Below are 140,795 nucleotides of genomic sequence, written 5' to 3'. Positions count from 1 at the left end.
TCCTGCCTGTGGGATTTCCCTGCCTGCTCAGCTCTGCTGCCCCACAAAACTCCTTCCCCCTCACCCACCTCTTCCTGCACTCCCTCCATTCTGCCACTCTCAACAATCAATTTCCTTCTCATCCATGCACACACATGAACCCAGGGGCTTCCCCTTCTCTTTACCCCCATCCTTCCTTTCTCCACCTTCCCACCAGCATCCCTGTTCCCCCAAAGGTCCGTCCTCACCCTGCATCCCTCCTGGGACATCACAGGCAGACCCATGGCTTTCCCACCAGCTCCTCCAAAGATGCTCTTGGGCAGCAGCCCTCAGCCTCCCACCAGGATGGGCTCCAGACCCTTCCTGTACCCAGAAAGTCCAGAAAAAAAAAATGAGAATGAAGCAGCACTGAGTTCATCCAGGCTGAGTGAGACCAGGCTGCAGGCAGGAGCTAGGGCAGGGTGACCTAAAAGGAGTGGGAATGCCACAGCTCTCAAAGGAGAAGGAAAAGGGTGATCCTGGATGCTGCTGGGATCCTGGTGCTCCTGTGGGGCTCGCCAGCTGGGGATGCTCAGCAGGCAGAGGTGGTTGGGATGGGCTGGGAGATGAAGTGAGCATCAGAGAGGGGTGAGTGGGGGCATGGGCTGAGTTGCTCATCTCAGCATCCCTGCAGCAAGTCTCCAGCTTTGGGTTGCTGTCCCAAGGGATGGGGAGGGCTCTTTCCCACCCTCCTCCCCATAAATCAGCCAGGACAGTCCCTGTGTCCTCCTTGCCCCTTTCTCTGCTTCCCCAGGATTTTCTGGAGCTCTGTGCTGAGAAACTCTTTTGGAAGGAAACTGCCCTGAACAACCCTTGAACCAGGCAGTAGATGAAGGAGTTATTTACATTTCAAATAAATAAAGCAGTTTTGGCTTTGGATCAAAACATGGTTTTGTGCAATGTTACCAGTTTCAGAATGAGTAATTTTGGTCGGGTTTTGTTTTTTTTTTTTTATATCCAGGCAGTTTCTCTCATAAAATGTATATGAGGACTTGGTGTAAGCAGGGCAGGAAGCAGACTCTATTTTTTTTTCCTTTAATGTTGCACAGAGTTGTCCCCACAATACTTTTCTCTTGCCCTGGAGCCAGTGTTTGTTCATGTCTATTTACAATCAAATTACATGAAACACCCCGAGTGATGCAGGGATAATCCTTTCATGTTGCCACCACCTTTCCAGCTGGATGTTGCAAATAACTCCTACATCTACTACAAGGTCAAAAAAAACCTTGGTAAACTGGGATTGGGACTTCTGGAAGAACCTTCTTTCAGGTGGGGTAGAGAATTGTCCCTTAACTGCAAAGAGCTGAGCTCAGAAGTAACAGAATTAACCCTGTCCACTTTGCAGAGCTCATGGTGGTAACCAGGGGCAGCATGAAGTGCTAATCCCCCAAAAACCCCAATATCCACCCAAATGGAGCCCCTGGGCATGGCAGAAGTCAAATCTTGTTCCAGGGGTTGTGTTTAGGTGACCCCAGGGGATGGGGGGATCCCAGCTCCAGAGAGGATGGAGCTGCTGGTAGATGCTGCTGGTCACCTCCTGCCTTGGAGCTTTCTGTTGCCCAGATGGGATGGATTTGATGTTTTGTGATGAGCTTCAGCAATGGGAAGAGTTTGGGCTGTGGGATTTAGTGCTTCTGGGCAGTGGAAATGGGGGGGATGTGATGCAGTAAGGGGAATTCTTGCAGCACCATTTGATCTTCAGCCAGAGCTGCATCCCTTCCACAGGACACCTCTGGTGAAGATCCTCTCCTGCTTCCTCTGAAGCAAGATTTAAAATAGGAAACCTTCTCTTCAAAGTGGTGGGTTTTTTCATCAGTAAAATTGATTAATTTCTAGAAGGGACAAAGGAAAAAAAGTCTTCTGTTGATCCTGCCAGGCTAAGACCTCCTGGGACAGAAAGAGGCTGCAGATAACAGAGGGGGTTTTGCCTTGGGTGCCTCTTCACACCCTCTGTGCTTGGCCAAAAGCCAAACAGACCTTGAGGGGCTGTGGTGCTGCTCCTGCCCAGTTTCGAGGAGAGGAGAGGAGCATCCAGGTGGGTGCAGACCCTGCTGTGCAGCACAGAGCATCCATTGCATGGCTGGGGGCAAGTGAGGACAAGAGCTCCAGGCTGAGCCAGCTCCTGAGCACTGCCTGCTTCCATCCCTTCTCCCTGGGCATGCCAGGGAGGGAGGGGAATAAGATAGGACAGGATTTATGTCATCTGGAGGGGGCTGTCAGGAGTGTGATTTGTTTCCAGTGGCATCAGCTGAAGGTCTGGGCTGTGCTGGGTGAGGGAGAGGGAAGCAACAGCTGTGGGGATGTGTTAATCCCCTTCCTCTGCACCAGGTTTTGGGATGGGATGTGTGGAAAGGCTGCCTTTCCCCCAGAGCTCCTGGGAGAGCTGATTTCCTGACAGCTGAGCTCAGCCGAGGTGAATCCCCTGGGGATGCAGGGGATGCTCTCAGCAGTATTTATTGCTGGAGTTTATTATAATAACAGGGTGAGATTTTTCTCCTCTTTCCTCCCGCCTGCCTGCACAGACTCTGAGGGTGATTAACCTCAAAAAGCTCCTTGCAATGCTCAGCAAGTGCTGGTTAACTTTTGGAACCCCTCAGCTGGAGGGGTTGGGTGGCTCTGGTGGTGCTGGAGGGCAGGGAGTGTGGGAACTTCTCCCTTGCAGGGCAGGGGGGGCAATAAGTTTCCTACTGCTCAGGCAGCTCTGTGTAAACTCCTAGATGGAAAAAATCAATCGTGGCACATGAGATCATGAAGTAGTGCCAAAAGAATGGAAAAAACCCACCCTGGGGGAGCTCAGCTTCAGCAGGACTCATAAAATCCCACTTGAGCCCTTAGCAGAGTGTGAGTTATTTCCCTGCCTATTAGAGCCATGTGTGTGAGTGCTCCAGCACCCATTAGCAGGGTTACTGAATTACTCTCCCAAATGGTTCCTTTTTTCCCTGTTTTTCACTGAAACACAGTCACTTGGAGACAGGATCCAAGTCTTCTACCCCAGGTGGGGTCAAAAACCTTTGCTCATCAGATGGTCTCTGGGCAAGAGCTGAGGCCAGGCTGTGCTTTGGTTGCTGTTTAATTAGTTCCTAAGTTCTAATGCAAGTGTGGATCTGCATAAATTAACAATAATAATCTCCACAAGCACCTTTTAGGGACTGGAGCTCTGTAAGGTCCCTGCCTCATGGCAGAGATTCCCAACCATCCCTTTGGGGCTGCACATCTCCCTGCTTTTAGCTCCTACTCCTTGCTCTCTGTGTCTGGCTTGGGCTCTCCAGCCAAATATCCCTTGGCAAGGGGATTGGGATAAAAGGATTGGGTTCCTCAGACCTTTCATGGACCCCTCCTGGGTGGCTCTGCCACCTCCCAGCTCTGCTGAGCCTCAAAGATTCTGCTTTTCTTTTTTGACTGCAGCCTCCTAACAGCTGAGCCTGACTCCTTCCAGGCTCCAGCTAATAATGTGCCTGCAAACCAGAATCAGTGGTAAACACAGGGATAAAAATCACACCAGGGGAGAGAAGGAGGTGCCTTTTAGCAGCTCTAGAAAAGCCTGCAAAGAATCTGCCTTCTTCAGACAGTCCTGGGGGAAACGTAGCACATTCAATATTCAGGGGGACATGGAAAGCAACACTGGAAGAGCCATAAATATCTCCAGGAAAAAATATCACTGATGGATTTATGAAGCTGGAGAGTTCCAGAGGCCTGGAGAGGCTCCTCCATCAGCTACAGCTCCTGGAGACCTTCACTGCCTCCTCCTGCTCATGGTGTGAGAATCCCATGGTGTGTGTTTGTTTCCACACAAGGTGTTTGGGGCACCAGGGAGGTGAAATCTGGGTGGGGGGAGCAGGAGAGACCAGAGGGGAACAGGCACTGAGGAGCCCAGCACAGCCCTGAGCTCACTGGGGTATTGACAGCACTGCCAGAATTATTCCAGGATTTTCCATCACCCTAATTGAAAACTTGCTGTGAGATAAATGAAAGTTTTCCCTTTGGCTCCTTCCATAAAACCCTCTGGGTTCTGGCTGGTCCCTCTCTCTCTCCATCCTTGGGTCCTTTTGCTGCTGTCTCCTCCCTTGTTCTGTCTTTCAGTGGTCATAAAACATCTTCATTCCTGGAATCAGCCTGGCTTAATCCTCTCCAGAGGGATTACAGACAGCATTTTCCATGCTTGTTGTTGCCTTTGTGCTGTGATGGTCCCGGGATGCTGCTGGGCTGCAGCCACCCTCCAGGCTTAGGGATATTTCTATATGTTATATAGGTGCATATGGACTGGGATGGGTTGCTCAAAACTTGGTGTTTTCTAGGTAAAAACTGCCAACAAAACATGGTCACTGGTGTTATTTCACCTCCTGAATTTCTCTCCAGGCATCTCAGCCTCTTCACCTCTGCTCTGACACAGCCAGGTCCTTCCCAGCTTTTCGGGAGGAGGGGGAAAACTCACCCAGTGCCAAAAAAAAAACCCCAAACCCTCCAGCCCAGGGCTCTGAAGCTTCCTGAGGTGCAGGAGCAGAGCTTTGCCATGGGCAGGGTTGGGCTCTTCTAATTGCAAACAGTGTTCTGACTTTGCTTGTAAAACAGCAGCATCCAGCTGCCCAGCCTGAACCCAGCTGCTGGGGGCTGCTCCCTGCCTTTGGAGAAGCAATTTTGGGATATTCTGCCCCAAGAACCAAAGAAGGGGATGGAGCATGGAAAGGCTGAACCATCCTTTCATCCTTTGGGAGTGTTGTGTGGCAAGCCCTGTGCTGGCAAAGGCTGCCAGGGTCCTTCTGGTTGGGAAAAACCTTTAAGGTACCATCCAGCACCCCATGTCCCTCATCCCCACATCCCCAGGGCTCTGAAACCCCTCCAGGGATGATGGGGACTCCAGCCCTGCCCTGGGCAGCCTGGGCCAGGCCCTGACAACCCTTTCCAGGCAGAAATTCTTCCCCAGCTCCAACCTAAACCTCCCCTGGCACAACTTGAGTTGTGCCCAAAGTTCCTCTTGTCCCATCCCTTGTTCCTTGGGAGCAGAGCCCGACCCCCCCTGGCTCCAACCTCCTCTCAGGGGGTTGCAGAGAGCCACAAGGTCTCCCCTCAGCCTCCTCTGCTCCAGGATTAATCCCACCAGCTCCTCCTTGGGCTCCAGACCCTTCCCCAGCTCCATCCCCCTTCTCAGGGGCTCTTTGGGGGGGTTTCCCCATCCCCATTATCCTGTGGGGCAGCTGATGCAGAAGGAAGGGCAGGATTGGGAGTGTGAGTGTGTGTGTGGGGGGTTCCAACCATCCTGGGAATGGTTGCCATATGGAGCTGAGGGTGCTTGAGAATCCTCCTGATGGATTTCAGCTGAAAAGGATTATTTCTGGGCATTATTTCCCCTGGAGCCTGCCAGCCCGGGATGCCAGCAGGGTGGTGGGGTTGGGGGTGTTGATGCTGTGACATGAAACCCTCCTGGCTCCTCTTTCTTGCCCTGCAGGGAACAGTGGGACATCTGCTTGGGCTGTGTTTAGGTGGCACATTGGGACCCAACCTGGGCCCTGCAGGAGGCTGGGGTGGGGATCCTGCTAAATTCCAGATTTCCTCTGTTTCACCAGATCTAGGGGTGTGAGATCAATGGGTGTCTGGGGGCTCTCAGCTGCCAGGAGCTCTGAGCATCTTCTGGCTTCTCCTTGCAACTCCTCTCCCATGCTGCAGCAGGGAACATGCTCAGAACTGACCTGACCCTGCATCCCAGGAGGATTTAAGCCACCTCCCCAACAGGGACAAAGGGAACCTGGAGAAGGGGACAGGTTTTTTGGTTTGGTTTTTTTCCCCATCTGAGAGGTCACACACCTGGAGGGACCCCTGCATCCCACAGACACATTGGGTGATTTGACTGAGCCAGGTGATGCTACAGCCCTGTGACACCTGGGGGTTTTATTTGATTTCTTATTTTTATTTAACCCCCAGGCAGATCCTGCTGTTCATTTCTGAGTGACCTGAGTCAGGGCTGAGCTTTGGGGTGGAGATTCCTAAGCTGGAGAGACAGCAGCTCCTGATGGATGGGGGTATTGAGGGGGCTGGGAGAGGGGGAGCAGAGGGAACTTGTGATAAAAAAAGAGGAAAGAGCAGAATTCATCCATCACATCAGTGTTTGGGGGGTTTTTCTTTTGGTGACAATGCATTTGCTGCAAAAACACTGACTTCAGTCTTGTTAACAGTCTTTAGCTGGGAGATGGTCTGGGGTTGTGGGCTTGCTGAGTTGTTTGTTGTTTGTTTGCTATTCCAGTGGCCTAAAGTTGTATTTCTGGGTCCTTTATCACCCACATATCCCTGGCAGGGCCCTCCTAACACAGCCTGGTCCCACGTGTGCTTGAGGATGCTGCAGAGAGCTCCCACCTCCCCTTCACACCTTGTTTCCAAATCCCTAAAAACCTCCCTTTTAAACCTCTCAGATTCAGGTCCCAAAGTGTCCTGCTTTGTCCCCAGAGCCCTCTTGCTCTGGCTGGTTAAGCTCCAGCTGTCAGTTCCATTATCTGAGTTGGGTGAAGTGGCTGCCAGGGGGTGTTATTCCTTCTGGGTGTTTAATTCTTCCAAAATTCATCTTCTTCCCAGCCATGCGTGGAGCTGGCAGGAGAGAAATTCAGCAGCATCCCAGACTGTGGTTCCCAATGACCTTTTCCAGGGAGCAGTGATCCCAGCTGAGGGTGCTGGAACCCCTGCATGGTGCTTTTTTTTTTTTTTTTCCTGGTAAATATGGGAAAGCAGAATTACAGCTTCACTCTTTGGGGGTTTTGTTGTGTCCCACCAGCTGTGGCTCCTCCTGGTTTTATCTAAACCCCAGTGTATTACCAGTCTGTACCTGTTGCTAGCAGATGTGTCAGCTGAGGTTAGAGAAAACATGGGGGGGATGGGGAAATGCAATCAAAAATTTGTCATTCTGCCAATAATAATTACACAATAATTACACAAGTGCAGTTCCCTTGGGCATGGGTAGGATCTTGGGGGAGGGGGACCAGGGAGGTGGCATCAGCTGTGCAGGGTCCTGCCCTGGGGATCCTGTGCTGGGGCAAAGAACTGAGATGTGCAGAGGATGAGCAGCAAGCTGGGCAGAGGGAATGGGAATTGGGATTTTTTTTTATACCCCAGGGTATCAGCAAAACAGAGCTGGGACCTGCCCTGGGTACCCCAGCTACAACAGTGCTTGGAATGGGGATCCCTGAGCCCCATTCTATTGCCCCAGATCCCCCCTGGCTCTGTCCCAGTTCACCCACTGTCCCTTCCAGTCCCCAGCATCCATCCCCTCTCCCTCCCAGCTCCACCAGGACCTTCCCCAGCACCAGCCTGGAGCAAAGGGAGATGCCTCCAGCTTTCCCACAGGACAGGAGAAGGCACCAAAGACACTAAACCCCTGAATTGTCCGTGTCCCCCTTGTCTCCTCTCCCCCCTTGCCGTTTACATCATGGAAAAATAATGTCCCTGGGCCTCCAGCCCAGCCCCTGGCTCAGCTCCATGGAGCTGCTCAGCTCCCTCCCTCCTGACACTGAACTCAAGGTCCTCCCCTGCCCTAGGAGGGGGCATTTTTTTCCCCTCCCACCCCTGCATCTCTTCCCCTCTCCAGGAATAATTTCAGCAGTTTGGAAAAGGCTGAGGAAAACCAAGCAAAAAGAAACCACTGCCTTTTCCTCCTTCCTTCCTTCCTTCTGTATCCAATCAAACCCAGGGAATCTCAGCTCTTCCCTGCTTCTCTTTTAATTTCAGACCCCTCGATAAGAGCAGACATGATAAAATGCAAGATTAAGTGCCTAATACCAAGGATTTGGGATTACCCAGCCCGGGCTGGACGATGGTTGGAGGTAGAAGGATGTGTCTGGTACTGGGAGGCTCAAACTGGTGATGCCTCCTCCCATCTTCTGCAGCATGGGAAGGGCAGGGAGGGTGTGAAACCCCCACACAGGCCCAGCCTGAGGCTTTCAGAAACGAAAAGCTTCACTTTTTGTTGTTCAGGGCTTTTCTTAGGATGGGCTTTCTGCACAGTGCTGGGGGGTGAGGTCCAAAATCCCACCCCGGGGCATTAGGGTGAGGGTCTGCAGGTCCAAGTCCCTCATCTCCACATCCCCTCCACTTCTCCCTCCCTGCAGGAGGGTTTCAGGCTCTGATGGCTGAAAAGATGCTGCTGATTTATTCATGGCCACTTCCCACCCATTAGCTCTAATTGCTCTCCTTGCTCTCCTTGCCCCATCCCTGCCTGGGCTCTGCTGGGAAGGTCAAGCACAGCAAGATGCTGGAGCCCAGCAGGGCAGGACTGAGGTGAGAGCCAGGGAGCAGAGGATGCTGCTTCCCCCATGAAGTTCTTCCCCACCAGCTCCAGTCCTCCCCTTCAGAGCTCATCGAGGGGTTCAGCAATATCCCAGGGTTTCTCCTGCAGGATGGCACCAAGATCCCTCACCTCTCCCGCAGGTTTTCCCTGCCCAGCCTGCCCTGAGCCCTGCTCTGCCCCTGCCAGCAAAGCAAGAGAGAGTTGAAAATCCCAATTAACCTCCCCCATGTGGAGCTGGAAATGTTATGGCTCATTTTGAAATGAAAAGGCAATCTCAGAATATTGAATTTCTGTGAAATATCCCATCCCAGCTCCAGCTGAAGCACTTCACTCTGGCTTTTATTTTTGTTACTGCAACATTAGCAAGCACTAATGCTTAGTAATTTAGAATATAACTGAAATGATAAACCAAAACATTTTAAGGTGGGGACCTCTCTGAAATCCAGGAAAGAGCTAGAAGGACAAGACTTTTGGTGCATTTTGGGATAATCCTTCCTAGATGGACCCCCTCTTCCTATCAAGGGCTGGATCTTGGTTCCTTGGGTGACCAAGAAAATGAAAGGATGGTCAGATGCAGATGCAGATACTCCAGAGCAAAAAAAAAAAAGTTCCTCCAAGCTCTTCTGGTGGCTTCAAGTCAGGGCACTGCCATCCACAGTGCTGGGGGGGACGTGGATGATGGAGCAAGCACCTTGCTCCCTCTTTGTCCATAACAAAGTTTGTGTCTGGGGGAGGCAGAGCCAGAGCCAGCTGGGATGCAGATTTCCTCCCCCAGTTTGTGCTGATTCTGAGTGGTGGGAGCTGGAAATCAAATGGCCAAGCAGCTCCTGGCTCCTGCTGGTCCTGCAGCATCTCTCTCCTCCTCCTCCTCCTCTCCCTGAGCAGCTGCTGGAGCATCAGGAATGGGAATGCAGGAGGCAATGCTGCCTTCCCAAATAGTTTCTGTCAGGGGTTGGGTCTCTTGCTGTGGACTTTCAGTTGCATAAAACTCCACAGAGCTGCGTTTTGGCCTGAAGTCATCAGCTTAATGTTCCCTTCAGCTGGAAAACGTTTCTTTTTGGGTTTTTTGGATGGAAGGAGGAATTCTTTACGTAGAACTCTGTGACCCAGGAGCCTGCTCAGGCAAGGAGGAATTGCTTTACATGGCAGTGGAGGAGAGAGCCCATAAATCAGATCCCACCTTGTCTCCTGCACGGGTATGACTGGGTAGGGAATAATATCCAGCATCCACCAGTACAGTCTGAGATGTGCCCTGCAGGAAAAGTTCAGAAAAAGGGGATTATAAATCACCGGAAAGAGAAGAGGGATTTCACTCAGAGCTTTGGAACCACGTTAAAACTCACTTGTGTTGTAAATGGGGTTAACTTGTGTTAATCTGTGAAAACCTGCAGGTTCTCTTCTGCATGGAGCAGGATGACATTTCCAGGTCTTGAGTCTTCAGGCTTTTCCAAGTTCTTATTGAAAAGCTGGAGACAATGACTTTTCCAGGGACATCAAGCTAATGACTCCACATTTACAGAACATGAATAATAAGGAGTCTGTTTGTATTTACAGTTGCTTCACTTACCACTGAGACAGAGCCACCTCCCAGGCTGCCCCTGGAGCTTTTTATCCCATGGCACTGGGAAGCTGGTGCTGGGGTTGTTTCCAATGGTACCAAAAAAAAAGGAAAAATCTCTCTGAAAGGGACTTTGGGAAGATGCTGGCTTATTCCCCTGCTCCTTGTGCCTTGCCTGTATCTTCATCCTTGCCTGCCCTGGCTTCAGTGGATTGGGGGAATGGTTTTTTTCCCCCCTTCTGCCTGCAGCAGCCTTGTGAATATATGTTCTGAACACATGTGAATACCTGAATTAATGTTCTGCCTCTTCTGAGCACGGGGAGTACGTGTCCACAGGCCAAGGGTGCAGCAGGGAGCAGGAGGGTTGGGTGGTTTTTTTAACCTCCACAGCTGACTTGGTGGTGGGAATACATCCCATCCCAGCTCTGTGCCTCAGTTTCCCCGTTACTGGAGGAGGGATGGCTGCTTGGTACCTCATGCATCCCCAGGACTGAGCAGAGCTGAGCCCCCTGGCCCTGATGCTTTGATTCTCCCTTCCCCAGGGCAGCAGCACCCAACCCACCCCAGCCCAAAGCAGAAAATACCCCTGCAGAGCCCTCAGCCAGAAGGAACCCTGCTCACTGCTCAGTCCTCTCTGGGCTGTGACCCTGCTCTGGCAAGCAGCCTTTCCCTCCCCATCACCTCCCAGCTGGGAGGGATGCTGGAGGTTCCCTCTCCCCTCTCTGCTAAGAGGGTGGCTCTGCAGCCTGGGGATGGAGTGCCAGAATCCCTCTCCCACAGCTGTATGTTCATGAGTCATCCCCTCAGCAGCCTCTCCATAACAACATTCCTTCTCTCTGATCTCAGATCCTGGCTGTGATCACTCCCTGTCTGCTTCTCCTTCCTCCAGCCACATGGTTCCTCCTGACCACGCTCCAAGGCAGCAGAGCAGAGGCTTTGCTGGGGTGGCCAGAGCTTGAAACCAGGTGGCTTCAGATCCTCTCCCTCCTCCCAAACCACAAGGAGGTGCCAGGTTACCATCAAATCCAGTTTGTCCCTCTCTGAGGACAGGCAGTGACATCCATTAAGGAGGGCAACCAGGCTGGTGAAGGGATCCAGCAGAATTGCTGTGAGGAAGGGCTGAGGGAGCTGGGGGTGTTGAGGCTGGAGAAGAGGAGGCTCAGGGGAGACCTCATCACTCTCTCCAACTCCCTGAAAGGAGGTTGGAGCCAGGGGGGGGTTGGGCTCTTTTCCCAGGCAACTCTCAGCAAGACAAGAGGGCAGGGTCTCAAGTTGTGCCAGGGGAGGTTTAGGTTGGAGATGAGAAAGAATTTCTTTCTGGAGAGGGTGATCAGGCATTGGAATGGGCTGCCCAGGGAAGTAGTGGATTCTCCGTGTCTGGAGATCTTTCCAAAGAGCCTGGATGTGGCACTGAGTGCCATGGGCTGGGAACCACGGGGGGAGTGGATCAAGGGTTGGACTTGATGATCTCTGAGGTCCCTTCCACCCCAGCCAGTTCTATGATTCTATGATCCATTCTTTCTCATATTGTATTTTGTTGTTTCTCCTCATCCAAGATGTGTCTGTGAGAGCAACCACTGCCCACCCTGTCCCAGAGGGTCAGAAAAGTTCTCCAAGACTTTGCTCCTGCCCATCTCCCCTCCTGCCATGAGCTCTGCTCCACAACCTCCTCCCTGAGCCCCTTTCCTTCTCTCCTTGCTGTCACTTTAGTCCCCAGTGGGTTCTTTTCTCCTCTTTACCTCTCGGATTCTTGGAAGAGCTGCCCAGAGAGGTGGTGGAATGTCTGGAGAGATCAAACCCATCTGGACACCGTCCTGTGCGACCATCTCTGGGTGAACCTGCCCTGGCAGGGGGGTTGGACAGGTCCCAGATCTCCAGATCTTTCCCCTGACATTCTGAGATTCTGGGTGATTCTCCAGAGATGACCCCACTGACTCTAAGGACACAGGAATGGCAACATCCACGTCCCCCTCCATGAGCTGGGGGTTTCAGGAAGGGTGGAAGGGCCAGGCTGAACCCTTCCTCCTCTGCAGAACCTTCTCTGCTGCATGGTCCAGCTTTTAACCCCAGGAGAACTGCAGGCAGCTGCCTCCAACATCTTTTATCATCCCACGGGATGATCAACCCACCTGGGGCATCACTGGCCAACCTGCAATTGGAAAACTGATTCTGAAGAGGCCTCTGCATCCAGATGGGCAGTGCTGGGCTGTGACATCCCTCTGCCAGCTGCCACCTCCCCTCCCCAGCTCTGTGCTGCCAGATCCCCCCTGCCCATGCTGCAGAAAGTCCTGAGCTCCCTGCTTCCCCCTCTGCCTGCTTGGCCAACTCTACCTGGCACAGGCACAGCCTCTGAAGAGAAATGGAATTTTGCTCAAAAGCATTAATTCCTGGGGGTGGTGGAGTGCCCAGAGGGTCCTCAGTGGAAGCAAAAGACCTGGAAAGTGTCACTGGAACAGCAGGAAAAGCCAAAAGCAACCTGGGTTCCTGTCACCCCAGCTGGATGGATGTGGGATGTGGGCAGCATCTCTCTGCTGCAGTGCCTGCTGCACCATGAACCCTCCCCAGCTGTAATCCCTCACCCTTCCCCAGCACCCAAGAATCCCCAAAGTTTCCCGAAAACTTTAGTTGAGCCTGGCAGGGGGAGAGGCTCCCCCTCTCCACAGCAAAACCCAGAAAGGGGGATTGTGCTTCTCTGCTCATCCCATCCCTGGGTGATGTTCCCCTGAGTGAGGTAGGAGAGGAACCTGGCATCCTGCATCCTGTTTCTGAGCTTTACCCCAAAACATTCCTCCTGGGCACTGCTCTCTGCCCCAGAGCTGGCAACGGGATTCTGTGGTTGGTTGTGGACCATGGGGTGCTGGTGGGAATGTCACACAGGGAGTGGCAGAGTTGTGTTTTGTGGCTCCCTGGGAGAGCAGGGGTCTGGTTTGATGCTCTGAGATTCACCACGGCTCTGGGGAGGGGAGGGAATGAAAACTGAGAACGTTTTTAATTAAAGGCTGATAAAACAGCCTCTGCCTAAAAGCCATCAGTGGCTCGGGGGGGTAACCAGGCTGAATTTCTCCAGAACTTTTAGCAGTGTTTTGTGTTGGGGTGTTGGTGTGGAAATGGGCTGGGGGGAAACTGGTACCAGTTGGTTCAGTCTCTCGGGATGTGCCACCAGTGGGACACTGCTCAGTGTCCTGTGGGATTGGGGTGTGGGGCTCAACATCCAGGGATGGGGATGGAGGAGTGGAGATGAAGGGATGGGGATGCAGGGATGGGGATCTTTGGGTCTGTCCGTGTCTTTTCGGCCAGTTGAGAAGAAGCAAAGCAAAGTGCTGTGCTCCAGAGCGGCTCCTCGCAGGGGTTCTCTCCCGCCTGGAGGAGAAAATGCCTCTGGAATCTGCTTAAAGCAGGAGGTTGGAGGGATGGCCGGGGATGGGGGTGGCATCAAACTCCTCCGCTGCCGGAGTGACCTGGGGGTGATGGCGTTCTCCCAACTCCTCGACTCCCCCGTGCTGGAGCACTGGGAGGGGAGGGGGGGGACCCGGGAGAACCGGGAGCTGTGGGTGCATCCTGGGGAGCTGCGCCGGGGGGGTGGGAAAAGGGACTCAAAACTCTGAGCACAGTGTGGGTTGGTGGGTGTGGGGGATCCCATCCTGCACCCGGGGGTGTGTGTGGTGTGGGTGGGTGGGATGGGGGCTGGGAAAGGCAGAAAGGGATCTCAGAAGAGATGCAGGGGGAAGCAGTTTCCCCCCCCCCCCTTCCCCACGCCGCCGCTCGGAGGCAGGAAAATCCCCTTCGCCCCCCGCCAAGCGATCACAACTTTCCCACGGCCGGGAAGCGGCTGCCGGCCCCGCACCCCAAGGGGGGGCACAGGGGGAGTCCCCCCCCCCTTCCCCTCCGTCTGCGTGTGTGCCCATCTCCCCCTCCCCGCCATCCATCCCCCGCGCTCCGCCCCCCGCGGGGCCGGGGCGGGGACCCGGGGCCGGGCGGAACCCGCAGCCCCCCCGCCCCGCACCCAGACGTCCCGGCGAGGGCGAGCGGGCGGGAAGGACCCGATCGTTCCGCTGCTTCCCCCCCGCTCCATGGCCCCGGCCCGGGCGGCGGAGATCTGCGCCCGGGGGACCGGCCCCGGCCCCGGCGGGAGGCGAACGGCTCGGAGGCGGCCGGTGAGTGAGGGGGGGATGGCGGGAGGGGAGACCCCCGGGAGGGCACCGGAGAAGCGGGGGGACGGGGACACGGCACCGGCCGCACACTCACATCAACCCGGGCACCGTGCGGGATGCACTGCAGGAACCCACGGGCACGGGGCTCCCGGGGGCATCAGGCACCCACCGACACGGGGTACCCAGCGACACCTGGCACCCATGGACACACACCCCCCGGTAACCAGACACCCACGAATGAGGGGCTCCCACAGACACGAGGCTCGCACGGCCACGGGGCACCCATCAACACACACTGATGGAAATGAAACACCCGCTGCCACGGAACACCCCTGGACACGGGGCTCCCACGGATATGGGAGTCCCGTGCACGCGGGACACCCCACAGGCACTGGGCACCCACGAACATGGGGCTCCCACAGGTGTGCACCCACGGACACAGGGCTCTCACAGCCCCCGGGCACCCATGGCCAATGCACCCACGGTGATGGAGCACCCAGGCACACGCGTGCTGACACGCAGGCAGGCAGCGATGTCCACGCACACGCGTGTGCAAGCCCACAGAAAGGGGGATCTGGGAAGCACCCAGCTCGAGTATCCAAATCCCGGCACTCCCGGCAGTTCCCGGAGTCTCCTCGCTGGGGCTTGGGGTGAGGGGAGATCACACAGCAAATCCCCACGCAGGATTTGATGTAGAGGCTCAAGAGAGGAGAACTGGGTGGAAATTCCCCTGGTAGATCCAGGACTTTGGGAGCGGGGGGGAGGGGGATTTGGCTTTTGGCACAAGGGGCTCAAAGCTTTGCGGCTCCAAGAGGGAGGGGAGGGGGTTGAAACCAGACCCAGACCCAGACCCACGGCTCTTGTCTCGCTGCCAGGTGGGGTTTTTGATTCCTGGGCACACAACGGGGGTGCCGAGGGTTTGGCAAGGTACAGAGAGAGGGAGATGCGTTGAAAAGCGGTGGAGGGGAAAAGGAATCCCAGCTGGGAATGCGGCCGGGAACTTTCCTGCGTGCAGGCAAAGCGGGATGGGGGTCCCTGGGCTGCGAGGAGATGGGTTTGTAAGGGTTTGTACCCACTCGGGTCATGCCTGGGAGCAGGGGGGACTTGGCAGTCCCTCCAGAGTCCTCTCCCTCCACGCTGGCAGGGATTTTTCAGAGGAGCAGCGGGGAAGGTGCCAAATTCAGCAAGAGTTTGGTCCTAATTCCCTGGAAATCCCAACCTACGGATTTTTCCTTTTTCCCCCCTCCCCCTTCTTCTTTTTCTCTCGGCCCCGAGGATTTGCAAGGTGCTTGGCTGCAACCCCCATCCCTGAGTTCCCTACCACCCCAATCCGCTTCCCGGAGGCAGGAATTCTCCAAGGAAATCCCCCCTGAGCTCCTTCCTCCTCCTCCAAGCAAGCAGAAAGCTGCCATCCACTCTCGGTTTAAATTTAGATTGCCTGCATTAGCTTGAATTCGGATTTATTAATTATTTGCATCTGGTTCATATTATTGAAAAAAAAAAAAAAAAAGTTGAGCAATGCAGATGTCCTGATTTCGGCTTGGAGGAGCAACACAAAATTCGGCAGCGTTTCTATTGTCTCGTTTAACAATGGCCCCACCAGCAGCCGCCGGGAATCTCTGTCCCCTCCACCGGGGTCTGACACGGGTGTAGCATCCATCCAAGTTTGTGATCCCCTGGCTCCGGGTGGCTGCGGCTCATTTCCCAGCCCTGGGGATTAGTCTAATTAGCAGAGCAAATCTGGGGAAGGCAAGCTCGGGTAATTAGTAATCAGTTGGATGTTTCCACGCACTTTTCTTTTTGCCTGAGGGGGTGGAGAGGAGTTTAGTGGATGGCCCCGTTTTGGGAGCAGGGAGGACTTTGGAGCAGTGAAGGTGAAGAGGACTGGTGACACTGGTGGCTTTCCCCACTCCTGGACGTTGCTGTGTCCTGTTTGCCCATCACGACTTTCTCACTCCATCCCCGATGGGTTGGAAGCCCAAGGGACAGACCTGCCTGTGTCCCCAGAACACCCTCTTTGCCTGTAGCTGTCTGTCCAGGTGACACTGGTGGCTCCTGGCTGGGGTGTGTGACCTGAAGATGGGAAGCTGAGAAGCTGCTCCTCCAGGTGTGGAGGTGATGTCCCCATCAGCGAGTGATGTGTGTTAACATCTCATCCATCCCATCCTCTGGGGGAAACTGAGGCCTCTGCTGCTGCCTGGGGATGTTTCAGACTGCTGAGCCATCACCTTTGGGCCACAGAGGGTAAATTGTCACCCCTGGGGTCTCCTGTGCTGCAGCAAAAGTGAAAATTTAAAAGGAGTGAGACCTTCCAGTCCAGGGCCAGAAGGTGTTTCCTGCTTGGAAGGGGAAAAATCCCCCCTTGCCCCACCATATTTAGTAGCATCACTGTGCAAGCTCTGAGGGGACTTAATTAATTATGATTGATTAATGGGTGTGCCCAGCTCAAGCTGGAGAGTCAGACTTTGTCCCCGTGTTGGGAACACCCTTGTGCTGGGGTCAGAGCAGGGAGATTCACCCCTGGGTACCAAAGCCTGGAGGAGGCTGTGCAGTGGGGTGATGCCAGGCTGTCCTGCTGGGAGGGACCCGGGAAGGTGCCTGCTGGGTTTTTATCTTGTTTCTTTTCTCTGGACACCTTTAACGTGTAACCAGTGAGGGGTGGGGGTGTGGAAATTTAGAGCAAACTGAGAAAAATAGGAAAGGAGAAGGCACCACGCAGGCGAAGTTGTGGGGTCTCCAACCTCCCCCAGCATCCAGGATGCACCCGGATGGCTGCTGCTGCTGCTTCCCTGCTCTTCAGCTGGGATGGGATGGGAGGGGAGATTGGAGGTGGGAGCTCCTGGGTGCTGCTGGCACCCTTCCCTCTGCCCTACCCCTTGCCGGGGGCGGCAGTGGAGGTTCAGCTGGAACACGGAGTTATTTTTAAGCCCTGCATCTCTGCGTGGTGCCAGTCTCTGTCCCTTCCCCTTCCCCGGGGGCTGCTCCTGCAGCTCCTGCTGTACCCTGCCCGGTGGAGGGGGAACTTGGGGGGATTCAGCCCCATGGGCACCCCTGGGGGTTTGGGTGAGGTGGAGAGGGCTTTGCTGGGGCTCAGAGCTTTGGGGGTCTCACCCATCACCTTTAAACACCCCGTGGTTAAAGCAGCAAAGCTGCTTGCCTGGTTTGGTGATGAGTTTCAAAAAGGGTTCCTACTCCAAATCAGGAGAGTTGTAATATTTTTAGGGGAAAAAAGTGAAAAAGGACTTTTCTGTTTGTCAGGGATGTCTTGAGTGTTCCACCCAGCCTGTAGCAGCTCCCTGGGGGGATGCTCTGCAGGTGAGAGGTGGTGCAGACCCACAGGAGGGGATCCCCATGTGGGATGGGATCTGGATGCAGGGTGAGATCCAGGGTGTGGGATGGGATCCAGGATGTGGGATGGGATCCCAGATGCAGGCTGGGATCTGGGCTGAAGGATGTAATCCGGGCTAAAGGATGGGATCTTGGGTGCAGGATGGGATCTTGGATGCCAGACATGGGGGTGACACTGCCAAACACCAGCACAACCCCTCAGTTTTTGGCCAGAGGGAGATTTTGTGGCCGAATTTTCTTGTTGACATCCCCTGGCATGCTGCAGACCCGAGTCCTGGCTAGGGCAGAGCACCCTGGGGCACCCAAGGGACCCTTCCCCAACCCCTCTTCACCCCCAGCCCAGCTCCTCTGCTGTTGCCTGGGTTGGGATTTAGTGTCAAATTTTAGGAGCATCTGCAAAGGCAGCAGGAGAGGATTGGGGGGGTGGGGGGTGAGGTAATTCTCTTAGTGAGGGAGGGGATTAGAGCAGCATTTCTGTTGGGTTTAGTGCTGGGCTGGGGGGGGGATCAGGAGCTTAACTCCCATCCTGCTCCTGCAGGAACCACGGTGACATTCCCACCCCTCGGGAATTCCAAAGCTTTCCCGGCTGGAGACCTCGGGTCCTGGTGAGCAAGAGCCACCTCCTGTCCCCACCATGGGACCAGGCTGTCCCCCTGCCCTGGCAGCACCCACAGGACCCCTGCCCTGCCCTCCAACCCTGTCTGATGCTGAATTAATCCCTTATGTGCAGCCTGGGGTGGGGGGGAGATGATGGTGATGCTGGGGTAGGGGGGTGGTGTTTTTTTTAATTTTTAATTATTTTTAATTTTTACATTATTTTTTTTTAAGAGCTTATATAACCTCTGGGATTCTATTAATAAAAACCCTGGGTTTGAACTCTGGGAACAACCAGCCCCAACGATGAGGAATGAAGTGTTCCCAACTCCAGGGAGCTGGGGGAGAGGGGCTTGGGGGGGGTTCCCCAGCCTCTGCCTGTCCCTCCTGCCCTGAATCCCCATCCCTGTCCTGAGGGGACAAGGGTGAGGAGGGGGGAATGGGCTTGTTGCAGACCCCAGAGATGGGGGGGTGGCACCCACTGGTCCTGCTGCTCCCATTTTTAGGCACCTGGGGCTTTATCCAAAGTGAAAAGATGGGAGTAGCATCCCAGCACATCCCAGAACATCACCAGCACCTGGCACAGCCCCTGGGGGGGTGCAGCCCATCCTTGGCAGTGATGCAGCTTGGGGGGGGTCTCCTGGGGGGGTTAAAGGGGTTAAGGGCAGAATTGGGTTTACAGAGGCTCGGATGAAGCTCGGGGCCAAAATGAGGAGGTGGGTGGGTGGGTGCAGGCTGATTCTGGGGGCTGGGAGCTCTGGGGGTGTTGATACTTTCAGCTCCCCCCGATGATACCAAAGGTAGTTAGTTTGCTCTCAGGTTAAGGAGTTTTGGCTTTTTTTAATCCCCAAGTAGCCAGCAAGGCACGGAGAGGGTTTGGTATAATTTAAGGGAAATTGAATCAAAGAGGGTGATGAGAGAAAGCAGGGGCATAACCTGAACCAAGGCACTTGAAGGTGAAAAAAACCCCCACAGTCTTTGGGATGTGTTTGAGTGCTCGGTTGTTCCTCTCTATTTAAAATACATTATTTAAACATAGGGCAATATTTATTATAGTGAAATAGTTCTCAATCTTTAAAACCTCATTTTTCCATTCAGGGTGACCAGTGTGGTTGGGTTGGTTTTGTCCCCTCCCTTTTAGGTGCAGGATTCCCTCCCTCGTTTCCCAAAACCTCTGCCACCCCCTTCAGCCACAGGCTTTGGCTTTGCCTCTGTTTGGTTGGGACTTTACTATTTGATTTTTTTTTTTCCTTTAAATCTCCCTTATTCAAATTTGTCACAGCTTCACAGCCTGCTGCCAGGAACACGCTGTCATCCTGAAACTCCTGTCTTTAATTCCTTCCCTCTGATGCTAATAACACCTTAAGATGATTAAGAGTGGGGGGGGGAAAGAAACAAAACAATTCAGTGTTTTATTTTTCTGCTCTCAGGGATGCTGGTTGGTGCTTCCTTCATCCTGGGGAGGAAAATTAGGGTGGTCACCATGTTTCTCCTTGGATTTCTTTTTTTTGTTTCTGTCTTTTAAGTGCTGCTGGATGTTGATGCCACTGGGTTGCTGTGCCACCCAAATGTGATTATTTTTATTTTTATTTTTATTGTTATTTGGCAATTGATGCAGTGGTCCCTTCCTGAGCATCCCTGGGCTGGGGTCACCCTGCAGCAGAGCCTGGCTTGTACTGGTGGCACGTCCCCAACCCTGGTTTGGGGACATCCTGGGCAACATTCCCAGCCCTGGCAGTGCCAGGGGAAGCTTGGACACACCGTGCTGCAGCCCGTGGGACCCAGCACACCATCCAGGCTCCAAGGACACAAATCCCTGTCAGCCTGAGGTTATTTATTGATTTTTAAAGATGTTTTGGGTCCAGGGCAAGCTCAGAACCTGCTTTAGTTTCCCGGTACCGTGGTGCCAGCTCTGCCAGGGTGGTCACCAGAGGGTTTTGGCAGCAGCTTTGACACCTTCTTGCTCATCTAGGAAACAAGGTGCTGGATGAATTAAATACTCTGTAAATTAAATTAAAGTGAATTAAATACGCTCTGTAGTTCTCTAGGTGAGAAGCTTTATCTCAGTGGGTTCAGGGCAGGAGCTCTGATGATGCAGGTTGGCTTCCAACCCCCCAGAGAAGGAGACAGCAGCAGATTGGGGAAAAAGCCAAGAAAGTTGTGGCTTTTAATGGCTCTGATGGGTGTCTTGAGGATGATGGGATGTTGGGTTTGGGCTTTTAGGTGACGTTTTGGCAAGCAGAGCAACTTGGGGAGCTCCATCCAACCACGTCCAGGGAGGTGACACCCACTGGGACCATCTCCTCACTCCCAGTGTCACAGAATTACAGAATCATAGAAAGCAGAGGGGTTGGAAAGGACCCGGGAAGATCAGAAACCCAAATTCCCCCTCCCCCCATGTTCCTGTCCCTTCACCTGATGCCTCCTCCCCTTCTTTCTCCTCCCCCCCCCACAGGAGGAGCGGCCAAGCCCCAGACGATGACTGCTGAAGCCAAGGGACCCCCGGAGAAGGGGGCGGACCCCAAGGTGCCCCCCGCCCCATCCCGGCGCCGGGGCCGTCGGCTGAAGCTGCGGTCGCCTCCGGAGCCTCAGCTGAGGGGGAAGCTCCGCATGCGCTCTCCCTCGGGAGCCTTCGTCCTGGTGGGCATCTCGGTGGTCCTGGTGGGCATGACCATCGCCGTGGTGGGCTACTGGCCCCACCCCCGGGGGTCGGGAGGTGGGAACGGGGCGGGGAACAGCAGCGCCGGGGGGGAGGTGAGGAGGGAGGTGTCGGTCAGACGGCACCTGCCCCACGGGGAGAAGCTGAAGCTGATCGGCCCCGTGATCATGGGCATCGGGCTCTTCATCTTCATCTGTGCCAACACCATGCTCTACGAGAACAGGGACATGGAGACCCGCAGGCTGATGGAGAAGGGGCTCAGCTCCGTGGCCGAGGGGACCCTGCCCGAGGGGACCCTCCCCGAGGATGGGGACGGCCACCCCCCTGTCCCCAAGGCCACTGCTGAGTGCCTGGAGGGTTGTTACCAGGTGGATCTCTCCTGCCAGCCCCTCGCCAGCCCCGGCAGCAAATGGTCGGACATCTACGGCCCCAACAAGCTCCAGACCAGGGCTGAGCTCCTCCAGCAGCCACCAGCAGCATCTCCCACCACCTCCCTCCTCAGCCTCCCCTCCGCAGCTTCCCCAGAGCTCAACCTCAGCCTCTCCTCGGCCGTGGGTGCCCTGACCCTTCCCGTCATCAAACTCAACAACTGCTTGCTGGACGCGGCGGGGCGAGGGGTGGGCAAGAGGCAGGAAGGGGACCCCTCCCGGCCCCCCATCAAAGCCCCGTGGCTCCCCGCTGGCAGCAGCAGCATCTTGCCCCGTGGCCAGGCCCGTGGTGGTGGTGGTGGCCACGGTGGCCACGTCATCATCAACATGGATGGTAGCTGCCTGGGCACAGAGCCGGGGGTGGAGCTGAGCATGGATGGGCTGCTCCACACCCCAGGACACTCCAAATCCCTGGATCTGGGCCGTCCCGGGGTGCTGCTGGTGGCCCCCATCAAGGACCGTAAGAACCGGAGTTGGCCCCGACTGGACCACATCAGCCTGGTGGGTTACACCAAACTGGAGAGCACTGGGGAGTCCTCGGACCTCCTGCTGGAACCCAGTGACCCCCCGAGCCGGGGAGAGCCCCGACCCTGCTCCTGGGCAGTGGGGATGGAGCAGGGCACACAGGTCTGATGTCCCCAACACCCTTGGGGACCATGACGTCGCAATCCTTCAGCCTGGCACCTGGAACCCAGTGGTGACCCCAAAACCCCACGTCCAGGAGGGGTCTGGGGGACCCAGATGCTCCAGGAGAGGTGCCAACCTCCTGCTCCCTGGGGAGCACTGCCTGGGCTGGGCTCCTGGCTGCCTCCTGACAGCTTCCCCATGGATGCTCCTGGCCTTACAAACCCTTCTCCTGGTGGCTTTGCTGGAGGAGCCCTCGCTTGGGGGCCCAACAGAAACTGCAGGATGGGGGATGCAGGGTGGGGGATGCCCCACCAGCCCCTGCAGCACTTTATTTCAGCAGGGTTGGGGTGGGGAGATGTCGGGGGTTTTTTTTTGGGGTGGGGGTGATGTCCCCTTGGCCAACCTCAACCCACCAGGAAATTCATTGGACCAGAGCACGTGAGCCCATCAGGGCCATTAAATGTTATCTCAATGCCTCCTGCTCCCACCTCTCCTTCTCCTCTTGTCTGCAGGATGCTTGGGATGGGGGCTCTGAGGCCATGGATCCCCCCCGAGACTCAGCTGGAGAGAGCAGGGATGCTCTGTAGCACCTGAACATTTGCAGGAGAAGTTGAGAAGCTCCAGGTCCAGGATTGGTTTTTGCAGAGCAGGGATGTGAAGGTGCCCAGGGTGGAATTCAAATGGAGACTCTGGAGTGTGGTGGCTCCCAAAGCCTGGCTGAGGGTTGGGGTTTGGAGTGTGGTGCTGGTTTGGGGTTCTGTTGAGTGCTGTTGGATTTTTTTTTTTTTTTTTTTCTGGTTTGGATGCAGAGCAGGGGGGAGGCTGCAGAGCTGCCCTTGGTTCTGGGGTGGTGCAACCCCTGGGGAGAAACAAAACCCTCCAAAACAACCAACCCACCCACCCACCGTGGCAGGAAAATGCAGTAGGAAAAATGTGGATAAAATGAGAAATTGAGTTGAAGAAGAGGGTTTGCCATGTTGGGTGAGGCTGCTCTGCCTCTCAGGAGATGGCTCCAGGCCCAGCAGCCCACAGAAGGGGAGCATCCACCTCTTGTTTGCTTGCAAAGCAGAATTCTTCCTCCAGCTTTTCTTTCCTGAGCCTTTCCCAGGGCTTTTGCTGTGTTTGCCCCTGTGGTGCTCAGCCCCCATTCCTGCTGATTGCCCCCAGCACGTGGCTGTGGCATCCCCCGGATGTCCCCAAGGGTCAAGGCCACCCAGGAGGGGCTCACAGGGATGAGCACCCACCCATGGCACAGCCATGAGGAATATCCTTAGGTTTTTTGTTTGTTCTTTTGTTTGTTTGTTTGTTTTAGGGGCTGGAGGGGCCTCTCTGAGACCCAGGAGCCAGGAGGTTGCTGAGCTGAGGGCACTGAGGTGGGATCACCCCTGGCTGGGTGCCAGGTGCTCACATCATTCCAAAGCATCTTTTTGCCTCTTTCTTTTCCCCCATATCCAAATGCCAACAGGAGGAGAAGGATGAGGAGGATTTGTTTAAGGTTTTTTGTGGAGCAGAAGCATCCAGCACCAGCATCTTGCCCAGGACCCCCCTGATCTTTTCCCCCTCACCAGGATGGTGCCTGTTGTGCCCTGATCCTCCTCTCCTGCCAGGAACACCCCATCCAGCAGCATCCTGATGGTGCTGGGGCCTCATCCCAGTCCATCCCACTCTTCCCAGCAGTTTTCCTCTCGGGTGCCAAAGGTGACAGAGGATGGACCAGAGCACAGGGACAGGAGCAGCAGCTCTGCTCTCCAGCAGCTTGGGAGGCTTCAAAATGTGGCATTGCTGCTTAGGTTGGATCTCTGCCTTCCACCTTCCCAAGTCCAGAGCCCACTGTAGTGCACAGAAATGGCTGAAGTAAGTTCTCTCTGCATGAAATCTTTAATTTTATTTTATTTTTAAATTCCTCCCTCTGCTTCTCCATCTCTCCAGTCTGAAATGAGCATGGAGCCCTTGGACCTTGCAGACCTCAGGGTCACCATCCTCCTCCAGACCAAACTATCCCTGCAGGCCAGTTTGGAAGCTGCCTTTTCCACCAAAACCCCAATCCCAGCACAAATATTCCCAGCAGCTCCAAGCTCAGCATCCCTCTGTCCTGGGGGTTGGGCAGAGAGGACCCATCCCCCTCTGGGGACTCTTGTCACCCCTTTTTGTCACCGCAGGGGATGTGGGCAGAGCTGGAGAGCCAGGGAGGGTGGTGCTGAGGATGCTTTTGTCTCTCACTCAGCTTCCATCCCCTCCCACAGCGCTTGGCACCCGAGCTGGAAACAGCAGCTTAAAGCCTGCAAGAAACAAAACCTCTCCCTCTGCCTTCTAGAGGAGCCAGGCCTTGCCACAACTTTTTTATTATTATTATTTTTTCTTTTTTTTCTTTCCCCCCCTCCCTTTGGAAGCTCAGCATGATTTAGTTCCATTTTTATTATTATTGCTCCATTTTCTGTCTTATTTTCCCTTTCAGGGTTGAGAGCTGTTCTGTGCCCTATTGCAGTGCCCAACCTATTCTCCCTCCCCCCGCCCCCAGATGCAAGGATGCCAAACCCCTTTATTTTTATTTTTCCCCCAAAAAGCAACCCCTGAGTTCCCCCCTACACCCCTGCACTGTTGTTTGGGTTTGGGTTTGGGTTTTTTTATCATTTTCCTACTTTACAAAATTCATCTCTCTTTCAAATCCAAACTCTCTCCCAAAAGTTCGGGTTGCCAGCACCCCTCTTTGCAGGGGGGCAGGGATGGGAGCTGGGGGCATCCCCCAGAGTTTGGCAGGGAGCAGGATCAGCCCTGGGCTCAGCTGCTTAAATCCCCCCGTTTTTCAGGCACCGATTCAAGGCATTTCAACAGCAAAAAAGGCGAAGTCACCGGAGGGCTCTGCCCCGGAGCAGCATCCCGGGGGCCGTGCCAGGACTTTGGTTTTTAGCTGCAAATAACTTTGCTTTGGGGTTTTAAGCAGGGCAGAGTGAGGGCTGAGCCCTGGGGCACCCTTTGGAAAGCAGCAGGAAGGATTTGGAGCCTCAAACTCCGCCAGGACCTGCCCGTGGGGCTTGGATTTCTCTTTTCCCTTTGTTTCTGAGCACGGGGAGTGGGGGAGTGGCTGCAGCGAATGATGCAGGAACCTCCCTGGGTGCCTCCTGCCCCATCCTCATCCTCCTGTCCCATCCTCCTCCTCCTGCCCCATCCTCATCCTCCTGCCCCATCCTCCTCCTCCTGTCCCATCCTTCTCCTCCTGCCCCATCCTCATCCTCCTGTCCCATCATCTTCCTCTTGCCCAGCTCAGCATCCTCTTCCAGGGAGGCATTTCTGAGCCAGGCAGAGATCATTTCAAACTGCAAAGCAGATTTATTAATTAATCCCTGGGAGTGAGAAGCTTCTTCCCCTGTGCTCTCTCCAAGGAGAGCATCGTCCCACCCCCACCTGCAGCTCTGCCTGTGTTTTAGGAGCCTTTGTGGGATTTTGACAGGGCCAGATGGGTTAAAAAAAAACAAAACCAAGCAAAACCAAACTTAAAGAAATAAAGCAAAGATCCCTGAAAATTAAACCACCTTGGAAGTGCTGGAGATGCCAGCCACATGGATGTAGGGTGATAGGATGATGCCATATGGAGATGTAGGGCCATATGGATGCTATCTCCTTATCCTGCCCAGGAACTGACTCCATAAACTCTGGATCAAGTATCAGCCCCCCCTGGGGCAGCTGCTGCAGGAGGGGACCCCCACCAGGAGAGAGGGGATTTCACCCCAAACGACAGTGAGGTTGTCCCCAGCGTCCCCAGGATGCACCATGGGGAGTCCCTTGGGCCACCACAGCAGAGGATGAAGATGGGAGACACAAGGGGTCTGCTGCTGTCCCCCCCCCACACAAGGGACACCCAGGCTGATGGGACAAGCTGTAGTTTGGGCCAAAAATGGAGAAAATGTGGAAAAAGGAGTTGGGGAGATGACTTGCAGAGGGTGTGTGTGGGAGAGGTGCAGCCACCACTGGGGGTGCAATGGGGTCCCCTGTGCCCAGGGCCACCCCAGGCAGTGGATTTTCCTCTCTGCAGGGCAGTGGGGATGTTCTGTTCCCCTTGGGGTGAGAGTGAGGAGCTGCTGGGGGTGATGATGCCCAGGAACCTCCAGGTCTCCTGGAATGCTGGTTTATTCCAGAGGGACAGGGATGAACCAGCAGCTGCAGGACAGGAGGTTGCTCCCTGCCTCCAGCTTTGCCTTTGCCCCCGTGCCTCAGTTTCCCCAATTAGGCAGCTCAGGGCTGAGCCTGGTGTGTCCCTCCTGGCCTGTTCCTGGAATTTCTTCCCTTCCAACCCTATTTATCCCCCACCCTAAACCACCCTGGGCTCAGGAAGGGATGAAATCCACCCCACAGCTCTCCAGCTCCCACAACTCCCTGGGAAGCCCTGAGAGCAGCCCTGACCCCCAGCACCCCACTGATCCCCTGGGACCAGAACTGCCTGCCTGAGCCCCCAAAATGAGAGGAATGACCCCAAAATAGCCCAGGCTGGAGTGAACTGGTGTTTGAATGGGAATGTTCTCCCCTGGGAGTGATGGAGACCCAGGGAGGAGCAGGGATGGGTGAACAAGGGTTGTGTAGCTCCTTCCCAAAGGATGGGACCTCTTCCCAAAGGATGGGACCTCCAAGGCAGAGCCTTTGCCTTTGTGTGGGATCTGGGACCACCCAAGAGCCCAGGGGCTGTTGCTGCTGCTGTTGTTGGGACGAGGGGCTTGGGGTTTGTTTTTATTATTTATTTGCATCTCTCTGGGTTGCCATGGTGTTTGTTGACTTAATATTTTCCCTTGCTTGCAGCCAGGCAAAATGCCAGAGGGCTCCAGCTTGGCAAGCTCTGCTCTTTGGGACTGGTGGGGAAACTGAGGCACAGGGGCTAAAGGGAAGTGATGGGGCTGTAAAGGCAGCTTGGGACCCCTGGCCTGAGGGGCTGAGGCTCTGAGGAAAAGTTTTTCCCATTGTGGTGATCTCCTGGTCCTGTGTGATGGCCACAGGCCTGCCCAGTGAAGTGCCCTGGCTTGGGCAGATGTCCCTGGTGTCACCCACGTCCCCGAAGCACAGCAGGGCTGGACCCACCTGGGTGCAGTGCTGCTCCCTGGGTGCCAGTGAAGAACCCAGAGAGGGGACAAGAGGTGCCATGGCCAGGGAGCTGCAGGGTGCAGCTGAGCAATCAGCAAAGAATCCCAGACTGGTTTGGGTTGGAAAGGACCCCAAATCCCACCCAGTGCCACCCCTGCCATGGGCAGGGACACCTCCCCCAGCCCAGGGTGCTCCAAGCCCCATCCAACCTTGGACACTGCCAGGGATGGGGCAGCCACAGCTTCTGGGGGAACCTGGGGCTCAGCACCCTCACCCCAAAGAGTTTCTTCCCCATGTCCAAATTCTTCTCCTCTCTGCCACTCCCAATCCATCACCCCTCAGCCCATTCCCACCATTAACACTTTTTTGGCAGTCTGTCCCCAGCACGATGCCTTTGGGTCCATGGTTCCTCTGAAGGAGCCCCCCAGGAGGGGTTATTTAAAGTGAGGGGTTTGGGGGGGGTATTTAAAGTGTGGGATTTTGGGGTTAAAGTGTGGGGTTTGGGGTTATTTAAAGTGTGGGCTTTGGTGTGACCCACCTGGGGTCGGACACAGGGAGGAGCCCACGCCATGGTCAGCTCTGTCTCCTGGTTGGAAATCAATCAAGTTGCTGGGATGTGTTCTGGAAAAGCAGCTCCAGCCCTGGCTGCCTCCCAGCTCTGCAGTTTCTGTGGCTCCTCTGTAACTTGTGCTTTACAGGACACTGAGATTTCAGCCCTGGAGCAGGGGGGGGTGTCAGGAGCTGCTCTTCCTCTGGAACAACCTGAATTAAGCTTTTGGGTTTGGTTTTTTTGGTTTTTTTTCTTAATGTGAATCTAGATGTGTGTAAGGGTGGCAATGGGGTCATGGAACTTCCCTTTCTGCTGGGGAAACTGAGGCACAAGGGGGGTTGTTAGTCCCACAGCCACCCAGGGCTGCTCTTCCCATCCACTTCCCAGTCTCTGGTTGCCCTCTTGGGGTTTGGGTTGTGTTCCCTGTCAGGCTGGGGGCCAAGATGCCCCCTCAGCTTTCTGCTTGGTTTTTCTGTCCCTCCTCAAGATGCTGTGGCCAGAAAAAAGGAGATGGGACAAATAAAAAATAAATTATTTTTCCTGCTCCAGGTCAATCCCAGGCAGGGATCAGGCAGCAGAAACCCCCAACTGAGCTCACCCCAAAGGCAGGATTTGTATCAAATGCTGGTGCTTTAGGGAAAAAAAAAAAAATTCAAAAAGGCTTCATGGGCAGGGAGAGTTTTGTTTGAAAATTTATTGAAAAAAATGCAATACAAGAAGCAGTACTGAACACTTAGGTGTCTAAATGCTACAGCAACTTTCCCTTTGATTTACTATGATTTACTATGAAAGTCCAAAAGAACAGCTCCCATCACTAAGCAATCTAGAAAGATTTGCCAGTTTTCAAAAGTCCTATTTTTAGAAAGCAGAGTGGAAAGGGCAACTCCAGACAATCCACAATTGCCTTAAAAATTTTTACAAAGCTCCTTCATATTCTCAACTATTTAATTTAATTTTTTTTTTTTTCTTTTTTTTTTACAAGTTTCATCTCTAAGGCAGGGACACTACCACCTCTTAAGGTAATTGTACAATTAGGAAAAAAAAAAAAAAAAATAAAATCAGCAAACCACAGTTTATTTAACCAGAAATCAGTCAGTCCTTTGCTAACACATCTGTGCTGGTCAGAGATTGCTGTTTGGCAACCAGTGCTGCCATTCCAGTTTAATGGAGGAGAAGATGAGCTCCTGGCCTTCCTTTCTATAAAAACATTCATTCATATATAAATAGCTTCCATATAATGTATATTATACAATCAAGACAAGTCTCTGGGTGAATTTGTGGAGTGGGAAGAGCTGGGAACATTCATATAAATAGACTTTACTCAGCTGGTTTGTCCCTAGAAATAACACAGCATGCCAGGAGCCAAGGAGTTCAAAACCTTGCTGGAGGTGGAAGGGGTGAGGGCAGCCCCAGGATCAGGCTGGAAAAATTTTCTTCTGCTCTTTCACTTTTTGTCTTCTGAGGCTGCTGCTGCTCCTGGGCTCAGGACTTGGGTGGCCGTGGCAGGGTGGGACATCCCTGGCAGAGGGTGATGGCAAAGGGCAGAGGAAATGATGAATGGAAACACTCAAGGAGGATGAAGAACTTAGGAAGTGTGAGAATGAACAACCTGGCACCAGCCACCCAAAAATCCAAGGGGGGAAAAAAAACCATCAGGTTCTTCTCTGCTGGGCATTAAAAAGGGACAGATGCAGCCACCCTGAGCACAGCTTTGGGAAAGAAATCCCCTGCTTGGCGTGGTTTTATCCCACTCAGCATGCTCAGGGCACAGGACACCCCAAATGACCCCCACCCCCCCTTGCCCCACATTGCCCTGAACCCTCCTGTCAGCCAAACCCCTCACTGACCAGGCTGGCTTTGGCTCATGAAGCTCAGAAATCCTCTTCAGGACCACTCAGCCTGCCCACTGACTCCTCAGAGAGCTGCTCCAGGGTGAGAAGGAAGGAATGAGAGGCAAAAAAGCTAAATTTCCACACCCCCCACCCCCCAAAAAAAAACCCCAAAGAGCCATGGCCAGAGGGATGCTCAGCGTGATGGGCGTTAAGGCAAGAGTTACACACTGAGGACACAGACCTGTTGCAGGCTCTGTGTTGCAGAATAAAGAAGGAAAGGGCTGTTCAGACATAAATAGGAAGACTTCATCTCTACACTAACAGCTGTGGAGCTCAGGATTCCCTGAATCCCTGGAGCAGGATGCCTGGGACCCAGCAGAAGGCAGAGCAGCATCCCCAGAGGGGACCACGCACCCAGAGCAGCAGCAACCAGCATGGGGAGGTTGGAGGCTGCCAAGGACCCAGGGCCAAAAACAAGATTCCAAGAAAGGTAAAACCCAGCAGCTCCAGCTTCCCCAGCATCATCTCCAATCAATACTGACAGCTGGACTCAAAATTGCACCTGAATGGGAGATGCTAAACTCATCCCAGTGTAGCTGGAAGGCTGTCTGCAGCTGAGCAGCCTGAGCTAAATCCAGTGACTTCTGAAACTCATGATTCAAATTTAAAATAGCAGTGAGGTTTTTTTTTTTAAAAAATTATCATTATTATTATTATTATTGCCATTTTCTGCCCATCCTCAAGTGAGGAGCAGCAGCAGAGCACTCCATGCCCACAGCTACCAATGTGCCACACACACACTATATATATATATATATCTCTATCTAAAGATATATATATACTTAAAAAAAAATGAAAAATCACAACCTCAAAGTGTACTAAAGTGTTCACAAGTGTCTGGGCTGACTTTAGACAAAGCTTTTTTTTTTTTTTTTTTTTTTTTTTTTTTTTTTTTTTTTTTTTTTCTTTTTAAATTTAAGATTCACTGGCAGGTGAAACCAGGGCATGATCAGAACATTTCCAGGAAGCTCAGAAAGCAGCAGCAAGAGCTCAGCCCTTGGGTGCCATAGAGGGAAGTGCATCCAGCTCCCAAAAAAAGATGTTTTCTGGGCAAATCCAGGAGGCTGGAGCTGGCCCCAGTGGTCTGTAAGCTCAGCATAAAGGTGCAGACTCTGCCCCTGGTGTTTCATTCCAGTGACAAAGCCAAACAAAGAGGGGGGGCAGCCCTTTCCACAATCAGCAACACCTTGTTCAGCCTCTCCAAAGCCAGCTTAGAGGCCTAGGAAGGATTGTCTAACAGGAGTTTTAAATTAAATGAGAGGAAAATATATGCCCTGGTATATGCTTTAAATAGCACTGGGGGGGCAAAACCCAACCCATGACTTAACAAAACAAAACAAAAAAAACCCAAACCACCCGAATTTAAAAATCATCAACACAAACAAGTGAAAAAAACTATGACACTGGGGGGAAAAAAAATAATATCAGTTACTGTGAATGCTGCATAAGCTACCTTACTAGCATTCTGAGTCCAAACACCTTAAACACACATTTCTAAGGGCTTTTTAATTTAATGGCATCTAGAAAACACCCAACAGGCAGGTAGCACACATGGGAGGAAGGCAAGGGGCTATCACAGTCCTCTTTAAGCTCTAAAATTCACAGTATAAGATACTCGAAGCAACTTCCCAGTATTCCTTAAACCTAGTCAAGCTATGAAGATGTGTGCATAGGCTACACCACAAATAAAAAATAAAAATAAAAAAAACCAAACCACCCAACCCTACTGTGTTCACACACTGGGGGCTTGAAACCCAGAGCCAAGGCAGCAGCTCTGCTCCATCACAGCCAGAGTCCCCAGCTCCCCAGAGCTACAAAAAAAAAAAAATAATTTAAAATCATCATAAAAACCAAGAGGCAAAATCAGAAATGCTACACAAAACTCAAGTCTGACTTCTTGTTTTGTTTTTTTTTTTTGAAGCTGACTCTCCCAGCAGAAGGATCTGTGGCTTTTCTGTGTGGTTTTGAAGGCGTTTTAAGGATCCTGTGCTGGGCATCTGCCTGGCTGTGGCTTTAGCTCCTTTATACCTGACCAGGAGGAGGGAATAGGATTTAAAAACAAACAAACAGAAAACATAACATAACAAAAAAAAAAAAAAAAAAAGTGACCCTTGGAGCCCTGCAGGTGTGTCAGGGTCTGTAGCTGAAGAGGCTCTGTGTGAGAGGGAATGCAAAATTGGAAACCTGTAAAAAATATTCAGTCCAGTTAGAAATATGGCAATACTTTGTGTCACTATATATATATATATATATAAAATAAAAAAAAATCTATATCCAATAGGATCCAGTGGAGTCTGGAAAAAAAATCCCAAGTAAAATGTCAAAGCACAACTCCTAAGAAGTGATGTGAATGTCTCTGAGTGTCAAGTCTTATCATCTGAGGTCTCTGTGCTCCAGGTAGTTTCTGGGAAGTTTTGCTGGGTTTCTTTTTCCTGGCATGCTGGCTGGCAGGAACACTTCCTAGGGAGAGAGGAGCACAGTAAGTTCTGGATACCAACACAACTGAGACCAAAAGGTGAGTTACCACCAAATGGCAGGTGAGAAATCAGGCTCAGAGCCACCTCCAGCCCCAACCACCACCCTCAAGGACAATAACTTAAGAGCTGCAAGACCAGGAAGCCTGAGGAAACCTGTCCCATTTTTATTGAGCTTTGGAGAGTTAGAAAAGCTCAACCCCACCACTTGTTGAGCTGTGCTGTCTCTTCTCTGACCTCTCATGTTCTTCTCCCACCTTTGCAGGGATGCTGCAGGGCACGTGGCACCAACCTGGGCAACCTCAATGTCACTAGCACAGGGCAGGCAGAGCTCCTGCATCCCTCCTTCCAGCAGCTCCTTCCCAAACCCACCCAGACCACAGACCAGGGATCTTTTTTTCAGGCAAGTCAGGAGCTTGGGGTCCAGCTCAGGGGTTCCCTGGCACAGGTTTAGCAGAACCCCATAGCTCAGGGAGCTGCTGGTGCACCAGAGGTAAAGCACAAGAGCCAGGAGGTCCTGGAGGTGCTCTCAGGTTGGCTCAGGGGAGGTTTAAATTGGGTATTAGAAGAAACTTCTTCACTGAAATTAACCTTTAGAGAGTGGCCCAGGGTGGTGTTTGGATCTCCATCCCTGGGGGTGTCTCAAAGCTGTGTGGATGTGGTGCTGAGGGCCATGGGCTAGTGCTGGGCTAATGGTTGGACTCAATGATCTTTAAAGGTCTCTTCCAACCAGAATGATTCTGTGATTCTTTTAGACAACTGGAGGATGAGTTTGTGTTTGTGACTGCTTCACCAGCTTTAAATGATGTAATAGGAACAGCCTGAGGGGGACTCACCAGATGGCAAAAAGAATTTTACTTAAAATGTGACCATATTTAGCCAAACCTTGCACTAAGATGGAGCTTCCCTGGGGGGGAAGCAGCTCCCTGGGATGTGGTCTCTCTACTTACATGGCCTCACTACTCCTCTGCAATTTCAGTCTCCTGGTGCACAACCACTTTGGTCACTGACATGTCTGGGTGCTGCTCCTTTGCTGCTTTTATTGCCTGTGCTAGAACCTGAAAGAAAAAACAATTTTCAGAGCACACCAGGGGGTGGGGGGAGAGGAAGAGAAGAGAGTGTGTCTAACTCTGGAGAGAGAAAAAAGCAAAGAGAATCCACTTCAGCCATCCAGTTTGGTGACTTTTGGTGGTATTAGATTATTTCTGAACATCATGTCTGGAGCTGCTGGAGTGAGTGCAGAGGAGGACCAGGAAGAATGGTCCAGAAGGAGATCCAGAAGACTCCAGCAAGGGCTGGAGCAGCAGGGGTGGCACTGGGTGATAAGGTCCCTCCCAACCCAAACCTGATTCTATGATTCTGTGGTAGAAAATGGATGAGAAAAACTAAGGAAACCCTGTTTATTCTTCCAGCAAGTGTGATGAGCACATTTCAGACATCTTCTCCAACACTTTGTTAGAATTAATAAACTAGTTCTTGTCATATGAATATTCTCCAGTCCCATGACACTTGCAACTAAAATTAAATTCCAAGGATAATTCCCTGATGACAAAATCATCACTTCCAACACCCGCTTGAGGCCAATCAGGCTGAGTCATCAGGAAGGTTTTTTGGGACTGGAGTTTAGGAATCAAAACTTTGCTTCCAACACCAGCTTCAGAGCAGAGTTAAGCTCTGCTGGCCCAACTATACAGCTCCATGCTGCCACAAAAAAACCAGAAATCTATTACTGAAATCACTTTTGAAGTTTTATCTCTCCCCCAGTAAAATTTCCCTGGGTTGCTTCCTGGTGAAGCTGTATTAGGACATGGAGCCTGTCTAGCTCATGCCAACTCCAAGAAGCTCTCTGGGACTACATCCAAGCTCCTACCTGGTCATGGTCTACATCTGCATCTCCTGTGATGACAATCCTCTTCTCAATCCGTGTCTCTGAAATGCCACCCTTTACAGTCTGGTACCAAAGGGGAAAGAAGAAAAAACCACCAAAAAAAATACTGTTAGTCTATAACTGAAAAGGCATTTGAGTGCCTGACTAAAGAGAGGCTCAGAAGATGTTACCAAACCCCACTCCATGCATCCCCTGCAGCCTTCATTCAGCACAGGCAAACCTGGGAGGCTCATGTTGTGTTTCAGGTATTAATCACTTTGTTTTATTCTTTGACAGGAACTGGCCTTTAAGCTTTTTACCCCCTGTTATTCAGCTCTGCCCATCTCCCTGTTGTGGTGGTGGTGCTGTTACCTTTGTGATCTGGGTGGTGGTGGTGCTGCTGGTGGTTTCTGAAGTGATGGTCTGAGCAGTCAGCAGGATGCCAGGGTCTAAATCTCCATTGCCCCCATCTGTCTGTGGGACAGGAGGACAGGCTGTCAGGGTCTGAGGACACACACAGGGTGCCCACAGCACCAGAGCAGGATGCAAGCACAGGACAGATGCTCCTCTCCATCCTGCACTGTGGGACAGAGGGAGCTGATCTGCAGCTGGTGGACACAGCACAATCCCTGGGGACTTTAAGGCTGGAGATGCAAAGAATCCCCCAGGGATGATCTCTGACACCCCCTGGACCAAGTGGGCTGGGATTTACCCAAACCTTTTACACTGCAAGGCTGGTCAGGCCCCTCCATGCCAAGGGAGACCAAAGCCCATCCTGAATGACACCTGGATCCAAAAAGTTCTCAACTCTAAGAGCACAATGGGATGGGGAAGGTCCTTGTTACCTTTCCTCCTCCTGACACCACTTCCCACATCACTCCCTTCAAACCCTGGAGAAGCAATGGAGCCATCTGCTGAATTAGGAGCAGCTTCTCTTACAGCTGCTGACTTGGTTCCCATCCTCTTTGACTCCACTTTCCAAGGTCTGAAAAACCTAAACCAAGTCAGGCTGCCAACCCACCCTGGCCATGTCCCCCTTGGGTGTCCCACCAAGGCAGCATCCCCAGCATGGGCTGGGACAATGTCTGGAGTTACCACAAGGTGGGACCATGTTCCACAAACTAGAGGACTCTCACAGCATGTCACAAGCCCAGGAGGCTTCTGCCAGTCCCCGAGACAGGAGTTTCCTTCTTGGAAACACAATTTGCCTTCTCATTTCCCAGTTAAAACCATAACAGCAGTAATCAGAGCAAAACTATTCATCTACTCACTTGCTGACCACCACTGCCTGGCACAGGAATGTCTGAACCCTTCCTCTGCTCCTGCCATCAGGAAGGATGCTGAGCAGCCACGGGATTCCTCAGGAATCCCAAATTCTCAGTGTGTGGTCCATGGGCCACACATAACCAAAGCTGCACCCCAGTTACTGCACTCCAGCACTGAGCACAGGCTGCTCCTATCAACCACAGCCATGACAAAAGCTAACAAAGGCTCCAAATGCTCAAATACATAAAGAAAACCAATCTTAGGTTGAGAATTAATTTTTACCTCAGCACTGAAACCATACCCATGGATGATGGTATCACTCCACTAACATTTCTAGCTTTGAGTCACCACATACCCACTCTGGTTGCATTTTATACAGTATTTTGGGCTTTCAACACCTGTTTCAGGGTTGAAACCTCTAGGAAAATCTACAAACACTTTCCAAATCATTGATAAACCAAGTTCTGAAGAGGCATGAACAGTAAGGAGAGCTGGGGGAAGCAGAACAAGGCATCTCCTGCAGGGAAACTCAGGCCAGCTCGGGTTAACTCCACACAGTCCAAGCCACCAAGTGGCTGAAGATAAATTCTATTTGCAAGCTTGAAAAAAGCAATTATTATTCAGGGATAATAAACCCACTGCTCCTCTATAAAACACCATCTGCACCTGGAAACAGGACCTGCAAAGCGATCAATGTCTGCGCTGCGGTTTTGATGCTTGGAGAAAGGCAGGTGCTGGGGTCATCTGGGGGCTTGGGAAACAAAATGCTAATTTGAGTTGAATTACAACTCAACTGGACAACGGGTCAGAACACACCTTACCTGTGCAGCTTCATAGGTGATGGTCTTGGTCTCTGTGTGGACGATGGGAACTTCTTTGGTGGGGATTTCAGCTTTGACGGCGCTGGAGACGTCGGAGATGGTGACAGTCTGTGTCTTCACTAGAGGTGGCTGTGAGACAGGTCAAAAACATCTCCATCAAGACCCAGTTAGCATTTCCCACGTGGTGACCGTGCTGCTGGCAAAGGTTCTGACACTGATCTGATAAAAGCACTGCGGGAACCAAGGTCAGCCTGGGAATCTTTGGTTTGGAGCCTCTGGTCTGACCCAGGGCTCAGGGGACGGAGATGATGCACGAGGATTAAACAGAGAGAAAAAATCCTCCAGCCCTTCCCCAGCACAGTGCCCTCAGGTCAGCCCAAGCGAGGCATTAAGGGTTTAATCAGTGTGTCAGAATATCACAAAGAGACTCTTCACTGATTATTAACTTTCTAATTACTAGAAGCTCATTGCCAGCTGCCAGTAAATGATGACCCTCATCTGCTGATGACAATGTCAAGATTAACACAAACCCTGGGCAAATAAAGACTTGGTGACAGCTGAGGAACTTTATCCTGGCTTCAAGAGAAACACTGTATTGCTTAAAACATCCTCATCAGACTCTAGGTCTTTAACTTTTATTAAATCAATGTCAGACAAGACAGAAACACGAGATCTTGAAAAAGAAATGGGAAGAGAAATCAGTTGTTCCACCACCTGATCATTATCCAGGAGAAGACAAAGAGTTAGTTCAGACCCACAGTGTTTTCCCAGAGAACTCGATTGCTGCTCACCATCCCCAAACCTGACAGATGCCACCGTGGTTGTCAGCAGGGGAAGGGGGAACCTCTTTAACCATAAGCAATAGATACCAACACTGAAGCAGGCAAAAATACCTCCCATGGTGGGGAGCAGAAGCTCACCTGCACCATGGCAAAAGCACAGTTCCAAATTGCTCTGCTGTGCTGAGGCTCAGCCTCTGGGACAGCAGGAGATGGCAAAAACCTTAAGGAACAGAAATTACGTGGCCTTTGGAGCCTAAAATGTGTCCCTTGTGGAGGATGCTCTGATCAAAGGGCGATGAGAACGCGAATTGAGAGGGGCTGGCATTTAGTGCCAAGATAAATGGAGAGGGGCTTGGGTGCACTGACTGAGGGAGATGAACCAGCTCATCAGCTCCAAGCACGAGTCCAAGCCAAATAAATTCCTCACTGGCTCCGTGGCATCTGCTTGCTGCAGTGTTTGGGTTCCCACTCCCAAGCCGGGTGGGGTGGGGGGAGCAGGAGCTGGGACTCACTACCTGGAAGCAGCGAATGACTGTGGGCAGCCCCTTAGGGACATCTGAGGCAGGACACTGGCCATTTAACACTCTACAAGTCAATTTGTCTTCACCATCCTCTGCCAGCTCCTCCTCCTCTCCTCCCCAGGGCTGCTGGGGAGGTGCAGCAGGGCTGCTGGGGGGCTCCCAGAGCTCCGAGTCCTCATCGGCACAAAGCCCCTTTTCACAGCTCAGGTCCTCGCTGGTGGGGAGGCTGGGAGCTGCCTCCTCCTCCTCCTCCTCCTCCTGCTCCTCCTCCTCGCTGCTTAGGGAGGAAGCAGCAAAGTGGTGGCTGGGAGGTGGCTGGGGGGTGGGTGGCACTGGGGTCCCACTAAAAGCTACCGCCTGCTTTGAGCCCCCCCACGCCACGCCAGTGTTAACACTGCTCCTCTCTGGCACTGCAGCCACAGCCTCTCTGCAGGGAAAGTCACTCATTTTCTATAAAAGAAACAAATACACACACAAAAAAATAGAAATAAAATAATAATAGTAATAATAAAATAATAAATAAAACAAAAGGCCAGAGAGAGAAAGAGAGAGAGAAAGAGAGTGTTAGGGAGAGCAGGAGGTCATGAAGCATAAAGCCAAACATCAGTTTCTTGTAATACATCACATCCCCATCAGGCATGCAGCACCAGTGGGTTTGGGCACTGGGAAGCTTGAAAATGTTTATGTTATGTGATGTGTCCAGTGCATTTACTGCCACAGCCTTCTGTGTACATGGATGATCTGCTCAGCTGAAGTTTAAGCAATTACTATTAAAACAATTCTCTGCAGCTAAAGGAAAAGCCACCACTAAGCACTTTTTGCCCAGGTTGGAAGCAGGAATAACTTCAGTGTAGCAAGTGGGGACATCCCAAAATCCCATGTGCAACAAAACCCACCATCTGCACCAAAACCCAAAACCATCCCCATTCTGCTTTTAACTCCTTGAAATGTTTCACAGTTTGCACCTGGAGAGAATAAGCCCAGAATTCCTCTGCACAATAATCCACAGAGCCCATCCTTGCTCTTCTGCTTGCACCTCTGAGCACCCTTCTTGGTGTTTCCAGGAAAACCATCATGGCCTTGATAAAATTACTGTGAGAAAATGTCCAAGTTAGTCTTGAAATCAACCACTCCAGTTACCAAGAGGGTCCAGAACTGATGATGCAGCCTGGTCACCTGAAAGAATCTGAATTATTTCTTCTAGACAAATGGATTCAATCAGCTTAGTACACAGCTTTTCAGCTGAGGAAGAAAGAAATGTGGCTTTGAACTGGGAGTAGTCAGGCTGCTCAACAAGCTGCACTCAACCATTCAGTCAAGACTACCAAAATATCTGTAAAACACTTTAGAAAGCAGACAGTGCACAGAAACCTCCAAAATACAACTTCATTGGCATTTTTGGTGGTGCCTGGGAAAGAAGACATGTAGAGAAGCACCTCAGGCCTCCAAGAAGCTTAAGTAAGGATGTCTGGAGCACCTGAGATGTTGGAGGAGATGCTGGATGCCAAGGCAGAAGGTTTAACTAAGCTGGTGCTACCCTGCTCTTGTTCAGCTCCTTAGCAAGATCTCAACTGGGTCTTCTCCCATCTCAGGGAGCCCTGGAGCCAGGAGGGAAGGCAGCAACTGTGACAGGAGAGTTAAAACATGAGCCAGCCAGAAAGCTTTAACAAAAATCAGGTCTTTGCCCAAATGTTCTTCTCACAGGCACAGAGAAAAGCACTTTGGTGCCCAGAGGTGAAGGGTGGCTGCAGCCCTGTGCCAGGAATTGTGCTTCTCCTTACTGATGCTCTTCAAGAAAGAGCAGAAGCAGCTGCAGGCACCTCCAATCTTACAGACAAAGCTGTCCCATCCCAGGGAACAAGGAGGGAAAAACCCAGGGGTTCTGCTTCATCCATGCCATTACTATTTCTCCTCAATAACTAACCTCACCCCTGACCTCTAGGAACTTTGTGTAACAACAGCCACCTATCCCTACACCCAAAAGTAGCAATTATATTTTGACAAACATAAGCAAGTGCATGGCTGTCAACTCATTTTGGTGCTGTATGAAGAGGAACAGAAACCACTGCCTCGTTTTCTATTCAGAAGATTCTTGGGGCAATCAAAAAATGGAAATTTTTGCTTCAAATGTGAGGTCTGAAGCCTGTGGGTTCTCCAGTACAATGCATTTTCTGTAGAGCAGAGGCTTGCACCCTGACTGACCTCATCTAATGGCACAGTTCAATAGAATGTTAAGGGTAGGAGCTGCTTTCTGTAGGAACAAATAGATGCTTATTTTAGTATCATTTCAAGAAATGACTCTTCCACCATTGCTCCCGGGTGTTTTTCAGTTCCCTGCTTCTTTATGTTGCAGATAAGATTACCTGTAGATTTCTATCCATTAAGATTCCCAGCCTCTTAGGGCTTAAGTTCTTGGGCTATTGCTGAGGAAAATACATTTAATGGTAGTGATGGGATCAGACTACATACAGAAGGGGAGTTCTTCCTGATGGAAAACCACTTCCAGATGTGCCCCCTCAAAGGGAGACCCAAATCCCCCCTTTTTTTTGCCTAGCACAAGGTTATGACACTGCAAGAGTTCATAAACCAGAACAGGACCAGAGGTTTCCAGCTGTGAACACTCCCATCTTCATCTTGCTTTCCAACCTGGATTTAGACACTGCCAATATACTGATCTCTCCTTCATTATATATGCTAAATCTTGTAAATTAATCACAGGGCTCCAAAAAAGATGGCAGAACATCTTCTGGAGTTGGATGGAAAATGCCTTAGGAGTGAGATTTCCCTAAATCCCAGCTGGGACATGATTTTGACCGAGAGGAAGAATGAAACCCAGAGATAAACCAAAGCACATTAAGCAGCTACCCAAAAGTAGATCTGCTCAGGAGACAAACGTTTGTACCCAGTCCAAACAGCTCCCCTTCCTACACAGAAAAAATAATTTGCATTTTGGAATTATCTTACACAGGAAAAGCACAAAGGAAGGGGGAGGCTGATCCAGAGCCTACGGTTGGCAATAAACACACAGGCTGGAAAGACAAGACTGAAATCCTGATAAGATCAACTGAGCAAAAAGCACTTTTTTCTTGCCTTTCTATTCCAAAGGTAAGAAAACAAACTACTGGAAAGGTTATTTGTTTAGTATGGAACATTGTCTTATTTACACACGTTTTTTTTTAAAATACAATCATGTTTGTTCCTGTATTTAAACTGCACTCTGTGTGTAGGCTAGAAAAGATTCTCCTTTTATATAAAAACCTCCAAAACACTCCCTAGGGATTATAAGATGTTACAAATTCTGATCTTATCAAGATTTATTTTCACTTGCAAAACACAAAAGCATCCCTAGTTTTAGGGCTCAGCTTTGCAGAGTTTCAAGCTTTTCCTTGGCACCCAAGAAACCTGGGAGCATCTGGGCTGCCAGCTCCTCATTTCCAGAGCCAGACCCAGAGCAGGGATGCCCCCACCAGACATGAAGCAGACTGTTTGCACAAGCCAGATGTGGAGTAAAGAAAATGCAGGGCAGGATGCAGTGCCCCAGAAGAAGCAAATCCAACCAGACATGAAAGCAACTAAAACATCACCCTGCTAAATGCAAATCTTTGTGCACCTGATGTTGACAAAATAATTGGTGATAAAGCTCAACTGAAGCATTACAGTGGAAAAAGTGACACACAAATCCATCAGGCTGGGGATAAATTAATAACAGGCTTAATTGCATGGCTGGTACCAGAAATCATAAGGGTTTATTTCACTTTTAAAAGTGTTTCTATATAAATTTCTTTGTGTTTTTTTCAAGAAGTTTTGGATAAGGATGAATCTGGAGGGACCAGCTGCCCATTTTCTGCAGCTGCCTCTCTCCCCCAAAATCAGCATCCTCATCCCAAACCAGACCCCTATCCTCCAGGAAACTTAAGGAGTGCTAAAATGAAGTCAGCCTGCCAATTACCAAAGGCATTTGCTAAAAATTGATGAAAACATGAAATGCCAGTGCCCACTAACTCCCTGCAACCACCACATGAAATGTTCTAGCCTCTGGCTGGTTAGCAGGTCCCAGCCCTGTTTGAGTTCCCATGTTATTAGGTTATCCCCACACAAGTATCCACAGAAGCTGACAGGCTCACTCTGACTGTCTACAGATGCAGGAGATGATGTTGCTTTGGCAGCAAAACCACACTCACCAGTGAGAGCTCCCAGCTCACAGGATGCTCAATCTCACAGCTGTCAAAGTGCTCGGGTAAAGAAGGATTATAAAGCAGAAAACATCAGATCCTTATTTCACAACATCTCCTGTGCCTCACAGAACTGCTTTGCCTTAGATACAGAAGTTCAAAACAAGTTGAGAAGCCCTTCAACAAACCCTGGCATTGGGAAATGATGGTCACTGCCTATGGATTTGCATTTGGGGGCTGAGGTTTTTGATTGCCATTGATCTGAGGGCAATATTCTGACAAGGATAATCAGGCAGAAGGAGAAAAAGAGAATTTGACCCAAGTTAAAAGCAAAGCTTGAAAATACACAGCATGCTACAAGATTAACTCCCAGACAGGAGCCCCAAGGCATTACAGGATACACAGCAGTCACCTGCAATCCATGGCATCAACCACTTGTAATATGAAACAACCTCAAGTAATTAGAATAAGGCTGCTGAACAACATGATTCCAGGAATATTTCTTCTCCCCATCCACCCCAATCCCCTTCCCATCCCTTTTCAGGAGCAGATACCCTTGGATGGGGCTGTCCCAAATTCCCTCTGAAGCAGCAGCTGCTGGTGCCACTGCCCTTGGTTTAGCAGCAAGGGAGAAGAACGGGGATGTCACCAGGGTTCAGGGCTGGTGCTGCTGCATTTCTCTTTATTTATTTCACAAACCAAGTTGCAGCTCTGCTTTGGGGCCAGACTCACCCAGGAGCAGCCTCAGATTTGCTTTCCTGGGATTGCTCATGACTGCACAGAATGAGCCCAACAGTTTCTCCAGGGCTGTTATCAGCTCCCAGAAGGAAAGCTGGGAGTTAAAACCAAGCCTGACCCTTGACAGAGCCTCCAGGCAAAACCTCAGGCAGCTTCAAGAAGCTAAAACTCAGCCAGGGGCTTGCATTGCACCACCAAGCAGAGACATGGTGGCTAATAAGGAATATGGTTTTCACTTCCAAAACCAGAAAAGAGCATTTTTGTCCTTAAATTAATACAACAATGCAAGGCAAAGGCTCTTCCAGTTGCACAGCACAGGACCTCTGATGCTTCTGCTCTCTTGACAACTTTCTGCAAATGATTTTTCCTACCCTTCAGTCTCAGAAGCAAAGGAGAATGTGTTAGTCTGTATTTGGTAGGGAGCTGAACCTTCTGATCCCTCTGCAAACAAAACCTTTCTTATCCCAAGGCAGATTTCATCCTCACTCAAATTACTCTGCACTGCTTAAAGCCACCATGCCCCAGGGCCACAAACCCCAACACCTGAACACAACCAGCAAGGAGCTGGGGGCTGAGGGTTCCCTGTCTGGGAAAGCAATGCTGAGAGTTAGTCCAAGGAAGTCATTGAGCCAGGTGATTAATGCCTTTTGTTGTTAATAAGCAGTGGAAAGAAGAATCTGATTTGCAATAACATTTATTAATGATAAATGTACATATTTACAAAGAAAAATCTGAGAAAAAATACAAAACCGAAAAAGTGTTCCAAAAGAGAGCATTTTAGGTAAAAAAGAAAGAGTTTTTAGTCCCCACCAACTGATCCAACACGACTGTGTACCACTGCCAGAAGATCCCAAACCAAGGCTACTCCTTCCCTCCAGCTTCACAGACCAAGAGAGATGCAAACAGGGACACAAGAGAAACCAACACTGCTGGAATCTCCCACGTCAACCTCTAGCAAAGGAAAGACCAAAGAGTTTCTGAATGAATCTGTAACCCTTCATGGGGCTACATTTTTCCAGAAAGCACCCTACAGGTCAGTCTGCAGGTCAGAACAGGTGCCATCAACTCATGACCAGGAGTAAAGAAAAGCCAGTGAACCAGTGGAATAACTCAGTGACAAATTACTGACCCTTAACATGAAGTCAGAGACACTTTGCTCAGAACCTCCAACCAAGGCCACACCAACCACGTTCCTGCAAACACCAACTACTCCTTGGTGCCATGGTGAGGATGTGCACCTCTCCTTCTTATTACAGGCTAGGAGGAAAATATCAAATACCCACTCTTTAGGGTCACCACCAGTGACTACACAAACTGCAAGGGAGGAGACCTGGGCTCAGCTGAACCCCATCCCCAAATGTCACCCACCCACAGCAAGTCCTCAGGTTGACCACAGAGCAAAGGAGCACATGGCAGGAGATGCAGACGATGCCTTCATTTATCTGCCCACCTTTAATAATGGAAAAGAGAAAAAGGATGTTGTTTTCCAGCAACCCACACCTCAAATATCCCCAGTGATGATCACACAGAGCCCAGTAACTAAAGCAGAGCTGAATCTGAGCTTGAAGCACTTGGCTCTGGCAAAGCTGCTGCTTCAAAACACTGATCATCAAACCACAGAAAATCCAGACTGGTTTGGGTTGGATGGGTCCTTAAAGCTCATCCAGTGCCACTCCTGCCATGGGACACCAGGGACACCTCCCACAGCCCAGGGTGCTCCAAGCCCCATCCAACCTGGGCTGAGACACTGCCAGGGATGGGGCAGCCACAACTCCTCAGACACCCATGCAAGCACAAGAAACTATTCTGTGTTTTATCTGGTTTCCAGAGGAGCTGGCATCAGGGTCAGAAGATTCAGAGAGTGAGTGTGGAGCCATCCACCAGCTTTGTGATAGAAAACCTGAAGGGACTGAGCCTTGACAGCTGCCAACTGGATCCCACTGTGAGCACCAAAGAGACAAGTGATGAGACAACAAAACACTGGGGAAGTCAAATGAACATCAAAAACTGCTGGCAGGCTTCTTGTAGTCCAATCACCAGCGTGGTGGAGTCACCAAAATGTCATTTTCTGCAGCAGGGAACACTGAAAACAATCTGTATTTCTCATGCCAGCCTGGATGAGGTTACATGCTGTGGGTATTTCCCTCTTCCCCTTGGAAGGGATAACTCAGCTCTCCATCACTCTCAGCCCAGCACCCCACCAGCCCCACAGAACAGGGGTTGTTGATCCCAGCACCACTGGGGCAGTGATGGAGCTGGGGCAGGCAGGGGCTTTGCAGCAGATTTGTTCCTGAGGAATAAAGGGAGTGAAGTCCAAGTGTTGGTTCCTTTATGAAAACCCTGAGACCTCTGTTCTTAAAACAAAGCCAGAGGGAATCAACTCTCCCTGGGTAAGGAGATGAGAGCAGGAATCCCAAAATCCCTTCTTTCAGTGCCATGTCCTGTGTGGACATCAAGGGAAAAGGAATCAACCCAGGAATCAACCAGCACAGCACCAGAGTGTAGGAGATGGGCAGGAACAGGATAAAAACATGCAGGAAGGAGACCTTGCAAGGATTGCCCCGGGGGCACATCTGGAACTACCTTGGCCTTGTGAGTAAGTGAAAAAAAAAACAAACAGAAGATGGCAAAGGGGTTGGAGCACATCACTGTGGGGTGGAACTGATGAGGCTTCTGTTCCTGATAAGCTTTCTCTGTCAGAAGAGATCATATCCACTTGGCTGACCATAGAGAACTGGTCTCTGAATTGCCAGAGAAATATAAAGCATTTGTCAGTTTTCTTTATGCTCTGCAGTGATAATCATTATATAAATCCCAAAAAAGTGCTCGTGAGCATTCTCAAAATGCCAAGTTCAAAAGGTTTTTTGGCTGAAGATAATCAGCCTTATCTTAAGAAAGAAGGAAAAAAATCAAGAAAAAGACCATTTTAATTAAGAGAATTGAGTTGAAGTGACCAACCCAGTGCATCTCTCATCACTCTGGGTTAAGACACTACGTTCAGCTGTTGCTCTGGGCAAAGATTTTTAAGACTTCAGGTCCTTGGGGAGTGGGAGAGCTACAGAAACCTTGGTATGGCTTCAGAGGACTGGTCATGGGTGCAGAAGGACAGCAGGCAGGGACTCATCTGTGCTGAAGGCAGCATCATGGCAGCAACCCCAAGCAGTGGCTTTTGAGAGGAAGCAGATGTGTGTTTAAGCTGCTCTTCTCCAGGAAGTCTGGGTGGAAAATGGGCAGGGATAGATCCAAACAATTCCTGAGCCTTCCCTCTCCACACCACTCTCAGAAGAACAAAACTGGTCCCTGGTTTTCATCGTGTCTCTTCCAGAAGGTTCAGGCAGGGCTCTCAGCCTGGTTTCTTCCATCCTCCATCATCTGCACAGCCGTGGCACCTCCAGCATCCTTTCCCACCTCTCCTCTTCAGGGCCCACCATCTCCAGACAGTCTTCCTGCACTTGAGCTCACCAGGGTTTAGGTGCACCTGAAGATGTAGGATGCAGCAGGCAGCCCACCACTGCCTGCACCCAAAGACAACCCAGGGACTCCCACACTTCCAACCACTTGGCAAAAGGAAGACTGTGTGTTAAAGGCAGTGTAGGACAGAGGGGGAGAAGACTTTCTGATGAAAAAAACCCAAGAAATCAGCATCCTCACAAAACAAAGTCCTAAAGGCACAAACTGGTGAACTCCTTGGAGCAGGTTACAAGAATAATCAAGATTTAAAATAAAGTTTTCACTAGCAACCTAGATTTCTGAGACAGTGTTTGGAGAGCTTTGATCTTTACACTGACAGCCAGAGAGAGGTGGCTCGAGTGGTCCCTGGTACACCACAGCCTTCACCATCTTTGCCTTAGGTCTTTTTCCTGCAAGCTTATCTGCCAGCTTCCTAGAGAACACTGTTCACATAGATACAGACCTATAAAGGTACAAACACATGTATTTATATATATTCACAGATTTTAGTCCCTGTACTAAAGAAAGGTTTGCTCCTTTTTCTTCTGTGTTGCTGGAGCAGCTGCCAATGCTGATGGCACTGGTGGCTGTTCCCAGGAGTAATTTTGTCTACACCAACCCTCCAGAGAAAGCAAGAGAAAGCAGATTACTACCAAAAGGAGTTGGCTCAGCTCAGTCCCATAATTACTATATACAGAAAAGAAGCCTCTTAGACACAAAGTCCCACCTTTCCTCCAGCTTGCAAACCAGTTCTGCTCAGCCCAGCTGGGCAACTGGGTCTGGAGCCTGCGTGGCTCAAGCAGGTTAACTCAGACACATGGGAGCATCACCCAGACATTTACATTTGTAGGCAATAAACAACGAGAGGCATGCAACGTTTTTTTGTTAGAGAAGTCAAAACAATTGATGGCTTTAACATTAGAAGCAGATCCTGATGTGGTCAAGTCAACATGCTAACAGGAGACATCCCCAGCAGCAGGGTTCCTCCATCCCCACAACCTCAGCAAACATGTGGCTGTTAGTTCAACACAAATTCAACACATCTGAAGTGCACCAAGACCACCAGATCCAGAAGAAAAAAAAAAAAAAAAAGATTAATCTTATGTTCACAACAAATATTTCCTTGCAGTTCCTACAACACGATGTATTTTCTTGGGAATGAGGGGTGAGAGGGAAGCTGTGATGCTCTGCAAAAGGCTTCTCCCACCAGGAAAAGGGAAAGCTGCCTGTCCCTGTCTCTACGTTAACACTAACAGCAGCATTGGTAACAAACACTTTTTATTGAAATGCCAACCTTAGTTGCCTAGAAAAGGAGTGGTTATGGATTAGACTCAGCAGGTTGCCACAAAGCCTCTTTTTGGACCAGTATCAAACGTTTTCCAGCTTGGGAATAATCTTACATTTCAAAGAGCAAGCTCCAAAGCAAATCTTCAGCAATTGCTACTCAAGTCTACAGGGGCTGAAGAAGCCAATGTCTCCTCCCATGGAGCTACATCCCTGTCTGCCCTCTGCCAGCAGTCAGGAACATGGTTCAGAGGATTGGCTTTTCCACAGCAGGAAACTTCAGAATGGACCTGGCAATCCATGACCACTCCCTGCCAGGTCCCAGGTCCCAGCTAGACAAGACACAGAGCAGGATCAGCAGGATGGTGGGGGGAATGTCCCTTCCCCAGGACAGCAAACTACGGAGATCAAAGACCAGGACAAGGAAGATGCAGCAGAGGCTACGGCCAAGAGATTCAGGAGCTTTGGTCTTGAGGTTTCACCATGACCCTGTTGCCACTCAGAGAAAGAGCAGCCACCAAACAGTCAGTGCTACCACCAGGAGAAAGGACATCACAAAGGGAATACGTGGAGAAGGAAAAATGCTAGAGTACAGCTGACACTTTTTGAGTGATTTCTGCTCTTCAGGAATTGCAATAGAAACGTTTGGAAGAGTTTCTTCACTTGCTTGCTGGGGAAAGGCTTTCTCAGCAGATATCTCCTGTTTTTTAAGTCTGTCTTCATCCTGTACTAACAGAGGACGTTCCTGTGTCTGCTTTCGTGGTAGAAGATCAAGAAAGACAGAGAGAGATGAACAAAAATGACAGATGGAAAGTGCCCAAAATGATACTTGGAGGTGTGCAAAGCGTTAGGACAGCTTTCCTCTCAATGTCAAAACAAACCAACCCTGGAGAGCAGAGCCACTGGTGGCTTGGTCACCCCAGCCTTAAAGCTGGGAGATCTAATCCCCTCTGACCAGCAGCTGGAGCAGGATCACGAGTGCTTTGTCACAAAGCCCTGGATCATGATCATGCTTGTTTGGCACCTGCCCTCCCAGAAAAACACACACTCAAAACTGGTTTGGAATTGGAATGGTTGAGAAAAAAGTTGGGAGGCCTTAGAAATAGAAATGGTGTAGTACAAAAGATGGTCTCTGACAGTTCCCCTGTTCTACAGTGCCCTTAAAAAATAGCATTTGTTAAGTATTGGTTGAAGAGCCAGGCTGCAGTGCAGATACAAAATGCTTTTCCAAAGTTCTCACGACAGTATCAAAATTTCAATCGTTTCAAAAATTCTACTGGCACAAGTGAAAAATTGGCACATCTTAGAAATCCCACGTGTGGAACAAGCAGGATGGCAGTAGGAGGATTGCAAACCCCTTAACATTTTGCTCCTTGTTTTAACCCTCTTGTTTCTGGCATCTAAAGAGTCTAAACCAGCCAGAACGAGCAAATCATCAGGTGGAGGCTCATGCAAGGGCTGTAGCTTTTGCTGAAGAAAGAAAAGATTGTGGGCAATGTTGGTGCTCTTAACTTCCCATCCTTTTAGTGTGCCAGACCTGGTCGTGTCTAGGAGAGGAAAAACTTGGCTCTGAGCTCTCTGAGCTGAGCTAACCTCCTTTGGTCAGTGTGGTGCTTTGGGAGTGGATCTTTGCACACCCCTAAGTGACGAGTATTGGGGAGAAAGTAGCTGGGAGACTGGGCAGCAAAAGAAAACATAAAATGCAAGAGTAACATGATCATTAAAACAAACAAACAAACAAACAAACAAAAAAAACAAAAACGGAAAGAAAGACAACATAGAAAGAACAGGGTAGAGTTAAACTTTCATAATTGTTTTTCTCTCCGAGTACATGGTTACATCTTTCATGCAGCTTTTTTTTTGGGGTTGTTTATTTTTTTTCGAACCAGCCATGCACCAAAATAAGCAAAATCCAAAGCTGCAAAAGCTGCAGCAGTGCAAGAGTCCTCTGGGTGTGAGTTATGAAAACTACTTCATGTAGCCAAAAGAAAACATGTTACCCAGCAGCTGCTGTCGAGTTTTTGCTTGGTGCCATTGCAATAGCAAAAGTCTGGTTCAGAAGCACATATCACAACAGCAGCTTTACCTCAAGCCCACCAACCTGTCTCTCAGAAGATAGGACAGTGACTTTCTTGACCTGGACACACAAAGCGTGTTAAGGTTCAGTTGTCTTGCAATAAAACACAGAGGAAGAGCAGAGAAGCAGCCCCTGGCAGAACACCCTCTGGCCCCACAGCAGGGTTAAGGTACCACCATCAACAGGAGAAACCCACTGGCTTTGCAAAGTGATTTTCCACCCTTCAGCATCTGTAGGAAAACACCTTCCCCTGCAGGCCCCTCTCAAAGATGCCTTTCTGGAAGTTCTCACCTTCACCTCAGAGCAAAACCAGTTCAGAGAGGATCAGACTCAAAGGGAATTTCCAGAAATGCAAGTCCAGGGCTGACACCAACCCTCAGGTTGCTGTGGCCCCACTCCAACCTTAGATGGGGACCCCAGGACCCACTTATTGTAAAGTTCAGTTCCCCGAGATCCCACAACGTGGTCACCATGCAAGAAATTCTTCATCATAACCAAGAATACAATTCCTGAACTGCAGCTGTGGAGCTCGAGGGCCCCTTCAGCTCATCCAAACATCCATAAACCCCATGGCACTCTGGGCAGAGCTCCACATGGCTCTGCTACCCAAATTCCTGCAGAACCTACACTGAGAATCAGAAACCTAAGAGGAAAGATCATCCAACAACAGGTTCAACAATGTAACTCCAAGGGTGTAAGGAACAACCTTGTTAGCTGATTTGAGGGGGGTTGGTTTTGGGTTTGTATCAGGGAGAACTATTTCCTGGCACCAGGAATAAGCCAGGCTCAGAACAGCCATGTGAAGTATATTCTAGGACCACAGATTAAAGTGACACTAGGAAAAGCAGAACTAAAGCCACGTGAAGAATTCCTACAGTTTTTCTACTAAAAAACCCCATAAAAATCTAATGTTCTGACACTGTGACTGAACCACCAACTTCCTCACTGACGTTAGAGATACCAAAAGTCACTACAAAGTATTAAGATTCAAGAGAAGCAAAAAACTAAAGGGGAGCTGAAGCTCAATTCAAGAGAAGCAAAAAACCAAAGGGACTTGAGGCTCAATCCTAAGGTGACAAAGCTACTCCTAGTTGTAGGGCAGTAGCAGCCCAGGGGTACTCACTCCATCCGCGCCCGAGGGAATCTGCCCGTTGACGTTGAGGGTTCGGAAAGGAGAGTGAGTGGACAAACGTTTGTCCCATTCACTGGGTCGAGGTTCTGGGACAGACTCCATGAAATTCTTCTTCAGTTCACTGATGTTGGCGTGATGCTTCTTGATTTCTTCTTGGGTCTTATCCAGATCCTAGCAGCAAAAGGGAAAGGGTAAATGAAGTGACACCGGCACCGGCACCGCTGCCTACGCTGCCCCATAGCAAAGCTGAGCTCAGCAGAGTTGTTGGAGACTTCCATCAATGGTGCTCACACTGCAAACACACGATGGGAAGGTCCTTTCCCTCCCCTGATTCCTCTTGGATCAACTGGGATAAACTGGGCACGGAGCAGGGGCTTCTCCAGGAGCAGGAGGTGCCAAGGTTCAGCTCAAGCTACACCAGCACAGGTGACAGCTGAGGTGGAAGAGTTTGTCCCATATGGTTTGGGTTTAAAATTTAATAATAGGTTTGTTAATTTAATGCCTTTAAACTGGGGGGGTTTGCTTTCCTTGCCCTCTGCTAGCTTCAATAATTAAGGTTAAAAACACAGTTAAATGTTTAGGAATAGATTTTCCCACTCTTATTTATTCTCTTCATACCTATTTCTCTTTCTTCCTACCAGGAATTATCTTTGGTCCCCAAATATCCCATTACCTTGTCCCCCCACACCCAAACTCTCATCTCATCCCTCCAAGAGCCACAGGAGGTTTTAATTTCTGGAAGAAAGATGAGATGCAGCCCTCTAAAACCAAACTGGGAAGTTACTTTCTGCTGGATCAATCAAGAAACTCCTGCTAAGATTCTTTATCTGGACCCAACAAAACTTCTGCTCTGTGAGGCCAGCTCACAGCAGAAATACAGACTTCAAGGCAAGCCAGCTCTTTTTAATTTGTTTCAAACCAGCTTTTCCTTGCAAGCAAAACAAGAGTTTGTTGAAAACAAAGCTTTTGCATTAGGAAAAAAAAAAAAAAAAAAGGCTTAAGCCAAACAACAGCTTTTCTGGACAGTGCCAAAAAGCAGCAAGCCTCACCCGTCAGAAAGGGGGAAATGAAGGTCAGTAAAAGCATCAGTGGGAAATGTCACTGTTTTTGTGTTTCTAGTTGGTACTTGGCCCGTTAATTTTAGAAGATGGGGGAACAAATACATCCCTGAAGGAAAGTGCACCCCAGAATCTGTGTCCCTGCACCACCCTCCCTCTGCAGCCCCCAATGCCTCAGGAACAACATTGGCTCTTTTTGGCACCGTTGTGGGGGGAGAAAAAAAAAGTTCTGGCAACCATCCTGGATGAAAACACAAGGCATGTGTCTGCTAGGTAGGAAATGGAAAAAAAAAGCATAAAAAAAATAAAAGCACAAAACAAGTCTGCTGTGGACTCCAGGGGAAAGCCCTGCCTGGGTCCAGGAGCCCTACAGCTGCTCCTGGTTTGGAGAGGAGAGAAAAACCACCTTGGCTGTCCATCACTGCACAAGAGCTGGTCCTGGGAGGGTTTGCAGAGAAGCTAAAGCCACGAGGAGCTATGTGGAGCCACAGTGGGTCTTGAAAGCATCTGGAGGAACAAGTTGAATAAGCAGTAATGCTTTTCTCCTCCTGTTTTGCCCTTTTTGTAAGAACACGGAGCTGTAAAAGGCTTCCAATAAAACCAAATGGCAGCTTCAGGAGTGTGAGTTCTGCTGGAAAAATATCTAATCTGCCAAATGTCTGGATTACAAATAATAAAGGACTAAAGGGGGTGAGCTGCTGGGGTCAACCCTTTTCTAGGAGGGGGCTGGAGCACCTGCAACAGAAGTAGTGGGGAGGGCAGCAAAGAGGGAAGGGGCAAGAGAAGGGCTTGGGTGCCAGAGCCAAGTGTTGCACTAGCAAGAAAAAGGGGTTTAGAAGCAATGAAAAAGCTCTGCTTGGGGCTGGAGAGATGGGAGGGCTCAAGTTGGGTGGAGGAAAGAGCCAGGCAGAGGCTTTGCAGGGCTCGGGTGGCAGCCAAACCTTGCCTGTCGTGCAGCAGCCCCATGGTTGAGAGCTTGAAGTTGTGGCAGTCAAAAATAAATAAATAAAATTAAATTAAAAAAAAAAAAAATCCCATCCAAAAGCTGCAAAAGTTTGACAATTGAGATTAGAAGGCAGTTAAGTTCACTTCAATCGCAAGAGAGATCCCCAGAGGGAAACCCTACCAGCTGCTGGTGCTGCAAGTTTGAGGAGAAACACCACAGGAACAGAGTGTCAGAAGCCACAAAAGGTTTTCTGTAACACAGTGTCTTAAAAAAATGAAAATATATGATTGGCATGGTCTGTTCTGAGACCCTGCTTGGGTGAAACCACGTGAACAGGGTTCTCAAAGCCCAAGGGAAGAGCTGGGTGTGGAGGGATGAAATGGCTTCAAACCTGCACAGAAGCCACCCCTGTCACCTCTGAGGGGACCTGGGGGATGCAGGATGGGTCAGGGGAGCACTAACAATGCTGAGAGGGGCAGAGGATTGCAGGGATGTAAGAATGGCTGCAACCCCAACAACAATGTCCAAAAGGAGGACTTGCTTCTGTCTGAAGCAATGTGGACATTTTGGGGGCCTCAACCATTCTGCCATTTATCCTGGCTTTGGCAGTTTCCCAGGGTGGTTTTTTCCCCCAGGGAAAATCATTTATATGAACCAAGGAGAAAGTGATAACAAAACCCCTCACTGTGATTGATGCTGCTGTGAGCACCCAGGGGGTCCAAGAGCAGACCTGAGCTCTGCCAATCATATATTTTTAGGTAAGAATGAGAGAATGAAAGTCAAAAGAGGCAGAAGGAAGAATGCCTGCACATTTTCATGTTTACTGTCACCATGCAAAAGCAGATTGAAAAGAAAAAAAAAATGAAACACAACCAAACCAAGAGGCCTTTCATGCAACAGCATGCAAAAACAAAGGCAGCAGCAGAAGAGGAAGAAAAAAGTTGAGAGCAGATGCAGAAGGTTTAGGCAAACGCAACTGAAAAAAGCTTCAAGTTCATACAAACCTCCAACATTAAATTGCTATGCCTGATATAAATGTTTTCACCATCTAGCCTCTTTGATCTCTTCTGTGAAAATGAAAGAAAAGGGGGAAACAAAAACAAAACAAAACAAAAAAAGAAAAGAAAAGCAGAACAAATTAAAATGTTGTTCTTGCGGGACTGAACAAATTGGCAAATTAAAAAAGTTAACTCAAGGCTGGGAGAGCAGAGCTGAGCCAGGGTGGGGACCCAGCCAGGGGGCCACCACCAGGACATGGGGGGGTTCTTGCTCATGGAGGATGGGGAAATGCAATGAGACCTTTAAAGAGACAGCTCCCAGGGGTCATTTGCTTTCTGTTCACACCACTGGCCACAGGCATTGGTTTTCTGGTGAAGCCCTGAGCCAGGTCACAGCTTCCTACTCCTGCCCACCCCAGTCTGCAAAGCTGTGCTGCCTGCTGTGCCTTCTACAAGGTCTCAGTGTGCACAGGAACTGTGTCTAAACCACCTTTCCCACCTTGAGTATGTCCCCTATTAATTAAATCAGCTTTTTAAAAAATGACTCTTTTTTATTTTGCATTTCCTGGAATGCATGCTCCACAGGTTTCTCTGGTTTCTAACTTTATTTGGTACAGAGAAGACAAATTTTATAAATCAAACCAAGTGTGTTTCTCTCAAACATTCCACATGCAGAATTTCTGCAATCAGGACTGCCTCTGGGACAAAACAACTATTGATCTGAAAATCAAATATTCCACAGTTTGCAGCTTCAATAAATAAAAACTGACCCAAAGCCCATCAAGAAACTGGAGCACTGTCTTTTTAAACAGGTTATGGATGCATGAGTGATATGGCAAATTTGTTTGGTGAAAGTGTCAAATGGCTAACCTTCCTCATTCTTATCAGCTCTTCCTCTTTTTCTGCAGGCTGCTGCTGTTGGGCAGTGATAAAAACAAACAAACAAAAAAAGTTGTTGGTTCATTTAACTATGTTGACCCTCTCCATATAAAATTATTTTTTTAAAAAAAGTGAGCAACCTAACTGTATTATTAGCACAAACCTGGGGCTGGTCACCATTCGTGGTGGGGACTGTGACCTCAGTGTGCGTTTTCCTCACCTACATTTAAGAAATAAATTGGTAAAAACATTTCTTGTTAGTAGACTTGTTTCAAGAGACCATTTAGTTATCGAAACACAGCTGCATCAAGTTGGTTTTGAAATGCTTGGGTGAACATGCAAAAACCAACATGCAGCCCTCTGGAAAGAGTTAATGACACAGCAGGTCTGGACAGTCTGTTAGTGAACAGCACAGTTACAATAATTCCTTCAGCTTCAGAATTATTTGCATTTGAAACCAGTGCTCTCCAGTGCTTCTGAAGAAGGGCTTCCCCCTTGCTTGAGCTTTGCCAGGCAATGTTTTCAAATTTCACTTGCAGCTGGATCTCTCAGTGAAATCCATACCAAAAGCAACATGCTCAAAACAAGGCAGAAATCTCAAAAAATAAGAAATTATCTGTTCTGAGCAGGTGTCATGTTCACAGAGTCGGTGAGAAGAGACAGAGCTATAAAAATTTAACTTCCTTACTGGCTGTAAGCAGAGAACCAAGACTGTCTGAACACTTTAAGGGAAATATTTTAGGGAAACTGGATTGCCAAAATACTCTGAAGGTGAAAGCATCAGTGGGTGTTAAAACAAGTGATACAGCTACATTGGAGAAACAGGGTAAATTTGGCACACAATTTCCTCCCACATCTACATTTAAAGAAAAAAAAAAATCCAGTGTTTAAGCATTTAGGAAAAACCCTACAATAAGGGAGATGGGATGAATAAAATGTTTAATTCTAGAGAGGGTGAGCAGCTGTGCAGGAACAGGGACTGTGTGCCACGATGCACGCTCCAAAGTGTCACCCTGAAGATCCCTTCAGCATTTTAATTTAAAAATGACTGGTATCACACAGGCCACAATTGTTTTTAAAGCAACTGACTGCCTTTTCTTCACCTCCATCTCCCAACATGAATTCATAGTGATCTCCCCTGGAGAATGTCACACAAGACCCACTGCATGGTATGGGACTGCACAAATGTGACCCCAGTAGTGCTGAGAGCAGCTCAATATTCAAATAATGTGAAAACTTTATCTTGAGGCAAACACCTCAGCTGGAAGGTTTCTGGCATTAAGATTTGCAGAATTTGAAGGATTCTGTAGTATGAACAAGAATGTTTCTGATTATTTCCACCTCCAGGAACAACACACACAGATCAACACCAGCAGACATCTCAGACATTTGTAAAAAGCTTAAATACTATTTAAGAAAATTTCATGTCAATAATAAGACCCCCAAGGTCTCACCAGTGCCCTTTATAACTAAGGTTTTCATCCAGTTTGCAGAAACATAACAACAGCTCTCCCAGAGAAAGCCTATCAATGTAAGAACATTTGCATCCAGACACTGGGCTGTGGAACAGATCCGTATCACTGATTTCACTGGAATTGCTCCTGCTGTCATTCCAGGAATCAGCAGAGACAGCTCAGCAATGGGTGAGATGGAAATTCAATTACCATGAAATGCTATGCAATTCTTGCCAGCTTTTTGAACTGTCACCAAGCTGCATTTCAGTTGACTGCAACCACCAAAACCCAGCTTGCCCTGCACCTCCTCTTTCCTTGCACCCAGAGAGTCAGGGCTGGGATTTCCTTGGGACCCAAACTGCAGTACCTCACTCCCACCTGATGCCTAGGTGAGGAATTCTCCTGGTTTGGACCTGGAGGGGTAGATGCCCAGAGTTGCTGCTCTAAGGAAGCTTCTAGAGCTGATGCTCCAGCCCAGCTCCAGCCTCCTCTGCTCTGACATACCTTTGATGCATCTGCTGCCTCTGGCTTGGCTTTCTCTGGTGGGATTTCTTCACGCCTCACATCAGGTTTTGCTGGTGGTTTTTCTACTTTAGAAGTGGTGACCATGTCCTTCGGGGCAGGCTTAGCAGGGACTGGTTCTGCAGCATGGGTCTGAGCAATGGCTGGGGCAGAGGTGGGACGGGGACTCTTCTCAGGGGTTATCACGGCCACTGCTGAGGATGGGGGAAGAGACAGACAGGGAGAAGGTTCAGAGCAGGTAACGTTTCTAAAGCACCAGGTAAAGCCTTTCCAAATTACAGTACTGTCATTTTAAAAGAAAAGGAGGAGGGAGGAAAAGAAAGGGAAAAGAAATAAAGATGTTGAGCAAAGCAGCTCGTGCGTTTAGTACGGGAAAGTTGAGATTATTTACCTTATGGTTGAAGTAAAATAAAACCCCACACCAGATGGTTTACAAAAAGCAAGCTTGCACTCTGCAGAGAAGCCACACCAGAAAGGTAAATCTAGTTTTCACACTGTGCCAATAATTTCTGGGCCCTTCACACACAACAGACACAGAAGTCCATCTGAACCCAGCTGCTCAAATAGTAACACTCAAGAGCTCTGGGGAGTTCTTGGGTCACTGGCATCTCCTCAACCAGAAACAAGTGGTTTCTAGAAAGGCTTTCCCCCACCTCCCCCATTTTTCTGGTGATTCAGACCAAAAAATAATAATTGACAAGGTCTGTAGAACTTTACAGCAACTTCCAGGTGGGTTTCAAAGCAGGCTGGGGCTGCGCATCCCAGGTGGGTATGTGCTGCTGAGATGATCCCCAGCATCTCCAGATCAGTGACAGTGCAGGAATGAACAGCATGCTGCCAAAAAATCATCTCTTGGGAGGATGACAGTCTTAAACACAAGCATGAGGTAAACATTTAATCCACTGCTCTTCCCTTCAATTCCTGACTTCCCAGAGAGTTCCAAATCCCTGAAAAACCTGACACCTCTGGAAGGACCAAACCAATCCTGTGTGACAAAGCAAGCCCAAATTAACTCAGTGTGCATCCACAGATGCAGTAAGCTAATTAGTTCTCCTGGTGTTGGTTTTTATGGCTGTTCCACTAAAAATAGACCTAGTCACCTGAAATGATTCCTTTGACACAGTCTCATGTTCCTCAAGTCACAGTTTATGCAGCAAGGGTCACACTGTGTAACTTACCCCAGCCAATGCTAGGTTACTACTGTCCATCCAGCTAGTCAAAGACATGAGAAAATTTGGTGTTAAAAAAAGAAATTGCAATTTTAAGCAACTCCTCAGTAGGAATTCCTTTTTCAGAGAAAAGGTAACAGCATCTCATCTGCACAAATAGAATGTGGACAGAATACAGTATCCATGTGGCCAAAAGCAAAAGGTGGAGGGGCTAAAAAAGAGCCTTATTTTCCAGAGACTGAAATTACACTTTCTAGACAAACTCCCAGACACCACAGCTTGCTGAAAATCCACACTGAGACCTCCAAAACCACCACCATCTCCATTATCTCCCCCTCTCTTTGGCCCGGCAGTTCATTTCTCTGAGCCAGATGTTGTGACATCCTTTCAGGAGGGAAACCAATGCCGTGTCCTGGTGTCATTTATGCCACAGAAGCAGTGACAGCCACTGGGGAGGTTGTACAGAGGGATGGTGAGGTGGCAGGGACAGTTGGGATAAGGAGGATGCCGGGTGTGCAAAGCCCTGGTGGTGGTACCTGGCTCCTGTGGGACCGGCTCTAGTTCTCTCCTCATCACCATTTTTTCGTCCTCCTCCTCCTCCTCCTCTTCAATTGGGCTTATCTCAACATTGCCAAGAGCAGGTTTGGCTAAAAAAGTTATGCAGGTGTTAAAATGCCACCTCGAAGATCAAGGTGCAAAGGAAATGTTGTAAATCATCAGGGTCACCTCTCTTCAGGGACTCCTGCTTCTCTCAGAGTATCAATACATGGGAAATACAACAACAGATGCCAGACTTTCCTTTGACAGGCAGCAACAAGTTCTGTGCTGTCTGGAGCTGCATTACTTTAGTTCTATTCCCTTGGTTTACTGCCTTCACTTGTTTTGACACGAGGCTTTAAACTCAGTAAAAAGGACTGCTCCAAAATATGAGATTGAGAACACCCTGGCCAAGAGAACACTCCCTACTGAAAGGAGAAGTGTCAATAGGTGGAAAAAATGCAGGAGGTGAATGAGAAGAAGGGGCAACTGCAGCAGGAGGCCCTGGATGTGCCAGGTCTGACAGTGGCCACAACCCATCCTGTGGGACATCCTCAAGTCCAAGTGCAGGAGCTGGCTTAGTGTTTGTCACAATATTCCAGAAAACAACTGAAGTTCCCAGTTACCTCCCTCCCCATCTTCCATCTCCTCTCCCTGCAGTGCCCAACCACCTCTGCCTGTCATTGTGATGAGGCTCTGGGAAGCTGCTCCAAAACCTCTCCCCAACCAGGGAAGAAGCTGGCTGATCAGCCAAGAGAAAAAGAAAAGCCAAGTGACCTCCAGCAGTCCTGGAGCATACAACCTGATTTCCAGGCATTCAGGGAACAATCCTTACAAGGAAGGGCAGGCACAGAGAAAGGTTAAAAGGCCACTGCACACTCACTCGACACGCAGCCAAAGCCACCCCAGGGCACCTCCCTGGTGAAACATCACTGGTGTATTACAGCACACTTTGCAGAGCCCATTGTGACCTAAATGGCAATAAAACACCAAAGCACACGAGGCCACCTCTGTCCTACAGCACTGCATCACTTCAAGCCAGCAGGTGACAGCACGGGTGGCTCTGGGACCTGGTGCTGAACGCTGCTGGGGCTGTACCTGACCGCGGCTGCAACGGCTCCAGGAACTTTGGCTCAGCAACAGGAACCTTAACCACCTCTACCTTCTCCTCCTCCTCTTCCTCCTCTGCAATGGGTTTCATTTCAAAAGTTTCAAGAACGTGTTTGGCTAGAAAGAGGTTTGCAGGTGTTAAGGGAGAGGCTGGAGAACCCCTGGACACGCGACAGTCACTGCAGCAGAGGAAAGAGCGAGAGGAGATCCCTCTGCCAGGCAGCAGCTGGGAACAGCAAGGAGGTTTTGAACCAGGCAGCTTAGTAGTATTTTTTCACCACCAAACTGCCTATCAGTCTGTATAAGAGTGAAAGATCCAAGAGTCTTTGGATGAGAGGGGAATCAACCAATATAAATAAGGTTTGCAAGCTCCTTTGCAAGCAAGGGATATGTGGGGATGTGAGAACAGCTCTCGAGTGCAGTACCAGGACAGGCTCTGCCTGCAAAGTCCAGGGAAATCGTGGTAAAATCCAGAAAAAACACATCTGGGCTCCTCTAGACAAAAACCTATATAAAAACCCAGCAGCTTTAATTGGATGTACTTGAGTGAACAACTTCAAATCTAAAAAATTAAGAGCATACAGCCACCTAAACTCTTGTCTTAGATGCTAATTCTCTATCTTGTGTTTTCAAAGCATCAGGTTTTCCCTGCCAGGTGATGCTGGCAAGCAAGAATTCAAGGCCAGACCATGGTGGAGAGACAGTCTGCCATATTGCTTTATGAAAGCTTGGTCTAGGTTTCATACTAGAGAAAGAGTGATGCACGCTGTAAAAAAAGAACAGGGTGGAAGAAGTACAGAATGCACCTGCATACCAATTATCTCCATCCCTAATGCACCACAGGCATTTGCTGTTTAAATGATGAAAAATGCAAATATTTGACAACACTGCTGCTGTGATACATTTATTAGTATTCAAATATGCTGTTGTACCTACACACTTCTTAAAGGCATTAATATTTATTAACAGTATCTATCTGAAGAGAAATATAAGCTCCAGGTAGCAAAGCAGGTGGCATTTCTCATAACCTAGAAAATTTCCTTTGAGGAAAAGACCCTGAATGAGCTTTAAGAAATGGCAAGCAGGTCCCAGGATGAAGAATTTCAGAAGCTTTACAAGAAGTTTCAAAATCAACCTTCTGAATTTTCTCATCCACACATACAAGATCACCTGAATTTATTAAGGAGACAGTTCTCAAGTGCCAGCACACCCTAAAGTTTTGCCTACCACCCCACAGGAATCACAAGTCTAATGAGGTGCAGAGTGGAAACCTTAAGTCTCCCAGAGCTGGGGTTCTGCCAGGCTGTCTGTCCTCTGATTGGGAAAGTCTTCTTGTAAAGAAACAAAACAAAGAAAGCTGCCAGATTTGGTGAAACTCGGGGAGTTGTCAGGAACACAGCACGTGAAGGATAGGAAAGGCACCACAGGAGAGTTGCAGCCACCACCACAGCTATACCTGGCTTCTCTCGGATCTGATCCACGGGTTTTGGTTCAGGAACCTCAACCACCACCACCTCCTCCTGCTTCTCTTCCTCTAGGGCTCTGAACTCAACTTTTTGAGTCGCACGTTTAGCTGAAGAAACGGGGCACATGTTAAGGACTGCCCAGACAGCCAAGGGAAAAGGGCTGCAGGCTTCAAGGGGCACAGAAGCATTACATTCATGGGCTGCTTTTTTCCAAGCTCTGACATTCAGCTGTGGGCTTGGAGAAATTTCTCTACTGACCTGGAGTCTGAACAGCATGGCCAAGGGGCAACCAAGAGCTCTGGTCCCCTTGCCCCCATGCATTGTGCCTGGGTAACTGGGCACACCTTGACACAGGCAAGCTGGTGTTGTGCTTTGCTGTGGTACAGAGCTCAAACCAAGCAGCCTTTGGGTTGTCACTGAGCCCTGAACAGGAGCAAACAGCCTGCCTGCTGCTGGCCATGGGGGCTGGGGCAGCCCTGCTCCCTCCTGGGTTGCAGCAATACCTGGGGGCTCAAAGGAATGCTGTTCCTGATCCATTGGGTGCCCTGGGTGCAAAAGGATTCTCCCTTTAACCTGGATCCTAGTTTTACAAGCACCCCATGGTCCAGATCAAGGGGAACAAACTGAGGCACTCCCCACTCTGTGCCTCATCCCCTTCCTGCTGCTTTTCAGCTCTTCCAAAAACGTCAGTGACAAACCCGCCTGACCCATCCACCACAAACATCAGCACTGCTTTAACAGATGCTGAAAAAGTTTCAAACACTTGTGGCAAAAAAAAAATAAATAATCTCCCCTCGAGGAAAATAATCAATTTAGAGGAGCTATGTGAAACAAAACAAATCCTGGAATAGCTCTGCTCCTGATCTGCTGGGAGGCAAATGCGTTGTGATAGAACGAGGGAACATCTTCACAAACACAACTTTGCCATAAGCCTTCAGCACCACCTACATCCTTTTTTTCTCAGTCAGCTCTTGCCAGTGCCACTATTCTGTCTGCATTTGCATTCCAGACATTGTATTAAAGTGAGAATATAGAGAATCACAGAATGGTTTGGGTTGGAAGGGACCTTAAAGATCACCAGATCCAACCCCCCTGCCATGGTCAGGGACACCTCCAACAGCCCAGGGTGCTCCAAGCCCCATCCAACCTGACCTTGAACACTGCCAGGGTGGGGCAGCCACACCTTCCTTGGGCAACCTGTTCCAGTGTCTCACCACCCTCAAATCAAAGAATTTCTTCCTAATGTCTAACCTAAATCTCCCCTATTCACATTTTAATCCATTTCCCTTTGTCCTCTCAAGACAAACTGCACTATTGTTTTTTTAAACAGCAGGGAGTTTAGGTGGTTATTTGAGCAGCATTTCCTGCAGAATCCAGCCCCAGAGAAGGCAGAGGCAGCAGACACTCACCTCCATCCAGGCTCCTGGAAGCTCTCTTACTTGCTGTGCGCTCAAACTGCGGGGCAGGGCGGTCGATCAGGGCGCTCGCCTGCCGGGTCTGTGCCTGTGTCCTCCCACTGTAGCGGAATTTGGAGCCCAGAGCCAGGAACCTGCTCTTTGGGATGGCCTCGGTGGAAGTCAGCCTGAAAAAAAAAACACAGGAACGATTTAAAAGTCGTAACTCCTGACCTAGGAAACAGCAGGTCAAGAGAAATTCAAACAGGAATTAAAGAAGCGTCTGAATCATAGAATCATAGAATTAGCCGGGTTGGAAGGGACCTCAGAGATCATCAAGTCCAACCCTTGACCCACCGGAGCAGTTGCTAGACCATGGCACTGAGTGCCACATCCAGTCTCTTTTTAAATGTCTCCAGGGACGGAGAATCTACCACCTCACCAGGCAGTCCATTCCATAGCCTGATCACCCTCTCCGTGAAGAAATTCTTTCTAATATCTAACCTAAACCTCCCCTGGCACAACTTAAGACTGTGTCCTCTTGTCTTGTTGAAGGTCGTCTGTGAAAAGAGTCCAGTTCCCACCTCGCTACAGCCTCCTTTCAGGGAGTTGTAGACAGCAATGAGGTCTCCCCTGAGCCTCCTCTTCTCCAGGCTGAACAGCCCCAGCTCTCTCAGCCTCTCCTCATAGGGCCTGTGCTCGAGTCCCTTCACCAGCCTGGTTGCCCTCCTTTGGACCTGCTCCAGGACCTCTACATCCTTCTTAAACTGAGGGGCCCAGAACTGGACACAGTACTCGAGGTGTGGCCTAACCAGCGCTGAGTACAGGGGAAGAATCACCTCCCTGGACCTGCTGGTGACGCTGTTGGGTGCACAGAACAAGGAGATTCAAGGATAAACCATAAGGCAGAAGATCTCTGTTTTATGGACTTTATGAAGCAGAAGCTGCCCAGAAATTTATTGGAACAGAAACACTTCATGTCTCTGCAACCATTTCACTCCAAATTTTGCAAAAGACCACTGAACCAGTGCTTGTTTTCAGCAGCTGATCTAAAGCCTGAGCTATTGGGGGTGAGGCCACCATTCAGAAAACCCACCTGAAAAAGGTGTGATGTTCAACACATACTTTCCACAGTTTCTTGGCTGCCCGGTAACTTGGTAGCTTGAATCCAATTGTACTTTCATACTGTTCTTGCTGTGGAAAATAGAAGTTATTTAGGTATAGCAAGAGTGTGACAGGAGTCCAGAATGTCCCAAGCCCATCAGCCTGTTCTGCTGTGGCCCAAACTTATGGTCTAGCCTGAGAGCAGCTGAACTCACTCCATGTGCAGAAGGAGCTTGGATCCCAGAAAAGACAGGGCTTGATCCACAGCCTCCAGGCATCCCTCAGGATGCTGTGGCATTTTTAGAGGAGGTTGCTGTGGGGTCTGCAGCCATTCAGACTGATGTATCCCCCCCGTCACTCTGCTCAGCTGGGGGACAGGGACAAAACTCAACTTCCCAGCAAAGCTGAGTGATGGCAGCTGTAACAAGAGGGAGAAGGAGAGGGGGAAAGAGGCAGACCCCCATTATAACCCCTCTGCCCACTGTGTTTCCAGCAGCAGGTTGCTCTAGGAGCTCTCCCTGTCCATGAGAGGCAGCACCAGGGGCAGCCACCCCCTGTCTGCAGCAGTCACAGTGGAAGGAAACGCCTCTTTTTTCTTTATTTATTTTAATATATGGATTTTTTTTTTCTAAGTGAGACAAAAAGCCTTTGTCTCGCCCTGTTCCCCAAAAAGGAGTTAATCCTCTGTCAACCACAACTACAAACTTCCCACAGGTTTCCTCTGGATGTTGGGAATACCAGGCGGTGCCAGGAGGTGGTGCTGGATGACACTTTGTGAGAAGGATTGGAAAGGACCTTAAAGCTCTTCCAAAATGCTCCTTGAGAGAAACCCCCCCTCTCCCTCCCTCCCCAGCCTGTCTTCTGGTGACACAAACCCCTCAGGGATCAGCACCCACCTCCCCGGGCCGGATCTTGATGAAGAAGCTGCTGCGTTTGTAGGAGATCTTGAGGACTTTGGGCCAGGGGAAGCGGTTGATTCTCAGTTTATCTTTGTAAACAAGAAGGCCACTGGAACAGACTCCCAGAGTGATATCCACCCCTTCCAAGTCCTGGGAAAAGAGATCAGGATTTAAGCATTGCCAGGGCTACAAGTTTCAGTATCTGTCCTCCAAATTACCCCAAATTCATCTCCCCACCACCCAGACCTCAGCTTGCAGCCAGGGCCAGCTTTCCTTTTCCTCCCTGCTTCTCCTTACAACCTCCTGCAGAGCTCCCCTCTTTGCTCAAAGGATGGTCTAGAGTTCCTCCTGAGTTTCTCTGAGGGGAACAACTCACCTTGAGCCTTATTCTGAGATCCTCAGAGCAAGGACCTGTCTACCTCAGTAGTTTTGTAAAGCTTCTTGTAATCTGTAACTAATAAGCAATTGGGAAGAGTTACTTCCCTTGCAACAGTGCCTGAAGCATTTCTGTTGTGTGCCTGTGCTGCTGTACCAGTAGCCAGTTTATTTCTTTCAAAAGAAGCTTCCTGAAATAGGTTAACTTGCTCATGGCAAGGGAAGGAAAATCAAATTACAAAATCCACAGGCAGGTGCCCACATGCTGCTTCTCACCTTGGCATGGTGAAGGTCGACTCCATACATAGAGAGCTTCTTTGCATTCTCAAGGAATTCCAGGTCTGCCTGAGCTGGAGTCATGGATCTGGGGAAAGAGAGAAAGGGATTGCCAGAACTGTTGCTTTTAGCAGGGGACAGATCAGACATCACAGAACCATTTACTCATTAGATTTCTTTTGCTTTCAATACAAATTCATGCCCAGATGAGGAATTATTAAACAGCTCTGAATGCAGAACTCTGTGCTTTGGGGAAAAAAACCCCAAAAAACAGAGACACTTTTTTCCTATGAAGATGCAAAGATATTAACAAGCAAGTTATCCAGTGAGGCACTGCAGGATGGTGTCCAAACCTTGATTCAGTGTAAGAAACACCAACTCAGCTGAAGGCAGAAAGAGGATGAGAAGCTCCTGTCTCCCAGACCCCCCCAGCCCCAGCTATTGTCCCCCAAACCAAACACAGGGACAGCTGAGACCACTCAGCAGCAATTCCTACTGAGGCAGAGCAGATGAACAAGACATTTCCTAGGAACAGATGGCACCAGGTCTGCAGGAGGGGCTGCACAGCACAACTGCAACAGAAACACCCTGAGAATGGAGCTTATTATTGTAGTGCCCTTCTTAATAAGTTTCTGGTGCAGGAGGTAGAGCTCTGCTGGGAGAGCATTCACCTGCATCCACTTCATTTTGCTCCCTGCTTTGATGTCCCTCTCACTGAGCATCTTGTGTGCAATGGAAACAGAGGTTTTAGTGGTGGGACACAAGGCAGACAAAGACAACTGTAAGAACAATCCTCAGGGAAAGGCCCAGGAGCAGTCACCATCTCCAACAGGAGCTTTGTCCTTTGAACATAAAGCAATCAGACACAGAGCATGGCTGAGCAGAGTTTTCCCACTGAAAACCCTCTGCCAGGTTGATGTTCACGGAATACAGACCAGAAATTAAATGTGTGCATATTGCTTCCTCCCTCCTGCCTGAGCAGATTAAATATAACCATGTCCTATACCTTGAAGAACCCCTCTAATGAAGCCATGCATAATTCAGCAACGAGATCTGCCACTTCTAGCACAGCCAAGGGCCTTTGACTTCAAGTCATGAAGCTTGTCAGCAGCCCAGCACTTATTTTCCCTCATTTCCTCTCCTCTCTGTGAAAATGGAGGGGAATCAATTTAAGGTATTGATCTGCAGGGTTGAGCAAGGTGTTAATTGTGGCTTTGGTCACAGCCAGGGGCACATGTCCACCCTTCCCCACTGCACTCAGCTTATCAGCTCCCATCTGCCTGGAAGAAGGTCTCATCTTGGCTCTCTTCTTGTTCTTAGTGCATCAGTCAGCAGCTTTTCACAGGTCAAGGAGCTGATGGTTGAAGGTTTTGGCATCATGAAGTGGTTTAATGGGCTTTCCCCCCCCTTAAAAACCCAAAGGTAACTCTAGGAAGGGGTAGAAGGTGCTGGTGGGGCAAGGTTTGGTTGTGGTGACCCTGTGGTACCAGGGGGAGTTCCAGGAGTCCTTCAACCCTACCTGAACAGGACACATCTGGCCACACTGGGAAACACCAGGATAGACAAAAGGCAGGTTTGCACCTCCTGCATTATTATCTAGGACAGTTCCACATTTTAAAGTGTTACTCATTAAACCTGGCAGCAGAAAACCCCAAACACTTTGCAGGCTACAGCTCATCCATTGAGATGGGATCTGCTCCAACCAGACTGCAATCCAGAAGTGCCATAAATCCCAAAGCAAATATTATTTAAAAAAAGACAAAGGGCAAGGTTAAAATAAGCAAACTGCACTGCATTTTCACATGGAATAAAGCCCACTTTCATGGCTAGACTGTTGAAAAAGGCCACTTGTTCAAAAAGAACTGCCAGACTTGGCATTCCTTGCTAAAAACCTTAATTTTTTCTTCCCACAGGGAAAAATAATTTCAGCTTCTAGAAAGATTTTTGTTATGACTTAAAAACATATCTTTTCTTAAGTAGCTGATATTCCCAGTAACTGAAAATCCATGCCTTACTGCTGACTGGTGCAGCAGACAAGGAAAAGCACACAACAGAAAAGAAACGATGTAATACCAGAAAGCCCCATTGTTGCAGGCTGCTCCAACCACCACACCTTACCTGTATGTTTTATGAAGCTCCACCACCTTCTCTTCGAGCTCTTTTGACTGATTTGGGGCCAATTTAAATTCACTGATGTAATCTGGGCCGTGCAGCTCGGGGTCATAGTCTCCCAACTCAGACTGGACCGTGTAGGAACCCAGCAGAGCCAAAGTTGCAAAGGAACAGGGCAGCCGCCCCGAAATGATGTCTTGTCTGAGCTGAAGACACAAGTAATACCTAGGGGTGGGAGAAACAGTGAAAATACTGTTTACAGAGAGCCTAAAGAAACTTAAGAAACTTGAGGAACAAACAGAATCTCTTTTTTTATGCAGCACGATGTTAAGTTTCTACCTGTGTTTTTATTTCTGGGTTATTATTCTCATAGACAAGGAGGACAAGAGGATTTCAAGTCACCTCCTCTCTAGAAAAGGAGGACACTTATGACCAGAAAACCTTGTTTTTAAATAAAATTAATTTTTCTGTACCAACACAAAGATGCCAGGACTATAAATGACACTGGGGACTTGAGTGGAGAGGAGTTGCGTCCCACACATCTACTGAAAACAACCAAACAACTCCTCCAAGACATCTTATATTTTTGCTGAAGGAGAGAATAACACCCTAGCATTAAAAAACTCTATTCAGTCTTCCAGTTCTAGTGATTTCCTTTTGCTCAGTGAGCTCTCTGGATACCCAGACAATTCACCTGGTTATGTCCTCTGTCAGCTGCGCAGGATCCGGTGGGTAAAACTTGACATTGAAGGTGAAATCCCAGGGGCCTCCTGCAATGGCAAGGAAGAGGTGGAGAAAAATAAGTGATACTAGAACAGCTTTCTTGAGATCCAGTCAAAAAAGCTTGGGACACATCCAGTCTGATCTTCAAAATGCAGCCTGTGGATCACAACACTGATTTAAAGACTCCCACAGCTGCCTATGAGCAGACAGAAGATGGGATTTCATTTGCAGGGGGTAAGATCCAAGCAGGAAAAACCAAAGCAGGGCAGGCAAACACACATGAATAAAACCACTACTCATGGCAAAAAAATTAAATTCAGTGCTAAGAGCCCAAATTACTCACACATTTTTTCACTGATTGAAAAAAAGATTCATGAAGAGAGGTCAGGCGTGTGCTGCAAGTTAATCAATGAGCTTTGCTTTATCACCCAACCCCATTTTCCAATGTCTTGTAGGGAGGAGATGCTGCTAATTCACTCAGCAGCCTAATGCACCGTGGTCAGACCACAGGTTAAATTCAGTGCAATATGAGCATCAATCTCTGGGAGAAACAGCAAGTGCCAAGACAGGCACTTTACAAGTCCACACCTAAATGCTTTAACACAGCTTGTTACAAACCTTGCACAGTCTTGCAGGCATTAAGTGGAGTGAGAACCCACAGCATCACACCTAGACCTGGCATTATTTGTAGTATGGACAGTCCAAGTGACACAGCTGAAGGGGTTACTCTCTCTTTTTCTTAAAAATCATCACATTTACCCACACAAAACAGTCCTGCCTGACCCATTCAGCACCCCAAGGAATTTCCATAGTTCCAGCTCCTCCCTGCTGTGCCCTTTAACCAGTTCAAAACAATATTTATTTCAGAAAGAGAAGATACCCCTGCTCTTAACTTGCTCAGAGATTTATCCCAATCTCAGCCAGGGAGGATGGGGGGATGAGATGTAGCATTCATGGATTTACCTCTTATGCAACACCAGAACTGGGATTAAACACAGGGCATGTTGTTTTCATTAGGCACCCTTCAAAACAAGTGATCCCAAGAAGACATTTTAGGCAACAGAGTTTTCCTATGTATGGCAAGGAGGATGCAGAGACTGACTCCCTGGATAAGCTTCAACATCTATTCAAGTAAACTCCAATAATTTGCCATTTAACCCATCTCAGGGGAAGAGATTCCAGAGCAAGCTGCTCAGCACACTTCCAAGCTGCATTTCATTTTACCTGCATGGCAGGAGCAGCTCGTGCCCTTTACAAATATTCTACTATTGGTTCAAACTTGGAAGAGCAGGAGCTCTTCCCACCCCACAGCATTTCCCCTCTACTCTGTACTTAATGACACACTTTGTTTGGCATCCTCCACCAAAAGCATACATAAAAGAGTATTTTACTTTCATCAAACAGTGTTTTACTTCCATGGAATGCTGTTTTACCTTCAAAGAAGTCAGGCTTGCTCCTAAGAGAAAACAAGAGCCTCTAAAATGTATTTTACACTCCTCTCATCTTGAACTAGATCTTTAAATACAACTTTGGAGGACATCTGGCATTTGCCCTGATACTACTCGAGCCATTTATAACTTTAGTACCCTGGAACAGCCTCAGAGTCCATAAAAACCTTGCTACAGCATCCAATTTTGCTCCAGCTCTCTCAGTCTTTGAGATTTAAATGATTCTCACTGACACCTCTTTTTTCATCCTCCACGAGGGAGCACATCTCCCACTTCAGCATCACATGGCAGCAAGAACAGCGTGGGCTGGCACAGGGCAAACACACCCCAAGCTCTATTTTCCCAAGGAAATGACTTTTCCTAAATTGAGAGCATCTCTAAGTACTTAAGAAGAAGAGAAATGATGCACAGGCTGCTTGAACTTGTGCTGATCCCTGTCAGACACCCTCACTTGAACTCTCACCCATCCTTGGGCCCCCTGGACTGCCAAAGCCAAGCTTATTTAGGGAAGGGGGGAGAAACCACACACCCCTGTCTGATAAATCTGATCTACTTACCATGAACCTGCTTTTTGATTTCTTTGGCAGGATCCAGCCACGTCTGTAAGAGGATAAAAACATTCACAGTTTAGCAGACGTTCCAGAAACACCACAGCAAACTGCAAACTGCTAAAAATAGGGAAAAAAAAAAAAAGATAACACTTGACATGAACGCAGCCATGGAAACAGGAGGAATGGTGTGGTTTTCACAACTTTTACTCCAGTCTGGGGTCTTGGTGGGTGGATTTCCAACCCTTCACCTACCAGGTACCCCTATTTGCAGGGGAGGCACAAGGAGCAAGAGGGGAAAAAATAAAATCAGTGCATGAGGGCTGCAGGCACACAGCAGCAGGGGGGTCACAGCACTCGTACAACACATTTGTTTTTTCTTCCAGAATTTTGAAGAACAGGCAAATAGGAAATCTGCATTCATTTCAGGCACCCTGTGGCTCACCAAGACTTTCTATTATTAGCAATGTTTTTTAACTGAAACCCAAGTGAAAACATCCAATCACTGGGGGAGGCTGCAATATTTTTACTGAAGCGTGACATAAACTTTGTCTCTTTTAAGTGTGACTCAAGTTTGTAGTAATTATCTCAGCTACAAATTTAGAAGTATACCCTTTCCCCTCCCCCCCCCAATTGCTCTCAATAATTTGGGGTTTTGTGGGCTGGTGGTGCAACATAAGCCTCAAAAAACAACTCCTGTTTTTGCCACCATGGTCTGAGCAACTCCTGGCATGTCAAGCCTCTGCCTTTCCCTTCCCAGAAGTCAGGATCTGCTCCCTGAAAGGGATGATGTGGTGCTAACAGCCCTCCTGGAGAGGCTACATTAAAACACCTTCTTCATTTTCATGAGCCCTAAGTAGGATTTGGACATCAGGTCTCCTGAGGTGAAGGAATTAACCCACTGAATCCCCCCCCAGCTAATCTGTCCTGACCAGAAGGACACACAACTTCAGAGCAGGGACACAGCAATATTCACACTGAACTCTATCTTTTTGGTATGTTCACCCCTCTAACCCGTACAACTGGGGATAAAAAATCCAACTGAAAGGTAACACACACCACTTCTCATCCTTTTAAGGTCACCATTTTAAACAGAGCATCTCTCCACCCACACCAGTGCCACGACTGCTGGGTACCTCCTGCAGTATGACAAGATTCAGGCTCATCTTCTGCAGCCTATGGGTAGTTAACTGACTCTTCAAATCCCAAGAAGAAAAACCCAAACTGGATGCTTTTCTAGAGTGAGAAAAACCTTATTTTCCTCTAACTTCTTGAGCTTTACAAAAGAATGGCAGTAAACTAATACACTCAAATTCCTCCAGGTGAAGATCCAAGTCCACATTGATTTTTTTTTCTTCAAATCCCCATTCCTGAAGTCATTTAGTCATAATTTCTGCTTCAAACCCTCCTAGTTCTTTTTTTTTGGAGTACACTAAAAGGAGTTTTAAGAAGAGCTCATGCCCCATCTCCTCCCCCAGGGGAGATGAATCCTTCAGAAGAGCTGAACCCCCCCAGGTGCAGAGCACCCCACCACAGCAGCTGCTTACCCTGGAGGTTGGGGTGTCCCATATGGCCAAACCAAAGTAGTCTTCTTCCAGGAGGTTCAGGTGGTCACAGACTTTTTTAAGTAGATCTTGCCCCTTGGCATGTTTCTGCAAAAAACCATAAAGTATATTCAGTGGGATGGGCATAAAATTCAGACTGGAGAGGGAGTGGGAACTGCAGGGGGTCCCTCTGCTACCACCAACCCCTCTCCAAGCTATGGTTCTCCACACAGTTCAGTAAAATCCAAGGTTTTTTATGGTTTATTCTCTCCCAAAGTACATCTGCTCTGGTATCTCTCAGCTCCAAGCTGTCTGGCAATCAAGCACTGATCAAAAGATGATGGACACAGGGTAGGAAACCACTGCTGGAGTCCCCCGATTTGGGGGGCAACCTGACTTAACAGTTTCACAGAAGAAACAGCAGCTCAGACCCAAGGACCATCATTCCCAGGGCTTCTTCATCAACCCAACCTGCTGCTAAACCCCAACTCCTCCATCCCTGCCTTGTACCAGCACCTGCTTAGCACCCAACTTCTTTGAGCTTTGAGCGTTCCCATCTCCTTGGTTTTCCCTTTGCTTTTCTCCAGTCCTGCAGAAACGAACTGGCTCTAGGAACAGATATCTTTTTAGTCCAAAAGCATGAAGGAAAACACCCCTGAGGCACAAAACTATGGTAACCAGAAGGAGCTCATTCTATTGGAGGTTTTGCTAAGGAGAAAACACAGCTCTGGTGACGCCCAAGCAGCTTTCCCGCTGCCTGGCTTCTGCCTGCATCTCCCCTTTTATCACATTTGCATGGCAACTCCTCCAAAAGCCTTGTTTTATTCCAGCCCTGCAGCTATAAGGTCCTCAGTGCATCCGTTGTGACTCGAGGGGTAACACAGTGCATGGTTATTTCCTGAGGAATTAAGGCACTGCAGACATACAGAATGAAAACCCTTCCATGGCTGTCAGCTGGAAGGGATGCCTGACAGCTCTTATTCTTCTGGGATAAAGGCATTTGTGCTGCTCCTTGCCTACACCTTTGAAATTCTTTCACAATTAAGTCTTAATTGCTAGAGCAGGACTCCACCAGCATTAAACTAAGTGTATTTCTCATGTCTGGAGGGTCTCCTTGACACAGCAGTCCCTCCTAACCCTCCCCCACAGTTCCCATCCCATCCTCCAGAGACAGATTTGTCCCATCTTGCCCAAATCAGGACCAACCACCTTACCACCAGCCCTCCCTTTCACCAGCAGGGCAAGGGGATTGCTACAACCAACATGAGATGCTGCCACCAACACTTGGGGGAATATTTTCCTTGCAGGGGCTGCCCAGGAAATCCCTGGCTGCAGCAAGAAGGGATGGGGCAGGGATGCTCCGAGCTGATCCCAGGCAGGAACAGCAGCACTGGAGTTACACAAACAGCCAGCACTGACCTACTTGCCCAGGATCACCCAAGGTTACTGCTTTCAGAAGCAGCCCTGTGCCCAGATACCCTCTCTCCTGGCCCATTTAGCCAGAGGGACCAGGGAAAAACAAGCTGATGGAACTATGCTCGAATGGTAAGTACCAGATTATTAATATTCTGGACAAGTGCCTCAATCCCAACGGGGATTTCTCTGAGTTTTTTATTGCCCTGACAGCAAGAGAGAAGGCACAAAATAAAGCAGAAGAAAAGCTCTCAGATGAAGGGGGTTTGCAGGGCTGTAAGTCAACATGATAATTTAAATTGTCTGCTATAGCCTAAACATAGTGTGTTTTTCTTTAGATCCAAGTTCCAGGAGTTCTGTTAGCCAGCAGCCTGAGAGGGAAAACACCTTGGGTGAATATAAAAAAAGCATAAATCAACCTGACAGACTATTTTGTTGAAAGAGGAGGGGCAGAAGATTTTTAGATAATCTCAACCTAACACAAAAAACCCTAAACTCTAATCTGGGATACAAATGAGAGAGAAGATGAAGATCAAAACTAAACTGATTTTTTTTTTCTTTTTTTTTAAACTTCCCCTCACCCATACAAAGCAAAGCACCCTGGAAATTGTGGAACAATTAAAAAAAATACTCCTAGGCACCCAAAGAGTCATAGGATGGTTTGGGTTGGAAGGGACCTTAAAGATTATCAAGATCCAAGCCTTCTGCATGGGCAGGGGCACCTTCCACTACACCAGGTTGGACAAGGATTCATCCAGCCTGGTGGCCTTGAACACTTCCAGGGAGGGGGCATGTATTTTACAACACACTAAATAAGCTGGAATAGCTTATAGCAAGACAGCTCAAAGCCCCTCATGTAATTCCCTAGCAGCAAATGAGACCCCTATTAAGTGGCATTTCTGGTGATTTTTCAAGGGGAGGAGAAGGGAGAGGGAAAAGAGGTGATAGAGAAACAAACCCCAAAAGCACTTACATCCACAGCACACTCAAAAATGGTGTCATCCAGCAGGGCAACTTTGCAGTACATGTTTCTGTGTCTTTTTACTGCTCTCTGGGCAGCTTTCAAATCCTTCTCAGCTTTGGTCTCTGGAGTCTCTTGTTTGGTCTCTGGCTTGGCACGTTCTTCCTTTGCTTCCCCTCCTTCCTTGCCCTCCAGCTCTCTGCTGTCTGGCTCCTGGTCCTCCCTCCTCTCCTCCTGTGCAGGCTGAAACCCCCCCCCCACATAACCCAAATTAAAATTTAGATGTGTCAACAACAACAAAACAAACAAAAAAACATCACTCAGAAACAAGGATTGCATAGGGCTGGGAGCTCTCCCCCCAAATTCAGGATCTGTACTTAAAACCTGTAACCTGGACCTGGTGCAGCAGCTTGGGTGAGCGTGGTCATGATGTTAATTTTTAAAGCCTTTCAAGTCACCCTCAAGTATTCATTTAATAAAGGACATAATAAAAAAGGAAAAGGGGTTGATTAGCTAAATCAGGGCACATAACATCATGCACATCCATCTGTCTTAATAACAGCACCTTTAGGACTAGGATGTCTTCCCCCTTGTAGGTCAGACACTCAGGGCACCAATGCTGCCATGGGCTTTGCTCCAGCCCTCAGCATGGCAGTGGTGGCATTAAAAAGGGGGAACTGTGGGTGTCACACCAAGATGTCACATCCCTTTCAGCTGACCAAGCAGCTCTCAGCCAGGAAAAAGGGAAGGCAGCCTTCATCCCACCCCCCCTCTGCCTACTGAAGCACTTTGTGAGCCTTTTTAATTGACTAAAACAGCAGAAAGAGATGCAGCACGGGGATGGGAGGAGGAAGGAAACAGGGTGGGTTTTTTTTTTCTCTGCCATTTCAGCAGGTTAAATGAGTTCACCACAGGCTCTGACAAGTGCTGGAAGGGGCTGGATGCAGCAGGAGCCTGCAGCTGGGGTGGAGAAGAGCAAAACCCCATCTTTTTCAGCCCATCGCGTCTCATGAAATCACACCCAGGCACAACTGCATGGAGGTATTTAAAAACTAAATAAATGTCCACAAGCTGCTGACTTCTGTTCCAGCAGGGCTGGGACAATCAGGAGCAGGGAATCAGTCAAAGCTGGTAATGCCCATCAGTCAGCATTTATCAAACACCCAGCACTTTGCAAATGCTTTCACGGCAGAAATATCTGCCGAGTGTCACAGTTGGAAAAGCCAATGATGATCTAAAATAAGAACTTAAAAAAAAAAAAAAAAAAAAGGTTCAAATGGTTCATCTGAAACAAACAGCCCATGGTGAAGGAAGGCTGCGGGTGTACACACACTCAGAAACAGCAAATTGAAGTGAAATAGAGAAAGAAATCACACGGTTCCTCTTGAAGACATAATTCCTGGGATGAAGTTTCATGAAAATTTCCAGCTGCCTCTCACTCTGCTAAGTCCAGCCCTCAGAGATACAAACCCATGGTTTTTCATAGGCTCAGAAACTTGGGAAAATAAAGAAAAAGGTGTCCCTATCTACCTCTTCTACTCCTTCCTCATTTTAATTTGGATTTACGAGTACTGCCTACAGCTGGCAGTGCTCTAACTTGTACTGTTGGTTGAAAATGAATGGGATAAACCCTAAAGTTTGCATGCATGGAGCCTGCTCAAATCATTAAGGCAACAGGGGAGGTAATCCAGATTTTACCATGAAGGGTGCAATGAATCCAGCAATACACACAGCTTGCTTTAAAAAAAATCTGCATCTCAGCAGAAGGGACATGAGCTTCTCCCTAACTCTGAGAAGCTCCACTAATAACAGCAGAGCTGCAATCACCCAAGGAGTAGCAGAGGGAATCCAACACCCCGAAATCAATAACCAGCTGCAGCTCCTGAATGTCTCCCTGTGGGTGTCTCTGCCTCAGTTTTCTATCATGCTTTAAAATCTTTACATTTTGCATGAGAAATGACCCTGGCTGTAAAGACCAGACATCAGATGGTTACCAGGAGCTGGGCTCAGCCCACGTGCTGTGCAGAAATCCCTGTCTACATGATGCATAAGCAAAAAATATTTCTATTTGGCAGGCTCAGCACCAGCCTGGACTGAACAGATGACCAAGTTTTGAAATGCCACGCTTGTGCTCCTTGACCCTTTCCTAAATCCACATCCTCTTGCAAGCCCCCACCTCACACCACTGACCTGCCTTTATCCTGCACAAACCAAGGACATCCCCTTGAGCAACTGCTCTGCTGGGAATTATGAACTTGAATCCTAGTTCTGATGTGATTTCCCATGCCTCAGCAGAGTGAAGAGTCAGCATGGGGCATTTTAAGTTATGCTGTGAAGTGTGAGCACAATTTCAGGAGCAAGAACTTTGCTGGACAGTCTGACACAGGGATGCAGGAGGGGGGAGCAGGTAAGGAGCTGGCAAGAGCCTTTTTAGCATCTCCTGAGTCTTCTGATCAAGCTTATTGAGGATGACATACCTAGCTTCACTAGGATAGTTACACCTTTATCCTACAGATAATTATAGGTGGGTTTTTTTATAGTTTTGGCTCAAAAGACACACTTCCAAGAACAGAAGGCAGCACAGCAGATGGAGCAGGGTGCTTTACCTGTGTTTCTGCACTGCTTAAGGAATGGAGATCTAAGGATGGATCGGTTTTGAGCTCAGGCTCGGGAGCTGCAATCGGGGCTTTCACCAGGATGTCTTCATCAGGGCTGGCTCCTAATCCTGGGTCTTTCTGGTCACCTCCCACCTCTTTAGTAGCATCAGTGTCTTTGTCCTCTTCGGACACCTGAGACTTGGGCCTCCTGAGAAAGGATGAGAAGAGGCGGGAGAGCCCCCGGCCCTCGGCGGTGCGGCGTTCCTTCTTGTTCTGCTCCTCGTGTGTGGCTGTGTCACCGTTGGAGGTCTTCTGCTTCTGCCCCACTGCTGGCTGTCCCTCCAACTGAGCCCCTTCCTCTAGGGAAGCCTCTTGCTTTGTCTGTGTTTCAGCAGCTCCTTCCTCCTCCTTGGCTCGCTGCTGCTCCGAGTTGTCAGCATCCGCCGCTAAACTCTTCTCTGTTGTCATGATGATGCTGTAAAAAAAGAGGTTCCAAAGGGCTCAGTCAAGAGACTTTTCAATATTTCAGTCTGCATTAAGCTCTTCAAACCAAGCCAGAAGCACAGACACACCACGTTCCCCAGTCACACCACCCTGTCCTGCCAACTGCAGCCTGCAAAGTCATGAAGAGCCAACACATCACTCATTTTGCTGAGGTTTGCTTTGACAGCCACATCTCTGGTGACATTGGCCCATGGTCCCTCCACCATTTGGATGACACTGACTCCAAACTGCTGAATGCCCCTGCAACAGGTCTGCATCCGGGCAAGAGCAAATGATGAAAACATGGAAATGAGATTGGGGAAAGGAGGTGGTAGGAGGTCTTGCTCCACAGGGCTGTCCTGAGGTCCCCTTTACCTCCAGGTCCCTGGTCCCCTCTGGAAGGACTGGCTGAGGGAACAGAGCAGATGAGAATAACAGAATCATTTAGGTTGGAAAAGACCTTTAAGATATCTGAATCCAAGTGTATGGGGACAAACAGCCAGGCAACCTTCTTCCTACCACATTACACCAAAACCCCAGCCAGCCTGCAATGGCTTCTTGTGTCACAGCATCCTCCTCCCCAGCTGCTACTGGAAGAGGAATCTGCTACTTGGATAAAAAATACCATGGCCACAGTGAATCTTAACAGCTGCTCATTTCCAAATGTCCCTGAAAGAGGCCACAGATCATCACCATCAACTAGAAAGGGGGATATTTAAACATGATGAACCACACTGATGCTCTACTCCAGGTGGGACTTGTCAGTGTTGACCAACTACAGTGATCTACAGAAGAAAGGCCCAGTGAAACCCAGCAGACTGCAAGATTCACAAGACCTTTGCACTGACCACTGGAAAAAGAGAAAAATAAAAGATTCCAAACAAACCCCACAGCAGAGAGCAGATTTCTTCAGAGCTTGTGCTACCAAGCTGATGCAATGTTTATTTCAACTTTAGCCTGGGCTGTTGACACAAAAAGATGGAAATCACATGAGAAGAATATCTATTTAAGGTATAAAGAGGACCCAAAATAATCATGCTTTAGAGAGGATAGAACTAATCTTTGCACGTTGCATCACATGTATCTGCAGCAATAAATTGCCACTGCTTACACAGAGCAAATAGCACATAATCCAATATGCCTTTCAATCCCCCCAGCCCAAGCCTTGGCATACAAACATTTGCACAAAACACATCCTTAAAATGCAGAAACATTTCAAGATGTCAGCCTCCTACATATTACTGCATTCAGTGATTTGAATTTAACTCATCCTGATTGCCAGAGTAACCAGAGTGTTTGAAAAGGAAAAGCCCTCCAAGCTTTCCCAAAGTACTTTTCCCCTCTGGTTAATGCAAAAAGCTTAACACTATTCTTAAAGCTGTGGGTTAAAAGCAGCATCAGAGACTTTTGCTGAATTTGCTAACCCAGCAATGCAAATTTCAGGGCTTTACAAGGTTTGTTTTCTTTTTCAATTTCAGGTTTTTGGGTTTGTTTGGGGTTTTTTTTTTGCAGAAAGGTCTTTGGTTAACAGCAGGGATGGTAACCCACAAGTCTGTGCTCCCATTGGAGTGATTCAGAGCTGTGTCAGATTTAGGACAGGCTCTCTGACCTCTTCAAAACCTCTCCACTTGAACTGAGCCCCAGCAGCCAGCTCTGGGGACAAGTGGCAGGGTCCACTGCAGCCTGGTCCCTGGCAGAACCCAGGTTTACAGCCTCATGCCCTACACAGCCTCCCCTCAGTGAGCTGCTCTGGGCTTCTCCAGACCCATCAGAGAGGTGAAGGCCACTGGAACAGCAGATTTCAACCTGCACTGAGGAAAGAGGGATCTGAGCAGAGAGCCTGGATGCAACCATGGGCACCACAAGGCAGAGATGGTGCCAAAACCCAGATGTGGCCAAGCTCCCAGCTAGGTGGGGATCCAGATGTGCAGAGAACCACACTGCATCTGTTCTCCTCCTTGCAGGAGAGAGGACAGGAGTCTGTCTGTCTGTCTCCTACAGGAGTTTTGATTTTACAGGACTATCACAGAACAGGCTCTGCACAGAAGCTGGAAAGTCCAAGTTAAACAAAAGGCTCTGGGGGATCCCAGCAGCACCCGGGTGGCTCCCATCACCTCAGGGAGGGGACAGCCTCACTTGCAGGGGGGGACAGCCAAAAAAAATACCCATAAAACTGAATTCCCTTCTGCCCCAAGCCAGAAAAAGCAGCGAGAGGGGAAAGTCATTCAAACCCCATTGCACCAGAGCTCTCAGACCAAGGGCTGGCTGCCCACAGAGTGCACTGTGATCACTCCGAAGCTGCAACCAGCAGCAAACGGGCAGGGTGTGGATGGCTGCCAGCTTGCAGGGGCAGAATTGAGGTTACTGCTGGTTTAGTGGGGCCAAAGCAGGATTATGGCCTGAGCAGGGTCTGTGGTTCAGCTCAGGAGAGGTTCTGAAGAGGCTGCGTGCTCCCCGGGGTGGGTTAAGGGGCTGTGATGGGTTTGCAGATGGCAGCGTGCTGGTGACCTGTCCCTGCAGCTCTTGCTGCTGCCTCCCTTCCTCCTGCCACCCCTTGCTGGGGATGCTGCTGGCCCCATTAGCAACACAGGTCTGCAGAGTCACCCCAGCCACCCTGCAGCCAACTCCTGCTCCTACCAGGTCTTCCAAAAAAACCTTGTGGATGCTACAAGGTGGTGCAACATCACCCCGTGGCAGTGGTGCAGGAGGGACTCGCTGTGCCCAACTCCCAGGGTGAAGCTGCTGCTGCCCCAGGAGGCACAGGGAGGGATGCAGGTGTTGCAAAACCATCCCACCATGAGCACACTCCAAGAGCGAGCTCCCTTTTGCACCAGCTGCCAAAGCAGCCTGCTTTGTGCTTGCGTCCCACTGTGTTTGTTTGGAATAAATACATTTGTGAGACTCGTTATCAAAACACACATTGGATGCACATCCCTCTCTTAGAAACACAAAGGCAGAACCCAATCCCAACTGCAGGGAGGGGACAGCCAAGAGCAGCTCTTATCAGCTGTGGTAAACAAGAGGGATAGGCCACAAACAACCATTTCCTTTGGATGTAGTTTTCCCTCTCTTGAAATACCAACATTTCTGGAACAAGGAACATTTAATGGTTTGCATTCTAAGGTGCAGTGCCAGCCCTTCCCCTGCACAGGACGATGGCTCTGCCTGGAGATGCACAAACATCTCCCTGTCTTTCCTCCATCCCCCTGGGAACCACCCCAGAGCTCAGCCAGATCCCATCAGGCAGGCTGGGGATGAGGAGATGGGCACGTAGCAGCCCTTCCCTTCCCACCCCTTCCCAGTAAACATTTCAGAGCAGCACCAGTAACTCACTGGGTGCAGACAAACATCTTGCTGCAAGACCTGAGCACGCGTTTCAGCTGCGGAGGCTCCCGGCTGCTTCCCTCCCTTTGAAGCTCAACGTTCAGAAATGGTTTCCTGAGCTCTCGACCAAAAGCAAAGAGTAAGCAAGGAACAGAACTGAGAGGTCGTGTTATTGAAGGAAAAAAAAAAAGCATCTTTGCTGCACTGAGGTGTTTGCCAAGTAGCATTCTGTTTCCATACAGCACCAACACAAAGAGCAAGGTTCCTGCTCCACTGCTCTTCAACTCATTATTTGGTAAAAGCACTGCCCAAAGCCAAACCATCAGCAGTTGTTGATTTGGGTTTTTTTTAAATTGAATTTTCTTTCCTGACTATTCCACAAGGCAATTCTGCAGTGCCTGCAGGTGCCTCGGGAGTTCCCTGGAGGCTGGAGGATGCTCTGCTCTTACAGAGCTGCTCACCTCCTGCTCTGAGCTGACCCACTTGGAAACACCAGGTTTGGGGTTTTGTTTTTGGTAGAGGATGAGGGTTTGATGCCAGACAGCCTGGAAGAGGCAAGCTCTTCACAAGTCTGGGGTAGAGAAGGCGTTTAACGTTACGGAAATAAGCAAATCACAGTGAAATTTAGATATGATCCCACATAGAGATTTCCAAGCAAAAAATCTCATCAGAAAAAGAGTTCAAGTGGATATTTATATTTAAGCTTACAAACATCCTACTCCAGACAAGAAGACTTTAGCAACAGGAAGCAATCTGGAAAAAAGGTAATTAAACACACCCAGAGCAGCCTGTGGGGAGAAGAGAAATAGGCTTCTACCTTCCAAGGAGATCAATATCACTTGTCAACCTCCTCACAGACAGCATCCCCTTTGCCTGCACCCATCAGCCCTCAGAAGAAGATCTGGGGTGTCCCCCAGCCACACCAGGAGTGTCAGTGCTTTGGTGATGGAGAGCCCCCCCACACCTCTTCTTAAAAGGTATCAGCAGCTCTGAACACCAAAGCACATGGGCACCTTGGGGACCTGCTGTCCCCTGCACAGCAGAGCCTCCAGAGTCTTGGGACCCCCATCTGAGGGCTCATCCCTGTGTCTGCCCCAGGGCATGGCTGTAGGAAGCCACCTACACCCTCACCCTGCTTCTCTGCACCAAAATTCTTTAAAGAACACAGATTTGAGGCCTAAAAGGAGAGCAAAGGCTCATTGCTCATGCCACATCCCATCATCCACGGGTTGATCCAACACCAATTAATGTCTGATGAGGACAGCAAAACTCATTTTCAACCCCAAAGTCCTCCAAAGACTCTCTCAAAAGACAACCACACTCCACATCAAACCATTCCCCTTTTCCAGCCAGCACACACTCACAGGGATTTATCTCAACTACAGATTTCAGAGATCCCACCAGCTCCCTGCTGAGAAAACCTCTGAGCCTGCAGGCTGCTGAATTACCCCCTAACTGTGGCTGGGCTCCTGGGCAGGCTGTCAGATAAGTGATGCTGTGTTAGTTCTCTGGAAATAACCATGCTGCAGGTTTGGGTTGTTTGGTGACAAGTTAGAGAGGCTGAAAGAAAACACTAATATCTAGATTTGTGCCTAAAAGCCTCCTACCTGTCAGCATGCTCCAGCCTTTCTTACTCATGCACACAAATAAAAGAGTAGTAATAGTAAAATGTAATTTATTCCTGCTTCCAAGACTGGAAAAACGATTTATGGCTCGTGCCATAACTGACTATAATTCCTAGTGTTTTAGGCTTTTAGAGAGAGGAGAGAAAGGATGGTCCAGAGGGAAGGTTCATTTCTCTGAAACAGAAACGGTTTTGCTGCGATGCCCAACACCAGATGATGGTAACAATGCTGCTGGAACAAACTGTCTTGACCTTCCTACCCAAAAATGTGAGATTTCACCAATCACTCCTGCTCCAGAGAGAGCTGGAAACACTGAAAAGAGAGAAATTTCTGCTAAAAATAAGCAAAAATCAAATAGTTTCAGCAACAGAGTCTTTTTTTTTTTTTTTTCCAAACACATTCCTCTCCATTTCATAATGTGTGTGAAAAGCACACAATTCACCAGGGAAACCACGCAGAACATTGCTCTGAAAGAGAAAGCACAGGCTGAAAATTCAAGGGTTTTTTTAAGACCTGCTGCATGTGCAACAAACCTGTGTCTGCGGGGGGGAGAGGAGGAAACTGCACGGGGAGGACTCGCCCCGGGCGTGTGTCTGAGTTACAAATCCCACATGTGATTTTTACTACAGTTACAGAAACCAGAGCAGAGTGCTGCTTGTCTGGGGTTTTTTTTTTTAAAGCAATGAAATTCAAATGCAATAGACTAAGCCTCTCAATAAGAAGCAAACAACTCGAAAACACTGTAAGGGGCCACAACCATTCCAAATGTATTTCATGTAGTGCTCACCTTTTATAGCTGGAACCAGCATCGCCTTTCTGTGCTGGTACTTTGGGTCCTCAGCAACAGGGATGTTGTTGCTCAGCCTTACCCAGAGGGTAAAAGGAGATTTCAGGAGCCTCATATCAAATGGGGGAAAAATACCCCACCCAACAGACCCCAGATGGCACATTTAATGCTCACTGGACCAGCCCTCATAATCTACTGTATGTCAGCAGCACCCTGCCCCTCTTTCATCTTCTGGTATTGTACAGCTTTCCTATTTAAATAAGGGCAAAAAATAGTAACTCACCATCTGCTGAAAGCAAATCATTTATGTCAAATTGGAGACTGGGCTTAAAAAATGACCTGACTAAATGGAGCAGTAAGTGCATTACAACTGAAGGGAGCCAGGAGCTCCTCCCCTGTATCCTCAGATATCCTCCTGGATGCTACAGAATTCCTTATGCAGGAATTTGGGGGTTTTGCTCTTTCCCAAAGCAATGAAATTTAAATGAAAACATGTACTTGTCACTGGAGCCTTGTCCTCAGCAATGAGTTTGCTGCCCATGAGGGACCTCTGAAGAAAGCTCACTTGAACTTGGAGCAGCTGGACCAAAAGTAGAGCCATGGGGAAGGCTCAGGCAGCAAATAAAGCTGCTCAGACTCCTCCTGCTGCAACGCAGGAGCTATCAGTAGTTTGCTAAAAATTTTAAGGGAACAGTTCAATACTGGTGCTGCTGCCCATCCCACAGCGAGCAGCAGAAGGGACTTTCAGGGCTCCCTTCTCCCATAAGAAGTCGGAGCAGAAACAACATTTCACCTCAAAATGCACAAAAACAAACCTCCAACAAACCACCCCACCATCCCAAACCCCTGCAGAAGAAACTCTGAGCTCAGCCCTGCACCAAAACCCTCCCTTGCAGCAGGAGCCGGGATCTGCCTGACCCCAGGGAGGGACCCCCGGCACCCATCCCCACCCCCTGGCAGCTCCAGCACCTGGGCTTTGCAGATAGCATCCCCGGGGGCTGCTCTGCTCTCCTCGGTGGAGAGAAGGAGTGTGGGCAGGCAGGAAATGAGGCAGGAGCCAGAAATCTGTGCAAATAAAAGCAACAAGAGAGCGGCGAGCAAGCGGCACTGGGTGCCCAGCCAGCAACGCCAAGGAGGGATGGGCTCCATCCCTGCAGGTCACTCCATCCCTGAAGGGATACCTAGGGTGGCAATCACAGCCAAAGAGATGATGGAACCCACACCCAACCTGACAGCAGCCTCCCTCCACCAGCAGCACTGCTCTGGAAAGCAACAGTTTAAGAGAAATAAGCAATAGATCTCGATTGACTCAATAGAAGGATTTTTTTCCATGCATTATTCATAGTTTTTTTGGTTTGGTTTTTTTTTTTTCTTTCTCCCTGCCTGAACACAGATGTGTTTACTCACACTGTGCTTCATTTACACTCAGGGTTTTAACATAACAGGGCTCATTTTCCTTCCTTCCAGTTTTTCAAGCACGGAGGTAAAAAGCGCTTTTTTTTTTTTTTTAAATCATTTTCCCTTTGGTTGTTTCCAAACCAAAGCTATAATTAGAACCCAAGAGGGACCTGCACGCTCCTTTGATGAAGAGCTGACTGCTAGATAAATACCACCATGCACACACACACACTGAGGCACCTGCCAAGTACCTACCACTGCAGCACCGAGAGCCAGCGGGGTGTTGGATGCTAAAAGCTCTTCACAGGCTCCATCTCCTGCTGTGGGTGCTGACAGCTCCAGCTCCCAGGCATGGGCTGTTCTGCTGCTGCGTGCTGGGGACATGGTGCTTAACTGCTTGATTTGTAGTTAGAGGGCTGCAAGAGAAATTTGCATCCATCCGACTGCCTCGAATCCCTCTGACACACCCCAGTGTGACACCCAAAATTCATTAAAAATAACCTAAAGTGCCAGCTGCTTGCACAGGATTCACTGGGGGGGGGGGAACCACTGAGGAGAAGGGTCCCCCAAAAAGCCCAGGTTAAAGCATCTTCAACCCAAGCTTGAAGCTGGGCTTACTGCTTCAAGATTGCTGCTGAACAGGAGGGACATTTAACCCAGTTCCCCCCTACCCTGCCCTAAGCTCATTCCAGAACCTTTTCCCCTCTATATCAGGCATTGCTTCTCCTTCTGGCACCAACACTCCAAAAAGGTTCAGTGCAAAGGAGCCTCCCTCTCCCCAGCAGTGAGGATGCCCTCAGGACAGTGTCCTCAGGATGACAGCAGCAATGCAGTTTTGTTGCTGGTTTGGGTTGGTACCAGGGGCAAAGCTGGGTTTGTAGATGTGGTTTGCTCTATCGAGCACCAGCAGTGGAGATGGGGGCTGCAAGGGGACAACTCCAGTCCCCATCAGCAAGCCCTGAACTTTGCCAGTTTAACCACCCTCACCTTGGGGTGCTGGCAAGGCAGTGGAAAGCTGAAGATTGTCCCTGGAGGGGTTCACAAAACATGTGGGTGCAGCACTTAAGGACACAGTTTAGTTGGCTGGTGGCACCGATGTTGGACTTGATGATCTTAGAGGTCTTTTAAAACCTCAGGGATTCTGTGATTCTACTGAATTCCCCAATTCCTGGTTTTTTTTCCCCCCAGGATGACCAAGCCCCCATCACTTCCACCTGCAGAGCAGGGGATGGAGAAGCTGGAAACCTCCTCAGTACCCACCAGGCTGGAAGGACCCAGCCCCACCATGGCTGCTGGCTCTGGAGACACAACTGGGATGGCTGTAAAAGCTCCACCAAGCCCAGGAGGGATGAGTCAGGCAGCTGGGAGGTTTGTGCAGCTCAGTTTCACTGGGTGGGTACATTCCACTGCTGGTATCATACAACAGCAGCAGCACCGTGTGCTTGCTCCTCAGCAAAGAGAAGGTTTTGTTTCAGGAAGCTGCCACCCTTTGGTGTTTTCCCTTTCCCAAAGTCTCCTCTTCTTCTTCCAGAGCTCAGCATTGCAGGCAGGAACACCAGGGTGGTGAAAGCCTCAAGAAGGAGGAGAAACCTGTTCCCACCATAAACCTCATGCTGTGTACTCCCAGTATCACCGAAAGAACCCAAACCATTTGAAAACTCACATGACCCTGCAACTGAGCTTCAGAAACCACAGAGGGATAATTATAGTCCCCCAACAAACACAGAGGAGCCTGCAGAAGCACAAACCCCATCAGACATCTCCCAGGTGGCTGCAGCCCCCCAGGGCACTCAGCAATGGGGAATGCAAACTGGGATGCAGGCCCCCAGGAGCTGCTGACCTGGCCTCAAGATTAGAAAGAGCAAAGCAACCACCATGCAGATGGGCAGAGAGAGGACCCTGCTCCAGAGAGCTCTCCTCTTTCTTGTTTCTCCTTTTTTTTTTTTTTTAAATTAGAGCAGGTGATGAGTTAAATCAAGCTCTGCACCTTTCCCAGAAGAGCATGCCATAGGGATGATCCTACTGCACATCTCTGGGCTCCTGACTGGACATCCAGCACCATTTAAAGCCTGGGTACAACCATGTTCTCAGCAAGATCTGGTACACAGGTGATCACCAGGCAGGCCAGAAGACCAGTCAGATGTTGCAAATACTGATACCCACCAGTCAGATGCTGTTTGTAAAGCCTCAAAGTATTGACTCAATTTGACTGGGACAAACTCAAGTGCCACCAGGGCCCCAGAAGGACATTGCCCTGACAAATGCAGCATCATGTATTACAGAAGAGCACTGCACATCCCTGGCACTCACTCAGCCACTTCTCACCACCTCCACAAAACTGGGTTTGGTGCTCAGTGACCCCAAAGTCATCCTTCCCCCCTGGGGTGGCTTCAGAAGCTGGAGAGCAAAGGAGAAGATGATTCCTGGAAAACCAGAGCAGGGATTGCAACATCTCCTGCAGGGAGGGTGTTTCTGCACCCACACGGTGTGTGACACCCACCTGGAGTCAAATAAGCAACAGGAGATCACAGTACCAACATCCTCATTGGCAGTCCCCATTCCATGACAAAGTAATTCTCCACTTAGCAAGGTGAGGGGAAAGCCCACATAGAGTTCACTTTTCTAAAATTCCATTACAGAGTTCACTCTCCAAGATTTGGCCCAGTACAGCAGGAGAAAGCACCTGAGAGGTGCCTGGAGGTCCTGTCCCATGTCGAGCACCTCACACACACACACCTTGCTCCTGCTTCTACACAAGGAGATCCCATCCCATCCCCTCCCACCCCATCCCATCGCATCCCATCCCCTCCCACCCCACCACCCTGCACAGCCACAAGCTGCTGATGGGTACCAAGATGGGGGCAACACCCCAGGTCACCAAACCACCATAAGGTGACAGGACTTGAGACCTCCCCAGGCTCCAGCCCAGCACGGCTGGCAGGGCTGAAAATCCTCCCATCCTCACCAGGAACAGAAACCAAAGCAGTAATTAAACATCTTGTTCTGCCCTCAGCAGCCAATTACCCACGAATGACAGAGCTGCTCCTGTCCCGACCCAATGTAGCTGCAACAGAACCCCCCTGCCCAAGCCTTGGCCTCCACTCTGTTTATTTTTTTCCACCCAGCAGTGAAATCAGACAGCTTTAGTTTTTAATCCCCTTAATTAGGGGTGTGCAGCAGTCTTCATTCCTTAATTACATCCATTGACACATCTGATGCAATGCATTTGCAAACAACCATTTGTACTGGAGATGGCTTTGAATCAAAATTGCTGTCTGCTTTTGCTGTGCTGCCGACAGGGAGAAGACACAACCCGGCCTTCCAGCTGCTTTAACAAGACATAGTGGCACACGGCTCAGAAATGCAATTTTCACTAAATAAATCACCCATCTCTTCAGCAGGGTTTGAGCAGGAGGTGATGGCAGCGCTGAGAAACCTCTGCCTGGAGCTGCAGAGTGGGAGCACAGAGACTTAAAAGTTTGCAGAGGAAAAACCAAACCAAACCAAAACAAACAGTTAGCATTTCAGGCAATACTCTCAGTACTGACCTGCAGGCCAGAGGGATGGTATTTCTGTGCCTAACTTGTTTATTTTGGTCCAATCACCTCTTGGCAGCTGGGTTACCAGCGGTTCATTTCTATCGCTCAGCTGTCAGGAATCCCTCTGATCCTCTGGGAGAGCAAATACCCAGAGAGCACTTTATTACCACCACTTCTGCTGCTCAACCAAAATAATTAAGCTGAACACCTTCTGGCTGCTCACGAAGCCATTATCCCAGTTATCCCACAGGGTGTCCGTGCTCACTCTTGCTTTGAATGACTCCACTGGACTCCTGTCCTCGTGCACTAATAGCTCACCAGGACACAGCAGCTGAGCTCCTGTGCCCAGCCTGTCCCATCAGGGAAAGGAAATAGTAAGCAGGATATTAAATATCATTTCAGGGGTCTGGGGAGGGGGGAAGGGAAAGCATTGATTTAAAAAATGAGATGGAAGATAACACGGCATTGTGAGGGGGTTTTTTTCACTGCTGGTCCCCGTAGCTCCCTCTGCTCAGCTCCTGCACCCACCCTCCAGCTCAGGGATGCTGCAATCATTTGCATGGAGGAAATGTGCACAAATGTGGCTTTCTTGAAACGACAGAAAGGAAAAGGAAGCTGCATTCACCCTCAGCAGCTTCAGGGAGGGGGTCAGAGACACAGTGTACAAGCACATTACAAGGGCTGTTTGCTTCTGGGTTTGGTTGCTGCCTTTCTCTCTGCCCTCAAAGGGCTGGGACGGGCAGGGCTTTGTAGGTTTTGATCTCCCCCATCAAACACCAGCAGTTCTCAGCAGGTATTTTTTTACTTCTTCAGCTTCCACCCTTGCCACCCAGCACCCTCAGAGGACAGTATTAGTGCCCCTGGATGGCCTTTGTATTTCTGAATAACAGATGGCAGCAGCCTCTGATCCAAAATCACCCCACTTGATGGAGAAGATGGATCAAGGATCTCTCCCACCCTCCTGCATGCTGCTGGCCATCCACCAGCTGAGAAGACAACATCAAACAGCTCCCAACATTGTCACCACTCCAATATTTCAAAATAAACCAAGAGCCCTGCAAGACAAAATATTTCCTTTAACAGTGATAAAGCAGAAGCAGAAAGGAGAAAGCAGCTGGTTTAGATAGCTCATTGCTAAAACAAATGGTAGCTGAGGCCTGAGCTGCTTTCTGGAGAACTTCCTGGTCTTGTGTACACAACTTAGCATCTCATTGATACCTATTTTACCAGTTAGGTCACAGAATAATCCTTACCCTATTCACAGTGCATGCTGTGGGTGTGTGCACTCACACACACCCAACAATGCAAAGGCAGGATGAATATCTGCATGTTGTTTTGGAGAAGCTTTTGCTTATTTTTCCCTTTTTTAGATTTAAATCCCAGTTGTGCAATTGCCTCGTGCACAGCTGAAGCCTCATTGAGCCCAATGCTGCTCCATCCAGCAGAAAGCTCTGCAGGCTCACGGGGACTCTGTTGCTCGGATATTTAGCAAGCTCCCAAAACCACCAGAAAAATTAAGAATAAAACTTATTATCCTTGGTATTTTGGACTCCAAACCTACTGGTCTTATCCAGCACCCTGCACTGAAGACTGAATGGAGAGTCCCAACTAAAATTATGCTGCAAAAGGGCTGTGAGAGGGGTGCAATACCAGACAAGTGAGCTACTCCTTTCACCATGCTGCTGACAGCAGGAGCCACACAACAATATCCCTGAAATCCACATTCATGCAGCACAAGGGAATAAAATGCCACACAAATCCTCTTTTCTGCAAGCTCTGGTGATATCATTGTTTGGGCTAAAACTGCCATAAGAAGACCCTCCAAATGACGCCAGGGCTAAAGAGTGGAGAGAGCAAAAAGTGTGGGTGAGCTCACCCAGGCTGCCTGGCCAGGCAGCTCATGCCCAACCAACCCGTTATTCCCCCATAAATAATGTTCTTAAAGCACCTCCTTTGCTTCCCTCCAGGTTCTCTTTCTGCATACACAAATTGAAAGTAAATGGTCACTTCTTCCTCTATAAGACAAAAATAATGAACATGCAAACGAGGTCTGGGGCTCAGCTCACCCCGAGACTCCTCCTTGGTGTAAGCTGTTAGCAGAGCAGTACCAAAAATGAGAGGAGAGAAAAGCCAGGCCAGCTGCAGGAAGCACAGTAGCAAAAAGCATGGTTTAAGAGCAAAAAGCAAAGAGAGGAGGACTGCAACGAGCTGGTTGCCATGTAGGATGTTGCTGCACACACACACAGAGCAGTCCTGAGCTCACCCAAACTAAACAAGCTGCAAAAACTGTTTTGAGTTGCAGCTCCACATCAACAACCTTTCATTATCTTACTCCTGAGCAAGGGAGATGCTTAAAAAATACCTTCCTCAGTGGGCTGTGTTCCTTCTCCAGCAGGAGAGGTGCCTGTGCCTTCCCCTGCTCTGCACCTTCGGGTTTTGCTGTTGAAGCACACAGATGCTCGCAGCATCCCCACCCCACTGCCACCCAGATTTGCTGTTTCCCGGGTGTTTTACCTGCTGACATTACAACTGCAAGCCTGTTTGGTTTATTTAACCATGCTCCTACAACTTAAGCTACCATCCAATTACTGCTCCCAATTACTCAGTGCTCAAGAGCTGACGTTAATTACAGAGTTCCTCGCACGGCAGGTTGCTGCCGGCTGTGCTGGGCGATGCTGGAGAGAGTGTTCCAAACCTGCCAGGATCTAGGACCAGGCTCTCCTCTGGGAAAAAGAAAGAAGATTCCCGGTCTGGGTGGTGGACTAAGAGCCCTGAGCAAAACGAGCAGGTCTGGTGAAAGAGGGGATGAGCAGAAGGTCACTGGAGCTTCAGCAGCCAAATCTCAGCAGCCTTTGACTAAATGTCTGTTTTCTTCGAGACTCCACAAGATACAAGACCAGTTGAGCACTGGGGACATCAAGCTGGAAATCTCCAGGATGTGGGGCATACACCACCATCAGCATTGGATTAATTCCTGTGAGCACCAAGTGCCTTTGGCAAGTCATACAAAAGAAAAAGGAAGATGGAGATCCCGAACTCCCCAGACCACAAGGAAAATGTCCCACAAACATCTCCCTCCAAGTGAGGCTCACGTTAAACCATAAACTGATCCTGTTCAGGCATCAACACTGGACCTGGGAGGTAAGGTCTGGAACAAGTCTCCTTTGCAGAGCCCAGGACAAGGGCCAGTGGCATAAGAAGTTGTTTTGCAACTCCCGTTGCTCTGATTTAATAACCACCCCTGCACAAGACATCCTTCTGTCCAGTTTTGAGAAAGATCCCATAAAGTTCAGTGTTTGGGGGATTTTTTTTGCCTTGCCACAAACAAGGCAAACAAGGCATCTGTCAGACAAAGGAGTGGTGCAGGGTGAAAAAGTTACGTGCCAGAAAGAAATATGACTGAACCAAAATTACCTACTCAGTTTTTAATTTAATATTAGATGGTTCTGAGGAGGAAAAAAAGTCTGACCTTCTCTTAATATAGTGCAATGTACTTTCAACAGTGTTTCACTTCTTCTTGAGAGCAGGGTAGGTCAGTGCTAGACTATTTCTATATAAAAGAGTACAAATAAAAAGGTAAATAACTCCTCTTTAGGCTTCATTTCTGTTCCCAGCCCCTGCCTACCTTCCCTAACACAAGCTTTTTGAGAAAACCCCATCTTGCTGCAGGTTGCTCAGCAGCAGGGCTGGGAACAGTGGACTAGGAGCAGGGAACAGAGTGATGGCATCAACTGGTCCCATCAGGGATGTGCCTGATGGGGACATTGGGACATGGACAACTCATGGATGTCTGGGATGGCTTCTGCCGAGACCTCGGGGCAGCAGAAGGCACCTTAATGAACCTCAATATATTTCATATTAAGAGAGGCAATTAAATCAATTAGTGGTCAGCCAGCAAGCTGCTGGTTTACAAAAGGAGTTGATTTTCAGCAGCAAAACTGACTTCCAGCATGGCTTAAAAGAGGAAGATGCCACACAAAGGAATTAGGCAATGGGTGCTGCTGTGGGTGGCACACACCAAACAGTTGTTTAACCAGGAAAACTGGGCTGATCTTGGATCTGGAATCAAACACACACGTTCCCATTTACAGTGATTCAACCAAAAAGAGAATCCTCCCACTGAACTGCAAGTGCCACTTCCACTTTTCCTGTAGATCCAGATCACACCCTGACCTCTGCAACCCTATGAAGCCATAGGGGCCACACTGGCTCCTTACTTGCACAACAAACTATCAGCTTTAAAATCAAGTATCTGCACTGCTGATTTTTTTTTTCTTTTCCAATTTGTATTTTAAAGAAATTATAATCCACTGCAGAATTTTCTTCCAAAGAGAGCAACAAACTACAAGCACCCAAACCACCACTGACAAACTCACAGCTGTCCACACCAAGAGGTCTGGATCCTTTGTGTCTTGAAGCCAACCCTTATTTTTAAGCTTGTGAAAAGCTTGGGGATTTCTCAGGTTGATTTCAAGAAACCTGCCCTATCCTGAGTTCTAGTGACTCATTCCCAAGTGTCTCTGGCTCGCAAGATCCAAACTGGCTGCACCCATGAACCACCTTGTGACTGGGCAAAAACACAGAAAGTGGGTGGGAAAGCAAAACAATGGCTGAGGAGAGAGATTAACTCAAACTAAAAGCAGATAAAAACTGCACAATTGCCAACTGCTGTCTCCTCTGGGAAGGAGGAACCAAGCTGACTGCTGGGCTTGGCTGATGCTGGGATGCTGGGACAATGCTCAGCTTTGCAGGGAGCAGCTGGCTGCATTTCTGCACTTCTCATAAATCCCAAATGCTGTTTGTTGCTCCATTTAGAAAAGCTCTGAGGATGGTTTCCAACTATAGGAACACAGAGAGGCTTGGGATTTTTCTCCTTTTTTTCTTTCGTTTGAAATGAGTGTTTCAAAACTGTTTCAGAGAGGGTTTCTGCTGAGATGGGGAAAAAATAAGCAGAGCCTTGAAGTACACAGGAACAACCCAGCCACAAAGCTCCTGCTTCAGAGATGCACAGCTGCAGTCTGCATCCTCTTCACCCCCAGCCAGAGGATGATGAAGTTTAGTAAAACAGGTGGGTTTAGTTGAAAAGCAAACGAAAGTTTTGCATCTACCCTAAGATGTTTTTCTAGTGGGAAAGCTGAAGTGTTACTGAAGTTACAATTCATCAGACTTCAGGTTTGGTGTAAGTAAGCACTGCTTGGGTTTTGTTTGGTTTGTTATGTTGGTTTTTTTTGCCAGAGTCAGAAGTTTCAGAAGTTTAAACTGACTTCCCAACACACACAAGTTACCACAAGTATTTCAGCTGATTTTCTAGTTCATGCATCAAAAGGGCACAGTTGCCTCCTTATAATTCTGTTTTTGGTTTAAAAGACCCAGGCAGGAGGCTGCACAGGGCTTTTTGCATCTGTTCCTTCTACACCAACAATTTACAGCTGTTTGTGATTGAGAAATCATGAGAAATGGTTAATGTGCAACCACTTCCACCAGCAGGCTCAGCCCAGCAAAGGAAGCAAACCAGCTCACAAACCAGTGCTGAGCTCTGTGCAACCCCTATGACCTGAACTTGTTGAGTGATTGATCCCCAGGTGCTCCCAGGGCTCCTCTGCTTCACCTGTGTGAAATGAATCTAAAGCTGGCAGAGATGCAGCTGTGCATCCACCACACACCCACAGAGAAAAAAAAACAAGAAATAAAAAGTTCCAGCCTGCTGCATTTGCATTACTAGATCACCTCTTGCTGCAATTAGCACTGCATGGCTCAATATGGGGATAGGGACTTTAAATATAAATATAAATATAAATATAAATATAAATATAAATATAAATATAAATATAAATATAAATATAAATATAAATATAAATATAAATACTGGGCAGTGTGATCATCAGGCAGTACTGGTGCTGAAGGCTCCTGTACAACTACATAAAGAAATAAAGCTGAAAGAAAAAGGTTGCAGTGAAATACCAAATTTCAGTGTAATTCCAAGCCTCCTTGCTTTGCTAAAGTCATCTCTCATGTTCATTATCAAGTCCCATTCCTGCCTCTGGAGGCAAGCAGGCACATAACACTAATAGACTCAGCTTCCTCCAGCTCTCCATCTATTCATCATGCAGTGGAAACATTTTTTTTTTTAATAAACTACATCTTTACAAAAGGAGAATCACCATTTGTCACCATCGGGTCAGATGAAGAGTCAATCATCATTTTAAAATAAACCAAGAGTAGCAGCTGCAGAATATGAAGCCAGTAACATGGCTCAGGCCACTGTGGGTTTCTTTCCCCACTGCCCCCGAGCTGGATGTTTGCAGACAGGGCTTGAGTTTACCTGAACACCACCCAGAAGAGGAGCATTTTCAGCAGCAGTGCCCCAAAACTGAAGGGATGGGAGACAGCAGCTACTCGAGGCAAACAAAAAGGAAAAAGGTTTTCCTTGAGATGAACACAGCTCGGATGCTGCCAGCCCCTTAGGTTCTTGTTAGGAGGGGGTGAAGTTTCCCAGCCCAGGCTGTGGGGAGAGGCCAGCCCTGCTCCAGGACCAGCAAGATGCTGCTCTGACTCCATCAGCAAACTCCAGAGCTTTTTTCCCAGCATTTCCTGGGGGAGGGAAGGGAAGGGAAGCACAGGGACAGGCAGCAGCAAACAAACCATCTCCTGCCACCCATAAACAAAGGAAATGGGTTTTGAAGACAGCAATGGAAGTAGCCAGGAGGGAAATAACAGAAGCAGCACTTAGAACAACAAGAATTAAAAAAAACTCAATGAGAAGTCTACAGAAACTGTTTCCTCTGATGAAACCCCCTGGAAATGGCATCGGCCACCACTGAAGTCAGAGGACTCCAGCACAGGGACATTTCCCCCCCAGATTCACATCCATGCAATCCCCCCCATTGCTCCCCCCCCCAGATAAACCTCCCCCCCTTCTCCAGCTTCCATCCTGCCCCTGTCCTCTGCAATATTAAATTATTTTTCAAGAACTCCTGATGAATGAAGTCATCCCATCTGTGCAGGTAATGCAGCAAACCTGTGTGTCTGCAGGAGCTCTTCTTCCATCCTGCTGAAACCCCCCAGGAGGCATGGCTGCACACCAGAATCAACGGGAAAATATTTAAACCTGCATTTTTCCCTCCCCAACCAGTTTCTCTTCCTTGCTGTTCACCCTCTCCAAGAAAGCGTGGGGGTCCCTAAACCCTTTTCATTAAAGCTACACACAACAAACAGCTGAAAACAGTCATTTTCTCTGCAGCTGGACTCCTCCCCAAACCCCCAAACATTTCCAGTTTGTACCCAGATGAAAATAATTCCAGCAGCTGTACCAGGCAGCCCACACGCCAGTTTTATAGTATTGCTATTTCTGTGCTTTATTCACCAAGACTTTCACTAGGTTCTTACCACACAGACTCACTCTCAAGTTGGCAGGTGGAGATAAAAAAGGAGAGATATCAGCACTGGCTGCTGGCACCAACCCCAGGAGGGATGGAGGGACATGAGAGCAGTGCCAGTGCTCCCATGGGAGGGTGGGAGGGGTGGGTGGGTGGGTGGATGGATGGATGGATGAACGGACAGCCTTGGGACCTTACATCCCTGGGAGGGATGGAGAGACACCAGGACAAGGGCTGATACTCACCCCACCTGCTTTCTCACTGCTGAACTTTCAGTATTTTCTACTGAGGATCCTGAAAATGCTGTTTTCTTGCATGGGATGTGATCCCTTCCTCCGACAAGGAGCCTGGGAACACATCCTCTCAATTCTGCCTGAGCATTTAGGTTGTAGATGGCCTTTTTACTGCCTTGAGGAACTTACACATGTGAGAAACAGAGATGTTGGCCAGGCAGTCTTTCTTCTGACTTTACACCAACCCCCCCTGCACAACTTTAAATACTCCATTTCCACCTTGCACATCAACCACTGCCAAGCCCCGAGTTGTAAGGCAGCCACCTAGAGCAGAAACCTTTGGTTTAATGCTGGCTTTGAAGAGTTTTCTGGACAAAATGAAGAGCTGTATTTTCATTTACATGAAGAATTGTAGGGCTGCCTTAGGCAGGGAGGATGAGAGCTCCCCACTGCTCTTCCCCACTCTCTACCCATGGAGCTGCAGTATTTAGAAGACTGAATAACAGTTTTTGTTTGGGGATTCAGAGGTTGGGGGTTTTTTTCCCAGTCAGACTGCAAACTGTCACCCTGAGCTGCACCTCTGAGAATCTGCATCTGCCCCAAAGCATCCTCTGGTCCTCACATTAAGGGTAGAAATCAGGGATATCTCATTGTGGTGCTGCTTTACCCTTTGGTTCAGGAACTGGAAGGCAGCAAGGGCTGCAGGAGGAAAAACATTTCCTAGCTGAAGCTTGACCTGAAAAGGTTTTTTTTTTAGCCTTCCATCAACCAAGCCCTGCCCAATGATGAACCAGACTGAAAACTCCCCTGGAATGGTCACCAGCTGCATGGTTCTCATTTCCCAAGTGCCTGCCTTGAGGCAGCTCAGAGAGGCAGAAACCAGGGCTTGAATATAAAATGTCCAAGGGATAAAACCAAAGCACCCTTCAAGATTTATACCATTACCTATCCCCAGGCACCCAGCCCCATCTCACAGCTGAATTTCAAAGCCCAGCTCATGCTTTTGGTGCAATTTGAAGCATGGCAGATGAACTCAGGCAGGAATTATTAATCCTGTTTGCAGAGTTTGAATAGTGGGACATATAAATACAGCCTGGGGGCCCAGAAACAATGGGATGGGACTGTTCCCACTTAGTGAGCAGCTTTTTCTTATATTTAGTGATATGCAAGCCCAGAAGGGGTAAAAAAAAGAAAAACATTTGCAATCATAAATTGAGAGCATTCCGGCACCAAAAGGTAGAGGAGGAGGTGCAGGACCAGGAGCAGCACACACCACCTTCCACCTCCAAGTGTTTTGCCTCTACAGTTTTACACTCTGCAGTAATAAAGCCACACGAGCAGCTTATTTATTTAACTCCAAGCTTTTAATTATCTCTCTCACACACACGCATTACGTGGGGCGGGGAAGGGGGGGAAATAATCAGCCTACAACCAGTGACCCACGGGTTCAAAGGAATTGTGTTTTTCACAGAAACAGCTAACTAGCCCAGATCTTCTCCTGCTGCTTCTCCAAACCAAACCTCCATCCACAGCAAACTCTGCTGCCAACACAGCCTGGCCTGACCTTTAAGAAGAACCTAGGATTGGGCAGAGCAGAGGTTTGGTCCCCGAATCCAGGCTGTAGGGGATGCTGTCTGATGGGGTGAACCTGCTGGAAAGCCTGGCTCATGTCCCACTCTCTAAAAACACATCTGTGGGAGGGAAGCACGAGGGGATGGCCACGACCATGGTCACAGCACGCCAGGCACAGAGAAACCAACCTCAACCAGAAACCAGAAAGCAACCACAAGCAGCAACGCTCCCCAGAGCTCCTCTTCCTACACCTGCCAGGCTCTGAATAAAGATCAAGGAGATACAAAACACTCCTTGCCCTCCAAAAGCACCAGAGTTCAAGTGCTGTGCGACTCACTGAATTATGAATTATAAACCTCTGCTCCAGAGGCTTGTTTGGAGCACAGAAGCTGAAGCAAGCAGGCACAGGCATTTGTTTAAGAAGCCCATACTGGAGTGGCAGCAGTGAAGGAAAGTGCCCTGGGAGAGCAGGGATTCTTGAAACACATCCCCCAAGCACATGCAATTTTCTTCTCTGTGGAACTGCTTCATTAAAAGGAAAAAAAAAGATTTAGTCCATCTATGTTGATGAATTAAAAGTCTTGGCTTTTAATACATAATGTTAGTGGCATTACACAAGCAAAAACTCACATAAACAGAAAACAAGAGTAAACAACTGACTGAACGTAAAGAAACTAATAATATTAATCTGGATTAACTACAAGCCATGAACATTCCTACCTAATCCATCCGATGGAAGCAGATAAATCCCCACTATGCCGCATCCTACAATTCTCTGCAACTTAAGGAACCGCAGCAAAACAGCAAATATAAGGTGAAATCTTTCTGTATTGCTGCCTGCTTAATCTACACCAGATTACAGGCAAAAGCCAAGCACCAAGAAAGCAAAAAAAATCATTGCAAAAGATCACCAAGCCCAGAGTGCAATTTCCACTTGAGATGCAAAGCTTTGCATCGAGCTTCCCCAGAGAGATGCACAACAGCAACAAAACACAGCTGCAAGACTCAGCAATCTGAGCATCTGCCCTTCCTTAATGCTCCAGAAAAGTTGCATGTGGGTGAACAGTGGTCAGGAAAGAGCAGATCTGCAGTGGAGTTTCCAAAAAGGAAAAAAAAAGAAAAAGAAAAAAAGAAAAAAAACCACAACCCAAAACAACAGAAAGTAAGGTTTATAGTGGGAAATTATTTGCATCCACAGGGCTGCTGCAGGCCCTTCAAAGACTGGGTTATTAAAGCAACATCTGATTCATCACTGCTCATTACCATGAAGGTAAAAGCAGCTTCAGCAGAGCAAGTCCAGACAAAGCCAGTGGAGCCCACAGCTACAGCTGCAGAGCTGAGCATTCCTGTCCCCACAGTGGGGTGAGAAGCTTCCCACCCTGCTCAGGGTTCTCTATTCCAGGCAATCCCCCAGCCTGGACACGTGGAGAGAGCCTGGAGACCTCCCCATCCACAGCATCTCTGAGCTGAGCCAACTGCTTGGGCTTTTTCCAAGAAAACACATGAAATAGGGCAACGAGAGGCTGAAGACAAACCTGCTCTGCAGTAGATGGGGGGTCATGGTTCCCCCAAGAGGCTCCCATCAAACACCCCACACTAGAAAATACACCAAAGTGTTTGGTGAGCAACCCCTGGCCAGATGCCCACCTACAAACTGCCCCCGAGGATGGAGATGGAGAACTTTTACTTAGGGACACCAAAAACCCAAAGTTCCTTGGAGATGCTACAGAACTCGGGGTGAAAACCCATCCCAGAGCCACTGCCCTTCCATCAGCAACACTTCCCTAGGTACAATTTTTCTTCCAGCACATTTCACACCACATTCCCAACACTGCCATCATCCACCCATCAACATATCAAAGCAGATGGAGCATCCCAACATCCTGTGGCTGGAAGCCTGCAAGCTATCCCGGCACAGCCAACACTTTGATCACTAATGAATGGATTTGTAAACCCCAGTTGCTCACTAGAGGATCCTGCAGCCTCCCTGCCATCAAACCCAAACTCAACAAGCAGTAAATGGGGGCTTTACTGCTTTTCTGAAAATCAAATGCTGCCAGAATGAAAACAGCAAGTGAAAAAAGTGCTGGTGTGGAGCAGGCAGGCAGCTGGCAGGACGTAACCCGAGACAGGAGCTGTGGATTTGGGGTGTAATAGTCCAAAGCATTTTTAGGGTTTGGAAATACATGGTGTGTTGAAATAGGCTGAGAAAAAAAAACAAAAAGAGTCCTTCCTCCCTTCATCCAGGGCCAGGAGTCCCCAAGGCAGAGAAAGAAAATGCTGTGGTCCTGATAGAAACTGGGTTTAAATTGCAATTGTGAGATCAGCTGAAAACAGAGGAAATTCCTGTTCTTCTGATTTGAACTGATAGAGGAAATAATTAATGCATTTATTCTAGAGGAAAACAAAATAATCATCGTTCCTTCTCTGTTTCACGAGGCTCTAATTGAGTTTTAAAGGTAAGGTGCACTGTGTTTATCCTGATATTTACCTTCTGCAGCAGATTATCTCTGTCCATGGGAATCCCAGAGAATCCTTGCCTTCTTTATTAAGGCCATGGCAGCAGAGATATGCAAAGGACCACCCTGCCTTTTCAATCACACCCCAGGCCCAAAACTGTCACAGAAACACAACCCAAGATGCCAGAGGTTGGCACCACGGTGTTAAAAACCCCCGAGAACATCAAGTGCATCGGCAGCACCCACACCCAACACCCCCCTCCAGCAGGACATCCCCGTCAACAACACTGCAGGAAAACCTTCAGTAATTGCAAAACACACTTGTGCCAGACCTGAAAAACAAAACACAACCAACCAAAGATACTACTGCACCTCCACAAAGCAGTACAAGCACCTCCTGGGACAGCCACACACCAATCACACTAATTGTGAAAGGAATTGCACTGCACAGGGATCACCAGCAACCATCCCAGCCCCTCTGCCTCCCCCAGAGCATCCTTCCCCTCCCACCCCCCAATCCCCACCTCAGGAAACCTTCCAGGGATTATTTTTGCATTCAATAATTCAGTTGTGAACTGCAAACCAAAGTCATTCTGAGAAACCAGACCTCTGGAACTCAGGCAACAAAACCTGGCATTAAAATCCTCAGCACCAAGAGAGGGCAAGAAAATTCACTTTGTGCTGCTGCTGAGAAATGAAATGTTGCTTTTCTTCTCTGCACTCACCCCAATACCTGAATTAAATTACTACCCAGAGAACTCAATTCCAACTGGACTCTAATTCCCAGCACAACACCTGCCCCCCACCATTCAGACTGGGAATTTTCTCTGGGCACCCTGGAAACCTGCAGTGTTTAAAAGACATTTCTGCACCCACAGCTGCACGGGCTGCCATCCCCCCAGAAAAAAAACCCTCACACCTTAAGCCCACAAAAAGGGGGAACCAGAACCACCAAAGGACGGCGTTCCAGATGTGTTCAGAGGGAGCATTCACGGATGGTCAGGGCGGGATATTTTTTTTTTAACTCATTCCAGGCCCTTTGGAGTCGCTCCCATTGCAAATGCAGCCTCAGTGGTGATAAAAAACATAAATATGCCTTGGCAGGAAAATCCTTTCAGCTGCAGAGCATCCTGCCCGGCGGGCTGAGGGAGCTGCGGGAGCTGAAACGCAGAGGGATGGATGCACGGCCGGGAAGGATCCTGCACCCAGCCCACGGCACCCACCTTCATCCCACGGGTGGGCTTGCAGAGCTCTTCCCTGCCACGTTTCCTTCCTCCTCATGCACAAGGGGAGGACAGCAAAGGGGGGACCCTGAGTGCCACGTCCCGTCCCCCCGTGTCCCGTCCCCCCACTCCTCGCTCCGTTCTCCGTTTCTCGCCCCCTGCAGGATCCGCTCCGGCTCAGCCGCAGCTTTCGGCCTCTCCCCGGCCCCCAACACCCCGCGGAGAGCTCTGCGCGCACGGACACACCGCGCACACACACCGTGCACACCCGGGGATGGGCCCTGCCCACGCTTGTGTACCGCGCACACGCATGCACCGATGTGCGGTGCACACACGGCCACACACACGTGTGGTGTGCGCACGTATGCACTGTGCACACACACGCGCGCACCGTGCGTGCACCGACGCGCGGTCACACGCAGATAACCCCTGTGCACACACGTCCTGTGCACACACATCCTGTGCACACACATGTGCACTGTGCACACACGCAGGCGTTGTGCGTGCACCGGCACCCCATGTAGACACACGTATTGTGCACACTCGCTGTGCAAACGCCAGCACAACGTACAGACACCCAGGCTGCACACACACCTGCGGTGTGCACACACTGATACGCTGTGCAGACACGGGGTGCACACTCGCTGTGCACGCACGCAACGTGCACACACACACACACTGTCCGCACACAGATACACCTTGTACATGTACAGATACGTGTGTAAATGCACATACGTGTGTAAATATACAGATACGTGTGTAAATGTACACATCCGCACCGTGCACACACGCGCGGCTCACGCACAGCGGACACACGCAACACACACACACACGCTGTGCGCTTACGGGCGATGCGTGCACACTCACACTTCCCTTGCACACGCACAGAGGGCTCGCTGCACGCGCACACGCGCGCGCACCGGTACACCCCGCACGAGCCCGCGGCGTGCAAAACCACGGGGGTGCACGGCCACGAACTCCCAGGGGACACCCACGCGGGGTGCACGCACCCTGTGCGCACACAAACACCGCACGCACACGCAGGGTGCACAGAGGCACGCGCAGGGTGCACGCATACGCTCCCGCGCACTTACCCGCCCGCCGAGAGCGCGCGCGCGGCCGCCCCCGCGCACGGCGCCCGCCGTCCTCACGCCGAACCGAACCGAACGGAACCAAACCCCGCTCCTCGTTCCAGCACCTCGGGGTCGTGCGGCTCCGTCCTCAGCCCCCGGCCCCGCTCCGCTCCCGCTCCTCCCGGCCCCGCCGCTCTGCCGCCAGCCCCCCCCTTCCCAACCCCGCACCCCCGGCCCCGCCCCCCACAACACTGTAGTAAGTTCCCATTGGCCGAGAGCAGTGGGCGGGGCGACAGCGCCGCGTTCCTATTGGCTGAGGGGAAACGGCGGCTGCCGGGGAGGGTGTGGGGAGCGGGAGCGCGCATCCCCTCAGCGCTTCCACCGCGCCCCCCCCAACACCCCCTGGGCCGCTCCTCTCCCTCAACACCGCGACCCGAACGGAGCGGACCGGACCGGCACCGCCGCCTTCCTCAGCCCTCCGCCTGCCTCAGCCCGGCTGCCGAACACTCGGCAGGGGAGGCTGAACTGACAGGATTAGCGGCAGCACGCCGGCATGGCGCTAAAGCGATGGCGGGGATAGGGAGGGGGAGGGAAGGAAGGGACCGCGATCGTTTGGCGCCCGCCCGCATTGCCGCGAAGGGAGCCAGGCGGCCGCTACCTCAGCCCGCCGAGGGGCAGCCGGCTGCTCTCGCCTCCCTCCGTGACCTAGATTTTAACTACAGCTCGCTGTCTCCCGGGGAAAGTTGTGGCCCAGCTCAAAAGGGAGGATACCCGGGAGATAGACAGGGGAGGGGAGAGGGTTGGCGGGGTTTACTTTATTTTATTTGTGGAGGGTTTTTAAGCATACGGCCATGAGCAACCGGCTCAGGCGATGGGTACCACAATGGAGACAGCATGAAAACCCCTACATCACACTCTACAAAAGGAGCACCAGAGGGGACCGACCTCCCCCTCTCACCCATCTGCACGGGGTGGCTTCTCCTCCTCACTGCCAGCCAAGTCCGAAGTTATTTTTGTCAAGCAGAGCTGTCCAGCTCCTCTCGCTGTGCTCACCAGAGCAAAAACCCTGCCCATCAGGGCTCCAGAGAGGTTGGTGCCAGACCAAATCCCTCTCAAATATTTACACAACCCCAAAAAGACACGTGGCACCGAGACCTCTCCGTTTGCCTCCCAATAGAGAATTAATCTAGCAGGCACATTATTCTGATTGCATTCAGAGCAAGTGTCCTACCTCTTCATCACCAGATAACCCCCTGGGCTGATGCACAGGCTGCCTGGGACAGCTTCATCCTCACTAGTGCCGACCAAAAGAGGATTGTTCACACACTGCTGCTAAATAAGAGCCAACCAAACCTCGTTTTCTGGTAAAATAAACACACTTCTCACAGCTATTTACCCTTTCCTCCTGCAGCACCAAGTGGGGGATGCAGCAGGCAGAAGGGGGCAGCTCCCCCCTTGTCTCAGTGCTGCTTGTGGGAAGCTCCTTCCTTCTTTAGAGGTATTTTTGCCTTTAATCTGGACTACCTGGTTGTCTCCTTGGACTGGGATGAGCACATTGGACTCAAAGGCACAGGCTGGGGAAAGCCTGGCAGCTGGAAGTCACTGCTCCTACACCAAGGACAGGCAGTTCCCCTGAAGCTCTGTCCCTACTCCCCAAGGCATTAAATTAATGCATTTTAAGAGCCCGGGCTGTGAACAGGGGAGGCTCAGATGTTTGGAGCTGACCTACCACAATAAATGCTGCCCTTGCTACTGCTCAGCTGTGCATGGGCTGAAAGCAGAGAAGAGAAACACAGGTCCAAAGAGCTTCAAGGAGAAAACCACCGAGCAAAGCAGCCACAGTTTTCGGATGCGAGAGCTTCTTGCAATTAGAGAAAAACAAGGAAAACAAAACCACACTGCTCTGTCCATGCACACACAGCTGACCCACAGCAGATTGCAGATTACACGGAGAGGAGAGCAGGGCAACAAAAACTTTGCATCAAAACAGTGATTTAACACCCTGCAGCACACGTCACCCGGCACACTCAGATCACCAGATGATCCCCCAACTCCATCTGCCAGCAGCTGAGTGCAGGGAGCAGGAGCTCCTCTATTTTGAGCCATTATTTCCCAGGTGAAGCACTTACCCACAGGGAACACCACAAAGGACACTTCTCAGACCCCAAATGAATGGCAGAGAGGTGAAATGGCAGGAGAGACTGAAGGGAAGCAGAGACAGCAGGCACAAAAAGAAGGCACAAGGTCTGTGCCATGAGAGTGCCTTGAAAATGTTCTTCTGGCACAGGGGGATTTGAAGCCAGGCCAAAGCAATCCCTTTGTAGGGAGCAAATTAACAACAAACAAACAAATAAAAAGAGGAAAAAAGGAAAAAAAAAACCCCACCACTCTTCTGCATATGGAAATAGCACCACACTTCAGCTGTAAATGGCTGGCTTCACTTCTAACCTTTTCCTTCCTACACAGACCCAAACTGACCTCTGAAATCCCATAGGAAGTAATGGAAATTTCCTAAATTCCTCACCATAAGAAGAGCTTGCCCTGTGCCAAGCCCGGATTGCAAATATTTAAAGAACTCTCCCAGTTATAGCTGGTTTAAGTCGCTTTGTAGGAGTCAATTAGAGATTGAGAATTATTTCAATAAATCAGGATTTCTTGGTATTCAGCTGCTGGATATAGGAATAAGGAGAGGAATTATATTCATTTTAGGCATGTGTTTGTGGTCTGTAAGGCCAAAGCTGCTCCTTGCAAGCTGAAAGGCCACTGGCTCAGATCCCCACGGATTCACTCAGTGCAAACCAACTGGGTCACAGGAGAGAATGCTGCAAACCCTGCCCCTCTGTTTAAAGCTACCAAGCTGCTCAGAATGACACGCTCTGCCATCCTAAGGGCATCGAGACAGTAAATTAAACCCAGCTCAAGGAAGTTCTTCACAAAACCAAAAATCCTTTGTGGGGTGATCCAGTGCTCCAAAGGGTGCCCCAGGATGCACTGCTGGCGGGATCTGTTGTGAAACAGGGCTCCCAGTTTACACCAGTGCTGGTGGACACTGTGCCTAGAGAACTACAGGCACAAACAATAAACTTCACAGAGCTCTCCTCACCCCGAGGAGCTTCTCTGTGTGAGGAATTCCCAATCTAAACAAAGGAACCCTGCATCACACACTGGTATCAGTGCTCCCTCCCCCAAAGCAAGCAGGGCAGAAGGTGAAGAGAAACACTCAGGATTACGCCAGGTTGTAGAAAAACAAAGAAATTAATCTGGTCAACTGAATCATTCCCCCAGCACTGCCCTCCAGCAGCCCATGTTTTGTCTGTGTTGTGCATAGGTTTGTACACACAAAACAGGCACAGCCAATTCCTGTGCCACGTTCCCACATTTTGCCAGCCAGTGACAAGGTCTCCAGAGCAGCAGAGCAGCCATTTCAGAAGAGCAAACAAGGTGGGAGGAGAGCAGGTGGCTGGGTTTTGCCAGCTACTGGCCCTCTGCCCTTGGCTCCTCTGCCCAGAGTCACTGTCACCAGCAGCAGTGCTGAGAGCAGAAAGCCAGGACAGGGTGTAAAGGAAATCTTTCAGCTTCACCAGCTTCTCCTGATTGTAAAACATTGCTCTAGAACAAAGAGATTTCAAGTGAATGATTTACCCAGGAGGAAGGGGTGCTCCAGCTAGCCCCGTGCTTCTCCTGTGCTCACCCCTTGATTTAGCAGGTGAAGTGGCAGGCACAGCCCAATCCACTGCCAAAAAATAAAAAAAAGCCTCTGAAGGGCTGAATTTCAAGCTCAAGAAATTTTGGCAAGGAACTAGAAGATGCTGCACTGCTTTGCTACGTGTGTGCATGTGCAGTGAAGGATACCTGGAACATACACACTCACCTGGCTCTGCATCAAGTATTTAACCAAAGATTAAATCCAGTCCAGCCCAGGGCAGCACCCTCCAAAACCAACAATTGATTCATTGTTGAGGCAGTTATTAAAGGGCTGAGCAGCCCTCTGGAGCTGAAGAGACTGATTTTGCTCTTGCAATCCCACTTGGCACCATGGCACCTAGCCTTGAGTTTTGCCAAATCCAAGCTGCTTCTCCTGTCCCTTGCTGTATGGTTCCCTACTGGAGAGCTTTCCTTGCTTGGTTGTTTCAACAGCAGGAGCTGTGTCCTTTGAAGGGCATTGTTGCCAAACTAAAACCACACAGTTTTTCCCATGAAAGAAGAAGAATCCCATTTTTTAGCAGCCACATCTTTTTGGTACTGGGCTGGTTTCTGCAGAAGTACTTTGGGGAGTAGGGAAGACAGAGAGGATGCCTGGGCAATGGAGCCTGGACACCTCAGAATTCCTGTCCTACCCAGAATCTGATTAATTATTGCAGAAAGCTCCCATTGTGGGTTTGATCTGTTTGCATGAAGCTGATGTTCACTTGAGACAGTGTCTTGCAGCACTAGTTCCAAGAGGAAAGAGGAATAAAATAGAGAAGAAGAGCATCAGCTCTCTCCAGGCTGTGTGCCAGGACAGGCAAGAACAGCTCCCTGGAAAGTCAGCTTTGTTCCAGGGCTTAGAAATGGTTTGTCAAACACGTTTCTGCCAAGATGCACCATTAAAAGATTAGAAGAGGTCAGCTTCAGATTGCAGGATCACGTTTTCATATGGTGAAATGTTTCTGCATTGAGAGAGAAATACTTTTCCCCTTAAGCCTGGATAGGAAGTATTAAAAATATGAGTGGCTGCACTTGAAAGATGTAGAAAGTGTTTTTAAAAGCCTGGAGAATTGATGACAGGCTGGGAAAAAGTGGTGTGGGCTCAGGGAAAGGCAGAATCAGTGTGGCACAAGCCTGAGCTCCAGAACCAGTCCAAGAAATGAACTGAACCATGGAAAAAGCCCTCACCAGAGACACAGCAGGCCCAACAGCATGCTGAGCTCCATCAGGTCCTGAGCTCTCCCTCAGGTCAAGCTCTCCCCAGTTTTCCATTCCCTGGCAGTCTTAGAGAAGACACAACTAAAAATAGAGGAGAGTGCTTGACTCCCTGCCCCTCATTTAATGAATTCCAGGAGCTGCTGCTGGAATGCTGGGGCAGCAGGAGGGGGTTCAAGCCCTTGCCCCATCCTCCTCAACCCCACACCAGCAGCCAGCTTGGCCAGAGATGCAGCTGTCACTGCAGCAGGAGACAAGCTCAGCTATGCAGAGCCTTGGCTGAAATCAACCCAAAAATAACAGTTAGTGCCACCTAGGGACCAGTGCTGAGGCAGGGAGGCAGGAGAGCCACACCACAAACAAAGGATGTCAGGGGCTGATTTACTCCTTGCAGGGATAAGAAGTCAAAGTGCCAGAGGAGAGGCTCTGGTCTATTTATTGACACCAGAGAGAGGGGGTTTTGAGCTGCAGCTTCTCCCCAGAAAGGCACCAGTTAGGTGAAGCTTTACCAAGGGGCTGCTCAAGTGCAGATTTCACTCCACTCTTCCACACCCAGTTTGGGCAAAGGGCATCCCCTTGGCTGCAAGAATATTTAGGACCAGTGTGTACCCAGCAGTAATTTAGAGCTATGTCCTCAGCAGAGAGCTCTGTGCTAACACATCAACTGTCACCCAAAGGCAGGACAACAAATTCACCCAAATGAACCCAGCACAGACAGCTGACAACAAATTCCAGACCTGCACATGAGTGAGGGACAAAGCCCCAACATCTATTTAATCATGAGTTTAGCTACAGAGAGAAAATACAACTTCTAAACTGAGCACAGACACCTTATTCCTTTCAGAAATCAGAGCTGAAGCTCCACACCACCTTGTTCAGTGCCACCTCCCCTACCTGGTATCTCCTCAAGGCTTGCAGGGTTTGTCTTAAGCTACTAACTGGATCAGACTCATCACCCCAAGTCCTTTCCACAGATGATCCCACAACCTGAGGCAGCACAGCCAACGTCTGCTGAGAGAGGAGTTTCTGCAGGTGCACAGTGATTAATTGGTGCACATTTCCATATCACAAATAAAATAAAAAAGGCTCCTCAGCTTGGTTGAAATGCAGGATATTAACCTTTGAAACTGGCAGTCATGGATACCAGCTTCAAAAAGATTAGTATCAATAGGACAAAATCCCATAGGATGGAATCACATTGCTGTCAGTTTTTCTGGAGCTTTACAAAATAAGGCTTTTGGAGGCTTTATTTAAGGTCATATCTTTCCATGCTCATTTTCCAAAGAATACCCACAGCAGTTCAGATTTATAGGCAGAATCCAAGTGCTGGGGGAGGGGGGGGTTCAAAAGGTGTAGAGGAAAGCTGTGGGTATGGAAGGAGAGATGGGGAGGAGAAGGGCAGGAAGCCTGCTTCAGCTGAGCTGTGGCCACTGTCACCATTAATTGCCAAGAGTGAAAAAGGTCTCTTAGTGAAATAAAGAACATGGCTCTGTCAGCTCAGTGTGTTCTGCAGCAGAGGCTCAGAGTTAACCTGGTGGAGGAAGAGAGATGCAGGAACAGCTTTGGGACTCCCAGCAGCCAGATCTCAGCCCAGCCTGCATCAGAAAGAAGCTAATAATCATTAAGCTGCCATCTTTTATTTCTAATTATTTGTCTCCACAGCAGGGTTCCTCCAACCAGCAAGTGAAGGGGAAGCAAGACTCAAAGGAGTAACTGTTCTGAAGAGGCTTTGCAGCTGCCACCACATGAATGGCTCTCCAAGAACAGTAGCAACTGCTACAAACTGCCCCAGAGCTGGGAGGAAAGCATCTCTGTTTAGGCTGGGTTTCAAGGTTGGTTTTTAGGTCAACCAAAACAGCTTTTCTTCCATAACAAGAGATACAGAAAAAGCTCACTTGCTTTTGAGCTTTTGCTTTCATTTAATTAGGTGGTAATTCAGAAGGCACACAGCACAATGAGAACTGTTTCATTGCCTCACAAAGTGCTGGAGTGAAACCACTGAGCTAAGCCCAGCCTGGAATGGTCAAAGGATGGCACAAGAAAAACAGACACCCCACTACCACACCACCAGCAGAGCTTCAAAGCAGAAAATCTCACTGAAAGGTGAAAAAGCAGCAGCTGTTTGTTCTGCCTCTTGGAGCTGCATGTGAATAAGAATTAAGGGGAGCTCAGAGCTCACAAGGCAAGAGCTGCTCAGCAGCTCCATGAAGCAATGCCCTTCTCTAGGAAAACCATGAATGAAAGGATAGAAAGAAACAAATTTAATGCACAGGTAAACTCTGAGATCACAACACTTGGCTCACAGCATCACCAACACCAGTGTCTGGGCAGACACAGCCAGCAGCAGCAGCCCGTGAAGGGACACTCTGCTCTCACCACCTCCTTTGCCACAAGGATAGCTTTGAATATTTTGGGTTTTTTTTTTTTCAGCCAGCATGTGTGACCTCACTTCAGATTTCTTGACAGCCTTCAAATAATGGCAACATATGTGAATCTTAGCTTGAAGGTCAAGAGCTCAACCTCAAACCTCTCAGGCTCCTGCTGCACTTGCACCTTCAGCGTTTTTCTCCAGGGTTTCTGCCCTCCAGCTCCCTGCAGCACATCCCTCCACAGAGGCTGCTGCTGTGTTACTTTGAGGATTGATGTCCTAGGCTCTCATCAAGCCAGGAGAGGAGAGTCACTTAGTACAGCTCCTATGCATTTTATGTTTACCTAAGAGATAAGCCAGGCTTAAAGATGGAAAGGCAACCTGAGCCTGCTGGTTTTTCTGCTGGGTGAAGGTCAGGGCTGTCCCTGATCCAGTGGAACTGTACCACACCACCTCTAACTTACCACTGCTAACAAGGTACCACTTTGCTTTCTTGTTTGCTAAAATTAATATCAAATATTCAGCAAGCAGCAGATTTCATCTCATATCAGGGTCAAGAACCCAAAAGCTTACAACAGGCAGGACCACTGAAACACAAGTCTCTACCCTCTGAGCTGTACAGGAAAGCCAAGAGACCACTCAGGCAGACAAAGGTCACAGAGAGACTCCTGGGGAGAGCAAACCAGGGGTCTCCAGGGTCCCCCCCTTTGACCAGACACTTGTCACCAGGTGGGTGACTCTCTCCTGCAGGTCTGCTCAAGCACAAAGCAGGAAGACCCTGCTCACCCTGGCACAGCTACAGCTACTGGTCCAGCCATGCCTCTTGCTAGCCCACTCTGACAGTCACAGCAGAGAGCACTTGCATTTGCTCCAGGTGTGACCTCCCAGCCAGCACTTCTTGCAGCTACACCTTCTGTGTGGAAGTTTCATCCTGCACTCAAATGACTGCTGGGTGTTTGCTGGATAAGCACCTCCAATCAAGGCAGGTTCTCTAGTTAATTAATGAGCCTTCTTTTAGAGACTTGGTAGCAAAGAACCACTCATTCAGAACAGGAGACAGCTGCTCAGCTTCCAAATATAGTGCTGCACTTACTTCTGTGTAAAAACAACAGGTTTATGCTTGGCTTTGATTCATCTCTCCTGCCCTCCCCTGTGAGGCATTGAATAATAATTCTGAGTTTAAGAATAAAGCAATCTGCTCCCAGCACCTTCCTCTGCCTCCCCTCCAAGTCTTTCCTCAGTGACTGGCAGTAACACTGAAGGCTGAGGCATGGAGCAGAGCTGCTCTAAATACCCTCAGTCCTCCTAGGAGAGGAGAGGATGTTACTGGGGAGGAGGTGGAGATGGACAGAAGAGGAGAAAGCTTAGCAGGGGGATATTTTAAATTAAAAATTAAATCATAGTAATAAACCAATTACAAACTTGTGAAGTTTCCAAAGATAGCAACCTCAATGCAAAGGCACCACTGCACCCTGAGAACCAGCTTTATACCAAGCACATCCTTCCTCTCCTTCCACATACACCTTATTTTCAGCAGCTTTAACCCCCTACCAGCCCCTGGCAGCCAGGCTTCAGGTGAGGCACCAAACCTCTGCTGGGAAACCATCAGAATCCACCCCCTGGGACAACGTTCCCTCCGTGCAAAGCAGTCACCAGTGCACTTCTCCAAGCACGACATTCATTTCCTCTCCTCTCCTGCCAGAAGGGCCCCAGGACTCCCTGCAAAGCCCCACACATCTGCAGGGCTGCAAGGAAAAGCCAGCCCAGAACTGTGCTCCAGTCCCTTCCACAACCTGATTTACCATCCACAGCTGCTCCTGGGGAGAAACACTGAGTAGTGCTTCCCACTACCAAAAACATTTTCACTTCTATTTGCTCACTTTACTGGCACTTGGTGTGTTTTTATCACCAGGTCAGTGCTCTGCTGTCCAGACTTGCAAGAAAAGCAGCTGCTGGTTTGTTTGGGGTTTTTTTTTCTCATGTTATAAAACATGGTCTGGGAAGAGATACATAAAGTGCTTTTCAGGATCCAGAATCTTCACACAAACACACACACACACACAAGAAATCCTACTTTTTCCTAACAACCAATGCTCCAAAGTTGAATTCAGACTGAACAGATCAGTTTTTTTTAAGTCCAAGTGCCCCATTTCAGCTCTTTCCCCTCACCCCCCCACCCAAGCAGGTACTCACCCAGAGATGAGACACCAGGGCAGACCAGGCAGGCAAAGCACCAAAATCCATCCCGGGGCAGCGTGTAGGAGAGAAAGGAGAAGAGACACTGGTTAATCAGCAATTCCAGCAAAACATGAAAAGAAAAAACCCCCATGTCCCCACCAGAAAAACCCCTCCAGCCTCCAAGTGGCCAAGTGCTCACACTCGTGTTTCACACCAGCGCCGTGCGTTAAGCCCAGGGTGGTGTCTGCCTCTTCCCAGAGCTGAAAGGGAACTGGACGTTCATGTTGAGCCACTTCTTAGAAATGTAAACACCAAGTGGTGAGGGAAAAATATAAAAAAAAAAAAAAAAAAAAAAAAAAAAAAAAAAAAACCAAAAAAAACCCACCAACAAACAACACACCACCAAAAAAACCACCCCCTTAGCTGTCAGGACTTAAAACTGATAACAGCACCAGCAGTGACGCAGATGTCCCATGCCTGCCAGCCTCCTGCCAGCCTCCTGCCAGGCTCTGGAGGGGGCACAGCCCAGCCTGGGCACCCCCAAACCTGGGTAGAGCTGGGTTGGAGCAGCAGTGAGCCCGGTGTGGAGGCTGCAGCTGGGTCTGTCCACTCCTACCTCTGCCCAGCTCCTCCAGCCTTGCGTAAGTTCTGCAAACTTCTCCAGGGGATGGACACAACCCAGAACCTCCTGCTCCAAAGGGCTCCAACTGAGCCCTCTAGTGGGCTTTAAACACTCAACAAAACACCCACAGATTTAATTTAATTAACACACTGCCAGAGGCCTCTAAACCCTAATCCTCTCAACAAAAGGATCATTAACTAAATGAAGAGATTCAAGAGAGCAACGCTGCTCTCAGCCACAGCAATGCTGCTGCAGCAGACACATGTCAGGGCCTGAGAGGGGTCCCAAGACCCAGCCAGACCCCTGGCCCACACCCCAGGTCTGGGGACCTGCTCCACACAAGTGCAATCAAGTGCTCATGGCACCCAGGAGGAACCCAGCAAGGTGGCAGCTTCCTCTACCACCCCCCTGCCACACCAGAGAGATGGGCACAGACCTCCACCCATCCTTTGGGATGGCACCTCCAGTCCCAGGGCTGGCTGTCTGTCAGCTTCAGTCAGACTGAACCCCACAGCTGCTGAACCAGGAGAGGATCTGGAGTGCTGGTTGGGTTTAAGTGTTATTATCTGCTGCTGTCAAGAGCCTGGCAAGCAGGGGAAGAAAAACTCTCAAGAGGCAGCCTCAGTTCTTCAACCACAGGTTGGGAAAACATCTCCATCTCCCCCAGCCCCACCAACAGGGACACCAGGAAGATTTTCCTTACTTAAGAGAGAGGGGTGTATGTTGGCAGATGGATTTACAGCACACAGGGTGCAGTCCAGCAAGGAAGAGTCAAGGAAAAGCCTGTGAAGTCAAAAGGTTCTTCACCCATGAGCTTCACCCCAGTCAGCCAGGGATGAAGATCTGGGTTTGCCCTTTGCAGGTGGCTCTTGGAAAAAGCAGCTGCAAGGAGCACATCAAGGAGACTGCTCATTAGTATGGAGAACAGGAGAGCTTAATTACATGGTAGGGATCGTTTCCTCTGGGTTGGGATGTCACCAGCAGCCTCGGTGATGCTGTGCTGCCCCACAGGACAAGAGTTTCTCAACAGAGCCTGCAGCAAGAGCTGCCTGTGCCTGGCCACGTGCAGAGCCTCTGGTCAGGAGGATCCTGGTTGGGGCTCCTGGGATGAGCTGCTGAGCCTCATGAGAACCCAAAACTTCCAAAAAGCTTCCCTTGCTCAGGAGCAGCCTGCATGGGTCTCTCTGGAGATGCTACTGCAGCCCACCTGGAGGTGCTGGTCCCCTGACTTTGGTGCTCTATGTGAGCACCTCCATCTCAGCAGCAGCTTCTGAAGCTCAAATCCAAGCTCCAGCTGTGGTGTTCACCAGGGGAGAGGCTGCAGCACATGGGGAGAGCCCAGCCTGGGGTAAGGCTTTTGGGGTGGTCAGGAGATCCTTTAGCACACCACCCCTCCCCAGACCAACCCACCCTCCTTGGGGTGCCATCCAAGCCCATCACAGACCCTCTGGGTTTGGGTTTGTGTGCTGGGCAGCATGCACAGAGCTCCCATTTTCACTCAGTCCCTTTTTCCCCTCTCCCTGCAGCCTCTTGGGATGTGTCCCCAGGGCAGAGCCAGCACTCCTGGAGGCCCTGAAGATGCAGGAACTGTTCCTGGTGTTATTGAGCCTGCCCTGCTCTGACCTGGGGCAGTTTTCAGGCGAAACAGAATAAGCAATCCTCTCCACGTTCACCTCCTGGAATAAATCCCAAAGAGCTCCCATCTCCCCAGCCCGGGCAAGAACACAGATGGTCAAAGAGATTAAACATACAGAGAATTAAGCACCCTGTGCAAATGAGCCTCTTCATCAAGCCCAGCACTGCCTGGTGTGGTCTGAGGTCCAGTGCTGGATGTGACCACCATGGTTTGCTGAGCTCTGGTAACAGCCTCGGATCAGCCAGAACCAGGAGCCCGAGGGCAGTTTGCAGGGAAGGTGAGACCCAAACTGCCAGAACCAGGCAGCTGCTCTGACCACACTCACCTCCTGCTACAGCAGCAGGGAAAGAATAGTGGCAGGAAGATTAAAAAAAAAGCCTGCTCAGCAGCACAGATCAATCCTGCACGGGGGTATCTCGTGTTTTCCCACCCCAAGGCAGCTCGGGTGGATCAAGCGGTGCTGCAGACCAACAAGAACCATCTGCAGGTCCAGACACTGCCCTGAGGCCTCCAGCTGCTGCTTGGGAGGCACCAGGAGCCACGGGCTGTGAGGGAAACCCACACCAGCCCTCACTGCCTTTCCTAGAAGGCTGAAGTCTTGGCACGGGCTGAGGCACAGGATCTGTCAGCACAGCACAGGAGGATCCAACCATGGCACGGGGCTGAGCAACCTGCCCGAGAGAGCTGCACCCCAAACCCACCACCACCTCAGCACCACTATCAAAAGCTTAAACCTTCTTTTAGTTTACTCAAAAGCAGGTAAAAAAATCCTTAAAGGAGCAGACTTCTTGCTTCAGCCCCACCCTAGCTGCCCGGTGGTATTTCTAAGGGAAAGGTTCCCAGCTCCACGATGACACAGACAATGGTGTTTGCTCTCCAAAGCCTCCACTCTGCACCCCAGCAGCTCTGACCCCATCTGCCAGCCCGTGGCAGGGCTCCTCACAGTCACAGATTGGCCAGAGCTGATCCCAGCCATAAGAGAGAGGTTCACCTTCACGTCAGACACAGCACAACATCAACAAAGTCACGTTACAGCCCAACGTGGCTCTGGGCTGGACCAGCATCTGCCCTCCCTCTCCCCCTCCCTCCCTTAGCACTGGAATCTGCACAGATGCAGGGAAGTGATTTGATGTTGCTTCTGCTTGACATGGACCCTCAATGCAAGGAAAGAGCTCCCTTCAAATTTTGAAGTGTCCACAAACAGCTTACCCCATCTCCAAGGACTTTTGGAGAGCAGATACAGAAATCCAAGCCCTCAGGGGTTGGTGCTGTCTGGCAAGCAGCTAAACCATCAGGGGGACAGGAACCAAACAGGGATCATCCCACAGAGGTCGTGCACAGCATGGTAACTGAGTTCTCCAGGTTGCAAGCAGGCTCAGAGCCTCACCACATCTCAGCCTTTCTTTTCAGCACCCACAGGATTGCTTTAATGCCATGGTGGTTGGAGCTCTGAAAACTCCCTGCACACAGCAAACCTCACACCCCTTGCTCATACCCAGCTCAGGTCAGCCATGGTCAGATGTAATTACCTACATGAGAGGAGCTCCAAGCTGCCACTATCAGGAGGATGTATTTGTGCTGGCAGGACAGGCTGCCTCCTCTTTTTTAATTTTTTTTCTTTTTTTTTTTTTTTTTAACTTATCAGGCTGCCAAAAGTTGACTCACATCAACTGGACCAGCAAGAACTTAACCTCCATCCTTACTACCAGGCCCAGCTTCCCTAGGAACTGCAGGAGAAGGCAGGTTTTGCAGTCACCTGTTTCTGAACAGGCCAGGAGAACATTTTAACAGGATTCCTTCATTTAATTGAACAGCACCCAGGGCATCAGTGGCTTTAGTTGTGTGGGCAAAAGGCTCTGGGGTGAGCCAGTGGGCAAAGGCAGGATCTGCACCCCAAAACACTCCCTGGGGGGCCAGGAACCATACTGGTGTGGGGCTGGGGTAGTTCCTGACAGCCTCAGCATCCTCCTGACAGCCTCAGCATCCTCCTGACAGCCTCAGCACCCTCCTGACAGCCTCAGCACCCTCCTGGCTGTACTTTCCCCACTGCCTTCAGCTCCACAAGCTGCAGGAAACAGCACTGGACAGCTCTAGCTAAGCAGCACAACCAAATAAACCCACCCAAGCTCCCTTCCAGCTGCTTCTTTTAAAATCTGCAATCAAGAGGCAGCTTTTAGAGCCTTCCTGGAGCAGCTGGGTCTGACTAGCAGGAGGCTCAGACACCACAAAGCCATTTTGACCTGGAGTTTTCTGCCCCTGAGCAGACACAGGGGCTGGGAGCCCAGATGGTGCCTGCGTGTGCTCTGCCCACGGCTCAGGATTTTCTCGGGGGGCATCAGGAGGGGACTGGAGACAAACCAAGCTAATTGGATAGACCAAGAGTCCTCCACGGCCCCACAAAGCTGTGAGCAGCTGCTCAAAACCTCTTGTGAACCACACACACAAAAAAATTAAGTTCCATCTAAGGAGCGGGCAGGGATTAAACACCACAAACTCCCTTTCCCTTTTCTCCGGGCAAAGCGCGGTCCCAAAACCCAACCAAAACCAGACCCGCAGATCAGAGCAGGAAATTCAGCAAACTTTGAGCACCAACAATAGCAGGAGGATTTTCCAGCCCTTCCAGCTTGTTTTGCAAGTCCCAGATTATGTAAAGCACTGCTCTGCCATTGTGGGGGACGTGGGGCTGAGCCAGCTGGCACCGTGCTGCCCTCAGCATACCCGAGGCAGTGGGGCTTGTGCAACACCACAAATTCCTTCCCAGGAACCTTCTACCATGCAGCAGCCACTGCTTCCCATTTTACACCTAATTTTTATGTGATTAACCATCTTCCTGAGGTCCAGGATTATTTTGGTGGGGTTTTTTTCAAGGGTGTCCAAGCTTTAGGTACTAAACCAGCAGGCCTGGAAGAAGAGTCTCCTTTGTGTCTACAGGGCAGGTTTATGGTGCTGGTGGAGCATCCCTTCCATCACCCAACTAATCCTTGGGGTTTCTGCCAGTTGGGATATGCCCAGAGGGTGACACAGTTATCACTGCACACACATCCTCCAGGAAAACAATACATGAGGATGAACTTATTCCACTTGCAGGATCCAGCTGGAAAAACCCCACCGGCACCCCCAGGAGCTGGAATCTCTGGTACTCAGCTCCAGGCACGATCCAGGGCCCCTGGCAATGGCCTTGCACGTGGTCCTGGTGTGTTTGCCTAATTAAGACTAAGCCTAATGAAGTGGGGAGATCTATTGTGGGCCCGGCAGGGATGGGAGGGAGCAGACATGTCCCCTGAACCCGACTGCTGTCTCCAGGGTGAATCAGCAGGAAAAGCTCAGGCTGGGATGCTCAGATTCAAGACCCTGCCTCAGAGCCAGGGAAATGAAAATCCCCTGTTCATCAGCAGCCTCTAGTGGGGAGAAGTGCACAGCCAGGACACCCGCTATGGACAGACCCCACCAGCCCCACCGAGCCCACCCTGCCTGTCCCCACCAGCCCAGATGGGGACAGCCCAGCATAGCCCCAGTGCTGGTGGCCCAAGGGACCCCAAGAGCTCTGAGCTGAACCCCACAGCCTCGCTGGAGCATCAGTGCTGGTACCAGGCTAAGCAGGGAGAGCTGCAGCATCTCCCCATTAAGCCTGACTCAGGGCCCTGCACAAATCAGTACGAGAAGAAAAAACTGGATAAAAGGACACAGAAGCATCCAGATCCTTTCCCAGGCAGGTCACTGAGAGAGGGATCCCCCAGCTGATTGTGGGGGAGAGTCAATCTCCCCACCTGAACCACACTCCAGACACCTTCCACACCTCCAACCTGCAGCACCCAGCCTGGCTAAGAGCCAATTTTGACCCCAAACTTCCATCCACCAACATCTGGAGCCTCTGCCCCTGGCTGGGAACAGGCACAAAGGTGAAGCAGGGCTCAGCACAGAGAGGACAATCCCTGCTCTGTGGGGTGGGGACCACTTGCAGCCTCCTGGGGAAAGAGCTGTGGATGGAGCTTAGAAAAAAAAGCTTTGTTACACCTTAAATTAATGACAGATCTTCAGAACACCCCGGTTTGGAGATGGGCTGATGTCTCCCTTACCCTCTGGGTGATCTTCACCTCTGAAAAGGAGGAGGGGGTGCGGTGAGCTGCGGCTGCGGGCGACTCAGCGGCTGCCAGCCGGGAGCAGAGAGCATCCTCAGAGCTGCAGGCAGCCGATGAGAAGGCAGCCGATGAGAAGGCACTTTTCTCTCCTCGGCACGCAGTCAAACCCTCTCCAGAAGGCCTGAAGTTTCTCTCCAAGGCGAGCTAAAGCCAAGCAGAGGGAAGGGAGAGGCCCCGCCGCAGCTTGAGCACGGCAGGGATGGGGTTTGCTGCACGGGGAGCTCTCGGCTGCCTCTGCATCCCCGTCCCCATCCCGACCCCGCAGCAGGGATGCGAGGAGCAGGAGGGACAGGCAGTGCTGTGGCAAGCTGGGGGGAGACCCGTGGCTACCTGCACCCTGGCTGGGCTGAAAGCCGTGTGGGGACACAAACTGCTCCACAAGGTTCAGCTGCCTCCTCTCAGGGACCCCACGGACACGGTCAGCACCAGCTGAGGAAGGATGGAGACCAAAGAGGGAACTTCAGCACCTCAGCACCCCGAGTGCAGGTTCCTGCCATGGACTGGCCAGGTCACCCCAGAGAGAGAGGAGTGGGAGCTGCACCCAGCCCTGACCCCAGCACTGTGTGCCAAGAGGGGTTTGGGGTGCACCTTGCAAGAACCTGATGTGCTTCCACACCCCAAGGCAGCTCCTCTGCCAGGGCATTCCCCCTTCCCCAGGCCTTCCACTGAATCCCAGACTGGTTTGGGTTGGAAGGGATCTTAAAGCCCCCCCAGTGCCCCCCCCTGCCATGGTCAGGGACACCTCCCCCAGCCCAGGGTGCTCCAAGCCCCATCCAACCTTGGACACTGCCAGGGATGGGGCAGCCACAGCTTCTGGGGGAACCTGGGGCTCAGCACCCTCACCCCAAACAATTTCTTCCTGATTTTCCAACCTCAGTCTCTCCTCTGCCACGGGATTTAAAGCCATCACCCCTCATCCCATACATCCAGGCCCTTGTCCAAAGTCCCTTCCCTGCTTTCCATTTGCTCCAGCTCACCCAGTCCTGCTGCTGGGCTGTGGCAGAGGAATTGTCAGGGTGTCAGGGGGGCTGTCAGTGCACCCCCCAGCAGACCCCAGCCCCTGCCCACTGCCCACCCGAGCTGGCAGGGCCACCAGCAGCCCTGGCATCACCCCCCCCTGAGGACAGCTGCCAACACCCCTCAACCATGGACCTCAGCCCCACTACAGACCCCAACAGAGGGGCACAGAGGAGGGGCACCCCAACACCCACAGCCTGCAGGGGAAATGTTGATTTTTCCCATGTGGGAGCCTGGGTGTAAGTCAATCCTTGGGTGAGGAGGCAGCTGCCAAGGCACACCCCCCCCATTGCAACACCACCCTAAAGATAGACACTGTCCCCTGCCACCCCGGCCAGCAGCTCCGACCCCGGGGCACCCACCCAGCCCCCCGGGAACCGGGGAAAGCAGAAACCCACTGCGGGGATGAGCCAGCAGGTTTAGCAACCCCTGGTCCTGCTACAGCTGCGGGAGGGCGAAACTGAGGGAAGGAGGAGACCGCAGGAAGCGCTGGGGACACCGGGTCCTGCCCCACGCTGCTCTGGAGCGTGGGAGACCCCGCGTGAAAGTGAGGAACCCCCACGGCCACAGCTGTGCGGGGAGGTGCGGGGAGGTCTCAGCTCCGTGCCGGGGCAGCGAGTGCCGGGCAGAGGCTCCCGGTGCTCGGCCACCGCCTTCAGGAACCCTCCCGGTGGGACAGAGGGGGTCCTGGAAAGGGGGGAAGGAGCGAGGCCACCCCACACCCCGCACCCCCCCGAGCCGCTGCACCTCGGGCTCAACCCCAGGGAGCACCGAACGCCTCCGAGAAACCAGAACCGAACCCCGACACCAAGGCAGGAGCTGCCACCTCCTCGGGGGGACAACCCGCGGGGTGACCCAACCCCCCCCGGGGCTGTGCCCACCCCGACCCCTCTGCTGCACCCCCGGGAACAGCGTTATGGGGGACACCCCCGGGCGGGGGGCGGGCAGGACCCCACATCCCATCCACCTTCTGAGCCCCAGACCACTGTGGGCCCCCCCACGTCCCCCCTCAGCCCCCCACGCTGCCTGAGCCGCTGCCTCCCTGCTCCCCCCCTGCTCCAGCACACCCCCGGGTCCCCAGAACCCCATGTCCCACACTGCCGGTCCCCCAAACCCAACTCGACCCCCCTAAACCCCAGAGCACCCCACACCTCACTTGACCTCTATGGCTCCCCCCAGGTCACCCCGCATTCCCCCCCGACCCCAATCCTGACCCCGCTGCCAATCCCCCCGTGTCCCTTCACAACCCCCTCCCCACAACCAGCCTGACCCCCCCGTGCCCCCAGCCCACCCCAAATGCTCCTATAACCCCCCCGCCCCACAACCAGACCAACCCCGACACTCGCCCCCCAGATCCCCCCACCCCACAGCCGCCTCCCCCCACTACGGACCCCCGGGACCCCCACCCCATAACCGGCCTGAACCCTCTATGACCCCCCCCCCCCCAGAGACCCCCTGTGACCCCACACCCATCCCGACCCTGCTGTGACCTCCCCAGAGACACCCCCCCCCCCCAACCCAGCGGGTCCCCTCCCTGCAGCCCCCCGGGACCCCCCGTACCGCTCCGGGGCCGCCGCTCCCGTCCCGTCCCCTCCGCTCCTCCCGGCGCTGCCTCCACCTGCGCCCCCGGCCCCGCCCCCTGCTGACGTAAGCGCGCGCCCCGCCCCCCTCGCGCAGCCGGGCCCCGCCCCTTTGGTGACGTCAGGGGCCGTCAGCGCGCGGAGGGGGCGGAGCCGGCGGCGCTGCAGTGGGCGGGGCCTGCAGGTGAAGGGGCGCGGTGACATCACCGCAGCGCAGCCGTGACGTCACCGCTCCATATAAGGACAGAGAGCGCACACACACATCCACACCCATACACACACACACCTACACACCCACACCTACACCTGCACACCTACACCTGCACACCTACACCCACACACCTATACCTACACCTAGACCCACACCCCTACACCCACACACCTACACCTACACCCACACCTACACCCACACCTATACCTACACCTACACCCACACCTACACCTACACACCTACACCCACACACCTACACCTACACCCACACCTATACCTACACCTACACCCACACCTACACCTACACACCTACACCCACACACCCACACCCACACACCCACACCTACACTCACACACCTACACCCACACCTACACCCACACACCTACACCCACACCCACAGCCCCGGGGCTGCCGCCGGGAGCTCCGAATCAGCCCCGGGACCCGGCGGACCCGCGGCCTGGGGGGAGTTTCCTGCTCGTGGCTTTTTCCCTTTCTTTAACATTTTTTTAAGGGAAATTTTTCCCCTTCCCACAGGATCCGGAGGCTCCGGGACAGCCCCGGCCCCGCTCACCCTGTGCTGACCCCACCCGCAGCAGCGTGGCCGGGACCGATAAGGGGCTCGTGGGTGTCCCAGGAGTGGCCTCGTGCCCTGAGCGTGGGGCCCCGCCCGGGCTATCGGTGCCACGCAGGTGGTGGCCACGGGTGATAAGGGGGAAGGGGCTGCCCGGAGAGCGGGATGGCTGCCGGGGGCTGAGGGAGCTCGGAATCCTGCGGGATCGGCTGGGGTGGTGGCCCCGGCGTGGCCGTGGTGGCCCCGCCATGGGGGTCCCCGAGGGAGGTGCCCACGGACACCGCCCTGGATTGTCCCCGTGTCCCCTCCCCGGGGGCTGGGACCCTTCCGAGAGCGATGGGACGGATCCTGCCGGGGCTCAGCACCCCCGGGCTGTGCCCTCTGTGCCCAGGGAGGGAAGGGAAGGTTTTTGGGGGGGTGGGAAGAGCCCCCGTGCCCTGTGTGATGCCCTGAGCTGGTTAAGCCCCACAAAGCCCCAGCTGGAGTTCTGCTCACATCTGCTCCCGGGTTATTTTTAATCAGGAATTAAGGATTTCTGGGTCCTTCTGCAGCCAGCACGGGGGGGGCTCTGATCATCCGTGGGTGTGTGGCCCCAAAATCCCATTTTGTGGGTGCTGTGAGACACAGACACCGACCCTGCTGAGGTTGGGGAGGGGGAATTGGACACCCAACCCTCCCAGTGTCATCCCCCCCACACCAGTAGCTTGGCAGAGGGTCCCCCACTGGTGCCAGCAAGCTGGAGGCACTGGGGAAGGGCCCGAGGGAGAAGCAGAGGGATGGTGCCAGGGAATATGAAAAATAAAAGAGGGATTTATTAGTGTTGGGTAAAGGGAACCTCCGGGTGGTTTTCCACCTGGAAACTGTAAAGGAGAGGAGGAAAAGCTCCCAGCAGACCTGGAGGGCCAGGAGAGAGAGGGGCCCACAAGAGATTGGGCTGAAAGGATATAAAAACTGTACAAAAAGCCTTTTAAAAATAAAAAAAACAAAACAAGACAAACCCCAACCCAAAAGCCCAACGTGAGGTAAATTATTTACAGCTCGGGTGTCCCCTGGGCTGGAGCCACAGGGCTCTCATCCCCTCTCCCATCAGGTCAGCGGGGACAGGGATTGAGGTGGCAGCTCCTGCCTGCTCCTGTCCCAGCACTGAGCTCTGCAGCACCAGGGTGAGGGGCAGGGGGCTGGGGCTGCTCCCCCTGCCCCTCCACTGCTCAGCAGGGCCACTGGTGGCCAAGGGTGACGTTCTGAAGAGCACAGCCCCTCACAGAGGGGGAAGAGTCCTGGGACACAGCCACCAAAGAGCCCTCCTGACAGCCCAGGCTGTGGGTCTGGCACGGGGAGGCAGGGTTACTGCCCCTCCTCTGTCCTGATGTGGTCCCCAATCATCCTCCGGTGGTGTGTGGCCAGGAAGATGTCGTTGTCTCGGGGGCAGTCGTGGTGGCAGGAGCACGTCCTGATGAACATCATCTTTCTGTGGAAGAAGTCCCCCTCGGGGCAGTGGAATTCCACCTCCAGGGTGCTGGTGAGGGAGGGGGTGCAGCACCGCCCGTCCCTGCAGCTGCCACAGAACCTGGGTCTGTAGGAACGGGTGCTGGTGCAGCCAGAAAACTCAAAGTGGAGGCTCCGGCGTGGCTTTGGGGTCCTCACACACTTCTTCCCCTTCTAGGGAGAGAGCAGATGGGTTACCAAGGACACGAGAGGCAAAAGGTCCACCTAGGCTTGTGCTCTGCCTCCATCATAGAATCCTAGAACTGGCTGGGTTGGAAGGGACCTCAGAGATCATCAAGTCCAACCCTTGATCCACTCCTGCTGCAGTTCCCAGCCCATGGCACTCAGTGCCACATCCAGGCTCTTTGGAAAGATCTCCAGACACGGAGAATCCACTACTTCCCTGGGCAGCCCATTCCAATGCCTGATCACCCTCTCCAGAAAGAAATTCTTTCTCATCTCCAACCTAAACCTCCCCTGGCACAACTTGAGACCCTGCCCTCTTGTCTTGCTGAGAGTTGCCTGGGAAAAGAGCCCAACCCCCCCCTGGCTCCAACCTCCTTTCAGGGAGTTGCAGAGAGTGATGAGGTCTCCCCTGAGCCTCCTCTTCTCCAGCCTCAACACCCCCAGCTCCCTCAGCCCTTCCTCATAGGGCCTGTGCTCAAGTCAGTAGGACACAGAGCGTGGCATTCCGTGAGATGGGCAGGGTCGTCCCTGGCACTCAGGGTGCCCCTTGTGTCCCCTCTCCCCAAGCCCTGTACCTTGGTTTTCTCCAGGGTGAAGTCGCAGGGCCGGACCATGCAGAGCTGGGTCTCCTTCTCCAGGTGGCACTGGGGGTTGTTGTTGGTCACCCGGGCAGAGATGCCCATCCCACAGCTCTTGGAGCAAGCACTCCACTCCGTGGTCTGCACCAAGCAGTTCTCCTGCAGGTTGCTCAGCTCTGGTTTGTGTGCTGGGTCCTTCCTGAAAACTGAGAGAGAGGTGAGGATCAGAGCACAGATCCTGTGAGGAAGGGCTGAGGGAGCTGGGGGTGTTGAGGCTGGAGAAGAGGAGGCTCAGGGGAGACCTCATCACTCTCTCCAACTCCCTGAAAGGAGGTTGGAGCCAGGGGGGGTTGGGCTCTTTTCCCAGGCAACTCTCAGCAAGACAAGAGGGCAGGGTCTCAAGTTGTGCCAGGGGAGGTTTAGGTTGGAGATGAGAAAGAATTTCTTTCTGGAGAGGGTGATCAGGCATTGGAATGGGCTGCCCAGGGAAGGAGTGGATTCTCCGTGTCTGGAGATCTTTCCAAAGAGCCTGGATGTGGCACTGAGTGCCATGGGCTGGGAACTGCAGCAGGAGTGGATCAAGGGTTGGACTTGATGATCTCTGAGGTCCCTTCCAACCCAGCCCATTCTAGGATTCTATGATTCTATGATCAGGGCTTGGGATGGAGGCTGGGAGGCTGCACCCAACCTGGTTTGACTCTTCAGAGACAAAGGTCTGTTCCCTGTGAGCAGGAGGAGGATGGAGGGAAGCAGAGGGGTATTTTGTAGCACAGCCCAATCCTGCTGTGACACCAGAGGTTGTGGGAGCCTCCCCAGCATCACTCAGATCTCACCTTCATGGTTTGGAGCCCAAGGTTTGGTACCCACACGGGCAGCAGCCACCACCACGAGTGGCGTGGGGTCACAGAGCTGTGACTTGTGGTGCCAACCCAGATGCAGTTTGAGTCCTTCCTGGTCCCTTTGCCCCCCACTCACCTGCCCTGGCTGTTTGCAGGGGCTTCTCCTGCCTGCCCTCCTCACAGACCCACTCCTCGCAGCACTGGTTGTGCAGCCGGACCCGGCGAGGGTTGGGGCAGTCGGGGGAGGGCAGCCTGAGGTCCTGGGAGCAGAGAGGGATGCAGCCGATGGCCCCGTCCATGCAGATGCACTGCAGCTTGCAGCTGGGCTGGAAACTCTCCCCGTTGTGGTAGATCCTGCCCAGGAGGTCACAGGTCCCACCCTCCCGAGCTGCAGAAGGAGGAAGAGGAGAAGTTGAGCAGATGAAGCTCTGGGATCTCTCCCCTAAGGAGATTCTCACTCCAAAACGTTTGTAGCAAACCTCCCAAACCCCAGTGAAATGAAGAGCACTTCTCTAGGAAGCTGTCCTGGCTTCATGGGAAGTCTTCCTCCACGCTCCTGAGTTAATTCCTGCAGTGATTTACCTTTGCTCTACACACATCCCATTCCCAGTCTTCATTAGGCACTCCACACCCACTGGATATTACACCCACATTTTCCTTACTAAGCTTCAATCCTGCAGGCAGGGGGCTGGAGGGGCCACCCGAGCAGAGGCAGAACACACACAGCTCTCACCTAAGCAGATCCCACTGCCTCTGTGGGGTTTGGAGAAGTCACAGTAGAGTCCCTTGTGGTGATCACAGGGTTTCTGCAGGGAACAGAGCTCACCCAGCTGCCTGGCACACACCTTGCAGCAGCCACAGGCATCCAACACCTGGCTGGTGCCAGCAGGGCACTGGAGAGGCTGGGAGGGACACTGGCATGGGGAGCTGCAGGACTCTGGCTCTACCTGGAGGGAAGAGAAAACATGGAGAGAATGAGGCAGGCAGAGAGATGAGACTGGGTCAAGCACAGAGACCCCATAAAGAGGAGGGAAGGGATCATTCAGCCCCCACTGGAGAGCAGTGCTGGAGGGATGTGTGTGTGTGAGCAGCTCCTGAGGACTCACAAGATTCATCTTTTCCTCATCCCTAACACATCTGGAGCTCACGAGGGGAAAAAAAAAAAAAAAAAGATTCCTCTGAGAAGCAGGGCCAAAACAAACAGGACAAGCAGTAGCCTGGAGTCCCATGCACAGCTCAGCCCCCTGCTTCCCTGGAAGCAATAAATTAGTAATTATTAACAGGAAGAATTTCCCTGCTCTATAACAGCACCGCCCAGAAGAGCACAGCAAAGCAGCAGCATCAGACCCTGCTCAAAGAGGGGAGAGCAAGGAGCACAGTGAGATGAACCTGCCCAGGGATCAGCCCTAAGAACTGACCCAAAGGCTCCTGAGTCCCATTCTGTCCCCTGGATCCCTTATTGTCTTTGTTATTCCCCTTTCCACAGAACACAGCAAACCCAACCTTCCCTTGGCAGCATTTCTGGAGTGCTGAAACCCACCCTGGGCTTTTTTATCATGTGCTGAACAGAGATCAGGGTTTCCTCCTCCAGAAACACCAGGATGCTTCCAACACCCCGATAATTCTGGGGCATTCCTGTCCCAGAGCAGCCTGGAGCAGACACACCAGGTTCAGTTCTGGATTGGGGCAAGATAAAAAGCCACAGGTGAAAGGTGCAGAGCACATGGTCTGGAAAGATCCTCTTGTACCTGCTCAGAAACAGCAGTGTGCCAGCTCCAGCCTGGATCTCTGCTCAGCTTCTGCCCACTGAAATACCCCAGGTATGGGAGGGGGATGCAAAGCTCTGCTCTGCTGCACGATGTGGGGCAGCTGCTGCTCCAGCCCTTGCTGCCAGAAAAACATTTTGAGCTCCTGGATTGCCCTGAGCTCCTGCACCACACACACACACACCCCAGGGTGGGTGGGGAGGAAGGGCAGAGCCCCCCTGACAGCCCCACTGCCACCCAGGGAGAGGGGAGAGGGTGGGATGGGGGAACACCTGGAACAAAAGCCAAAAAAAAAGATCTTGCTGCAGCTCTGTTTGCACTTATTCTACCCCATCCAGCCCTTGCTTGTGAAAAGGCTTCCTTGGATGTTGTGTTTGTCACCAATAATAGCAGGAAAAGTTTTCCAGCTCTTCTGACTGTTGCTTAAAGCAGCTGCTCTGACTTCAGCTCCCCCGGGGGTCAGACGATGCCAAGGGCCTTGTGTTCCTCTGACAATCAGCACAGTGTGGTGTAGGACAGGGATCAGACCGAATCTTCACTCCCAAATCCTCCCAAGAGTCTCTCCCTGCTCAGCAGGAATTGATGTAATTCCCCTTGGGAACTCTTAGCAGAGAAGTATTTTGGAAACAAACCTTTCCTGCCTGCAGCCAGCTGTGCTCAGCCTTGGAGCCACTGCTGGGAGCTGGCACGGCCCAGGGATCTCTTCCCCACTGCTGAAGTGCAATAAAAGAAGCTAAAAATACAGAAATGCTTTCCTACTGGGTTTTTTTTTCATGTATGCAACCACTGTAGCTGCCAAGAGGATGTGTTGTTCAACCATGGATGAGGGGGTGGGTGGGGGGTACATGGGATCACAAAAGAGGCAAAGCATTCCTAAGACAGGGGCTATATTAAGATGCAATCCATGAACTTATTAAGAAAAAAACAAACAAAAACCAGAATCATGACAACAAGCATTTTCCAGCGCAGTGTCAGCCACAGGCCATCTGAAGAACAGCTCTCAAAATAGCTCTCCTATTGCAAAACAAACCAAAAGAGCCTCTTTGGGGATCAGAGGGAAAGCAACAGAATTCACCCCAACTCAACTTTCGTTAATCAGTGCTGGTGCTGTTTATTTCCTTTAAGAACTCAACCCCCCCATAAAACTCAACCACCTGGTTTTACCTTCTGTTCCCAACCAGCTTCACTTCCTCCTTATCTTACAGCTGCTTCTCAGCACAGGAACATCTGGATTCAGCCCTGAGACCTGATGGGTGACTGCAGCCCAAGCAGGGTGTAAAAGGCCCAATTCATCCCCAGATTCCTGGGGCTCTTTCCAATAGTTTTGAGATTTTCCAATCAGTCAGCTCAGATGTGCCTCCCCTCATCACCCACCTGGCCCCAGGGGCTGTTGGGCTCCTCTGATTTATTTATTACTGAGCAACCTCAGCTCGTGCTGCTTGGAATTCCCGCGAGCCCAAGAGAGCAGAGAATGAGCTGAGCTCTTTTTTAGCTCCTGCACACTCAGCAGGGACCCTGGAAGAGCTGCCTGGCAAGGGGAACTTCTTGAGTTGGGAACAGCTGGGAGAAAGTCAACATTGAACCAACTTCCATTACTTAATTTACTTCCACAGCAATTTCAAAGAGGCTGAAAAAGGGGTGTGCAGGGAGCACCCCACACCCTGCATTAATTTCAAGAGCTGCTTCACAGAGTTTTTTTTCAACACAGTGTAGAAACTGTGCCCAGGATTCACACCCAGGCTTTGCTACAGACCCATAAAACCATTCCCACTCAACGTGCCACTGAGCTGGGCACAGAGGGATTCAAGATTTAATTCCCTTCCCCTCTGAGAAGGATCTGTTCCAAAATGACACCTTTACCTGCACTGAACAGGATCCTAACTTCAAGTGCAGCCTTGACCTTGGTTCTGCTGCTGGCACAGCACTTTGGGAGCAGCAGGACAGAACCAGAGACCAAGGCTACAGAAAGATCTCAGAAAGTGCTAAAGCCTGGAGTGTCAGCTCCCATCACAAGCACCTCGTGTGGAGCTGCATCCCCCCAGTGATGGGCACAGCACCAGGGGACACAAAGAGCCTGAGCAGAGGAATTCCCTTGTCTCTGCTCCACACTCCACTGAGTCCCAGGTCCCACCTGCTCAGCTGAACAAGCCAGAACAAGCTTCCTCCCAGCTGCCAGCACCAAACCCAGCTACCTGGGGGGGAAAGAAAAGATAAGAACCTTCTTCCTGCTTCATATGCACAGAAAAACTCTTCCCCCTCCAGCCTCAGGAGTGGGGTGGGGGCACGAGCAGCAGTTCTGTGCCATCCTCAGGATCCTTCCTGATCCATGTCTGTGAGCACAGGGAATGAGCAATGAGGGCCAAACCAAGGAGGATTTTTCAGGTGAGCCTGGGCATTCAGAGGGCTGGGGAAGGGGTGTTTTGGAGCTGAGCTGGCTGGCTGCAAAGTGCTGTGGGAGTCAGGGGTTAATGCTGCAAGGTGGGAATCACACAATAAACACCTGAGAGCTTCTCTGTCACATTCCCAAGACTGGCAGCAGATGAAGCAGCCAAAACACAGCCACTCTCACACTCCAAAACTGCATTATCATGGATAATATCTGCTCTCCCTCCATCCCAGGCTCTCAAGGCATCTTTCCCACATTGCACAGCCTGGGATGAAAGACAAAGACCCCTGCTCCCCCCCTGCAGACTCTCCCAGGCTGAGCAGGCAGCACTCCTGCTCCTGCTCTCACCTCCCCTGGGAGGCAGATCCAGGAGTAACAGCTCCTGCTTCCTTACTCAATCCACTAACCATCCCACTCAGAGCTTAAAACCAGTCAAAAGTCCCATTTCCCAGGCAGGCTTAGGGGAAAACGTCATCATCCCAGAGGAGTAACAAAGCATCACAGCCATGGGATTTATTTACATACCCAATCTGCTGCTGCCCAAGGCAGGCCAGTGATAGAACCAAGATGACCATCCCAAAAGGCAGAAGTTGGGTGCACAGGACACCTTTCCTGGCAAGGAAGGGGCTGGCACATGCTGAACACTGAGTGATCAAACAGACCTTATGAACCAGAAGCACAAAAAGCCACGCAAGGCTCTGTGAACCCGACTCCTTCACCAATCCCAAACTGCAACTGAGACATTTCAGTGAGTGCAGCACTGGAACTGCAGCAGCACAGAAAAGTCCTGAGCAGGATCAGCAGCTCCTCTGTCAAGCACTTTGTATCAACACACAGCCAGGCACAAATCCTGCTCTGGAGAGGCTGCAGCCTTATTTCCCCCTGGGAATCACTGTTTTGGGGAACACATGGGTGGATCCAGTGGGGAAGGATGGGGACAGCAAAGAACTGGGATATGAGCCTTGTATCACTTGCAGTGACAGAAACTCAGTGACTTCTTCTTCCTGGTTTCTTTTCCCCTTGTAAAGCAGGGCTGGCTTTTAGCTCCCTGGAGAGGAGTGAAACAAACTCCATGCACATCTGCCAAGAGCACCAAGGTGTCTGGATGCCAGGCAGGCTCCCAGTCTGGGTCAGTCCCACCCCCTGCTACCAACCAACCAACCAACCAACCTTCTCTCAGGGAAAAAACCAAAAAGCAAACCTTGGGGGGCAGGTGGCAGCTGGGCAGAGTTACCCAGCCCAAAGCAAAGCCCAGGGAAGTAGTGGATTCTCCGTCCCTGGAGATATTTAAAAAGAGCCTGGATGTGGCACTGAGTGCCATGGGCTGGGAACTGCAGCAGGAGTGGATCAAGGATTGGACTTGATGATCTCTGAGGTCCCTTCCAACCCAGCCCATTCTATGATTCTATGATTCTATGATTCCCATCATCAAAGCAAGAAGCTGCAATGCCAGCAACCAGAGCTGCTGCAGTGCCATACATACCCAGCCAGCTGCAAGGAGGAGCAGGAACAGGGTCCAGGTCACTGTCCCCAAGTTGCCAGACATCCCGAGGGAAGGGAAGGGAAGGGAGGGGATTCAGGCTGCTGACTGACTGACTCCTTCTCCCTCCGAGTTTCTCCTCTCTCTTTGCAGCCAGTTGCTCATCAGCTCCTGGTTAAATAGGATCCTGGAGGGGGCGTGCCCTGAGCCAGAGCCATCATCTGGGAAGCAAGCAGAAAGGGGTGCAACAAAAAAAGTGCCCAAATTCCAGGGAACAGGAGGAGATTCCTGTGGGCCTGGTGGTTACGGGGCTGTCGGCACAGCTGGTGACTTTCCACGTGGGTAAATCAAAGCCCAGTAAAAGCAGGATTAATTTTTGTTATTTTTTCCTCTTTTTAACTTCAAAAGCACGAAGTGTGGGACAATGTTCTTGACACAACCCTCCCTTTCCTTACCTACATCCATTCCTTAGGGCTGAAATAAGCAGAGGGCTCAATGTTTTTGCTTTGACCAGGAGGGAGAGGTGGAAAGCTCAGGGCTGGCAGCTGCAATTCAGTACCGGAGCTGCCCGTGCATCACCACTGCTTGGCACTGCCAGCTCTGAGAAACGAGACATTCCACGGCTATAAAAGCTTCTGTCTGGACTCCTTCAAAGAGGGGCTGCTTGTTTTATGAGGCAATTAAAAAGCCAAAGGGTGAAGGTTGTTGATAAAGGGCAGCACTTCCCTTTCATGGTGCCTGGGGACTGATGCTGCCGTTTGCATCCTGGCTGCCAATCTGTTCTGTTTGCTGCTGAAAGGCAGAGCCTGGCTTCTGCAGAGCCTGCACCAGAAAAAAACACCCCAAAACAAGACCTTCTGAATATGAAAGGGTTGTTTTGTGTATTAAAGGAGTGGTTTTGTTTATTCCCAAACAACAAGCAGAGTGCTGCCATGGGAAGATGAGGAGTGCAGCAGAGGGCACTCTCAGTCCTTGCTGGGCTGGGATGTGACAGGAGGTTGGTACCAGGCTGGAATCCTCTGTGCTGCACATGAAGTGGCCTTAAAAAGACAGAGCTGTGCCTTTTGTCAGGGTTAAAGTGGTGTAAGATGTGTGTAACTTCCTCTGGGGCAGCACAGAGCAGAGGGCAGGAGCATCCTCAGGGTGCAGCAGGGTCCCCACCCCATCCCAGCAGTGCTGGGAAGCAGGACGGGACATCAAGAAAAGCATAGGGAGTGTGTGTGGGGTTGTTTAGATTCAGCCTCATTCTTTCCTGCAGGAATGCTGAGCTGGGAACCAAGCCCTGCATTTTACTCAGGTCCTTTCAGGTCCCTGTGCAACATCAGATCAGCTCCACACTCTCTGTGCCACTGCTGAGAACAGACAACTCCAACTCCTCATTAATGAGCACTTGGAAAGCCCCTCAGGATCTGAGGCTGGAGAGCATTAGCCCCAAGCAAACCACCTCAGCTGCACCTCTTTCTGCTCCTCTAACACCAGGCAAGGGATTTCACAACCATTCCCATTACAGCCACCTCTGCTAATGTCACAGCCAAGGATCAGGTCTCCAGACAACAGATTTAATGGACTGGAGGTGGCACAAACACAGCAGTGCCCTGGAGCAGCTGGGAGCTACAGGTTATTATTACAGGTCTACATTCCTCCCCCTTTTTGGGAAGGTTTGGCACCTTGAGCTGTGTTGTCACCTGAAATCAGCTGCTCACATCTCACAGGATGTTCTCCCACTGCTCCTAAATGAGACAGAAATAAAAAGCTCCACACCTCTGGCCTCATTTTCTCACGCAACAAGAACAATTCCAAGCCACAAGGAGCATTGGGAGGTGTCACATCTGTGCCCGTTTTAGGAGGACAGTGCTCAATTCATCCCTTGCTCCTTGGCTGAGGAGCAGCAAGGTTGCACCTTGAGCCACAATCTCCCAAATTCTGCTCCTTAAAGATTTTTCTGACCTGCTGCATGACCTGGAGGGAGCTGCTCAACCAAAATCACCTCCCTCTCCTGCCAGGGGTTCTGCAGGGAACACACCACCAGCACTGGGATGGCTGATTCAGTTTTCAACCTACAACAACAAAAAAGAGTAACTAGATTATAAACCACCCTTCCTAAGCTGCTCATCATCATCCACCTGGATGCTTTCATCTTCCCAGAACAGCAGCATAAGGAAAATGTCCTGAGTTGCAATCCTGCTCATCCTTCAAGCCACCACAGCTCTGCCACGCCAGCTGAGTCCCCTGCCTTGCCAAGAGATGAGGCTGGATCTGCTCCAGCTCCTCTACCAGAGAGCAGAACCAGTATCTACCACAAGCATCCTCCCTGCAAAGTGGTAGGAGCAGCACCAAGCCCTCCACGGGAGGGGTTCTGGGGATGGGGGAGCCCTCTCTGCCTCTGGGATCCCAGAGCATGCCTGCCCCAAAGGCTCCTTTCCATGAAAGGAGTTGAAAGGTAAAAAGGAGTTGAGCAGCAGGGACATGAAGGACAAATGCTAGAGAGGTCCCTGCACCCCTGGCCCAACATTTTGTTAGGGCACTGGGATAACCAAAAGTACCCCCAATGCTTGTGGCTGAACTCACCCCACTGCACATACCATGAAGCAAGGGAAGAACATGAAGGTTGAGTGACTCAGAATGATCAAAGGGAGGAAACACCCAAGTTAACACTGATTTGTGTCACTTCTTTTTGCCTGAGCTGCTTCAAGTGAAGAGATAAAGATGTCAGCCCTGCTTACAATCTCCCCCAAGCACAGAATAGTGGGTGTTTAATTCACCTTGTTGTGTGCTGCTGAGCTCACTCACCATCCCCATCCAGTGGCTTTCTTGAACTCACAGTAACTGGAAAGAAAAAAAAAAGACATTTAGATAATTATTAAAATCATGTAAGGCTCAGGAATAAAACTAAAGCAAGCATAGGCAGGTTTTGGCTCGGTGTGACCTCTCCTAGCAGCAAAATAAAAAGGTACAAGCAGCAAGGTGAGTACAGAACCCTGTCCTCATCCACTTCAAAGCTGTCCCTGTCTCAAAGCCACCCAGCTGTCCCCAGGGCATGTTGGTGGCTCTCAGGATTGCTCCCCATGAGAAAGTTTCCATTCTCCCAGCTGGTCAGCCCTGGTAAAAGCCCCCAAGTTGGAGCAGATCACAGACAGTGACTCTGGTTTCAGCCTTGCTGAAATGGTACCACACAGACATTTGGCCCAGCAGAGAGGTTGAGTTTCATTTCATTGTTCATTCCCCAGTTGCTGATAATTGCTTGATGCATCCTGGCTAAACCCAGGCTAAAGCAACAGCCAGATTTGGGGCACGAAGGAATCCTGTCCCTTTTTGAGGCTGTTTGTAGTTTGGGAAGCAGCAGCAGTTCTGAAGATCAGCTGGGCACCTTCATCCAGCCTCCTCCCAGTGCTGTGAGGCTGCAGGACACCAGTGACACTGCTGATGTCTCCACCTGTGTTGTGTTAGTAATAAAAGGACAAACCCCATCAGTGGCTCTCAGGGCTGTCAAGGAGCTCTGCAGCTCAGGTGGGACCCAGGAGCAATCCTGAACTGAGCTCTGAGGCTAAACAAAGGTTCAACAAAGGTTCCCAGGGACTCAAGAGCTGAGATGGTCCCTTCCAGACCCATGTTCAAGTTCAGTGTTAATTCAGCATCTGCCTAGAGGGACAATTGGGGTCAGATTGATGCCATCTAATCTGTAGACACTTAATTAAGGCATCTCCATCAGCAGCCTAATCTCTTTAAGATCCCTTTGTAATCAGTGAAGGACCAAAGCTCCTGAGCTGCCTTCTGACAGCCCCTGTCCCTGCTGCTGCATCCTGATGGAAGAGGAGAGAAAGTGAGAACCAGAGCTCAGCAGAGGCTACAGCACAGCCAGCTGCAACCTGGGTGGGAAAAGTTACCCCTGCCCTAAGGACAGAAAGGGCAGGAAAAGCCCAAACCAACCCTCCCCACTCCAGCACAGCCTTGGGATGAAATCCTGAGTGCAGGAAATCCAGCAGAGCCAGGATTCCCCTCTCTGCCTGGCCTGGCAGACACTACAGCCCCAGGGCTTGCTGCTGTGCCCATCCTTTAGGGGCTGTCAAGCAGGGAAGAAATCTTGTCCCTGGTTGAAGAGTTCACTAATGAAGTCTGCAGTTATTGTAGTTCTGGGAGGAACACTGCTTTGTAATTGAGGATTTGTTGTGAAATGAAAGCCAAGGGGTGCAATGCTTGGGGTGGGTGGGGGGCTTGCTGGTGTCCTTGTAAAGGAAGCACCTATATAAAAACACTCTTGGCATCACCAGTTTGGAAGCTGACAGTGCTTAGAAACAGAGCTTGCCAGCAACAGCACACGTTGCCTTCTGAAAATAAAATAATAATAATAATAAAAATTAAAATGTCTCCCTCCAGCTTGCAGGAGGCAAAAAGCCAGTTGTGCAGCTCACCAGGGAGTGTGCAGCCAAGGGCACAGAGGGAGCAGCAGGAAAGCCCCTGACACCCAATGCTGATGCCCAGCATTCCCCTTTCAGGCCAGGTGAGCAGTAAGAAGCCAACACTTCCACAGACACACAGGAAACATTCCCAAGGGACAGTCCTGCAGCTGTGGAGCTCTGTACAAAAAACCACAGGCCTTGGTTGTGGAAGCTTGACTTTGTTTGCCCTGTTTCTGTGATAAATTTGGCCTTTTCCCCCAGCCAGGCAGCCTGGGAGGCTTCCAGGCCAGCTAGGAGCACCCTAATTATCTCACCTACTTTTTGCCCAACACAAGCTGTGGATTTTGCCTAAATAATACACAAAATCCTGCACCAAGAAGCAGTGACCAGACACACCTGTGTCTGTATCCTGCAGAAAGGCAGAAGGAATTCCTGCAAAGCCCAGGCCCTGGGTGAGAGCTCCTGGTGGAGCCCCCAGCCCTGCTGCAGCCCCCTGGGCAGGCTGGAGCTGCAACCCCTTCAACAAGCAGTGGGGAGAGGGCTCCAAGCAGAGAGCTGGCTGTGCCTGGGGGCAGGGTGGGATGTGCAGACCTGTCCCAGGGCAGGCTCTGCACCAGGTGAGCTTGTGCAGGCAGCTGCCCCAAGGTCCCTGGGGCTCAGCATCCATGCAGAAAAACCCCAGACCTCCAGGGTGATGTTGCACGCAAGCTGCAGGAAACCACTGTGGGGCTTGAGGTTTGTCAAGGTGCAATTAAAAATAAAAATGGACCTGGTACCTGCAGACCAGCACAGATCTCCACCTGGCCCTGTGTAATTGTAACTGGTGGACCTTCTGAGACCTTCTAACAGCTGTAAAATTTGGACAGAAAGGTGAGGCAGGAGCTGTTGTGTGGAGGCTTTGGCTTGCACAGAACTGCAGGAGGAAGCAGGCAGCTGCACCCACCTGTGGAATGGAGGCTTCCTGGGCTTTTTCCACTTCTTAACTTACTGCATGCTTAATTATCCTGAAGGAAAGCTGCAAGGAGGGAGGGCATGTTTAAGGTGGACTCAGGCAGGCTCATTTAAGGAGGGCTCTTGCTCTCCAGGCCTCCTCTGGTGTGCAGCTGGGATGTCTCTGAACAGAACTCTTATGGGAGGTGGTCCTGACAACAGCTGCAGAGGAGGCACAGGAGGAGCTCATGGCTTGGGATAAAGAAGGGACAAACACCAGGTCTGCCTAGGGATGGGCTACTGCAAGAACCCCCAGGTTCTGCACTGACCCAAGAGCCTGGTCTGGGGCTTTTCACATGGGTGGGGAGTGAGAGGGCAAGAGGAAATGATTTCAGACTTGGAGAGGGGAGATTTAGGTGAGACACAATGAAGAAATTGTTTGGTGTGAGGGTGCTGAGCCCCAGGTTCCCCCAGAAGCTGTGGCTGCCCCATCCCTGGCAGTGCCCAAGGTTGGATGGGGCTTGGAGCACCCTGGGCTGGGAGAGGTGTCCCTGACCATGGCAGGGGGGTTGGAACTGGATGAATTTTCCAACCCAAACCATTCTGTGATTAAACTGCCACTCTGCCAAATTATGGGGAGATTTTCCTAGGGGGTGAGCCAGGCACTGCTGTGTCTCTACAACTCAGGAAGGGTGCAAAGTAAAACTCTCACCAGACCCCACCTCTCCAGAGACCTCTGGCATCACTTAAGCTCACAGGATCTCTGCCCTAAAACCCCATCCCCTCACACAAACAACTTCTGCTGGAATCAATGAGCCTTTCCTGCTTTACCACCTGCAACTCACACAGCCCCAACAGGCTGAAACCTCCAGAGTTCAGCCCCCCCCAACCCCTCAGCCCCTCTCCCACTGCTGTGTAATTCCCATCCAAAACTCCACACCAAGGGGCCTGCAAAACACTGCAAAAAGTGACCCCTGAAAACTTCCCGTGGCCTTAACCCTCACAGGGAACCCCACCCACAGCACCCCCAGCACTCAGGCTCTGGGTTTATCACAAAAATCTCCCCTTTTTGGCCTCTTTTCGCCTTTCCCTGGGAGGGGGGGAAGGGGCTGCAGCGCCCCCTGGCGGCGGGACGGGGCACCGAACCCCCCAATTTCCCCGATTCTGCCTCATTTCAGTGTCAGTTTCTTCTTCCATTGCAACGGGTTGGTTAAGTGAGGGGAGGGACAGCTACAACTCAACCCCTGCCTCGGGAGGGACAGGGCTCGTGTGCTGTTTCTGGTCTCACAAATAAAGAGTTCATTCAATTATTTTACCTAATAATTACCTCGTTATTTTACCTAATAATTACCTCATTATTTTACCTAATATTGATTTTACCTCTCCCTCAGGGGCCACCAGGGGTGTTTTTCACTCTTTGCTCTCAGGGGAGGATGCAGCACATGGAGTGCTGGGGGAAGAGGCACTTGGGAGCCAAACCTGCAGCAAAAGCTCTCTGGAACTGGTTTAGTTAACTCAAATTCCTAATATTAAACAGAATATTAAATATTAAAGAATATTAAATAAAATGTTTATTATTCCTAGTACTTAGAAGTATCTTACAACAGATACAGCCCTTGATTACACCCCCTAAATGCTAAGAAAGAAGGTCCAAGGATTCCCCTTCCCATTTCAGTCTTAAAAACTGTAGTGAGGAGAGAGAAGGGAAGAAGGGGAGAGCTTGACTTGGAGCTGTGCCTTGGCTGGAAAAGCTGCTGGTTGATGGGATGGCTGATGGGATGGTTGATCTGATGGTTGATGGGATGGCTGATGGGATGGTTGACCTATTGGTTGATCCCCTGGTTGATCCATTGGTTTCCTGGTTGCTGGTGGCTCATGGTAACACACTCTTGAGGCAGATGTCACCAGACTTTGTGCTGAGCTGGTGTCAGGGGGTGCAGCTTCTCCCTCAGCTCCCCCACGTCCTCCCTTCTCTCAGACAAGTGGTTAAGGCTGAGCACAGACTTAGGTTTTTTCTTTACATTTCTTCACAGATTCCAGTTCAAGTGCTGAGTGTGGAAAGAGCACTGCAGAGCAGTGGCTGCAGAAGGGAGGGGACACCCAGACAGCACCAGATCCTTTTTTTTTTCTTCTTCTTTGACCCAAGGAGGAACTGGCTCAGGGTCACAGTCTGCAGGAGGCCTGGGACACTTTGGAATTGGTTCGTCTGTTTAGAGCATTGCAGATGAAGGTGCCTGTGTCCATCAGCTTCTGCAGATCCACACCCTTTGTGGGAACAGGGACACAACGTTGGCACCACTTCTGCCATGAAAAGCTGCCCAGTAACAACTGGGAGAGACAAGCAGGGGATGAGGGAGCCTGGAGGGTTTGCTAATGAGGCCCTGAAGTGCTGCTGCTCATTAGTACAAATCTGAGCCAGGGTCAGATGGGAGAGAGATGAAAAATGGGGGGGAGAGGAGGGTCCTGATGGTGTGTGGGGATTGGTGTGGCAGGAGAGGGGCTGTGGAGGGACTGGGGTGGCAGGAGAGGGGCTGTGGAGGGACTGGGGTGGCAGGAGAGGGGCTGTGGAGGGATTGGGGTGGCAGGAGAGGGGCTGTGGGGGTATTGGTGTGGCAGGACAAGGCCCTCAGGCAGAGCCAGAGCAATCCTACAGCTGCACCCACCCCGCTCAGGCTCCCTGCTCTGAGCTCTGAACCCCAACCAGAGCCCTGGTGTGGGCTCAGCTGGTGACACTCACAGTGTGGATGCCCAGCCCGTTCAGCATGTACACCAAATCCTCTGTGGCAACATTTCCTGAGGCTCCCTGGGCATAGGGGCAGCCCCCAAGGCCGGCGACGGAAGCATCGACCACGCTCACCCCCATCTGCAAAGAAAACTCAGTCAGGAAACTCCTCCTCAAGGAGCAGCCTGGGGTTCAGGAGTGTGGCTGGAACCCCAGGGGAGATGCTGAACTGCAAGAATTCTACCTGAAGGGCTACCAAGATGTTGGCAAGAGCTTGCCCGTAGGTGTCGTGGCAGTGAACAGCAAGAGCCCCCACTGGCACCTCCTTCATGACAGCTGCCAGCATCTCCTTCATGCTGCCCGGGGTCCCAACGCCGATGGTGTCACCCAGAGAAATCTCATAGCACCCCATGGAGTACATCTTCTTTGAGACCTGCCCAAAAGCCAAGGTTTTCCACTGAAAAGGCAGCTTTGCCAGCTCCCGAGGTGGAGACAGAGGGATGGGAACACAGCAGCCAGAAGGTTCTTCTCTGGGATCAAAAATCCCCAGGTCCCCACAGCTCCCTGAATTCCCTGTCTGTTTTGGTCAGATCCAGCAAGGTCCAAGTTCCTCAGCCTGCCCCCACTATTCAGTTAAGTGGTTGGACACATCCTGCCCCCCCCAATGCCCAATTGTGAGCTAAAACCCTCCCAGAAATCCTGGTCATGGTTACAATGAACTCACCTCTGCAACTTTGGCAGCAGAAATCTTCCCTTCATAGGGACACCCAAGGACACAGGAAACATACCTGTGGTTAAAAGAAATATGCACTTTTAGCTAGAGAACTGAGGTGAGGCTGTAGGGGTCAGGTCAGTCAGGGCTTGTGCTGCATTTTGCATGCTCTGTATAACAGGAGAGTTAATTTTGTGTTCTAAGAATCACTCCAGTGGGCAAAGCCCACACAAAGCTCACACAATTAACTACTCAACAATTACTTCTTCCCCCAGATGTGAAAAACTTGCCAAGAGCAGATGGGACTGTTGGGTTTGTGGAGCTAACCTTTGGATCACCTGGTGGTAAAGCTGGAGACAGATTAATTACAGAAAAGGCAAATCCATCTGGGAGAGTGTGAGCTGTCAGGAGCCTGGCACCAAGGCAGCACCTGGTACCACCTGTGTGTGGTGCTGCTTCCAAACCAACACTAACCCAGGTGGGGAGACACCCCTCCAAAAAAGGTCAAGCTGAAATTAAATCCCACTCCCCAGCACTGCTCAGGCTGGATTCCCAGGGGGTAAATCCCACCCGCCCCCCAGAGCTGCTGGATGCCATGGGGAGCTCCTCACCCCCTCACAGGAATGTTGGCTGTCCGTGCTGCTGCCATCACCTCATCAAACATCTCCAGACTCTCCTGGATGGAGCAGTTGATGTTCTTCTTGGTGAAGAGTTCAGATGCTGCCCCAAAGACTGAGACTTCTTTGGCCCCTGCTGCCACCTGCCAGCAGGAGGAAGGGATTGAAGCCAACTCATCTCCCTTGCAAGGCACAACCCCGACCACACTTCTCACATTTTATAAAACATGTTTTGGTTTGTTTTTTTTTTTCCCAGTTCTTCCCATTCTTTCCTCAGCTCATTCTTCACCAAAACCAGAATGACAAACCCAAGTTTGTCTTCAAAAGAACTGTAAAGTCAGAGGTGCAGCAGTGAATCCACATCTACTGTATGGACAGCTGTGGGATGTGTGGATAAGACTGAAAACACCTTCATCAGCTGAAACAGATCACGGGGTTTTTATGATATCAAATACATCAAGGTATTTTCTATTAATTTGCTATTTCCCCAGCAAAACAATGCCTTGTAGAGGAACCACCAGAGGAGCCCAGCACAGAGCTGCATCTCCCTCCCTTCACCACAGGGGAAATGTTCTTTAGGAGGAGACACAAAACCCTGAGCACCCTGAGGTGCTCCCATCCCTTACCGCTGCCTGGAACCCCCTCAGGTTGGGGGTCAGCACGGGGTAACTGATCCCAGGGAATTTATGAATTCCTTGCATGACTTCAGTGTGGTCAGCCATCTGCAAAAGGAAACCAGGACAAGGTTTGACAACATCCACTTCTGCAAAGGGTCAAATAAAACTTCTAAATTTCTTAAAATTTCTTGTTGGAATGGGAACAGAGAAGAGATTTGGGATGGTGGGGACCTGGCACCCTGCTGAGCTGAGCTGAGCCCCCCCTGAGCTGTGTGCACTGGGGTTGGACTTTTGCTCCTGGCAGGGTCCAAAGGGAAGGGCTGGGATGTGGCAATCACCACTTTTGGCTTTGTTGCTTCTTGCCCAGTTACAAACCACGGCAGCAAGGATTTTGGAGCAAGCAGGTTTTCCTTGGATTCCTATCTGTTATTACACCATCTATATTTTACTACCACATCACTATTACACTGTCTGGTATCTATTCATAGGCATTTTTGTCTTTAAATCCCATCTGAATACCGACCTGAGGAACCCACTTGGGGGAAACAAAGCTGGTGGCCTCTATAACCTGCAGCCCTGTCTCTGACAGCATGTTGATCAAGTCGATTTTCACTGCTGTTGGTACAATATTCTACGAAGAAAACAAAGAAACAGAACACTTTATTCTTTCCACAATAAACCACTCCAACCCATGGACACCCCAAAACGGCCTGAACTTCGAGTTCTGAAGCTCTGAAGTGGAAAAAAAAAAAAAAAGGAGTGTCTAAATAAAAGCAAAGCGTTGCTGGGTGGTGGCCAGAAAAGCCCCACCGGGAGGTGCTGAGGGAAGCTCGGGAGGTATTGAGGGAAGCTCGGGAGGTGCTGAGGGAAGCTCGGCAGGGGAGCAAAGGGGCCCCCAGCCCCTCCGTTACCTTCTCGTTCTGCAGCCCATCCCGCGGCCCCACCTCCACCACCTTCACCTTCTTCGGGAGGGCTCCGGACGCCGCCGCTGCGCCGCTGACCTGTGGACAAAGGGACAACATCAGCCCAAGCCCCGTTGTCTCCCGTCCCGTCCCCTCCTTCCTTCCCGCTCCCCCCTCACCGCCCGCAGCCACACGGCCCAGGGCTGAGGCAGCACCCGCCGCGACGCCGCCATCTTGGGCGGCTCTCACGTGACTTCCCCTTCCCAGTGACGTCACCGAAGGGGGAGGCACGGAAATGGCTGCGCTGTCACGGAGCCCGGTACCGGTACCACGGAGAGCCCATCCCGGTACCGGTACCACGGAGTGCCCATCCCGGTACCGGTACCCAGGAGTGCCGATGCCGGTACCAAGGAGTGCCGATCCCGGTACCGGTACCCAGGAGTGCCGATCCCGGTACCGGTACCCAGGAGTGCCGATCCCGGTACTGGTATCAAGGAGTGCCGATCCCGGTACCGGTACCACGGAGAGCCGATGCCGGTACCCTGGAGTGCCGATCCCGGTATTAGTACTCAGGAGTGCCGATCCCGGTGCCACGGAGTGTCGATATCGGTACCGCTACTACGGGGTGCCGATCCCGGTACCGGTACCGTGGCAGCACATCCCGTTAGTTCAGTAGAAGAGTCCCAAACCATACCTGTCCCCGCTGCCCGTCCCGCGACACCGAGCCGGTGTCAACCTGCGGCATGTTCTCCCCGGTACCGTCCCGTTTTGTTTTGTTTTCTTCTCGGTACCGGGTCCGTTCGGTCCTCGACACCGGCACTGCGGGACCTCTGGGGTGCTGCCTACTTATAGGACGGGTTTTCGGCTGGCTGGTGCCGTTAAACAAACAGGGGGTGTTTGGTTTGGGTGCCCCCCCTTTGCTCCAGGGGTCACCGGCGTCACCCGGGCTCTGCTGGCCCGAATTTCCCCCCCTTGTCCCTGTTTGTCACCGGTGCTCCGGTTCCGTCAGTACCGGTCTTGTTTGAGAATTGGGTAATAGCTCTGACAACACCGGCTCTGCCCCTGCCGGGGTGTGGGGAGGAGCTCAGCCTGCACCGGGTTTGGGAGCGTTTCAACAATTTTGGGTGTAGAGCAACAAAATCAAACCCGCGGGCAGCACCCCGGGGACCTTCACAACCACCCTGGGGTGTGCAGCAACAACAGGACAACAACACACCAAAACACACCAAAACACAACAAACAACAAAACCCAACCTGCTTGCAGCATCCTGGAGCCTTCACAACAACCCTGCAGCACGGGAGGACACAGAATGTCCCACTGGGAGGTGCCATGGATCATCCTGGGGACAGGGAGGGAAGCAGGGATGGAGGGATGGATGGATGGATGGATGGATGGATGCAGGGATGGATGGATGGATGGATAGGTGGATGGGTGGAGGGATGGATGGGTGGATGGGTGGAGGGATGGATGGATGGATGGATGGATGGATGGATGGATGGATGGAGGGATGGATGGAGGGATGGATGGAATGATGGAGGGATGGATGGATGGATGGATGGATGGAAAGTCCACCATCAACACCACC

General features: G+C 50.5%; 4 protein-coding genes across 26 annotated transcripts; 1 reads left to right on the top strand and 3 right to left on the bottom strand.

The window, feature by feature from the left end:
- Window positions 1-13,970: 13,970 nt before the first annotated feature.
- TMEM200B (transmembrane protein 200B) lies at window positions 13,971-22,105 on the top strand. Its single transcript, XM_030464422.1, has 2 exons — window positions 13,971-13,996; window positions 20,391-22,105. Exon 2 carries the CDS (start codon window positions 20,414-20,416, stop codon window positions 21,653-21,655), a length of 1,242 nt encoding a protein of 413 aa, XP_030320282.1. The 5' UTR covers window positions 13,971-13,996; window positions 20,391-20,413; the 3' UTR covers window positions 21,656-22,105.
- A 5,840-nt stretch (window positions 22,106-27,945) lies between these two features.
- Window positions 27,946-118,853, bottom strand: EPB41 (erythrocyte membrane protein band 4.1). 22 transcript variants are annotated; one of them, XM_030464615.1, is made up of 23 exons: window positions 118,790-118,853; window positions 75,285-75,733; window positions 72,691-72,921; window positions 70,308-70,412; window positions 68,770-68,812; window positions 66,736-66,811; window positions 66,048-66,266; window positions 63,930-64,017; window positions 63,276-63,428; window positions 62,372-62,469; window positions 61,291-61,463; window positions 59,872-59,988; window positions 58,404-58,532; window positions 55,582-55,793; window positions 53,787-53,843; window positions 52,751-52,813; window positions 49,734-49,913; window positions 36,881-37,339; window positions 35,587-35,715; window positions 33,872-33,973; window positions 33,503-33,583; window positions 32,583-32,690; window positions 27,946-31,618 (listed from the first exon to the last, which is right to left on the bottom strand). In XM_030464615.1, exons 3-22 carry the CDS (start codon window positions 72,742-72,744, stop codon window positions 32,592-32,594), a joined length of 2,637 nt encoding a protein of 878 aa, XP_030320475.1. In that variant the 5' UTR covers window positions 72,745-72,921; window positions 75,285-75,733; window positions 118,790-118,853; the 3' UTR covers window positions 27,946-31,618; window positions 32,583-32,591. The 22 variants fall into 22 exon arrangements, with proteins under 22 accessions (XP_030320475.1, XP_030320474.1, XP_030320472.1 ...); XM_030464614.1 differs by lacking the exon at window positions 118,790-118,853 and adding an exon at window positions 110,268-110,290; XM_030464612.1 differs by lacking the exons at window positions 36,881-37,339; window positions 118,790-118,853 and adding exons at window positions 48,635-48,670; window positions 109,831-109,904 and having other exon boundaries at window positions 75,285-75,750.
- Window positions 118,854-120,809: 1,956 nt separating this feature from the next.
- LOC103530824 (CCN family member 2) lies at window positions 120,810-128,424 on the bottom strand. Its single transcript, XM_008496417.2, has 5 exons — window positions 128,316-128,424; window positions 123,414-123,627; window positions 122,817-123,068; window positions 121,839-122,047; window positions 120,810-121,251 (listed from the first exon to the last, which is right to left on the bottom strand). Exons 1-5 carry the CDS (start codon window positions 128,376-128,378, stop codon window positions 120,937-120,939), a joined length of 1,053 nt encoding a protein of 350 aa, XP_008494639.2. The 5' UTR covers window positions 128,379-128,424; the 3' UTR covers window positions 120,810-120,936.
- A 6,768-nt stretch (window positions 128,425-135,192) lies between these two features.
- HMGCL (3-hydroxy-3-methylglutaryl-CoA lyase) lies at window positions 135,193-140,054 on the bottom strand. 2 transcript variants are annotated; one of them, XM_030464324.1, is made up of 9 exons: window positions 139,904-140,054; window positions 139,219-139,308; window positions 138,831-138,938; window positions 138,317-138,412; window positions 137,685-137,833; window positions 137,086-137,149; window positions 136,606-136,794; window positions 136,377-136,502; window positions 135,193-135,904 (listed from the first exon to the last, which is right to left on the bottom strand). In XM_030464324.1, the coding sequence occupies exons 1-9, from the start codon at window positions 139,952-139,954 to the stop codon at window positions 135,803-135,805; spliced, it is 975 nt and encodes a 324-aa protein (XP_030320184.1). In that variant the 5' UTR covers window positions 139,955-140,054; the 3' UTR covers window positions 135,193-135,802. The 2 variants fall into 2 exon arrangements, with proteins under 2 accessions (XP_030320184.1, XP_008494608.1); XM_008496386.2 differs by lacking the exon at window positions 139,904-140,054 and adding an exon at window positions 139,389-139,458.
- Window positions 140,055-140,795: the final 741 nt, after the last annotated feature.

This window comes from Calypte anna, chromosome 23 (assembly GCF_003957555.1).
Source record: "Calypte anna isolate BGI_N300 chromosome 23, bCalAnn1_v1.p, whole genome shotgun sequence".
Lineage (NCBI taxonomy): Eukaryota > Metazoa > Chordata > Aves > Apodiformes > Trochilidae > Calypte > Calypte anna.
This window is presented reverse-complemented; position numbering and strand designations above follow the sequence as displayed.

Coding starts and splice junctions, on each gene's coding strand:
- TMEM200B (XM_030464422.1), top strand. CDS start 20,414: ATGACTGCTGAAGCCAAGGGACCCCCGGAGAAGGGGGCGGACCCCAAG.
- EPB41 (XM_030464599.1), bottom strand. CDS start 75,743: ATGACAACAGAGAAGAGTTTAGCGGCGGATGCTGACAACTCGGAGCAG. Junction 68,813..70,307: donor GGGACACCCCAACCTCCAGG/GTAAGCAGCTGC, acceptor ATCCTCTTACAG/ACGTGGCTGGATCCTGCCAA. Junction 37,340..49,733: donor TTCCCTCGGGCGCGGATGGA/GTGAGTACCCCT, acceptor TTTCTTTTATAG/AAAATGAGTGACTTTCCCTG.
- LOC103530824 (XM_008496417.2), bottom strand. CDS start 128,378: ATGTCTGGCAACTTGGGGACAGTGACCTGGACCCTGTTCCTGCTCCTC. Junction 123,628..128,315: donor TCCTCCTTGCAGCTGGCTGG/GTATGTATGGCA, acceptor TCTTCCCTCCAG/GTAGAGCCAGAGTCCTGCAG. Junction 123,069..123,413: donor AGGCAGTGGGATCTGCTTAG/GTGAGAGCTGTG, acceptor CTCCTTCTGCAG/CTCGGGAGGGTGGGACCTGT.
- HMGCL (XM_008496386.2), bottom strand. CDS start 139,442: ATGGCGGCGTCGCGGCGGGTGCTGCCTCAGCCCTGGGCCGTGTGGCTG. Junction 137,150..137,684: donor GCCAACATTCCTGTGAGGGG/GTGAGGAGCTCC, acceptor TTTTAACCACAG/GTATGTTTCCTGTGTCCTTG. Junction 135,905..136,376: donor ACGGGCTGGGCATCCACACT/GTGAGTGTCACC, acceptor GTTCCCACAAAG/GGTGTGGATCTGCAGAAGCT.